A 144,179-nucleotide genomic window follows, 5' to 3' on the forward strand; every position below is an offset into this window, starting at 1 on the left:
AAATGATTCCAGAGTATGGGAAGTCATTCTCGTTACTATTTTATCACTATGCTCTTTTAGTATTTGTAGTTGTATTTTTTTTTTCTTCCACATCATCGCTTATTTTTGGTTTGGGCAAATCGCGTTTTTTCTTGTTAGCGTTGCGTGAAGTCAATTACGGGTTGAATTAGAGTTACGAAATAGTTCCGCGATTGTTTATTAATGTTTCGAGAAATTGATTACGGTTTAAATTAGAGTTGCGAAAAAATCATTATCGTGTTTGTTTTAGAATTGCAAATTATGATTTCGCGATTGTGAATTTTTAAAATTGTCTTAGAGTTATGCATAATAAAATTTATCTTGCTTCCTATTGGTTTGATTTAAATTATTTGCTTTCAATTAGCTTTAGAGTATTAGAGTATTTGAAGTAGCTTTTCGTTCGTACAGTTTTGTGTTGTTAATAATAATTTTCATTGATTTAGCTTTAGAGTTAGTGTTGTAACATTATTTCGTCGCAATTTCCAGTTTTACTCTTAGTGTTGCGATAATGAATGATCGCGTTTCTTGATGTAGCGTTGCGTTTACAAAATGCCCAAATTCTTCCACTGAATTCGTAGAAGGCTGTTCCTGCTCCTGGATCACCTGATGCAGTTACGAGAGTTGTACAGAAGTAGTCATTCATCAACAAGCTCTAGCATGGTTGCATTGGACGCGTCGCAATGGTAATTAAATATATCTTGTTAAATTTATTTCACAAATCTTTTTGACATCAACAAAAGAAGGTTGCACGTAGAATATACTAAATATAAAAAATTCTATGAAATATTCAAAACAGAATAATTGAAGTAATCATTAATTTTGAGTTGATTGGCTGCGATCTAGGTGTTTGTGTAAATCCATTGTGTGTACATATCCACATTAGATTAGTGAAAAATAAGTAATGTATAGTTTTGATAACTAATTTGTAAGCGTATGGAAAATATTTCATACGAATTTGTATATTTTTCGTACAAAAATTTTAGAAAGTTAGAATTATTCTACAATGATTATATCTGTAAATAAGAGGGTTGTTCTTTCTTCTTTTCTTTAATTTTTCGCATATTAAAAAATTTATTTAAGCTGATAAGTTCTTTAATATTTTATTAATAATTTTAGAATTTTAATTTAGAATATGAAAAGAAGCCATCGGTACCATAAATCACATAGAACTCTTTTTCATATATAATAGAATGATTTTGATTTTAGTTATTAGTTATACTTCACTTTTCGATATTGAAAATTTGACAGCTCCGTAATGGATTTCAAAAATCATATTTCTGGCGCATTCTACTATTTGACCAACTTCAATCTTTTTATTTGATGTAGTTCCCCAACTCATTGTTTTGTAGAGTGCGCTACTGGTTCTGTAATTTTTTCTATTATGTCAGTTATTTCTGGACAAATTCCATAAGATCATTGACTAAGAATAGAGTAATGATAAGATCAATGATCATTGACAGGATCAATGATAAAATGGTTGGGTTTGTCACAGACATGGTCTGTGGTCTATTCATATACCTCGTCTATGCCTCTTCAGTGATCTTGTCTATGATTTTACTGTAATCCAATAGATGGCAGAACGCGCTCTTTTTTCAATTTTAGTTTGATCCAATAGATGGCGGAACATAATCTATTTTATAGTGTATTTTATATGTTTGTTTCTGTTTCATACTATTGTAATATATATTCTGTCTACGGGTCGGATAGACCTCGGAGAGAAATAACGTGTTAGAAATTGTTGTAATAGAAATAATATTTCGATGTCCATGATTCGATAAAATTTGCACTTGCAGAAAAAGCTAATTAGGCTAATTAATTTGTGAATTTTAATAATTGCATGCCCTTGCTTCTTCAGTTTTAAGATATATGTATAAAGATTTGCAAATTTTATTGTATACATCGGAGTACTCTTGTCCGAATAATATTTAATTTTTCCTGCTTTCCAAGTTACTTACAATTTAAAAAAAAAATTATTATATTCTTATAAATTGAAATTTGTCTATGAAATAGAACTCTTTTAGATAGTTTCATTTCGGAATTATTATTACAATTGATTCTTATAGAAACTAAAAAAAATATTATGAGATTGTAATAGATCCGACATATCGTTCGTAAGTTTTATTAAAAATTACAAAAAGAATTAACATAGAGCATAATATAAATATATAAAAGTTGTATAATTAATGCGTGGTAAAATAATATCTCTTTTTAATCATAAGAATGTCTTTCTATTTAGAAAATTGATTTACAATTTTTTAGTAGTGAAAGGAAAGTTGTGAAAAATTGAAAGAAAATTTCAGCAAAAAAATTGATATTAATATCCTAATAATAATTATTTTATTATCCGGTGAATTATAATGGCGAGCAGACAAATTATTTCGTTTCATACAAATCACAACACATCATGAAGAATCGATCGCGTGATCGGGTCAGACTTAGAGAGCACCTACGTCAACTTAGCTACAAATGATCATAATACATACAAACAAGCGCAAACGAGCGTTTGAGCGGTATAGAATAGTCAGAATTGTCATTAAGCCCCGAGGATGGTTTCCCGTAGGGACCCGTGGGATCTCCCGGTTGCGTCTACACGCGCCTCCACGTTCGACCGGATCCAGTCACACAGATACCACACACCTTTAGAAACCTTCGATTCCCTTGATTCTTGCCTCGACCCCGACAGATCTGATATCATCCACCGCCATCCCCTGGGCTCTCACTCATCTGCCGACAAAAGAGCATCTGCGCGATCCGATCTGTAATGCTGCTGCAACCTGTTCACAAGTAGCTTGGCCCCGTGCACAGCATGAATTCATTATCAGTCTAGTATAAACATATTGCCACTGGAATCGGGAACGGGGAGCTGTTGTCAGTGGCGGAAGCTACGCGCGCTACCAATCCGACTGGTGCTTTCTGCCTATTATCCGTCCTCCCCCCGGGCCACCTATCCGTTCCACGGCTTACCATTCTTTCATACGTCAATCAGCTTATGGAAAATTGTGATTTAGTCAATTTTAGCTGGTCGGGGCGACGTTAGTACAATGGCATAGACAGTGGTTTGAAATTTAGGTGCAAGTTGAAGGTTTGAAGGAGCGTTGGATGGTTGTTTGATTTTTTGGTGATAGTCTCAGCAGTATTGGAATTAAATTTATCATATTTTAATAGAAAGTAAAAGTTATTTCGTTGGCAGATCTTGTATTCGAGATTCGCATCATTAAATACTTACGGTGAATAAATTTTACGTAAGTTTTTAGACATTCTGGCTAATCTTTTAAATATCATTTGCTCCGATTATATACAAATATAGTTGAAGAATCCAATTGATTGGCTTGTCAATTTTATCCTGATTCGTATTGATTACTTCATGTTACTTAGCAATTTCTACAAGTCAAGTTTAATATAGAGATTAATAATGATTGAAATGTAACAATTTCTTGTTGACATTTTTATTATTAGAAATTTTCTTCATCTATTTACTTGAGATCCTACACATATGTTGCCAATTCATAAAAAGACCTAAGCTTTTAAAATTTTTTTCTTGTTACAGTTTAGTCTCCCTTGAAAATACTTACCCTTCGTGCATACAAACACAGCGACAGCTGTCATTCAATCATTATGACGTACAAGTATTACATACCTGCATTTCTGAAATTTTTCTTTTTAAATATCATGAAAAATACAAAAGTTATTAATGTGATTTTGTTTCTTTTAAACAGAAATCATTTTTATAAAGAAAATTTTTTATTTAATATATGTTTGTACATACATACATCTAATATTCATCATTAAGAACTGTATTCTATCGTATTTTGGAATACTAATCAAATATTTCTTTCATATGGATTATGAAAATTTCATTCATTCCTATTTAACTTTCTACGTTTCTTTATATTTTTATTTTACATTTTCAATACACTTGCTATTATTCAATTGGAATTCATCAACTTGGAATTCTTTATTATTAATATATGTATATAACAAGAACAATTGAATTTGATTTTGATTTGTCACTTGTCACAAGATTTTGTATAATATGTGTAAGTTCCATGTTTTCAACACACGCAAGGATTAATCTTATCTTCATTTCTATAGTAAATATTCGTTCTAAAAATTCTAACATATCTTTCAACGCGTAAAGACTTTTCCCTAATTACTTTCTAAGAGACACAATATTAACTTCCATTCCATTTCTTAAGTTATTCAACAAATTCCAAACGATACTTCCGCATTCAGCAAATCTCAGTTTAATAATCATCTGACATGCAACCATCCAAAGTTACCTTTAAACTACTCAATTCACTTCACCCTATATAACCACATAACCAGAGAATCGAGTTTGAAGACAATGCAAACCGTCCCGCTAATGTTTGACCGAAATTCGCCGGGTAAAACGAATTTTCACGATGAATCGTTGGAATTGAAATCAAAATGGTAGTCGAAAAAAAAAAAAGGAAGAAAAAAAGAAAAATTCTTGCTAGACGTAGCTAATATAGTAGACACGTACATAGACGTAGGTTACACGTGTGTGGTCAATGGCAGGCTGACTGTATATGCAGGACTGCGGTGGCAGGTGACGGCGTGTTGTGAGCTGCATAATGAATAATGCCAAAGCCGAACCACAAGCCGTTCCTGTCCTTCCACTTGGCTGACTGAATGACAGCCAGTCTAGGAAAAACCGCTGATTGGCTGTACATGCTCCTGGCTCTCGTGCCTGTCACATTCTCTGTGTCTACCTATGCGGGGCTCGATCGAAATCAAGCTGCACGCCGAGACTGATTTTCGTGTTTCCAGCCGAAGGCGAATTTGTTCGATTTCTCGCGTCTTTTCGAATATTCTGTGTATATTCTGTATACCACATTCTGTGGCAAATAGGACGTTCGATCGATGGTTAAGGGTTGAAGTTTTAACAAGACGGTTAAAAGACCTGGTCTTAAGGCTTGAATTTCTAAAGAATTTGACGATTGTTACGTATCAATCATATGGTAGACTCCGTTCCTTTTGGCATAAATAAATCCGGCATCGTTATTTTTTCCGTTAATTGCCAATATCTTAAGATTCAGCTAAAAGGATTAATAAATAGCGTCGATTTTTTTCTCAACAGCACGTAGTTACTCTGTGACACACTCTTTACTTAGAAAAATTGTAGTCTTGTCTTTATTTGAGGCGATAGTGTCAAATGAAAATAGAATATTATATTTTTTAACTTCTTGAGGTTGTAGAAAAATTTCTTTTTTATTAATTATTAATAACAAAAAACGTATCTTTTTCTGATGTCTTCTTAAAGAGAATATAATATATTACAAATAGAACTAGCTGCTGTAAGAGTTTTGCTTATGTGCATTTCCCTGGTAGTTTATAATATTAAATGTTACATATATGTATATCACATCATATATATATATTATATACGTGTGATATATGATGAAATATTACTTTTCTGGTCTATTTAATACAATTATAATAATTGTTATATAAACGAAGAACATGTAATGAATTCAGTAATTCGTGTATATATTTAAGTATGTCCTCAAACATATATCCTACATACATAAAATTACTTCTCAGGGGAGTATTATAAGATCCATTATAATAAGTATTAAATATACGAAGAATATCTAATAAATTCAATGATATAGACACGTACACACATTTGCATCCCTGGTGTATACACATATGAAATAGTTTCTCACGGAACTAAATATATTATAGAAATATTAATGGGTATGTATCAAATAAATGGGTAGCAATTCTTTGCTTTAGATCAATGTGTGGAATATATTTATAAAATATAAGGATATATTTATGTAAACAAGGATGCAACTATCAAGCACGATGTTTCCAAAGTTTTCTTAGCACTTTCGCGTATATGGTGCCACATCTGAAGCTGTATGGTCGATGTGATGTTGTTACTGCCACGATATAAATTATAATTAGTGGAGCCCGTAATACCCTTTGAATAAATAATCAACGAGTAGCAGCAACTACCCGTACACTCGCCTCCATTTAAGTCAAGGTCTCGGAACTCATTTCTTGTCACACCTTTATGCTCCCGTTGAACATAAATTTACACAATAACTGTATCCCGAAACGAAAATAGCTATTTCCATAATTTGGGAAAGAATGATTTCTTTTTTATTTGCCGATTTATATCAATTATGTATATTATCAGTTCTCAAACTCTGAACTCAAAAAAAAAATGATAATACAGATTTTTATAATTTTTTAACTTAGAGACATGTTTTGTCTTTAAGAATGCACATCTTAACTTTTTACAGAAATTAATATTTTAGTTCTATACATACTTAATGACAAATACTTTAACTTTATTTCTACTTGATTATTATGACCTTAATTAATAGAAAGTTACACTAACTTCAAGTATTGAAAAAATTAATTCTTCAAGGATCAAGTAGTTTGAAGGTTTTGAAATGTAATTAAAACAGCACGTCAAAATTACGAGCAGCAATCGGTTAAAATAAACTGCCAATTGAAATTAACTTCATTACGTGAAATTTAGATTTTATTGAATGACAGTACAAGAAGAGATAAAATTCATAGTATATCTTTAATTAGAATTTAAAATTTAACGTAATGTGCTGTGATGCACAAGTAAGACTACGTTTAAGGGACTACTGAAATTTCTGGCTTGCAACCCTCGATAACCGTGACGGTGCTTGGAGAATCGAAAACTACTTTAAAGTAATTAGAGGATTGTCAACCCATCCCAACCCATTGCCTGTTCCCATTAGGGATGTTCTTCGAGTACAGATTCGAGTGGGATGAACGAGGAAAATCCCTGCTCTCGAACCCTCTCGCATCAGGAATCAGACTAAAATTGCAGCTGGGATATCATTTTTGGCGACGGAAAATGTTCAGTCAGCCGTTATATAGAGTACTATCTGTTACATAGAATTTGAAGAAGAATTCATAAAACGATGAAAAGAATTACTATTTCCCACTTCTTTTGCGTAGAATCTTTGATTAAAATAATATAATATAACAATTTATGTTTAATTACTTTTATGGATTATAATGCTAATAATATGAAAATTTTCGTCATAATATATTGAATTACTGCACATGAAATGTTGTTTCATCAAAATTTAAATTTATCTTTTTAAGATTAAATTTGCAATAAATTATGCATATTCAATGTTAAGAAAATCTATAATAATGATAATGTTGGAAACTTATTATTAATCACCACTAATGATTAAACTATTCCTGTGATGTTTTTATATAAGTTTATACATAGAAGAATTGTCGTGAAAATATATATCTAGATTTTGTGGAAAATTAAATCCATTCTCCATTCTGCCTAGACAATCTTTTAGTATATAAATTAATTAAAAAGAGATACAAGCATTATGACAGCTCAATTCCGAGGATAACTTTTAAACTAAAATAATTCTTCTAATATAAAATATCGGATTATGCGGAAATATTTACTTCAATTAAACGATATTTTTAATAAGCTACGCGCAATTACAATAGTACTGTAGTATTAGCCCAAGTCTAGTAATAAAACAACAATATGCTTTGAAAGAAAAGAAAAAAAAAAAACAAGGCAATAAATCCGTAAAGATATCAATTTTTCCGCATTGAACGTAAACCGGGAAATATTATAAACGCATCGATAAAAGACCTGGGAATGATTTAAAATGGCATTTTAAAAACTCCCTTTTAGTCTTTGTCCGAGATAAAATCGATATCCGATGTAGAATTTTCCAATAGCTTTTGTCTGTCTTCGGTAACAAACGGCAGATGGTTTCCAAAAAGGCTTTCGGAGCTGCTCTTCTTCGGAATTCGTCGAATTCGAAATGGTACCGTGGTCTCAGTTTCCTAGAACGCTCCTTGCACGCAAATTGGGTTCAACGTGAATACTTAATGCGAAACTGTGGTCGAGCAGGAGTCAAGGTGCAGTGATGGGAGACAGAGAGGAAAAGGTCGTTTGGCGTCCGTCCGAGGTGCCAACTTAGTTAGATCGCCTAACCAGGCGACTTCACACGGTACATCACGTACGATGTATCATTGACATCCACTGCCGTTTACTATATTTTCGCAAAATTATTTTATTAGCCACAGATGACGCTGTTTCCACTTAATAACTGAGTCAAATGTCTACTGAGATTCATTTACTGATTTTTTAATCGATCGTTTTATTATTTTTTGTCTTGTGATGTGTTAACGATTATTGAATAATTTTACGTTTAGATCACTTGATTAATTCTTTCCATTTTGGAAATACAGTCTGGATAAATTCATAGTTTTATCAATTTTTATATTGTAATATGTCATTGAGGCAAAGATTGAAAATTAAAGTATTAAAATTATTGAATATTAATGAAAATTAATTAAACTTCCCACATTGTTTTACGTTATTGAAGTAATGGTGTATTAAGAGTATATAATCAACTCTTTTTATTCAATAAAATGTGGTTTTGATGTATAATTTCAATCAGATATGTCATTTCAATTTATACCAGGTAATAATCGAGTTATTAAATATTAAAGAGATTTCTTTCAAGTAATATTACACCTACTTTTCACAAGTAATAATATGCCGTGGTACGTGTACGTTATCGAAATAATATTGTATTCAGATTATGTATTTAATTCTTTCTATTTTACAGAAAGCATTTGCGATGCATAATTTATCGCATGTTTGCGCCTGTCAATTTAATCAATTTATTTAAATCTAAATTTATAATATATTAATTGAAATTTCATTTCACCTAATGGAAATTTGAATCGCGTTATAAATTAATAATTTTTCCCAAAATGTCAACGACAATGTGATGCGTTTTAAATCGAATGATGATGTACGAAAACTCATAGCCAAAGAGAATGAAGGAAATCAGAATCAGCGCAATAATGTACAGACGGCAGCATAATATATAGAAGTAAAGAAAATTTTCTGTTTGATTTTATAGCAGCATCCTTTTATCGAACATTGTACTAAAGAAGCATGTTACATATTGAAGAAGATCCTACTTCTAAAGCCACGCGATCCGTATTCGGGCGATATCAGAAGAATATATGATGTAAATGGTTCTCGTTATTAAATAGAAACCGAGTTACTTCGTTCTGTAAGTGAATTACAAATTGCAAGCTATTCTCATGCCATGAAAGGGATGTATTTTCAAGTAAAATGTAACCTTTTGTATTAAGCAGATGTGGGCAGAAACACAGTTTATTGGAAGAATTAAAAAAATGCGGCTTATGATCTATTAAAAGAATCTTTTATTTATTTTATTGAAATTATAATATCTTCCATTCTCTAAATATTATAATGACTAATTTATTTTGCACATATTCTACATTTTTTTACATATTTTTTACATAGTTAAAGTTTCGCGTATTCAAATTTCAGCTAAATGCTAGGCTCATCCGCATTTTAGTTACGTAGAATAACAATGCAAGGTATCACGTTACAAAGTAAAATTACAAAGTAAATTATACTCATAATATAAAAAACGGCCAATCTGAAGATTAACATCGGTTCCAAATAATATCTCCTCTGGCATAAAACATTCAACCACGCCAGCACAGTTGCCCACGTACATACATATTTCGTCAACGCGAAATGCGTCGAGAAGCTCGACCACGGTTAATCGTCGTTTCTCACCCTCGAGCAACATCAGTCCGCGTTCTTTCACGTTGACATCTTCCGCTGGAAACAAAACGATTTACCCGGCGAAACGGGGCGTGAAACTTTTTCACGCGTCGACGGAAAAAAAAAAAAAAGAAAAAAGAGGAAAGAAAAGAACAACGGGTGAAAGAACGAAAGAAAGAAAGAAACAGGAGAAGGGGAGGGAAAAAAAAACAGGCGTGCGCCACGCTGCCGTGTGATTAAAAAGAAAGAGCAAAGTCCGCGGGAAAGACATGGTAATCGTGAGGGAAGGACGATGCTTATCCTCTAATACAACATTCCGGACGTCCTCGGTATCGTGGTCACTGCAGTCGCATTAGTTAGGACTAACAACGCTGGCGGACAATCAAAAGCTGATGGGCCATGATTCGCTATGATAATGAACCATGAATACGGCATGAGGCGAGTGAGCTGGGGACGGCAACTCCTCGCTTCGTTCGCTAGCTTCCATACCGTGGCCAATGGTCGGGGTTAAAGGGAGTTGAGGTGGGAATATGAAGGGATGAGAAGAGTCGAGCCACCGATGCGCGGTAATACCTCTGTTGACGCTCGGATTAAAGTCTTTTTCGACGCACGCATCGAACCCAGCTTCATCGGCATTGAACCCACCCTCCCGCTTCTCTACCCTTTCCGTCACGAGTCGCCAAACCCGGCACAGAGTTCATCCCTTACATTTCCGATGCAATCGGCGCGTTCCGCGCTGACAATTGATCACGATTCCAACGCTCCTTGTCCGTCGCCGATCACTTTCTAATAATACGAGATATTGCTGCATTGCTGGCAAATAAACGCGACAACGTTATTGGCAAGTTTGGCAGATCAGGTGTTTTGTGATTTTGTAATTTTGATTGTTTCGTGGTTAGTTAGAAAAATTGTAGGAGGAAGAGATGGCAAGTCTGTAAGCGGGAAGAGGGGATTTTTAGTATACCGTTGATATTATATTTTTGCTTGATTTATGAATTAAGAATCAGAAACGAATTAATAATCGTGATATTAATATACGACGTAGAAAATAAAAAAAGGACAAAACGGAGTATTGTCTAAGACTGTAAAAAAAACTGTAGATAAGTGCATGACGCAAGATCGTGAACATTCGTGGCAATAAAGAGCACAGGGGGTTGAAGAGCGGATAGTGAAAGTACAAGGGCAAGTTAAGGATAAAATAAGCGGGGGCGGTTGGATGAAATGGAAGGAAGAAAAGGGGCAGACAAAGGTGGAAGAAGGAATATTATTCAGAGAAAGTTTAGATTTTCCAACAAATAAATCTTCGTAAAACGTACGGTCCACAAACATCCACAAACATTTGGTCGCCCCAGAAAGGACGTACAGGACAATAAATACCGTTCGCGGCGTAGAGAGTAAAAAAAAAAAAAAAGGGCGAAACAGGGGTATTGTCTAAGATTGTAAACTGTAGAAAAGTGCATAAAAGCAAGACCGTGAACGCCCATGGCAATAAAGGGCACAGGGGGATGAAGAGGGGGTACTGAAAGTATAAGGGCAAGTTAAGGGTGAAATAAGCGGAGGTGGTTGGATGAAAAAGAAGGGAGAAAAGGGGCAGACAGAGGTAGAAGAAGGAATATGCGTGCACGCGAAGGTGCGTGCGCTGTATAACCGCGGAGCCACTGTTTCAGCGTTTCACAGAGCGGAGCGGAGCCGAATGACTGAGCGAGGGTGCGGACTCGCGTGGCCCGCATTGGCTGCTGAATTATATATGAATGGAGCGTAAGGGCTGTTGCCTAGCAACCGCATACACCACGTTAAGACAAAATGGAGAAGCACGCAGCATCCGTGCGCGGGCTGTGCCGCGTTCTCCCTTTCTCCGTCTCTTTTCTCTTCCAACGTTTCCCATCGTCGTCGTCGTCGGGGATTTCCAGTAAGACATTCTTCTCTCTCTTCTTCAACCTCGACCCTTCCTTCTCCTCGTCTCTCCCGCAGGTTCCTCCTGCTTCACCTCGACGAACCACTTTGCTTCAGTCGGCAATGAAGTTCCACGGGACATTTTTTTCTTTTTTTTTTTACCCCGATTGACTTTCGTTTCTAACGTATCTCGCCGTTTATCGTGTCCAATATCTCGGTTTGACGGTGATTAAGAAGGAATCGGGTGAAACATCTTCGAGTTTCGGAAACTCTCAGCTGCTCGTTTCTGCGTTCGCGGAGTTCGAGAAGTTCGATTTTTGGATTGGTTAGATAGGAATTAAGGTTGACTGATTCATTTCGAAGTTCATCCCTTTTCAATATTCAGCCGCTTGTTTTTATGTTTGTAGAGTTCGAGAAGCTCGATTAGCCCAAAATTACGTTCAATGAATTTTGTTCACAGAAATAAATTAAGTTTCATACAGATCTTTTTAATACTCATCTAAGAGTTTTATATCCGATCGTGCACGAGAAACTTTAATAGTAATATTAAACAATATGTTTATCAAATTATTTTAACGTGGAGTTAGGAATAAGCGCGTATAGTTAAAGTAAATAAATTTTTTAACATGTCGCAATTATGTTGTAATTATTATTTTTAAATTTTCAATATGCCCTTAAATTATGGCAGCGAATCCTAATTTCAACATAGGTTGTCCTATTTCATTTTTTTCTCTATCCGTTACTTCTACTGTTTTACATGCGTGCGCATTAAGCTGATAAGTAGACGTATCTTTGACGGGAGCAATGGACGTCCATTAGCAAGCTTTGTACCGATCTCTGTAGCCTCCTACCCCCGCGCCAACCCCACCAACCTCGCTACCCCAACCATTATGTCCCGACTATATCGTACGCGGCGAGCCACGTACTGTTCTTCTTCCCATGAGCGCCATTATTCGTTCCTTCTCCGTCTTTGAAATATGCTTAGGCTGTTCCACAGTTGCTTTCGTATGTATCTTGATCTCTTACAACGCTCGATATTAGCGTATATCACGGTGGATAAATTATTTCCACGAATTTCGACCTGCAAGTAGTAAAATATATATTTCTGTTTGACCTAATAAAATTTGATAGTAATATCGCGGGAAATACTGATCATTTGTGATATAGAACATGTGAGATATCTAATTTTTTTATAGTATTTATTGTTGTTTAATACAATATAAATTTAAAATACAATATAAAAATGTATATTCTTAGTGCACTGTTATTTATAATTTACACAATTGTATTATTATTACATCTGCAATAAGCTACACCCATATTTCAACATATTTAGTAGCAATTTTCCAAAATGTAATGATAATTCACACATAATATGAGATATATTTTACTGTAAAATATTAAGTATAAAAATTTTCGAGATGTAGGTATTATTGGTGCATTATTATTTATAATCTGTAGAAAGGTATTATTATTATAAATACAAATCATACGTCTTTGAGAATCTGATATATGTATTTATATTAAAGTGAATGTGTCTGAGAGGTTATAGACCTGTTCTACTTATTAGTACGGAGCGATGCGTACGAGATATTTCTACTTACACGTATACGGCGTTCGACTGAACACGTCTGATCTACTGATTTCACTTCGTATACTTTTGACACGAATTTCCATGTTATTTTTGTTCAAGATAATACATCTATAACTCACAAGTCTGTATATATTTATCCTTGTGTAAAGTTAATGTGGAGCCGTCTGACTAGTCGCAAGCTATTTCTACTTAAAGCCTGTTTACGGGATATTTATATATCCCGTAACTGAAATATAGAAATATGAAATACAGAAAAGATAGGTTTCAAATAAAGGATAATTTTATATTGAAAATTCATTTAAAAATATATTTATTTCATAATATTCGCTTTAAAATAAATAAAAAAGTTCTCTAAACTTTAACCTGTTTCAGAGGATACTAAAGAAATTTATTAAATTATTGGTTAATATTTTAACACAATGATTATACTATTTTACTTTATGTAAAAATATAATATAGTTAAAGGGTATAAATAATGTATTTTTTAACAAATATTTCTTCCATTATATACTATTTAGATTCAACATTTCGCAATATTTTTATATACATATAACGTTCTCTACTCTTTTAAATTGCATTGTATCCAATTAAGTTTACATGTTCCTGTTTTTCTGAAAATGGTATATCTTCTAATTACATAATACAAAAGTACCTCATTACGACTACAAGATTAGTACATTTGTTCTTAATAATATTACTGCATATATAGACATTACAATTTTGCAGTATAAACATACAGTAGAATTAAGGGCGACAATTTTTTACACACAAAGTAGATTAATAACTCGCAGTTTGAGTTATGACTTTTTCCATGTAATAGAATTTTTAATGCAAGGAATTTTAATAATAATTACCCGGGTTATATAGTGCGGTGCCAAGTTTGTAACGCACCCTGCATATTTTATAGTTATTAAGCAACGTTGCGCTGTACAAAATATTGTGCTAAAATTACCATCAAAAATATCAGTTCTTCTCAATGAACTGGCACATGCGTCAAAACGGATTAATAGCAATTTCTGTGACAATGTTCATTTTACGGTATTGACCATTATAAATCTAAATTGATTAATAGTTATTTCCCACGGGCAATCATTTTTTTTTTTTTTCTTTATCAAACTGTATGCTTTGCCATATATAGGTATAGCTTACGAAAGTTAAAAACAAGTGATAATGCTATAAAAATTGTTTTCTGAAATTTTAATTTTACCTTTTAGTTATCTATTTGTAATAAACAAACTAACAGAAATAAGTAATTTATATTCTTCTCTTTTTTAGAATTTATAATGATTTTGAATCATTTTATAAAACATTTTGTTGTTGATAAATAGGCTACGGATTTTTATACGTTTATGAAAAATTTAGTGGTAAAAAAAAAAGTGCACACAGTGCACAAAATGTGCGAATATATACATATTAAAATGTTTATACTGTAATACTTCTTGCAATATTTAACAGATAAAATAATCCTCTACCTAGGGTTCTGTTATTTTTATTCATCTTTATAATATTATAAAATTACATGACAAGAAAGTCGTAGTAGTCAATTTTTATCGGAATATTCGTCGATCGAAGAACCGATATAGCTTCTCCTCCCGTGAGCATCGTCTCTCATCTTTCTTCCTTCACAATCCATTTGAACCGGTCCTCTCGGAACCTTTTTTCACCCAACGGATCACGTGACAGATCACGACCGTTTCTTGGTGACACATGTAAGAGACCGGTTCGAGTCCCAATACGGGCGAAGCAAGCCGATCATCTCAAATTACAAAGGGTATCGGAAACGGATTTATTTCGCCGCCCTTTTCCTTCCTATTATACGCTTAATAGTTCATCTATAAGCTCCGAATGGACTATTCCCGTTTGGTTGTCAGTATTATTTAAGCAAATGCGTAATGAACGAATTCACGCGTTACAATTGCCACCATTTTGCTGTTAAAATGTGTATTGATTTAGCTTCGATAGCTTCAGATATATTATGCCAATGAGAATGATTAATTTAGATTAATTTATATAATGAGCAAAATCCTTTCACAACGACGTAGAAAAAATGCAAAATAATATATATATATATATATATATATATATAAAACAATAAATAATGTATAATAATTAACTAATAAATAATTTGAAGATAGTAAAAAGTATCTAAAAGGAAAAAGCTATCGGTTTTGAAATATTTACAAAACAAAATATAAATATAATGATAAATATGTATCTGTACGATTGCAAAATGCTGTTTGACAAAATTAAAGTTAAGAATATGAAGATATTCTATACTTAAGTTTATTTATCGTTTCGGTCTGATCAATTCATGTTTCTAATAAGCAAATGATACATAGTTTATGGATACATGTAATGCAATATGTTACATATATATAATGTACATACTAAGATTACATATCATATAACTAATAGAAATATACTTATTATTCCCCTGAAAGAATGATTACAATTTTATTTCACAAAACGTCTACATTTGACATTATTCTTTTGTTCGAACAGTTATTTATGTAACAGTTTCTATGAAAAATTATTTAACAGCAATGCAAAATTTAATAATTTAATTTAATATTTCCAATCCGAGGGTTAAATAGAGGCAAAGCGAGGTTATTTTGGAAAATACTACAAATATATTCAGAAATACACGAATTAAATAGCTACGTATAACTAACAGTGTACATAACAACAGACGTTGCAGGGTGTCGTTATATATCGGCTGTTCGGGTTAGATGTTTGGCCCGCAGTCAGATTAAAAGGGTAATAATCAAGTATGGTGCACTTAATTCCCTTGTATCCCAACATAATTCCATGGAAAATATATTTCTCCCCCAATCTGTAGACCCCACCCAGGCTGTTAAATATAATCTGGTACCGCGTTTGTTACTTCTTACTCTTCCATCTCCTCCTCGCAGTATTCAAGCTCCCAGTTTCCTCGTGTAGGCTTTGTAGAGGCAGAACAAGGGGTTAACCTCTTACATTATTCAACCGTTCATTATATATGAATAAATTTTCGAGTAATGCCGAGATAAAGCTGCCAAGTTTTAGGTACCTGCTCCGCTTGAATATTTAGAAGACACTGTCACGCAGTACCGTTATGCTCCGTCTTCTCCTTAACTTTCTGAGATTCATATAGAACTATAACGTTCGTCGATATGTACTACAATGGTTCATGCTGCGATCCGTAAGCTTATTTCATTCGTGATCGCGGGTCGAGAGAATTGAATTCGTATTTATGAAAGCGTGTTTCTCAGTGGTTTGCACGTATAAATTATACGCAAATCGGACGGGAGCATTTTGTTTGTATTGTAAATTTATTCATATGTGGAAAATGAAATATATTTTAATTAATTATTATTTCATTTTTTATCGTTACCATTGTAATGTGGTGAAAATTTAATAACAGGTAATATGACGTGAGTCGAATATATTACCTTTAAAAGCTTCTTTATGAAAATTATATTTTTGGAAACAGATACATATGTAATTAAGCTGATCATCTACAAGGTAGTCTGTAAATTAAATATCCTTGCTTGGTAAAAATTGCGAAAGAAAGACGCCGTAAATTGAACTTCTTTTTTTAAATCTGACTGAGATAGTTTTTTACTAATATTTTTAACTATAAGCAGAGAATGAGAATAACGTTTTTAACAGATACTTACAATTTTAATACTCAAAAATAAATATATTATTTTTAAATAATACTAGTGAAATTTTAGTTGGAATTTACTAATATATGTATTGTAATTCAATAATTTTTGCAACAATGTACGAATGTTTAACTCTACTGTTAATATATAATTTCATAGAAATTCATTTTATTTGAAAACTTCATTATGGAAATCCAACTCTGATTTTTCAAAATATTTTTAAGCTTTTAACTGATCGTTAATCAAGTAGGAAATGCTCTACTTTTTAATAGAGCGTGTCAAAAAACGATATTGAGTTATTAATTATAAATTTTAAAATTATGTCTCTTAATATCGGAGATAAAATTTGGATAAAAATTTCAATTTTTGATTAAAAATATAGTTAATTGCTTTTCCTATAAAACTTCGATGAAATATGAACGTATCGTGCAGAATATTAATAACAGCTTCCATTAAATATCTTTACCTTGTAAAAATGTACAATAAAAGTTACAAAAAATAATTTATGTATTCGAATCGCATATTTTCTAAAATTTTATGGAAATACTTTAACAATAAGCGGTCTAAGGATAACATAAACTGTTCGTAAATTAAAAAATTACTTATTTAATTAGTCCAAATAGTAGTCGAAAAATACTAAATAGACGTGAAAGAAATTTAAAAAAGATCCACACATTATACGAGAAGTTACAGAAAATACAACAAATTGACATTCTGAAATTTGCTAAGATTTAGTAATTAGTAATTTGATATTTTAGCACTTATAATTGACTTTCGAAAATAAGGTTAATAGATTTTGCAAACTATCAAATAATTTTTCGTTTTTACTTTCCTAGACTTTTTTTACTTTTTTCTTTGTATGAATAATTCTGTAGATATTATAATAGTATACAAATCTTAATTCTTAATTGGAAAGAAATCTATTATTTCAAATTATACTTATCGTCATTCTTGTGTAAATTTCCCATAAAAAGGAAGAACTAAATATATAATGTTGGCAAACGACTAAGAAAACAATAATATTTTATCGTCGATAATATTTAATTTTAATCTTTCAATATAATTTTAGTAAAATCTAATTTAATAATTTTCTAATTTTACATCTTCTGATCCCCTGTCGCAGGACTGAATTATTTTCGGTCATAATATAACATAAATGTTATTAAATTGTTCGTGTCGTATCACTCGTATGAAAGTGATATAAATTACTGAATCGTTATATATTTTTAAAGAATTTCGAATTCGTGCAAAATGCGAATGTTAAATATGCGATTTCTGAGATCTCATTAGCGATGATACTCAACTGATGTGAATTTTATCGCAATAGGTATATCGGTCAATAAGGCAGAATGTACATAGATCCACGACGTAGTCGATACTTGTTATTCCCGACTAATTTAACGTGATAACGTGATGGTAGACGGGTCAATAGGAATTTACAGTGTTTGCCGACGGAAATCAAAGCAGGGCACTTAACAGTGTAGACAGACGACAGGCGGTGGAGAGAAGCAACTTGACTGCCACAGGAGAGGGAATACAAGGGAGATGAGAAGAGAGCGAGAAACGAAATCGCGAAAGATAGACAAGGTCGGAAAATTCCGAAGGAAAGAAGGGGTTTCGTTCGCTGATCAACGACAGATGGACGCAAGACAAAAGCTTCGATAAGATGATAAAAACGGAGAAAAAGGAGTGAACGGTGAGAAGAGATGGACACAACTGAAAATAGAAGAATACAAAAACTCAAAATAGGAGGAAAGAAGTTGTGTTAACAAATAATGAAATAAAATCAAACGGACAGATAAAAATAGAATCTAGGAAGTGACAGAAAGAAGGAGAGAAAGGAACGAAGATTAACCCTTTGCTTGATTAAGATTTCGTTTCAGAGTCTTTTTATTTTGGTTTCACAATGTTTCCATATGGACAAAGAAACAACTAGTTTGGTGTAATTTAATGTTATTTAAGAAATAACACCTTTCGAGCTTATCTCGATTAAAATATATTAACTTTTACATGTATATATTTATATACAATATTGGTATATGCACATATATATTGCATTACATAATTACGCATTTTATTGTATACATATATTATATATTATATTACATGTATTGGTACATATGTTCGCAAAATGCATACAATATGAAAAAATATCCAAATTGGTCAGACAATTTTCTATCGACGCTCTACATTTGAATTATGCGTCCAAATATATTGAAATAAATATTAAAAATAAATAAAACAAATCTCCGATTAAGTTCTACGTCTTTAATTGTATCCATAAAAATAGTAATCTACAAGAATATTTACAAACACACGCAAAAGAAGAAGGGAGAAACAATAGAGAAAAATAAGTAGAAATGAAATTAACAATTAACGAAATAGAGAATAACGAACGAAGTTTGAGCAGCGTAACGGAGTAAATTAAAAAGAAACTTATACGAGAGAGGTCTGAAAGTGAGTAGAAAAAGTCGCGACTGCCAGTCAATCGAACATTCATACAGTTTTGTCGAGACTTGGCTAGTTGGACAAGTAAGCACAAATCAAAAGGCAACATCAGTTACTACTGGCTGGTCGAGTGGCCACCTACGTCAGCAGTCAACATAGTTCTTCTTTTAATGTCATGTTACTACCTAGAAAAGAAACGCGTTAATCTTTCAAGAGTATTGGCTGGCCAATCGTTGCCAATTCTCTGAGCAAGCCGCCAGCGCTTCAGTTGACCATTCCTTTGAGTTTTATATACAGTTTGGCGAGCAGTCTCCGCGCGATCCGTTTTGTGTAACAGAAACGTAAGGAGGCGTACTTTATACCTGAACCAGTAATAACGTCATTTGAATCACGCGACATCGAATTGGAATCGGAGGCACGCGATACCACATACGTAGTCCCTTACTGTTCGTGTTTCGAGTGAAAACGGAACAAGTTTAGAATTGGGGTTCGTAGAATGTGACACACTTCGATGGCGATTCTTTCTTCGCGATGTTTTAATCGATCAGGCACACAATTTCTTCTGATATTTTCCTGGATGAAGCGTGTTTTAATTTTTATGCATATTACATATGTGTTAGAATTTTATCTTTTACAATGTCTGTTGGGTTGTTCATAATTACAGGGGTAGTTATAGAAAATTACATTTAATTGTTACAATTTTGAATATACAAATGAGCATAATACTATACGTATAGAAATCGACTTTGAAAAATTAAAATTTTTCCAGCGGTAAGATATTTCACGCGTTTGGACATAGCACATTCGTTTATCGATTGCGTACTGAAACTCGGGCTATCTTTCACTTTTGACACAAGATACATATGTCGACATCATAGGAATTTTATATTAGTCACTTGTTATGTGTGGTCATAATAATTTTTATGCTCGCCGAGCAAATAAATAAATGTTCAAGTAATGAAACCAGCGGCCCCACACGCAGCCCCAGCGCTTCGCGTCATTCTAACAAAAGCGCTATCAAGAAGACGCAACTTTTGCCCTCGGCTCAGCCAAGAGAAAGAGCGCAAGAAGGAGCGTGTTAATAAGATGACAGGGACGGAGGCACGTCTGTATAACCGGCCGATTTGAAGTGGTTAGCAGAAGAATACAAGGGGGCGAGACTCCATCAACATAGAGGGTGACCGTACGAGTTTTTGTATTATACGGAGATTATCAACCTGTTCGGTTCCATTTCGAGGGGACATCGGGCGGAGAGGTGGAAGAAACACAGAATAAGTGAGAGAGAAAAAAAAAGTCCGTGTGATGACACAGAAAGAGAGAGAGAGAGAGAGAGAGAGAGAGAACGAAAGGGGGACGCTTGTAGCTGAGCGAGGAAAGTTGGAAGGGATCGAGGAGGAGGTAGAACGCGAGGGTCGTCGAGAAGGGGGTTTGTCCCAAGTTGGGGGTTCGCGAATAGAGCATGCAAGCACGCACACGCTGCATTCCCTTGGGACGAGGCCGCTCTTTATGCTCGATATAATACCGCTCTCAAAACATACACACTTCTCCCGTTCTCTTAACGTGTGTAGCCGGGCACACGTCGGGGAGCGAGCCGGGCCACACGACACGAGGGGTTCCTACAGCCGTGTATATCGTTTCTCTGTCTATGGTACGACAATACTGTTTCCTACGCGATCGCGTCGCGAGTCTACACCAGACCGAACGGCGACCTACACCCGAGACCGGATCAAGTCTGTAATTGATTTGAGAATCGTGAACAATTCCGACCGTCTGAGGTGCTCTCCGATTAACGAGGGATCGAATTGTGCTTCTGGTGGCTACGCGGGGATTACTGCTCCATCTTTGTTTGCATTAACGAGAGACATCTTTGGAACTTCTAATTTGTACTGACTGAATCTCATAAGATTTCTCGTGGGGCGAATTAGGCCGAAGAATTTGAAGAATTGTCAGAAACTTGAAGAAAGAACTTAACAAGTGACTTATTGAAGATGATATACGTCCAAGAACAGAAAAGATGTCACATGAGATATTAATTGTATATCTTTATTTTAATTTCTTCAGTTTTTTAATTCTTGGTTAGGTTATTGCATCGTTTATATTTAGAATATCGTATGCAGTATAGATAAAAAGTTTTTATACTGTAATATAAAGTAAGAGTAAGTAGATCCGGAGAATAAAATGAGAATCAAATTGTATAATTATGCATATATTGCAATATATCATAATAGAAAATATACCATTGTTATAATCTTTTTACATTTTCAATTGAAACATATACGACAGACATACGTGTGCTTTTCATTTCTAAAAATTTTAGAAATATGGATTGTTCTAATGAAATAGTATTTTCTATTGGTCATTAATTGATAAATATAGACAATAAAAAATACAAGTGTTTGGTTGTAATATGCAAAATAATTGCCGAAAACAATGTTTACGTAGGCGAATAAAGGTGCCACTTGTTAAAAGTGTTTCCTTTATATCAGATCGCAGATCAACGTGTATTGTATTGACACAATGACAAGCGGCAATGGTTGGCACGAGGAGGGTCCTTTTCTTCTTTGCGACAGTGCTTGAACACACGCCTTACATTTAACGTCACAGAAACTGGAGAGTATGAATTTTCTGATGAATTGTCTTATTTTTGTAAAGAAAGTAAAAAAAAAAAAAAAATAGTAGGAGAGATAGTAGATGTTTAGATATTACTGTACTGAACTGAATATTAAGTACGCATCATATTTTATTTATACCTAAATTTTAAATACAGTATGAGTATATCTTTCTCTTTATTTCGATCTTATTTTACTAAGGAATGTTTACCGTAAATGAATATTGTTATTTTACGTTACTTTATTATTTTATCGTATTATTGTTACATTGTTATTTTAGAATTTTTATTCACTCTATTGTACTATTATTATTGTTATTATTATTATAAATATCATTATTAAATGGTATATGCTTATTTACAATTTATTCCATTTAATAATATTCGTGGAATTCTGAGAAAAGTTGATAGATATTTCAAAGATATTGTGATATGGTGGACAATTGTCCTTTCTTATTAGATTGACCTGCAACCCCCTTTTTGCCTTTAACTCTCTTATTACATTATTGTTCTTCACTTCCTACCTCTCACCTTCTATCACTTGCACGCACGTCACGTTCTGTGTTGCAACTAATTACGAAACGATTCCTCAGTCTCGCGTGTCAAATACTCGTCATGGTGTACTTACGTCTCCCTATGCGTTCCTTTCCATCCAGTTGCGATCTATTCGCGCTCCCTTTGTAATAATCGTTCGCACAACAATTAATCGCCAATCCCTCTCACTTTCGTGAAATTAACTTTTGCATAACTTGCATAACGTATTTTTGCAAGTTATTACACACGAATTTATATTGTTTCACGCAGTTCTTACTGACGATTACACAAATAGAAACAAACTACTGAGCAAGTGATCTTTATTATTTATTTTAGAATGTTTTGTGAACGATAAAAATGTTCTCGAAGTTATCGCTATCGGATTAACGAGTTAAAGAACTATTTCTTTTATTATTCTATGTAATACATGAAGTAATGAAATACAAATGAAATCTTCTTCTCATTTTATATATCTTTTTTATAATTATTTTATTCTCTTATTACAAAATTTAATATTTTTCTCGTAAAAGATTTTATTTCTCATCATTATTATTCCTAGACATTTATATTCTGTAGCAAATAATTTCTTCATTCGAAGAAATATGATGGAGATCGTCATTATATTCCAAATATTTCTACACAAAATATTTTTATAAACAGATTTATCTTGCTCTCTAAATATTACATTGAATACTTTATTTCAGGCATATTCCGTTATTACATATACACATTTTATACAATTTACTTAACGTCGTAAAGTTTTTAAATAGCATAGAGATCGTGCATATCTCGATAGCAAAGACGATCTTGCCTTGTTGTATACCATACGCAGTATTTTCAACAAAATGAAGTCTTTTTAATACACACGTACGTGTACGTGCATGTATTGTCTAAGGTTGCGAAAATCTTTTTGAAAATAGTCATAAGGTTTCTTAAACGTGGAAAATTTAATAACATTTCGGAGGAGAGCCTCGTAAGAATCTTAAAAAATACTCGCGTGCGTCGCGATTGTCGCGGAAGATAATCGAAAATGCTTTCATCACTGATATGGTGCACACGTTGCACGTCTACCAACGAAGAAAACTCCTTGCCGGTCTTATCCTATTACAGTCAAGCTTGCCACTTTCTAGCTAAGTCGAAGACAAGACCCTCCGTTGCTCCCATTTAGTAATCCCCGACGTTGGACGGGAGTTTACAAGGAATATTTAAGTCTCCGCTAAGCTAGGATTAAACGAAGGCAAACACTTTGATTAGCGGAGACCGGCTTTTGTTTTTGTTACCGCATCGTGTTTTAAATGACACGGCAATTGGGATTTTAAGATTAACGCCGTAACGTTCCCGGAATAGTGGTTCACCATGAAATAATGAGAGAAAAATTAAATTGCTCCTTCATTCTCTACTGCTCAAATATTTTATTTGCAGAATTAAATTAAATTATTCATTCAACTATTTATTCTTATAAATATGATTTATATAAAAATATACACCAATAATGTATAAAATATTTCTAATTGTAATTGCCTAGGTGTCTTTTGAAAAACATAGCGAAAAGAAAATCAAACAAAAATTATGATACGATATTTTCGTATTTTTGTATTTATTTTATACACATTCTCTACAATTACGAATTGCTGATGATTTCGTTGAACGAAACGGAATGATTGAAAGTAAACCAAACCTGTTTCTAAGCAAAGATTGAAAATTCATATTTTAAACTGAGATTCAAATGAAAAACGACAAGGAGATTTAATCTTACATTTATAACCAATATAATTTAACATTCCATTAATTTTTTTTAATAAGAATAATAGATTATCATCGTCATTCTTTCCTTAATGAACCATTTCTCGGTACAGCAATCTAATTGAAATTACCTAATTGAAAGAATTCTAATTCATTAATGAGGGAAAACAAGAACTTTGAAATATAATAGAATGTGTTTGAATAATCCAATCGCATGTTAATCTGATTCAACCACATGTTAAGCTTAATAGAAGTTTCTATCGATTCAATTATCTATGCAATTATTAATAGCTATAAAATCATTAGATTACTGAAACAGCTATATTAATTAATAGAACAAAAATGAATTAATTATTCAACGATATTAGTATCCATTGTTAGAGTAAAAAAATTATACAATTATATTTGAAGAATCGAAAACGTTACACATTAAACAGGAATTTAATTATTAATAAATTGCGAATACTTTAGTTCTCTCTTTTGGGAAAGACTTAAATCAATTTCCCCTTACAGCGCGAAAAGAACCAGGCTTAATCTTTCGTACGCAAAACTACAATGTTTTATAATAACGCGGCAAGCAAGACAGCGGTGGTATTAAGAGGGAACAAAGTACTCTCCGGCGACGACAAAAAAGTTCATATTTTTTCAATTAAGACGGGAACAACCGAGGGTAGATTCTCGTCAAGTCGGGAGAGGGTCTTTCGACACCATTAGCGCTCTCGTAAAAATACGAAAGAGCGTCGTGCACGTCTCTGCGAACTCTTTTCCACTTAAATATGAGATCAAGGATTAACAGTCACTGCTGGCAGCAGTTGTGTTTAATTAACCCTCGAACGAGCCGAATTTTATTCTTTTCTTATCTAATGCGATTTTTCCTTTTATCAATAGGAATAACGTAACATCGATTTGATTGCGCTGTTTCTAAAATTATTCACAGTTATAATGCTGAATATTATTATTAATAAACATTTTTTGGTTCTCTTGTAGTATTGTAAGGTCAGAGTTTTATATCTTATTTTTTATTGAAATAAAGTTTAAATAAATCTGTATTCTTCGTCTTAAGGAATACAAATAAATTCAGGAAACTAAGAGTTAGTTAAGAAACGAAGAAATAAAATTTTTGAAGCAATTCTAAAGTTTAAAATTGCATTTTTATGTTATCATTGCCTGTTGGTTTTTTTTACAACGTATGCTGAGTTAAGAAAATTTTTTGTTATTTTAATGTTGTTAATACTTACTTCTGGAAAACTCTTGTATCGCAATTAAAAATCTAATTAAAAAATTTTATTCCTCACGTGGATATGAAATTAGAAATCTTTTTCGATTCTGCGTCATTAATTTTTATTCGAATCGCGTTTGCGCTTATTCAAAATTTTATGCGTTCACTGGATCATTTTCACTTGAAAAATAGATAGTTGGAGCCAGTTGGATCCATTTTAAATTTTTTTAGAGACTCACTATTGTCATAAAATATTCGTTGAAATTTGTCGAGAGCTTAACATGATTCCAAATGCTTTTCCACTTTTATTTACGTATTAGACACTATTATTTAATAGAAAATATTTGTAAATAAAATTGTTACGTTTTAAATAATTGTCATTAAATTAGATATTCCGTGGAAATTATTATCTTCTTATCTTTCTCCACTACATTGCACTAAGCTATAACTATATATATTAGATCTATAGTTAAATATACCATAAATATCATTATCTTCTTCAACGACGTATAATATATATTACATAGAAATAATTTAAATTAAATTAAACTTAAATTTTAACATTACTGAGAGTTTTAACAATTGATATTAAATAAGAAACATTTCAAGAGACCATTCCCTCTCAAACTACACGATCATCTCGATACAATTACTTCACGAAATTACTTGCTACACTACTTCACGAAAGAATCTCAATTCTCAAGTTCTCTCTCATTAAAAAACCAATCTCCAATGTAGTCCGTTCTACAAAACAAATTGCACGTAAGAGAACGATACGTTCACAATAATTCAAACGTCCCCCCTGCGAATCGTTCCCCTCCGAATTAGCGTACGTACTTTACGATACCTGACACGGTTCTCCAATTTCTTGGAAGAATCCGACAAGTAAGGAGAGATCGGGAACTCCCAAAAAAGCAGTTGGTCGACAGGTCGGGCTGTCGGAAGACGCGGAGGAGATAGTCGAGTATCGGCATCCATACGGCCAGTTGGAAGCTGAGGGGCGGTTTTCGGGCGAGTTAGGAAGGTCGAGAGGGGTGATTGTGTTCTGTATCATGTATAATTCACCGACATAGCTCGGGTCTCGCGTCGGCAACTCCTGCGTCGAGCCCGTTATATCTGCTGCACCGGCCTCGTACTATACCGTATACAACCTTTCACTGTCACGACATCTTGGATATTTGCCTCTTCTTTCTCCCGCTCTACTTTCCCCCTCGCTCCCTTCCTGCTTTATTTTCCTTCGTTCGTTCCTTTCTTTCGCCTCCATTCCATTTCTGCCGGTTTCCTTTCCTCTCGATTCCTTTTTCTCTTTTTCTTTCCTCTCTTCCGTCCGTTTCCTTCTTTTTTCTTCGTTCCCTTCTACGTGTTTTCTCCTTTTTTTTTTCATTTCCGCTTGACGTTGGCCGTTCTTTCGGTTCTGTCCCTTTGGTCAATTTTGCGTGTCACGAAGCTCTTTGTGTGGCAAGCCGCGCGTCTCGCGGCCGAACAACGTCACATAACTTTGATAATTCCACGGTCGGTGCATCATTCATGAGATGGTCATTGTATCGCAATAACTTTTATGATGAGATCGCGCTGTAATGTCCACGGATATTCTTGGAAACTTACAACTACCGAGTTTGTTCTTTCTACTTCTTTCGCTCGCTGTCTTTCGTTCTCCTCCGTTCTTTCGTGCGCGATGTCACGAGGTTGCTTCACGAGGCCGGGAAATGGTCGGAAAGCTTTGGGAAACTGGGAATTTTTCAAACGCGAAATTCTCTCTTCTGTTCCTTGAAGGTTGTGCTTTTGATTGAGCATTCATAAACGTTCTACAATTGTATTTTTCTATACATAATAAATATTCCAATTGTTCGTTATATTGGCATTATACACGTTTTATTTGTTACATTTTCTGTATAACATATTTTATACATTATATACATCCTATTCACTTGTAATATTTTCTACATATGTATTGTATACGTATAATCTATTCATTCATTTTTCGTTATATACATTCTAATTATTTTCTGAATCAACTTACATAAAATTGACAACCCGGTGCAGCAATTATTATTGAGACCTACAGTTTACTTTCGAACATTCATCGATCCTGAACGGATAAATTGAAAAAGTGATCAAATCTGTTCTTGCAAACACGCTTCGAATCTTCCCAATAGTTGCACATCCCGGCACATCTCTGTCAATAATAAAGTCCATTCCTTAATCAATTACGCGAAACACGTTTCCGACGCTCGAAGTAACTCTTTTTAACTCTTTTTTTTACTCTGTATTCTTGTGAATAGACTCGCATAAAAATTGGCACCGGGCCAGCAGGTTTGGAAATGACTGGTTGATCTGGAACGAACGGATCGAAAAATTAAACTAATCAAACTGTGCCGGAAGGTAAATTGGCTGTTTTCCCCAGGCTATTGGGTCATCGAGAACGAGTGCTCGCATAGTGCATCGGTTAGAACCGCACAAGTGTAGCGATAATATAAACATGATTTGTAACACAAAGGCTACATGGGTTAGGCACGCCTGCCACATGTCCATGCCTGAGTGCGCGAGTGTGTCGTGTCAGCGTAGGCTCGCTCGCGTATTGAACGACCCCCATATACTCCTCCATCCTTATGAGCGGTGTGTACACAAGCAAACAAGCCTTAGGTACCGAACGCGGTGTTTACATGCTGTACCAATTAATCAGCAGATACTATAAACTCGTTTCCCTCGCGGCTTTTTCCTTCACGAGTTCTCTCCTCTGACACTGTACTGTACACACGACAGGTTGTTGTGTTGTGTTGTGTTGTGTTGCAAGTGCGCCCAAGGATCGCCTGTTTGTTGCAGCCACGACGCTTGAACTTTGTTCACGGTACTTTGCTCTTTGAACTTCATTCCGGCCGAGACTCTTGAAAATTCTCTCAACGCGTTGCCACGTTCGTAATTTTGCCGAAATTTCTAAGTGGACCGAGAAATTTTATCGCGATCTTCTTCTTCCAGGCAGTGAGTGAGATGTAAGATTCTTCTGTTGAGAAAAGATTTACTTTCATATTGGATGTGGAAATTAGTTCGGTACACACGTCTTTGTATTGAATTCACGTTTATTGAACACGTTGTAGATTTATTCTTTTTTAGCGTTTCAATTAGAGATCTTTCAATAATGATTTTTAGAGATTACTAACTTTACCAAGAACATTTCGATGTAACAATTTGATAATTGGATTCTCCTCAAATTTATTTCCCTCGTTTTATAAGGGATGATAAAAAAAAATAATTTCCCGTCAAAATGTTCCAAAAAAAAAACAACCGATTAATAAATAGCAAATTCGTCTAAATAAGGCACCGAATTAATTTCTACTTCTACATATTTTATTATTTATTATTATTAATGAATTGCAACTATTGGACCAAAACATAACATTTTTATTAGAGAAATAAAAAGGCGAAGAATAAGCTGACACAGCACAGAATAGAATATATTTAAAATCATTGAATGTTCACAAAAATTGAAATAACAACATTAGTTTATAAAAGGAAATAGCTACAGGTAATTTCACAGGATGCACTTGCAAAAAAATTAAAGGGGGTCGCGTTAACCCAATTAATAAAAAGGCATTAATAATGTCAGCTTTTTTGGGGGTAAAGTCACGAATATCATCGATAAGCATCGTGCCTCGCTAGACAGTATTAGCCATTTTATGAGAAGCATGCTCCGAAGCGCGATTTCCTGATTTGGATAAATAATCTTTTTAACGGTCTATTCGTGCCCATGTCATACATTTATAATTCCACACAATACTTGATAGTGATGCGACACGCGACACTTCTATTCGTTCAATAAAAACATATCGCGAGATTCTATTATCATGCATTATAAATATTTGTGTAAACGAAGAAACGCAATAGTATGTTTAAAGTAGAAAAAACAACTCTGGACTAACATTATTCTGTAAGAAAGTGCAAGACTTCAATTTAACCAACTTATTAGAAAGGTTCCGTTGCAACTAGAATCGAAAGGAAAAATATTACGATATTAATTAAGATGTTTAACTTGGATCTTTATGATAAATTAATTTTAAATAATTTAAAACTGCTTTTTTATTGTTGAAATTTGAAGATGAATTTATCGTGTAAATCTTTGTTTTTTTTTCGTTCATAACAAATTACATTAGTACCTTCTTTTTAAACGCAGTAGCTATTCTAAAGATTTTTATACTCTGGTTATTTTATAAAAATAATCAATCAATATATTGTAATATATTAGAATGAAATGTTTGAAATTGATGGATCTTTTAATGTAAATAGAAATAATGATTATTTATAAATTAATTAGGAACTTCGTCCAAATTTACTGAATACGTATCTATATTTTGCATGTGCATACGAATCCTCATATTTGATTCATATTTAAAAAATATCGAAGGAATCCTAGATACTAGAAAAGCAATATTAACATTTAAGACACCATAATAAGAAATTCTATGATTTAGAATTTAAACAACAGACAGTTAAGGTCTAAAATTACAAAATTATTGTAATAAAAATCACTATTCAAAAAAAAATGGGATCATAACAGTTCAGATTACATGAGTTAGTTTATTTTAATAAGTTAGTCCACTTTAATAATTGGAAGGAATTAAGAGTATGTATCAAGGGAGAGATCAGAAGGGCAGAAACATACGAATTTATCAATAACATCAAGGTTTATTTTATTATACTATAATATTTATAATTAAATAGGTACTTGGAACAAAGTTGGACACAAAGTATAGTAAATGAGTTATGGCACATGATATGTACAGTATGGAGGAAAAATTGTTTTCCTTTCTTTTGTCTTACATTGCGCGCAATTTGGTGTATGTTTAAGAACGTTGCTCTCACAATTTCGTCGCTTTTTTACCAAAAAAAAGAAAGAATTTTTGCCTCGTGAAGCTTCGTCTGTAACGCGTGTAATCTACAATTGTTCGTTTCCGCTGATTCGTTCCATTTGTGTCAAGGTAGTGAATTGTTTTCATCGTTCGCCGGATCGTAAATGAAAAACTCGTAGAAACTATCATACGCTGCAGATTGACAGAGATTTAGAAAAATCCTCGGTGCCGCAAAACGACATGAACAATGTTTCTTATTAATTAAAACGACGTACAATTACAGATACTCGAGAAGCGAATAGAATTCAACTAGTGCGGTCAATTATTACATAACAATTTACAAAGAACATTTACGGTTCTCGATTATATATGTACAAATTTATGAATGTGTCTACGACAAAGAAGTAATGGAAAGCTTTACATGAATTAAACAAGGGACCATGAGTAATTAACCGATCATTTTCTCTGCTACGTGTCTCAAAAGATTCGTTAACTTTACATCGCCTCAGAATGTTGTTCCAAGTTGCACGCAACATATTTACATATAAATTCTACAATATCAGGCAATTAAACTAATATTTTTATGATATGTCTTTATTATATTATTATATCGTTTTCGTCAATTATGCTCTTACTCATAAATGGTGTTCGGATACTTTTACAATACAGCTTTTGCTAGACTTCGTCATATTTTACAGAATCGTGTCGTGTTCTGATCAAATTACGCTCGTTCTCTGTACAATAAAATTCGTAGAAATTATCCCGGAAATTTTCGTCGACAGAGCTTTCTCAACGAGAGCAAAGGAAAGTCTTTCGGTTGCGTTTGTAGAAATGAAATTGAAATCTTAACTGTGTGTGTTAATTCGCGATCTGTTTATGTTTTCTTCGATGCGCTACGTAAGATAGGATGTTTTATATGTAGTATGAAATCATGTATTTCTCGTTACCACTTTTAAATACAGTATATCATTTATTAAACAAAATAGTATCGTTGTAAAAAAAAAAAAAAAGAAAGAAGAAAATAGGAACACTTTATTTTAGAAAGAAAGTTTCAATAATTACGAAACGTGGAAAAGCCAGTTTGTAATAACAAAATTTTCAAAGTAACTATTTCATTATTTTAAATATATACTCGATTTTTTTTTAATTGAATAAAAAATCACATTTCCACGAATCTTTCGTTCATCGTAGGAACAAATCAGTTACGCGAAGTGAGAAAAATAGAATCAATAAATTTATCAAGCCGCTATAAGTAAGATCGAAAGTTTAACAATTCATTTTGGCTCCTTTAAATTTATTATGAACATTCAATCTAGTTGTCGATAGTAATTATTTATTCTAATTAGTAGTTCTTGTAATCCTTTATACAAATCTTTGGTTTTATAATTGTACGTGTCAACGTAATACTTTTTTCGGTTATATTTAGCTTTCGATTAAGCATTTGAAATCATAGCCGCCGTTGCACGCGACTATTGTATGTATAAATAAAGAAATAACGCGCGCATATGTATATTATATACACAAAAATCTTGGATCTTTTACGCATGTAGGTATACGCGACCACTTCGATTGTTTTCTTTTCATTGCCTTGCACCTTTGGAAAATTCAAATCGAACATAGGTGTCGGATGATTCATGTAAATTGTGCGAATTTTCTACTTATTAAATAGTTAAATGTCATGTTTATTTTTTGTTTAATAATTTATTTAACGTTGTAGCAAATATTTGCATTGCTTTATAAACTTTGAGTAACAAAATCGTTAATTTATAACATATTGATCCATTAAGGATCAACGTTGCGTTAATACAACATTTCATTTGCAATTCTTTTTTAATCATTATAATTTTATTTTTTAATACTGTGGTTGTTAAAGGAAATATTTCATTTTAAAAAATAAAATTAATAATATTTTATCAAGATTCTATAATTTTATGAAATTCAGAGGAATTCTTAGTATTATGATAAATAATCGCTTGGTCCTCAATATGGATTAATTGAATATTTTTTCTGCTAAGCTTTTAATAACTTTTATCTTAAATGATAAAAATTGGAAACGAGAGTAATTTGTGATTCCATAATAATAATAATAATAATATTTTTAATTTTATTTTAATAGAGCTTCTCCTTGTCTAATTTTCAAATTGTTACATCTATAAGAGAATCGAATGAAACAATTCCTTTAAAAAAAAATTAATTCGACAATCTTCGATAAATCACCCCACATACGTGAAAACGATTACGTATTTGTAATCGTTGTAAACGTAGAACATATGTATGTATGTATGTATGTACAGAAGGTTCGCACTTGATTTATCCACGAGTAAAAAGTTCAAGAATTATCTTCTTATACTGCTAAATTCATATCGGGTAAGAACATATCGGATTGTACATGCATCTCAATATAATGTAGCATTTTTTTTTTTTTTTTATAAACGTTGCTTCGAAGTACAACTTGGCACGCAGAGTTACATGAAAAAGAGATTTCGAGTTCCTTAAATTTATAAATCGAGAGGACGATATCGGCGAAGCAAACGGCCCCGTTTCACCGATCGTTTTCAGTGTCACGGAACACGACTAATGATATATCCATTTTATACCAACGTCATCTTTACGGCGTCTCACTTTGATCATTTCCTTCATGAATAATGCAAAACGTAAAAGGTATCCGCGATTACGTAACTGTCTTATCGATTCGTCAGAGATTGCTTTCGTTCTTTTGTTCGACGATTTTTTTTTTTTTTTTATAGACACGTATGCAAAATCCAATGGACTAATGTCTCTCCTTGTTTCATCTTAACCCTGACTGGCATCGTTGGACGTCGAGAGCTATAAAAGTCGTAAAAGTCTTTACGTTGTTTAATCGTGGAATTTTTCATTTGATTTAATTTTATTATCAGCGAGAACGTATCTCACCTTTATTGTTATCTCACTGAGCTTATTTTTATCGAAATGTCAGAGTGTACAATAAAATTAAATATTTCTGAATTTTATGTACTGTAACACAGTCATTGATCATTGAGTTAGGATCAATTTTCAACATCTTGCAAAATTTTATAAAATAAAATTCTATATAATAAAATCGGAGGATCTGAACGCAATTTAATAATGAATTTTCTTAATTGTTAAACTCTATACATGCACATAAACTGTACAAATAAAATGTACGCAGCAATTATACGGACATAGTTACATATTACTAGTGAATGTTTTTCCCCTTTGCTTTCAGTGCAACGTATAAGTACTCTTTCCAATACGTTCTCTATAATAATATCGATTCGAATTTTCTTTCCATAATATGTTTCAGGTTAATAACACGTTTCTAAAGATCCAAATGTATTTTTCTGACAGTCTAGTATAAACTGTTCGTAAAATAAATACCCAGTGATAGTATAACTAGTCAATTTCCTCCAAATACCACGATTTTCCCAAAAAACGTGCAGAAACGTAGAAAAAATTTCGAATGATGCTAATTCAGTGGCCATTTATTTATTATAAATTACTATAGTCATCTATTTCACGATAGTCTCCACGATATCTCCACTCAAGGGTCAAGTAAATACGCGATTCTTCTCGTTTTATTTTCTCTTCTTTTTTCTTCGAATATCGTCGAGAATCTCATTGGGGAAAATATGTTCACGGCACATATACCTACTCGCGCCAAACAGCAAGGCTCCTAGATGTATGTACGTTACAATAGTAATAACTGTTTAAAAGCATATTGCGATATGACTTGTTACCCTGTCTTTAATGTCTACAGAACGTGTCGTTCTTTAAAAGATTCTCGTTTCTCTACGAGCTGGTATGTTGGCTTAAAAAAGGAGTTGTCAAGCGAGCTCTTTCGGATCGTCTTGTTGAATCGTCAATCGAAGGGGGCGGAGAGGAGGGAAAGAGAGAGAAAGAGTTCGTTACACAAACAGGTCGGACTGTGCCTCGTTGGATCACTTGTTCGTCGGATCGGCTAAGAACCTCCTGAGAAAGTATAGAAGAAGAATTTAGCACTCGAAAGAATAGTATATACACGGTCGCTTGTTCTCTACGATAAGAATCGTCGCTGCTAGCATTAAGTGTATGTGGTTGTCATAGTCTTCCAAAACGACATTGGGAACTTTTGAAAACCTTGAAACGAAATTTGACAGTGACAAAATAGAACTTTAAAGAGGAGTTGAAGCGAATTGAAAATTTCGTTTGTAACAAAATTAAATGTTTAATCTGAATTGTTTGAGAGAAACATCGGAAGATAAGGGATGAAAGTTTATTCAGGGCTGAATACGAAGTATCTCAATTTTGGTTCTTTTATTATTAGTCCCGTTACATATATATATATATATATATATTTTTACAACTCTAATTCTAGACTGGGATACTGTGTATAGCCCTCGGTCTTGTGTTAACAAGCGCCTATAATTGGAACTTGTTACTTAATGTTTTATTTAATTTACCATTCACCTTGTTACCCCCTTTTGCAATTTCGAGATGAATGTTTGATGAAAGAAACGATAGAAAAATAAACGAGCGCATCATTCAATCTGACGAATTTACGAGCTTTGCAAGCTTTGCAAGACGAAACGAGTATGTACGTATATACACTATTGTGCATAAGTACATATTTGGACAGTTCGAAGTTATTGCAAATATGCAAGGTACAAATGAATGTTTTTTATCTAATTGTAACTGTATGTAACATATCGTAACATGTGTCGTAAAATGAATAGAAGCAAAGAAAACATATTACAGTTAAATTATGTAATTATTTATACATAAATTATTACACGTTGAATAACTAATATGAAAAAGGCAACAGGGCTCAACTTTGCAGAGGCATCTTAATTAAGTGATTTTAATCTGTAAATATCTGTTCGATGTTGAGATATAAGAAGAATTGAAACGCGTGTTTTTAGTTTCATATTTTTTAAACATTCAGAAAGTTTATACAAATCTCACGAAGTGAGTCAGCTATTTATTAGAAACGAATATGAAACTTTAATGATACAGACGTATTCCTTGATTCAGATTAAATTTTAGTAGATTATTTTCGACCTCAGTTATAGCAAGAAGTAGAAAATTAACAGCAGAGGAATGTTCATCGATCCTGACTATGAAGATGAACCAAGAATCATCAACCTTTTAATGAAATTGCGCTAGACGTCCAATTATTTATGTATGATAGTACATGCGTCTGCTTCAGCGTCTTCCGTTTAAAACGTAGAGAAATCTTTGGGATACTTTGCAGATTTATCGGTCGCGTCCTTGGAAAACGATAGAAAGATCAACGAAACATCGACGCGGCGCGTTTCGAAAGCTCGATTCGGTCATCTCGCCTTTAGCCTTTACACGTGCTTACCCGGTCTCGAACTAAATAAAACGATATCGACATTCTCCGAAGAGCATCATAGCAATTGTGCACTGGGAATCGTGCACGCCGGCGAACACTATAATTCTCGAAGGAAACAGACAAATCGATAGATGCGAACGAAACTGGCTGCGACAGGCTATGCAATTGTCCGCCTGATTCGAAACGATACTCGTGGAATTGGAATAGTCTTTGAACGATAAACCGGTGCCTTATTTCGAGAGCTGTTTGTTCGAACGTACAACGTTTTTCGACGTTAACGACACCTGACAACGGTGTGTCGTTAGACTGTCATTCGAAATGGACGAGAAAATAAAGTTCGAGGCTGCTGGAAAGTATTTCTCGAACGTATATATGTGTAGCAAATGGAACGATGAATCTGACCGTGTGTATGTGTGTGTGTGTGTGTGTGTGTGTATACGACAGGCGCGACAATGTTGGTCAAAGATAGATAGATAGATAGATAGATAGATAGATAGATAGATAGATAGATAGATAGATAGATAGATAGATAGATAGATAGATAGATAGCGAGAGAGAGAGAGAGAGAGAGAGAGAGAGAGAAAATAACGAACAATAACGAATATAATAATCGTAATAATAATAATAATAATTAAGTGTCGTTAAACTCTATATTGCACTAGAACCATTTTCTTTACTCCATTATCTAGTAGAATGGCAACAGACTATTATTCTTCTAGAAAATACCTATCTTCTTACGTATGTACAATTTAAAAATTACTACCACCCTTCCCCTTACATTTTAACTATTACAATGACATATCGCTCTCTTATCGCCGAACATCCTCACGGTATTGCTCGATACACGCGCGCAGAAACCTCAGGCCTAATCACGCGCTCGATATACACTGGTATTATAATATCTGCGGTTTCGTACTTTCCCCGATCGTTTCTCGGGCGCTCGGGTTTTGATCCGGTTCCCGATCGATCGACATGTGACCGGTTCTGGCATGCACAGTTGTACGAGGATTTCGTCTTTTTTTCTCTCGTTTTTCTTTTCTTTTTTCTTTTTTTTTTCTTTCTTTTTTCTTAAATTCACGATTCAGCGAGTTTCGTTGCCGCAGCGAGGGACAGCGAAATCGATCAGGAAACAAAAATATAATCGCAGCCGCGGTCGTGAAATACAACGAGCAGTTTTCAAGAGTTCGAGGGATATCAGCAATTTCTCAGTGTTCGTCGCGCGATCAACCGCGCTCCCAGCGTCGCACGAAACCGAAGTTGTTTATTACACGCTTCGAATCATGCTGCATCTATCGTCGAAAATATTGCGTTTTAATAGACTGATTTTCCCGGGGATGAAGTTAACCGAATAGGCGTTTTTCTCTCGTTGCTTTCGCGAAAGCAATTTTCTCTGGCAACGCAAGGAACGTGCAGTTGATCACGAAAAATACAAATTAAGTTCGTTAATTCGTCGACTAATGCTACAGTATTGCTTCAATATGATATGATACAGTCTTTTCATTGATTGTCCAATATCACTACGTAATGCATCCTCTTAATTCTTTTTTTTTTTCTTTCTTTCTTTCTTTTTTTTTTTCATCGTACTCTCGTCGTCTTGGTTTCTCACCATCGTTCGCTCTTTCATCCTCGTCTCGCGCGTTTTACTAATCGATACACTGCGCTGGAACGAATTATCGTCGCAGTAAAGTCTGCATATTACTCGCGATAGCGATAAGTTGAAATCCTGCAAACGCAATTAGCAGATATTTATATCGTGATAGGTGTAATTCGGTTTCTAACGAATGTCGTGAAAGATATAAAGTTTCAGGTACTAAACAAACACCGAGAAAATATTCAATAGACTTTGGAGATTCTTTCTTTCGTTTCATTGGAAAATTTTCTTTTTATAAAAGGAAAAAGATTTGTTATCCCGAATCACACATATGTACTGGATTTAATTTTTTATTTATGTATTTTTGAATTATCAAATCGAAATTTTCAGGAACACTTTTAAGCGTAGTATTAGACAGACACTGATTCGTAGAAACAAGAGAATTCGTTCCAGGTTCGAATGCATCGACGTTTCACTCTTACTTTTATCACACGCACACGCACATACGCACATACACACGCGCACACACACCTCTTCCTCTCTCTTTCTCTAACTTTTCACTTTTTACACTGCACTGAGCGTCATTAGGATTAATATCACTTATTCCTTCGGCGCAACGTACTCGCGCGTCGATTTTATAACAATACGTATTTTTAATATTCTTTTTATGTTTCGAATTGTACTTTCCAAGACACACCGACGATTATTCAACTATTTCGTTGTGATTGACTCTCCTTCTTTCGCGAAAGATCCTCTTCCTCTTTTTTTTTACGACAGAATTTAGAATTCGAATATATACTTTTTGGTATTTTTAACGTTGACAAATACAGACTTCGTAGATCTTTAAAATTGCAAATAATTACGCTCACGCAAATATAAAGTATAAATTATTTTGGAGTCCATTACGATATAATTATTTACGAGAATCTAGAATTCAAACGTTTCCTGGTATTTAATTACTTTTGCAAATTGTGTATACTTTATGGGTCTTATGGATTATGAACAGTTGTATGTGTAAACGTATAATACAAATTATTCCGTAGTCTGTTTCAATATGATTCGTTTCAATATTCAAATACTCTTAGAGTAATATTTATAATTTATAATCTTTGGAAACATTTAATCAGATTATATTTGGTATAATTTTGTCAGATAGTTTACAATCTCTGATATTGCGTTTATTAGACGCAAAATATGAAAAATTCAAGGCACAAAATATTATTCCATACATCTGGAGTATGGGGTTACGAACAATCAGAAAGTGTAAATTTCGAAATATGCCGAATTCAGTAACCTTTGAAACCGCGATCGTGAAATCGGCGTCAACGACGATTTCCAGTCTGCAGAAGCTGGTCTAAAAGTGGATACGCTCGTAAACTGTTTTATCGCGATCGTAGCTGATATGCTACACAAATTCTATCTCACTTTACAGATGATTTGATCTAGGGTTTCCGTAAGGGCATTTTTACGTCGTTTTATACGATATTCTCATCATGCAATATATATCGTGTCTTTCACTACATAACATCGACGATTCTTATTACTTTTATCTATAGTCGTTGAATTTCTGTTTTATCAATTACGTTGCCAGATTCCATGTTCAGTTCTCTGAATTAAAAATTTTTCCTTAAAAAGAAAGAAAAGTAGAATTGACAAACAATGTCGAATCGACTATATTTCCATTTTCACGTACAGAATGGAATATTATTTAGTTCTCAACGCCATACTCGAGAGATGTTTTCTTAACGCCAAACAGTCTAACAATTCATTTTTCACCTGATGTGTTAATAATAGATAACCGATGAACCGGTAAACACCATTTATACAAATTTATTATTCATCGTAATCGGAGTTGTAATTAGTTGTGAATTAAGTGAAAATCGTAAATCCGAAGAGGGAAGAGGCTCGCGAATCAATTCGTCGTGCATCGTCGGTTCCGGTGGAAAAACTCGCCGCCAGACGCGTCGAGAACATCACACGCACGCGCGCGCGCGCGCGATATGACCGCTAAATACGTATGTTCTTGGTATTATGCCTGTGACAGTTTGACTATCGCTTACTTGGCCGCAGCATCGAGCTTAGCACGTTTGCGATCCACTTGAAACCGAGAAGTCGTACGCGCATCACTTCCAACGATTCTCTCTCAGCAACTACGTAAAACCAGTAGTCCAGTAGTGTGCTCTGTTAATCCCACTTCTACCGCTTCTTGCACTTCTCTATCCTCACAGCGATGGCGTCCTTCGTCCTCTTATATTGTCCGTTTTTCTATTCAAGGCCATCCTTGAAACTCGGTCAAGGGTTCTGGTTTAGGCTCGAGACTGGGCAACTGATACGGTCAGTTTTGCTGTCACAAGCCACCCTCGGGTCAATGTTGAGCCGCGAATTTCATGCGCTTCTGCTTCTGCCGCTGATTGCAGAACCACACTCGGACCACGTTCTTCTTCAGATCGAGTTTCTCCGCGATCGCGGCGATCTTCTCGCCGGACGGCCGCGGCTGCACGGCGAAATACGCCTCCAACGATCGTTTCTCTGGCGCGGCTATGCTCGTCCTCTTTCTTTTCTTCTCGCCGGCCGGCAAAACCGACGGGGCATCCGGGTCTCGCCTTTTGTTTTTCGCTTGAGCCTCCGCTTCCTCCAGCCACGCTTGCAAGATCGGCTTCAGCGCGATCATGTTGTTATGCGACAACGTCAACGACTCGAATCGACATATCGTGGACTGCGAGAGCGCCCCGACGCCCGGCAACTTCAAATTCGCTAGCGCTTTACCGACGTCCGCCTGTGTCACGCCTAACTTGATGCGTCTCTGTTTGAACCTTTCCGCGAACGCCTCCAATTCTCGTGGGTCTGTGTCCGCATCGGGATGAAGACCGGCGGCAGCGGCTGCTGCAGCTGCCGCCGCCATTGCTGGATGATGATGAGCCGGATGCGGCACGCTGCCACCGCCGCCGCTTAGGTTTCCGTGGTGATGATGATGACCCATCATTCCGTTCATGCCCCCGTAAACCGAGGGGCCGTGGATCCCGGCGTGATGACCCGGCCCGCCGCCCGTGTTCTCCGACATCGGCGTTAACGTGGTCATCGAGTTTGCCGGGTCTAACATGTCCAGACTTTCCATTCCCGGATGGCTCATCTGTAAAACATAATTTACACGCCTTTGATTCGTAAAGTGTTGCGAGAGTTTAGTTGGTGCTTCGTATAAAATGAAGTCGTCGAAAGTGAAGCACTTATGTGAGTGCAAAAATATTGAAACGATCGTGATTGGTTTGAATAACGAATTGGTTTGAATTTCTTAGTATCATAGTAACTTTGTTATGCTACAACGTGTTAGATTGCTGCACATCAAATGTCTCTTTACACGGTCAAATTTTAATTGCATTTGTAATTTCCACGTGGATTAAGGACGATGCAATACGTCTTTTCGACGACTATTTTGTTTCATTACTCTAAATTTGCAAGTGTTATCAATCTTAGGATTCAAAGTAACTTTTAGAACAGAGTTGTTGTGATTTATGAATTTTTTTAAAATAATTTATCAAAAAAATTGCTCAGATTGCTCAAATAATAAATGTTTTTAATCTACCCTGAATGCTAAGTTCATATAAAAAAATCACAGGAATATCTTGGTTATAATGTCTCAATGAAGAAGTTATTAAGAATTTCTTCAACATTGAATATACTTCATTTATAGTAAATTTCTTTTCCCTTAATATATTCATAATTAATGATAGAACAAAATTCAACGGTTTAAACACATGTGCACCAATCTAATTATTATTTTACTATAGAAGAAATAAGAAATTAGTCGAAATAATTGAAACATAACTTTCAGAACATATTAGAGATATTACTAGACGCGCGGATTTTATCTATAGGAAATTTTAAAATTCAAAATTATATAAGATGCATAAAATATCCAAAGTACACTGCTTTCTATAACAATTGTTTTTTCACCGATGTTCCGTTATATATACTTACATTAAATTACATTCTCAAAGATGCGAAAAATATACAGTCTATCTATGATATTATATCACAGATATACTATAATGTGAATTAATAATTTCTTTAGCTTCAGTGTGAAGTCTCTACAATTAAACGAATATTTCATATTTACATCAACCTACAATATTTCTTGGCGTAAAGAGTAAAACATCTTTTGAAAATAAATCAAACGGGTGTGCAATGAAATATTCCAAAGTTCCCTTTATAGTCGCAGAAATTTCATAATCAAGTAAAATCAATAATCGTAACGGTAGCTTAAACCAGCAACGATGAAAAATGTATCGGAACATCGCTCGTAAAATATTTCGATCTCGTGAGTGCGGCGCATCCATCGGTGTTTAAAAATCAAGATATCAGAGCGAAAATACGGTAACGTGGTTACACGATTCTTCCAATTAACATTGTTAAAAGTAAGAAGAATGAATGAAACCAACCGAGTGCAGCGAGGCATAGGAAGGGGGGACGTGGAGGCAAAGATGAAGAGAAAACGTGTACAAACTAGCACGCACAATTATGCAGCACGTGCCGTGGTCGTCGTTCTGAGCTCAGTGTGCGCGACCCCTTACAAATTATTTATGAGCTCCCTTCATATTTTTCTTCCTAGAGAGAGGCGCAACGTTAAGTGCTGTTCGTATACTTTATTTGCTTAAAGGAATCGTCTTGCTTATTGCATGTAATTTCTACGTTAAGCCAATGGACAAGTGTGTTAATACATCTTGGTTTCTATTGAAATATCTCGCTGCTTTTCGTTATGTACCTCGACATGTAGCGAAGAGCATAATTGAATAACGATGAAAAATTGTCGATAATTTCATTAACAAAAAAAAAGAAAAAAGATTCAGAAATAATTTACTTGGTCTCATTTTAAAGCATGAAGCCTTCACTTTGACAATCTTAAGTTTGTTTTTCTTTAAAATAGAATCCTATAGAAAGTAAAAATACTGTTCTTCGAAAAATATAAAAATTCACATTTAAATTCTCTTCGAAAACACTGGAAAAATCTTTTTCCGCGACTAGATCCACCGTTTGATTAGTATCCTACAAAGATTTACAACAACACTTTTTTTATAAAAAAAAACCCCCCATTTAATATTTGAACATTATCGAAACAAGATTTATACTAGTAACAAATGATTTTACAAATGTGTATGTACTAACATATATTCTATAACATTCGGATTTTAAGCTATTCGAATAACGAAAATATTTGGATAAAGGAAGCTTTACTCCGTTGTGAAGAAAAATATTACAAACAAGATGCATGTAGCAATAATAATTTATTTATGGATATGAATCCCCTTCCTTTTCGTAATAACACAAGCGATTTGCCGAAGTAAATACGTGACTCCTTACAGTTTTATAGTTCTAAGGCCGCTAAGATCCAGGGGAAAAGGTCGTAAAAGTGGAAGGTCCGCGTATAAATCGGCGAAAAAATGCCGCGAGTGTGGTTCCGATTGGTGCTCGCGCGAACATGCGCCTACGGGACGTTTGCGTAACGCTGTACACAGGGCGTGACGCGTATGCGTAGGAACACGCGTTCGAGTGTACGCAACATTTATTCTCACGAGAATATGCAGCGTAGCGAGCTAACTGGATGGCACGGTTTCGGTCCAGGGGTGCTCTGGAATAGCATAGTTACATCAGAAATGCAGGGGGTTGCGGGTGGCGGCACGAAAGAGCGAGAAGCTACCAGGGGTTGAAAGAGGATGGTGGCAAATATAGAGTGAGCCAGGGACTAGCCCAGGGGCGTATACGGTAGGGCCCCAGAGACCCCCGCAATATTTCATCATTACGCTGACACGACGGTAGGGTTAGTCGACTCTCTCTCGTTCCTTCGTATCCTTTCTCTCTCTTTTTATCTATCCATCCGCCTCGCTCTTTCTCCTTCTTCGTGTGTACCTATCCAGAGAAGAGAAAGACACGCGAATATACGTGTTTCTGTCTTTCTCGTCTTTACCCTCGCTCCGTTGTACAACCGTATCACTCGCCACGACTCCCTCTCCCTTCCTCTTTCACCCTTTTGGCTCGGTTCGCTCCCCAAAGCTTGTGCCAATGACACAAAACTCGTTACATGCGTATTCGTGAAGGTAATACGTTGCGCGTTAGGCGAGCCGGTAGAAACGCACACCCGTTATTGAATTCGTCAGCGTCGCGTATAAAAACAGACTTTATGGGACACTTGCTGTTTGACCATCTGTATGGGAGGTCCGCGGCCGGGCGAAGAAGGAAGAGAAAGCGAGAGAGAAGGAGCGAGCGCTATAAGTGGGAGAAGTGGTGTTCATGCCACCGCACTGCGGGAAGCCAGAACTGCGATCTATACATCTACTTCATGGTCAACGAATACTCCGGCGACTAATAGTCAACCGATTTTCAGCGTGATCGATGCAACTGCTTTTGCACTCGATGTTTCGCTCTACCTTTGATTAGTTTGTGATCGACACAGATCGGTGATATGCGGAATTACTCCGAAAATTAGGGGCAAACAATGTCTCTTTTTGACAGTTGGATATCTATCAGATCTATCAGTTGGATATTGAGGATAACACCCTTCGTGTAACATCGTGTAATTTGAAAGTTATTTATTCATACGTCCACATTTTGGAAATTTTATTCCATTGACTAATGTATTTCATCGATATACTCTCATCAAATGACAATCATTATAGCTACGAACATTTTAATTTGATAATTAATAGTTGGGATTGACTAATAATTTTCCTCTTATAAGCACATAAACGAAATTTCAATTATAATTGAGTCTAGTTTTTAAAACATTGTGTTACTTTCTGTTTTATTGTGATAAAAAGTTGTGTTCAACCCTCTCTTTCTTCGTTTCTATATGAATATTAAACATTGTTATAATTGTGCAACTCTGAGAGATACTTTCAATGCACATATAGACAATTAACATTTTAATGGAAAAATGGATATATAAAAACGTAATATTTCAATCGAGAATACGTTGATCAGTGACGCTTTCATAGAAATATTTCATGAAGATAATAGGTGGATTGCAGATATAATAACGTCGCAATCGAATATTTTTCAGTTTTAAAATGCATTTGCATTTGGAAAACACATTTGGAAAACGATGCATAAATAAAAGCACGTGAAACGTACGTGCGCGTGTTTTAATCATACTACACTTCGTAAATTTTTAACCAAGCCATAACTATGTATCAACGCTATTATTGTTTTGCGATATCATTAAAGCATTCTTCGATTTCATTTTTTAAAATTCCAAATTCATAAAATACACAACATTTTTACGATTCATAAGAGGGATAATACACTCACTACCCACTCTTTACTTTTTACACTGCAATTAATGATTTTTATACTCATTGAATCCGTATTTTTTTAACCACCATAGACTCTATATTCATTTCAATGCTTTATGATTTTATGTAACACTGAAACTAAATCTTTTACCCGTCTTATTATTTTAAATACATAAATACGCGTTAAGAGGATGAAAAGCATTACTCTTACTGAATTGCATTTCATTTTTTTAATAATAATGTAATTCTGTTTAAAAACTGCTTTTCCATATCCATTTTGTGTTCAAAATGTTTTTTCACCTACACTGTAAAAATCATTTTAAGGTGGAATAATTTTCATTAATTCCATATTTTACAACTGTCTTTTGAAATATGTTGAAAATCTATGTCGTCGAAAGTATATTCTTCATACTGAAATTACATTGACGCAATCGTAATTGAACAAATATGTTTCTTACGCATTGCAATTTCGATAGAGAATCCAATGTGACATTGATAACATTGGTAAAGGAAAATTCTGTCAAAATTGATTGCGTTACGCCCAGTGTGTTACGAATCGTCCCGATGGCGAGATAATATACGAGCAACGCCCCTAAGCTCGAGAAGATCATTCCGGGTCGCTGAACATTGCTTGCCTCACCCTATTGTCATGCTATCATCCACTCATCGGCCTCAGATTGCTTGTATTAGCATAAAAACCCCGAAACGACAAGCAGCAAATTGTAATTGAATTAATGCGATATTCGTTGCTCTTTCGCATGTTTGTCCTTCTTATTGCTATCTTTGAAGCAATTAATACATGAAAATTTAGATTTATATTTCTACGAATCTTATGAATCGAATGATCTATTGTCGCTAGACAATTGAAATTATTTACTTTCTTTGTTGGTGAGAATAAGTTGTTAATGTTAATTTTCCATAGATTTTATATCGGAATAATTTTTACCAAATTGATAACTTTCAGTATAAAATATCCTCACATTTTACACGCAAACTATAAATTCATTTTTCTTGTTTCACTGTAATTTTATTTTATCCTTCGTTCGTTCGTGAAGAATTCTTTATTTTTGAAATATCATTTTATACGGGAACAAAATATACATTTTACAGATCGATAAACATTAAAATTATACGTTCGAATGTATATAATTACTTGCGCATATCGAAATATAAAAAAATATCAATGATTAACGTATCAAAATGAAAACTGTTGCTCGTATATCGCGAACGACGCGACGTTAATAAAGAATCGGTCGGGTTGAATTTTTTAATTGGCGGATTAATTATAAACCATAATTAATTGCTATGCGCGATTAATTATTGTTGATGGTTTTAAGCCGTCGTTGAAACTCGTTGCATTTTATAATCGTACTCGAACGTTAAATTTTATACATGGACCGTTATTGTTTCGGTACACTTCATTACGATAATTGTTTCGCCGATAAACTTCGTCATTGGTAACAGCATTAAGTTTTAACAAAATTATCGTGCCTCTGAGGCCACATACAATTAGTCTGTTCCGTAATTCATTCGAGTCTGAATGTTACTACAGACTTTACTTCGTTCCATCGTCGACTTCATTGAATTATGTATTGTAGAACCAAAAATATTATCGACGATCTACTATCGACCATAAATATCGACGAAGACAAGTAAAATGTTAATAGGACTATTGTTAGAAAGCAGAAACTTCTAAGAAAATGTTCTCAAATCAAAAAAATTATTGTTAAGAAGAGGAAACATTAAATATTAACGATATGCTTATATCTTATTGCAATATACAATCGTCCAAACGATTAGAACTTAATTATACGACAGAGAAAATAAACGAAGATCTATCCACTCGTCGACGAAATTAATTAACATTAGACGAGGAAATCAATCCATACAACTCACATCGAATGATTAAAACATTCAATTATACAGTTAACTTATTAGACTAACTATCAGAGCAATCGTTAGCAACTTATTAGAACTAACTATCAATTGCATGAATGATAATAAAACAAATGAAACCAATGAAATAAATTAATACGTAGAAATAGCCAGCGATTAGAAAAAATACAGAAAAGAATTTATGTAAAATGGACTTAGAACTTATTTACGTATGACGATAAAATAAATGAAAATCTATTTATTCAGCAATGAAATTAACGCGTAGGCAGAAGAAGCAATTCGTACGAGTATAGTATGCGAAAAATGCAGACTCACAAAGAGGTGTGAATGTACCTGATGATGTGGCCGGTTATTTGGATGGGGGGTTGGCATGTGGGCTCCATGATGATAGACGGAAACAGGGTCGTGCTTCAAAGGCATTGGGGTGCCCGCGTTGTGTTTTCCCAAATCCGCCGCCAAAGCTTCCGCCCTCGAAAGTAAGCCGTCTTGTAGACCGCTGTTCAGACCCCCGAATAAGTCACCCTGAAACGTTAAAAGCGACACGTGACACTGATTGAAGAATCAGGGATCATGCATCAGGCGTAACAGAATTTTCGAAGAAACGTTTCGTCTCTTTAAATGAATTTAGAGAACGCCTTAGAGTGTATCCTGTAACGTTGTTCACGTTGATGTGAAAGTGGCGCGATTTGCAGAGATCTAAGTTTCAGAAGGGATGTAAGATTGATGTTATATTATACAAGGGACACATAACGTGGCTTTCGTTTAAAAGTGACACTAGTAAAATGTATTTAATTTATCTTTTTTTCCTAGTTACGCACGGATTTTATATTTCGATGAATTAAATCGAAGAATTGGATTTTGAATAGGAGTTCGTTTTATTTATTTAATACTAAATAAATAATTTGCAGTTTTATCGGGTGATAATTTCTGAAAATATGAAAATAAATTTGAACGTAATATGCCATTTTGTTAGGTACTTTTAAACTTTTATTTTTTTTTTTTTTTTTTGGTCAACGGAATGAATTTTTATCTTAATTTTGTCGTATCTTTTTTTCTTTTTTATTTGAAAATTTCAGTTTATTATTCATAAAGAATGTTAAAGATTTTTTTATGATAACAGTTTAAAGGGCATAATGTTTAAGCTGCGTCTTTTGTAGCAAGGAGGTATACAAGTATTTTGTAGCAAGTTCCGAAGAAGATTTAGTTCGATAGGTAGAAGAAAATTAGTTTTACAAAGTGTCGGTTGAAAGTTGCAACTCAATGTCAGTTTCTGATGAAAAAAACTATACGGCTCTTTTGTGCAAAAGTATCCAGTCAGAGGTCACTCCATGTACTCAACATGGCCGTGCGATCGATATTCTAAAAATAGTTTTGACACTGGATACTTGAATTTAGCTTCTCCCGGATTTTTGAAGTATCCAAGTTAATTAATAATTTCTGCACTACTGTTACGTTAATTTTTAATAGTTATTTCCTAGTTGCTAATTCCTGTCGTTTTGTCGTAGTAAAAGTCTGTTAATTTAAAATATTTTTATTACATTTAATTTCACAACTATTTTTTTACATTTTTTACGTCTTTTGAAATAATATAAAATATTGTAATAAATGCTAAAAAGAAATTTTTTTCTGGTAATTTTAACAAATTATGTTATAGATTTCAAATTTTTGCAGAAATGTTTCATATTTTTTCTCTCTATTTAAATTGAAATATAATATGATTAAGTAAACATGCATGTGTGGAGACATGTAATGTATAAAGGCGTGTAAATTACGATTCATCCTGTTAAATTGATGTTATTTCAAAAGTGGCTACCCGTGACCTATGAGATTTGCTAATCGAATTCGTTTGCTTGTCAAATGTTGCTGGGGTTGCTCGGCAGAATATTTTAGGGTCGAAGTGTTACTAAAATTGAACGTGACCATAGGGTCCATTATACTATTCTTACGTTCTCAACGAAATTATAGTCGGTGATAACAAAAATAAACGGCGTATTTGCGAAAATAAAAATATTTTTTATGTCATTTAGAATTGAAACATTAATCATACTTTTAGAAAAGATACAACTTTTTACACATACATATATATAAAAATACATACCTATTTGGTATCACAAAAATACAATTTTTATTTAAAATATATAGAATATATTACAGAAAATATAGAACTATTTTGAATCTTCATTCGAATCAAACAATTTTTAAATTTTATCTTACTAAGAAACGTACAGTATTATTTTTTTATTTTATCATATTTATTGTATACATTTTCAATTTTACCTCAAAACGTAACATATTAAAATATTTAATAATAAATATAGATTTAAATGATTGATAATTATTATGATAACGATTGATAATTATTATGAACCGCACAATTCTATGCTCTAGATTTATCATATTTCCTGATCCTTATATCACGGATAAGAAAAGAAATAAAAATTTCACCGAAACTGACGATAATCAAGCAGCTAGGGGAGAAAGGGTTAATACAATTCCTTTTTCCGGCGTCGTATTAATAGCAGTTGCGACGCGAATTTATGGTTTCGTTTTGTCCAGATATGCCTCTATGCCGTGGCAATCGATATTATATGGGACATTTTGCGTCAGCCGCATCTGTCACTGGCGGCACATTGCAAGGTTCGGCTACCGCACAAGCGATATCGTCACATTATTCGAGAAAAATCGAAACGTCCGTAACACGATACAATTTCAAACTTTTGTAACGAGATCCGTGCTTTCACAGGTTTTTTTCCTGATCTTTAATTTATTCTTTCGAACGGTGCCACGTAATTTTTTTTTTGGTTGATATTTCATATATTGACACTCTAAACATTAATTTAGAATATTAGCCCAAAGTCAAAATATCAGTCTTCAAATTCTATTAGAATATTAATCAAAATATTAAAAGAATAAGTAAATACAACGCACAGTTTAGAGATCATGGGTGATACATGTACGTTTTTATGAAAATGACGAAGTCGGAGTTTGCAATGCGTATTGAATTCAACAAGAACGATTTAAGTACTACAAATGCTACATAAGCATTGTATATAAATAATTGAATAAAAATGTTTCCAATTAAAAATAAAAAGTTTATGACAAATGTCATTAATATAACATTTAACTTAATGCTCAAAGTTTAAATTCAAAATTGAAACCGAAAGTTCAACTGAAATAGCTTCTTAAAAAAAAAAAATATTCGAAATCATGTTCACACAGAATTTGCTATTTCAATTGTCTTACTTATCGAGATTCTCCTCTAACGAACTTCGAAAATAGAATATCTTCAAATAGCATTATTGATTTCCGTCCTCTACATCACTTGGAAAACGTGGTCATTGTTTTATTAAATATCAATAAAGGAGGATTCATTGTCAAAACAATTTAGCGGGAATTCTCCGTGGCGTGTGCTTTCATCAAGCTTGTATGAATCCGTTGCAGCCAATTGGCATCGACCAGTCGTTTCTCATTCGGTAATGGAAAACATTGTAAATCAGGTATTAAACGTTTTCAAAATATTCTGTAATTTATGCAACGTCAAACATTGTTCCACTCTTTCGTTTCGAATCGTTTGTTTGAGATTGAATTTCTCGAGGCATTCAACATTTATTTACATCTAATTTATATTTGCATAATTCCACGTTTAATTTATCGGGTCTTTCCTTCAGAGAAACCAACAGAAATTCTTTCAATGTGCCGACAGACCATAATTGAGATTTTCGTTTTATAGTTTCGTACGAGAAAGAGACTTGCTGCCAAAACGGGGGGTGCGTTGCGTTAATTAACAAATTTAGGAGAACAAATTATCGTAACGATTATTGAAACATCGATAGTTAGGTTCCGCGTAGCGAGGTTTAAAAACGATTTACTGTTTACTTATTTCATTATAAACTGTAATGTCCGCATCGGCCGATCAATGTTTCATGCGAAAACCACCATCGTGCTTCAGCGCTTCGATTATTTATGAACTCCTTGTGTCTTTGTCGAGTACGTGTACTCTACTGTCAGTCTGTAGGTTGCTGAACTACCACTACTTTTTCTAATTTCGAACTTCTTCCCTGTGTTTTTCTTCTTTCATATTGTGAAATCGCCATTTATCGAGTATCTTGCTTTAAACCTAGGAATGATGCATTTTTCTTCCTTCGTAGATAGTTCGCAGCCGTTAAAAATATCTATAGCATAAACGTAATGTAAGAAATAATTTTTTAAAGCGAAATTTTATGAGCTTTGTCGTATTCTTCATCGTTGCGTAAGTAGAGTAAAATAAAATAAAGTTCCTTTAAAATAACGATTTCCCATTATTCTATAATCTTCTGTTAAAATTTAGCATCTTTGTTGTGTGTCAAATTATGTAAGAACTAACTTTTGATAACTTACTATATTTCTGTATTAAATTAAAAATCATCTTTTGATTCCAAGTGCCTATATTTTAATATTAATTATAGTTGAAAATGTAATGTTAAAACAATTGAAATTATAGTATTAAAAAGTTTCATAAATTCATGCAATTCCATCTCAATGCATAATAGTATTTGTTTTTTATTTTTCACTCGTCATTAGTTAATACACGATACGTGCAAATTCTTCATTTCGAGTGAATCAATATTCTTTTCGTTTCAAATAAAGAATATTTGTGCTGAGATATAAAAATCCGAGAAATATCGTAAATTAATAAACATTTGATCTTTTATCTCATGATTATTAGTGAAAGGATAGAGTATTTAACTCATTCGTTGCGTGATACATGGTGCCGTTCATGGAGACGAATGCTTTATCTAAACGAAGTTTTAACAGGATAATAAATCCTAAACTGCGTTTTCTCTTCAAGTGCGAAGGAAGAGTTCCAGTTTGGGGCGAGTTTAACCTCGTAGTTCTTATACGTGTGCACGTAGGTGAATGTACGGGGTGGTCATTCAGTTTGGAATGTTTTGAAATCTATTATTTGTAATCAAGACACTCTTTAAAGGTATACTTCTATTACAAGCATTTCGTACATTTGTATATTTATAATGTATTTATATAATTATAATGTTTGAAATTGGAAATTATAGATTAATTAAAATTAATTGATTTTAGATAAATTAGAATAATTTAATCACCTGGCAATGAAAAACTTTTGTTCTTTGATAACTTAGTTTGTTGATTTATTATTAAAATATTGGATTAGATTACATATAGGATTGAATCTATTATACTGTAATGGATAAAAACTGCAGTTAAGAAATTTTGTATACTTAATTCCAATCTTTCGCTTATGTATATGATATATATGTACATACGTAGAAGGCACATGATATCTACACACATAAAGCACAAAATTGACACAAAGCACAGAATATACACAATGTATATACATGTTTTACGTTCAAAATCACTTTGTCCCACAGTTGTCAAAGGCACACCATGTATTAAACATCCATGCTGAAAATTGCCATATCTTTTGATCAACGATCTATTACAGAACATCGCTCTATTATAACGCGTATTAAACATAACTTGTCCGTAACAAGCGTTACTGTAACGCAATCTTTTCAAAAATTTCACGCTTTTAAACGTTCTTACTTAACACATTAATTGAAACACGTGAAATTTAATTTTTATAAAATATTATGTTACAACAAAAATGCAATGAAAGTGTATTGTTCATCTCACACGATTAGTTAATTATTTATGTTATATAAATTTTTGTTGTTGGTGATATTCATTTCATTCTAACCATTCTAAGATATTTCAGCAGAAACTCTACGTCTGCGTTTAATTTTTCTACTATTCTAGATTGCCAAAGTTATGAAAAAGATGTTGGATCTTCCACGAGATTGAAAGAGATCTTCATTGTAAAATCTGTTTCTGAAACAGATTTTTGAGCTCAGTTTAGAAGGGAAATAGAAATTTGCCTCGATGAAAAAATTTACGAATAAAATTTGCTCAGGACTTGAACGATCCAGATCGCTCACGAAGGGTTAATCGTTCAAGAAATTTATACGAATGACAAAGGCATAGAAACTGATGATCAGCGTAGCCTGTTAACCTGTTAGTGAACAGAAAATACTTTAAATGAGTGACTGTATCAAGAAGAACAGGCCGGCCTGTCCCTCTCGATTCATTCGTACACCCAATATATAAACGCGCAGTAGCTTCTCCGAGACTTGGTCAGACAGACTGGGGTCAGGAATGAGAAAAGCGACGGCTATGTCGAGCAACGGATACAGATTGCTCTTGTTAGCCGTCTAGTTAGCAGCTCGTGCAGTTGTTTAGCAAAGTTTCTACCGAGTCCCCCTTCGTGGCTCGATTCTGTAGGTCCCTGTGGTTAATAGAGTCATTTTTCCGAGCTGCCTGCGGCCAACCCACCCGTTAAATACGTCTTCCAGTGCCGGCGCGTTAAAGATTAGCCAATTACAATTGAATTATCGTGCCCCAACGGCCGTCCGCGTAATTTATCTGGCACGTCCGCTTGTTCGCGAGAAAACTGGGAAATGATTAAGCTCGTAACGTAGCACGCGATACGATGTATTATATCAGCCTTCTGTTTCCGTTTAACTTACCTCCGAGGCAATAATTCGCCCATTGTAAACGATTATAGCATAAGTTAGGGAGACTCGGGCGAAGTTACGTTCGAGGAATTGCTACAACGGTATATAGCTAGTTTCTTCTCTTGTTGAAACAAGTAGAGAAGAGTTCGTGGAATTGGTAACAAATATTAGGTCAATGATTGTGAAATGTTACTTTTTAAATGAAATCGCAGGTAGTTTTCTCTTTTGCCTGAGTGTCGTAACTTGGTCGAAGTAATTTCCACGCGATTCGTGTGGCATGTTCTCAATCGATTAACTTTATTATTTCGAATTTACAAAAATTGCTGTCAGACATTTGTTACAATATTTAGTAAATAAAATGAATTTGTACTTAGCTATTACCGTGTGAAGCTATTGTAATTGCTCTATTTATAGTTCTTTTTTAAATAATTGATGCGTTATAAAATTGCCTAGTTTCAACGGTAATATAAAATTTAGTATTTGTGCATCTAATACTAAACTTATGTAAACTTATGTATACAGAAAGTATTATTTAGATAAAAATTATTAATTAATAATTAAAATGCTAATAAATTATTATGTTTTTTATCTAGAAATTTCAAGTGAAAGAGAAAGATTTGTTTCTAGTTTCAAGATGCCAAGATATTATTTTACAAATTACTCTAATTCTGTTCTTGTTTAAAGACTTTATACTATCTTGATATAGGATTTAGTACATACTCTAGACTGTTCTGCATCAAGCTAATTTCCTTCATATTTCATTTATGCCTGTATGCTGTTTTAATCTATACTCCAGTGTCACTTATATCTTTATAAACATTATTCACAATTCAGATTTTTATAGATGAATTACTTAGATTTTTATACATTGAATTCTTCATACTTGTGATTTTTAAATCGCGATAACTTTTTAAGCGATAGTTAATTTAACTGCTATTCAGTTTTTTAGCAATCAATAAATAATTATTAAATTTTTTAATACAAGTACAAGTGGATATACAATTATAAAAGTATTAAAATAAATGTACGTGGAAAAAATGATGGAGAATTAGAAAGTCAAATTATTACAAATTAAAGAGTAAATTATTCATGAATTCACTTTTTAATTAATAATATGATCTCGATAAAATTATTTCCTCTTTTACGTTTATCCAGACGTGACATCTAAATTTATTCCAAATTTCACCGTGAAAATAGAGATCGTAATGATTTGAATTAAAAATTTTCAAATTTCTCCACCTTCAAATCAGATTTTAAATATTGCCTCGCTTAAAATGACGTTTGTGCTTCATCTTAGAAAAATTATGTAAATCATTTAGAAGAGATATACCATATTCAAAATGTTTCCATATATCCAAAATGTTTCTTCATTATAAACCAATTTAAAACCAATCGCAAATGAATATATAAAACTTTGATAACAAAGGAATTTTGGTAATCGGAAAATTTTGATTTTTCTAAACTTTGAAGAATTTGAAAGAAGAATCGACTAATTTTTGTCCTTATTTAGCTCTTTCTCGATCCTTCAAGGTGAAAATAGAAATATTCTTAAACAGAAATGGATGTACATTTTTAAAGTTATAGTAGATACGAAAAAGTAATTTAAGTACAATCTATCTATTGTATAATACGAAAAGGGTTAAACACACGTAGGGAAATATCCATATACCCTGGAAAAGCGAAAATAGGCCGAAAAATAAAATTATCTCGTACTTCTCTCGAATGTTAGACCCTCCACCCAATTTGCAAAGTTTAAAAAAAAAAAAAACTGAAATTTTCCGGTTACCGAAGTTCCCTTGTTAGTAATTCTTTATACATTTGATACACAGTCGATGGCTATATAACAGACGTTCTGGCCAAATATTCATTAAAGTTTTTCACCGCTCTATCCGTCATTCCATGATGCAATCCACTTTTATCTATTATGTAGAATGTTTCGTATTGAAAAAGAGTAAACCGCCATTTTCGGAATGAAATAAAGTGTATAAATAAAATAGGCAGGCCGGAATGCTAAGGTGAATGGAACACAACTCGATGCAGTTGAACATAACATACACATTCATGACTATATAATGCGTGTAGTTCTGTTTTCCATTGTGCTTCAGCAATCGAATACAGGCTCGAGCTTTAAAATAAAGACGATAAAGAATTCAGCAGGGGAGAATACGTAACACAAGGGAAATTGACTTTTTTGTCCAATTTCGTTGTATCAATCATCAAAATGTTAACGATAAAAGTAATTTTTCGATTTGTTCCTTTCAATCTTTGCGTTTCTGCAATATTCACCCGTTTTCAGTGAGTGGGAGAAAAGAGCGTAAAATAATAAATATTTTGATTAAACAATATGATATGTAGATTATTGTAAAAATAGATATTGGTTTATCGTTATGTATATAATTTTTCAAATTACTGTACTTCGAAATTCTCTAGTAGATGTAATCTTGCAATTGAGTTTATGCTCTCTGTGTAGAATTAATTATACATTACAAATTCTTTTAAGCAATTAAATTCCAATGAGAGAAATTCCATAAGATTTGGTAGTGATTAATTTATTAATTTATTTCTATTTAATCATAAATTATTTAATATTGTGGTGTTACTTTCGTTTTTCTTATCATAATAATATCATAATGTTTTAATTAATGTTCGATCTCGTGATTTTATGTGTAGCATGTAAAGTTTTAAAAAATAAAAGTAATTTGTCAACTTGTTGTTTCTCGTAACGTATGTTTTTAATATAAAGAAAATTCCTACAATTTTTACTTGCAATTCGTTCTTAGAAAGTACGTTCTTAGAAAGTTTCCTTGCGTGTAAAAGTTTGCTGCAACTTGTGAAAAGAGCATTACAGTGCATGTGCACTAGACTGATTGTTAGTTTTATCTTTCAGAATTGAATTCTAACATTGTGTGTGTAACATATGAAATATATTACATCTATACTTTTGTTTAGTTACACTTATAATATTGTTCATTTTTAGTATCAATATCGTGCAAATTCAAAGAATTTAATATGTCCAATAATAATCTTAAGCTATGTATGACAAACTAGAAAATATAGCTGACTGTTAATTCTGACTCTCTTATATACGAGACTGATATAAATTAAATATGTCCTTTTCTGGACGACGAGATTAATTAATATAAATTAATTAATACATTATAGTTTATTTTTACATGTTATTAATAATTTTGTAGATGATGTGACATTAATTAGCAATTATGAAAAATGGACATCACTCATATATAATATTTTAAGATACATAAGTAAGTGTAATTATTTCAAAACTGTACATTTTATGTGACAATTTGAGTTCGTTGTTCAAGTTTAAAATCGTTTACGGAAATTGTAAATAACCTTAAGTAGATATTACTGCATTTAATTTCAACTAATAGGAACCTCCAACACGAAGATGATCCGCACGATCCACTTAAAATTGGCAGTATTAACTTGAATCGATCTCATCAAAATATTACAATTTGTTACGAATTAAACCGAGAGTTATTTACCATTGATACTCCTAGAAGAAACATCGAATCTCATTGTTAGTAATAAAATTTCCCCCGGCGGCCGAAAATCATTACGTAAACAGACAATTCCTCGAAAAAGACCACAAAGTGGCCGTCGCTTGCGCTTGTTTACAATTTCGTAATTCATAGCGGGAGGGAAATGAGCGACAATAAAGTTGAAAGGAGACGATCGGCGATACGGTAACTCGGTTCTAAAAGCAGAAACGCTCTCCGGACTGTTGGCCAGCGGATATCGCGAAATGGGACAATTACGTTATTTCCGTTCGATAACCTACATCGCGGAGCAGTCTGACGCATGAATAAATAAATTCTTCCAGAAAATCTGACGTCTCACGAAAACGAGCAGACTGGACGAATTAACACTTGCATGTCGTAGTACCGTTTGTCTAGAGTGATCCGGAAAAGAGAAAGGCGACGGAGGAGAAGAGAAAGAAAGAGAGGGTATATTATCCCCGTTCTCGGCTGCCGCGGCGTCCCGATCAAATTCGGTTTCATTTGTCACAGTCGACATAGACGCGACTCGGCCCCGCGACGAGCTTCGTCCTTATCGATTTAGAAACGATCCAAATTTATAACGTCGCTCGATATTTACCTGCAGGAAACTCCGCCGCGGTGTCTGCCGCGATCCAGTCGCCGCCGCCGCCGCCGCTGCCGCCGCCGCAGCTTTATTCGGTACCCGCTCGCTAATAATTCATCCCGTTCATTGGATAACGCAATTAACCGTGTATTATTGATGGAAGCCAGGCGGAACGCCGCGTGCTGTATTGTAAATTACCATTCGATAAATGCTTGGAGATTGCGACATGAAATATTGCGACACGCGAGATTGCGGTGCGAAGTAGCCGGTGGACGCTGTGCTGCCCGTTGGTCGCAAGTTGCTCGCATATTCAGGCGTACCGTGCTTGACCAGATGCACACGCTGGTATTTAATATGCATGTATAAGCATAAATAGATAAGCGGATACGTCGATGTTGGAATCATTGTGGGAACCGATGAAGGATTGATGAGAGATGAAATTATCGATCAATCTATTGGAGCGGTGATTTTCAGAAGAACTATTGTACCGGGGTTGGAGAAGACAATGTAAATGTTGCTTAGAAGTAGGCTGTGGACTTTCGCGCGTTTGTAGGAAATTAACGGGTGCAAAAATGCACATAATTGTGCACGAATTTTACGCTTGGATATGTAAAATATCTAAGGTAGAATTGTATTTGTTATAACGCAGTGAAGGGCATAACTATACTAAGGATGAAACATTGTCGATATTTTTAGCTGTTACAACTTTCTGTTCAGTCGGTTCCATTTTAAAGTATAAAGCCTCTACTTTGACAATTCTGAGTTAGTTTCTTTCAAAGATGTTCCTGTATCATGTAATGAGTAAGAAAGTGGGGATACATTTATTCTCGAAAATTGTAAAAATTCAGGTATCTCTAAAAGCACAGTGATATCCCCCTATTATAATAAGCCCTTAAAATTTGCTGTACGATTTTATTGTACTAAATGGTATTTTTATTATAAATTTTCTTTATGTTAAATATACGTGATTTATAAGTAAGACATTTATAAGATACTTCAAAAGTGCAAAAATGCAATGTTCATAACGTGAAAAAAAATATATAAAATATCCAATGTACATGCTTTCTATATTATTTCTTATGTAAAATAGCATGTTAAAGTACTTGAAGATCGATAATAAATATTATAACAAGTGTGTTTTTTTTTTTTTTTTTTTTTTACTTAGAGTTCATGCAAGAATAGTTACGTGCAATTGATATTCATCAGATATCTTCAAGTCGATGAATTTTCTAGTAAATCGATGACATAGGAAACCAATTTTACACATTTAGAGGAAACAAAAATCGATACGTAGAAAATATACACGACTCTAATATAACTTTCAACGTAACGTATCGAAAATGATATTTTTCAGTGACTCGGTAAGAGCTGTTCAAATGAATTTTCAAATCGCGAACGTTAGTTGCACGCGTTTTGTCAGAGACACGATGTTTGTTGCATTTGCGGGAAGCATAAGCGACGCGTGGCTCTTTTTACGGCACTCAAACTATCTCGCACCACCTCGTCGTATATCTAAATAATCAATTTACTACTGGCCATAATCGTAACCACGAGTTAGCGAGTTTATGTCAGCCGAGCCACCGTGACTACGTGGGTTCGCGAAGTATAAATATTATGGAACATTTCGTATAAAGGAACAAAGTTCCGAGTTGTTCTCTTCCCGTTCGTCTTATTTCATTTATCAATTCCAATTTATCCATTAAGTTTTTTTCTTAATTATCTTTGATTAGTATCGTTTTTGATATTCTCTTCCAATTTCCATGATGTTTATTGTGTATTACACGTATTTCCGATTGTTAATATTTCGAATATTTATTAATGAATGAATTTTATTTTGGTGTCTTCGACGACGTTCAACGAGTTGTAAACTACATGATGTTTTGTCATGCTTTTATTTGATGGTAGTGTCACATTTACTTGATGTACAGTGTCACAGAAATGTAATATTAGGTCGAGAAAGAATTAATTACTATATTCTATGAAGAGCATAGAAATTGAAGTTATCTTCCATACAAATATCTTATTCTTGTCAAAATCTTCAGTCGATTGAACAGTTATGTAACTATATAACGTAATAATTACATTAGCGATAACAACTTATTACAATATAATCTATTAATATAGTCCATTATTATATTAATATAATATGTTATAATATATTAACCATATTAATATTATATTGTATAACTGTATTATTATAATTGTACTAACTAATAACTGTTCTATAGATTCACGAGAAATATTTGCTTAGTATATCTTTCAATAAGAAGTAACTTAGATTCAATTGACTTCTGAATTCTTCATTTACTTACTACTTTTTAGTTCTAATGATGCTGAATGTATTTAAATAAATAAATGATGTTAATGTTAATTTCTATATGTCAGACACTAATATTCATAAACGAAAACATGCTAAAATTTTTTTTGTCGCGACATAATATATATAATATTAATAAATGCATTTATTTATTCTAGTCTTTTGTTCTTCTTCTTTAATGAAGTGTACTGTAAAATTCAATTCCCTGATCAATTGATGGTTTTTAATATTATTCTTTTTTCATTGTGATCGTAAGATGGGCATAATTTTATGATCGAAGTAAAAGGTAGTAATGTTATAGTACTCACGTTATGCCTTGGTGACCAGGAATTGCACATAATGGAGGCATCTTCCAATATACGACTCTGCAAAACGAAAACTTTCGGTTTTTAAGTGTTTCACATCCCGCGACATGTTTATATTTCTCTCTTTCTCTCTCTCTCTCTCTCTCTCAACTTTTCATTACATTTCAACTTTATATTACGCTCTCGTATTTTTCTATGTTGCATCAGTTAAGAATTCATTTTTATTATAATCTTCAAGAATCGAATGATGTAGAAATTATACAACATAATAAAAATACCATACTTGATTATAAGTTTACTAAATTTATGTTTCATTATATTATTCCAAGAGTCTGTAATAATTACAGTAATAATATTATATACTTCGTTTCATTTTTTGTGATTTTTCAAAGAGTCTACAGAAATTCAAATGAGTTTATCGTAATAGCCACGTTAAAATAGACTTCTTGTACTAATTGTAAGTAATTCACGTTTAACTAAACGAGTAAACATCACTTCAGTATATTGTTCACAAGTTTCTTTCAGATAGCAATAGATTTTCATTAGTTTCTTTTTTATGAGAGATGTTTAACATTTCAAATTTTTTCCAGACGGATGATTAATGTAATAACCAGCCAAGAATTTATCAATTCATCAAGTTTATGTCTCGTAATATTAAATTATATCCTGAAAATAATTTGAATTTTAATGAAGTTTTCAAACTTTTTTGTTATCAAATAATTTAGTATTCAGCACATTTATCTAGAACTGAAATGAAAAACTAATACGAAGGAACATATATGAAAGACGTGGAAAGATATAGTATTTATTAGATCTAAATGTGTTCGTAGATCCTTTTGCACGTTCTAAATGTCATTGAACTCCTAGAAATAGGTGTCGATTGCTTAGAAACTCAGTCGAGAATGGAAAACGGGGAAGATTTTGCAACGTGACGCTTTGACCCCAATAGTCTGTCTAGACAGAACGTTTTAAATATTAAATACTTTTGGAACGGACTTTTATATTCACAGAGATCTTTCGCCGTCGTATACTAACAAAAATATATTTGTGTAGATTATCGAAGAATGACGTCTCGTGAAAATTTCTTTGCAAAAGTATGAAAAACATCGCCAAGTTAAGTTTAATGTTAAAAGTAATATTTTCAAGAGATTAGACTAACATATATTTTTTTCGTAATTGTTTTTTGAAAGATTGGAAAGCCTGTAAAATTATAATGTACATAATTTCATAATTTTTTTTCATTATTATAATTTATCGATTTCTCTTTCGTAATATTATGTTTTATAATATAATTTATGTCTTATAATATTTGCAAAAAAGAAGGATATTCACGGAGGAAGGATATAACTTTATTTAGTATATCAAGTAAAATATATAATGCCCTATTTGTATAAAGAAATTTAAACAATAAACGAAATTGTCGATACTAGATATAGAACGAATAAATTTGGAAGTAAAGTCTCGACTAAATTTACCAATATCGAATTGTTAAGATTCTATTTGAATTTAATGCAACAACTTTATTTATTGCCATGCCGTGTTACTTGTTATTAGAACGATGGTGCCCAATTTTCTACAAAGAACAATAATTATAATACCTTTCATAAAGACATTCCAAAATTTTTATCCTATTAGATTATTTCATCTTATTATTATTTTATATACAAAAGTATATAAAATACTACCAACGTTCATGCAATTTAATATTTTTATAAAGTTAATTAAAAACTAGAGAATTATTTTACAAGAAGTATTATACTTCAAATATTTCATGTAATTTCCTATGCTATTTGAACATCGTGTGTATTTATTACCATAAATTCATAGAAGTCCATAATCCAATTATCAGGATCCTCAAAAAATAAATCAAATCTGTTCATTATGTACATATAGAATCAATATCCAAATTCAGACCCGTTAAAAATGCAGCAGTCTCGCAGGTCATTTAAAGAAAAACCATCTACAAAAGAAGAAAGAAAAAAAGATCGTACGTGACCGCGCAAGTTTGGGTTCGCAACAGCGACAGACAAACTGTGGCCCCTGTTGATAATCTACTCGGCGAAATATTTCTCCGAGCTGTGACAGAAATTCATGCATATCGACGCGGTTTACCTGTCAGCAGGACTTAATATTCATCTGGTCTGCATATTTTATTCCTGGCAATCGCGTAATATGTATATTTAAAGCACAGCACTAAGATTGACAGAATCGGGCCATTCCGGCGTCGCGACGCCGCCGTCACAAATTAAATGAGTCGTTTTAGGAACCGCGCAGAATTAGGTAATTCAATATCGTTCTCATTAAAGTGTCGGCCAATTCTGAGCCGGATCGATACCGATGACAATGATCGCGTTATTATAGAAGTCGCGACTGGTATATATGAGTACTTTACCATCTCATACCGACAGTTTTCATTAAACTGAAAGATTTTTTAACTTGCCTCGGCTAACTTCTAGCGATACTAAATAGTATATCACGCCAATGTTCCATGTACATTTCAGATAATCTTGTTGCTAAGCTTGTTGCTGATCAAATATACATGCGCCTGTGTGCCTCGTGTGAATTAAATGTTACGATCTTTATAGATATGCAAATTTCTATATACACGTTTAAAAAGTCCGAAGACTGTTATCCTTACTATAGATTTTTATTTTTGAAATTCTACAAGCCTAACTGGAGAAACGGAACTTAGAAAGAAATTTCTTTCACTTGCTATACATTATCACACAACAAATACTCTATCTTTAAATAGAGTGATACGCTTGTTGATGATGAACTCTTAAATGAAACCCGAGGAATCATACTGATCAACTCTTTATAGCGAGAGGTAAAGAAAGATGATAATATATATTACAAAATACGAATTCAGAGAAATATCTATCCTGAATTCTCCGAAGTACATTTTAAAAGTAATGCCTGTAATATTTTTCAACGTACTACTCATTTTCTCCTATGCAATCTACTCATTTTCAAAACTCGTGAGGAGGAAACTTTAAGGAAAACAAGTTTGAATGTTCTTCTTGTTATAAATTAGCCACGGCATGGCATTAAATTCTTATAATAATATTTCTAACGTGTACACTTGCAGAATTCTACCAATAAAAAGTACAAGTAATAACTGTTTTCCTTTTCAAAATTACAAATTTTGAATTACTCATTATTGCAAACGAGGAAATTTCTTGTGAGAAAAAATTTCCTTTTACTTACATGTAAATAATATTTAAATTTATTCTTGCACTTCTAAATACAAATTTAAATAAATCGTACACCAAGCATCTATCCAAGTCAGCCAGACAATGAAAACAAGAGATTTAAAAAGTAAAGTCGGTTTATTTACCTCCCAAACGGTTATTTGTTCATTAACAGTAAAAAGGAAGCAGACGTAATCTTAGCGCTGTATTTTATTCAATAATAATGCTAATCTGCTTGGAACCACAATTTTCGCACCTTTTCGCAAGATAAGCGTTTGCTATTTAGCAGATTAACCAAGCTGCTTAGGTCAAAGAACGCTATTCGTACTGCTCCATGGAATAGTCACGTTGTTCATTATTCTGCGGCTTATATCCGAAACATTGTTTAATACACGCTTCGGTGAAGCCCAAAATTGTATCGTGCTAATTATTTAACGCGAACGTGTGCGCGTGTGTCGCCAACAATGGCGTCTGTACGCGTACGTTTATAATTGCGACGGCAAAAATACTGTTTCACAAATTTCCACTGAAATTCGATGTGCAAATGTCGTGACGTGTGAATACGTGTGCTTGTATCTCTGCTGTTCGCAGGTGTGTCATCAATTCGCGTGCACGTGTGTGTTGCACATCTGTGCGCGTAGATGCATCGGGTATGCTCTGCTGCAAGTTGTGCACAGTGCATCAAGTGCAAATACGAAGCTCGGACAACATCGATGACACACATGCATGCGTATACACGTGCGAGCAGAGACGCGTGTGTGCCCTGAAATTTGCCATTGTTGCCCGTTGATTAGAAATCTCCTCTTTGAGTATTTTAACTTATTTCAAATCCGACGAAAAATATTATATTTGTTCGCGCGAATAGAAACGAATAAAAATGATTTGTTCTCTACTACTTTGCAATCGTATGAATTCATTTTTTATTAAAATCGTTAATGAAACTATGAATTTCTTGAAAATTACGTTACGATAAATTTATGGGTTTCGATTCGGCGTATAAAAGGATCCGGTAATAAGCGATAATGTTTTATTAGTAATTGGAAATATATTTCCCCGTGGTTTTATGTTTGGTATAATTGCCGCGTTTTAATGTTCGTGAAATTGTATCAAATATAACCACGCTTCTAATATAATTTGGACGAAATTTCCTTAAAGTTTATGATATAAAACATGAACTAAATACATTAGTAATTAATAAAGAGACTAAAAATAAACCTACAGGAATTATAAGACTTTTACAAGACTTCGCATCCTTGTCAAAATTTTGTTTTTGTTTTTAGTATTAAATAATGTGATTATCTATAGGCAAAAATATACTCATTATCTTTTACGTTTAAATAAAAATCTTTATTCTCATTGCAAACTTAAACATCGTATATAATACTATATTTCTACCTCCAAACAATAAAATACAACTGTCGGACACTATAAAAATTTACAATAAGCAAAAGGACAAAAACTTTTCCGTTCGTCATTTATTCATTTTATTACAAGTGCTCCAATTTTCAGTTGAATTTCGTATTTTATTCATATATTGAACTCTAATATATTATGGGATACTAATTAAACTAAATTAAACTTGAATTTAATACACTAGTAGATACGAGAAAATTTCCTATCCAACAAAATCATGTCAAAAGAAATGCCCCAAGGAAATTTTATATATCTATCTCCAAATTATGGACTATCTATCTACAAATCTCTCCACACACTGTAAAAAAAAAAAAATATGTCGGGCAAAAGGAAGAAAACCGATTCCATCCGATATTGTTATAAATACCCAAATTTTCAGTTGAACTTAAGCAAGCTTGCTAGCCAAACCGAAACGTTATATATAAGTGTTTTAACCGGATACAAGAGCTAAGCGAAATCTCTATTCTTATGGCGAATCTAAAAATCTTACCGAAGGACATTCATCGCGCACGAATTTACATTTTCATCTCCAAACCATAAAAACGCAAAATTCGTCCCGTCCACCGTACGCTATAAAAACTTATACCAAGTGAAAAGAGAGAAAAACCTTTCCGTCCATCGTTTATCCACGTTATTACGAGTATTTCAATTTCCCGTCGAATTTCGAATTCTCGTCCCGTATGTACATATTCGCGGCTGTGTACGAGCGTTGCGAGGATGTGTCTGTGCGGACTGACGAGCTGCGTCAGTTGCAACACGAAAGGTAGCGTTTGCACGTGTACGTTTGTGCGTGCACGTATACACATGGCTGCGCGCGTGTGCATGTGTGCGAGCCCTCGCGATTGCGTTCGCGCGCGTGTGCCACGTGCACGAGAGCGCGTATCCGGTCCCGAGACGAAACACATTGACGACTCTCCCGCGCGGGCAAACAGCCGCAGTCGAAACAGTTTGCCCGGCTAATTGATTTTCCTTGGTATCCTCGATTCGGCGTAACCGGTCCGTGCAACGCACTGCACCGTCCAATGCATGGAGACAAGCGTTCGCTAGCGAGCGCGCGAGCGCACATCCGCGTCCACGTCGGCGCATCCAATCGAATACTGCCGTTTGATTATCAGACCAGGTTGCGCCCCGGCCGATTGTAAATCAACCGCAAAAGTCCGGGTCGCGGAATTATATGGTGCATCGTCGATCGGATTGATCGATCGGACATCGCGTCGTATCGGTAGCTTCTGTTCCAGACGGCGTCTGAATTCTTCAGATAAAAATTGAAAATGCACGCTGTCGTTCATTACGAGAAGGATTCGCGAAGAGGAGACGGAATGAGAAGTTTTTAACGGTCTTTGGGAAATTTTAGGACGAGAGTTAGAGAAAATTTAGAAATTTTTTTTTTTTTTTTGTGCATCGTGGGTTAACGTTAGGTGAATAAATTATGCATTACGATAGTTGAGGAATAAGAGGGATATGTGGGCATTTGGTGGTGACATACGGTAATGTGAAGAAGAATTAGCCTGTTTACTTCAATTTGAAGGATGTGGAATAATAATTGTTATAAATAAGTTATTTGATAGTTTTCTAATGGTAGATTTATAAAGTAGTGAAGCAATAAACAAATGAGATAAAATTTTCAAATATAATAACTCACACGATATCATTGAGGGTTAAGATTTCAAAAGAAATAATCACGAAAGGATTAAATGAATGTTTTATTCATAATACATGTTATATTTTCATAATGCTAAAACTTTCAGTAATTGTATTAAATATCAAAATAATAATATAATAATAATTATAATAATTTTTTTTCGCAAAAGAAATATTCTGAAATTCCAGATCTATAACCTTTTAATTTATGAAATACGTAATTGAAACTGTGTTTGTTAAATGGTTTTGTAATGAATTTACGTTATACTTTTGTATTTCAGTATTGTTGTACTGTATTCGTTACGAAAACATTTAACAAACACAATTTTGTGTATACGTACTTTGTTTCGTAAATTAAAAAATCATGCACGTAGAATTCTGAATATGTGCGTATGTTTTGTTCAAGTTTTCATATGGAACGATTGGTGAACTGTATTTGTAAATATGAAATATTATGTTTATGTAAAATATAGTCGAAATATTGGACTGTTGATAGTTCTGACTAGAGAATTATAATAATAATCTTGAACTTTTTAACATATATAAAAATATTTTATTAATTTTACCATTTTATATTCTTGTTCTTCTTTTGCTTTTATATTGCATAATATTTCTATTATAGTCAAAAACTTCATAGTTCATAATACCAAATACCAAGAGAGAAGAAAGATAAAACAATGACATACAAAAAATGAATATTATACATGCAAAGACGCATAAGATATGATAATCATAAATTAATTATATCAATTTCAACTACTATCCAAATTCGAATAACAATTTTCGTAATTAATTGCAACTAATTAATTTTGTTCTGTATATATTAAAATAAAATATTTCGAGTTGTTTAAAAACTGAAATATACAAGTCCCGCACATATGAAAGTATGAAAAGCAATGAAAATAAAGTTTTACATCTGGCAAAGGAAGAAAGACCAGACAAACTGAGACGCAGCAAGAAGCAAGCTCCTTCGCGGAAGTTTGACTGATAATTAACTAAATTTACCAAGGGTTGCGAGTCAAAGTGTGAAGTCGTGTTCCAAGTCTTTCTGCACTTCGACGCTCCACTACGCTGGTTAATAACAAATGAGCCGAGCTTCGCCCCTTCACTTTTGTTATAATCGGGGACACTTGCTCCCTCACAGTTACTGTCTACCATTCTCTATTATTCAGTAGATTCGTTTGAACCATTCTAAACATCGCTTGGATGTCCTCCTCCTTCTCAATCTTAATATCACAATTTTTATTATCGTTTTTTCCCTACCTTAACCCTTTTCTTTATTCATAACTATAAAAGTATGCATGTAATATTCAACATTTCCATGCGAAATGTTTCTCTCGTATAATTTATTTCCTATATGTATTTCACAATAATTGAAATTGCATTGAAATATTGTACAAAATGATAGAATTTAATTCAGTATAATTTTATAATTTACTGCAATTACGCTTGTAATAATTTAACTGCGTTATCGGTTATTACTGATTTTTATTAAATCCATGAAATTAAATGTATGGTTTTATTTTATTGTTATTTATAATGTTCGTATTAAAATTCAACAAGAGAAGTGCAGACATAAAATAATATTTCCGATAATATGATATTCATCATTTTGGACATACATTTGTATCTGCAGCTCATTATTGAATTAAAAATTGTTCTCAAATAGTTATTCTTTAATTAATAAAAACAAAGTAGAAAAATAATCATTTTCTTCATAATATAGAGAATAATTACAAGTCAATTTAAAAATGTATTAAATATTCTTTTTCTGCAAACTACAAATCATATGCAAACATTTTAAATTACACATTTCGCATCATACAAAACAACATAAAATGTTACTAAATAGTTCACGCGAGAATCTATGACAAATAAGTTTTCCAATCGTAGCAGACGGATAGATAGCCGTAAGAATTTATGTTCACGCGAGTCATTATTATTTCAAGTGAAAAACACGGATCTTGACGAAGCGCGAAGCGTCTAAGAGCCACCTAAAGAGAATTTATGAAATTTCGTAATGCAGTATTCTGATTCATAGACGCTCCTTCTGGTTCTCAGTCAACTCTTCACCCAGCGATTTTTTGCTTTTAATGCAGAATGCGATTAACTTACCAAAGAAACATCATTTCACTCGATCCATCTTGTAAAACGAATTACTCTAATTCCGAGAATTTTCCAGCGTAACGTTGTGTATTTTCTCTTTCTTATATTGACAGTTACACTCTTTCCACCTTGTTTTCTTTTCCTTCGTATGTTTTAAAGAATTCTTTGTATCGGAGTAGAATAAGTAGAATGATCCGTTCGTGTCAGACACATAGAAATGCTTGTGTTATTTTAATAATATTTAGAAGACAAAATGTTTCAAGTAAAAATTTATTATACTGGAGTCAGTTGTGTCTAGTTTTTAAATATTTTTTCTTTGACATCATCTACAGTTTTTAAATATACTTTTTGTATTAAATGATTATGAATGCAAATTGATTGGTATACCAGAATATATGATTTGTAATGTACAGGTAATATTATAATAATATTATATACCGTAATGTAGAATTTTAAATAATTATCACAATTTTATAAAAAAAATATTTCTCTACTATAATTTTTTTTTTAATATTTTTTTTCTAAAATATTGCTCTTTCTATATTGTGACATTCTACGTGACAGAAAATGTTTTCCAAAAATTTTGTAAGTTTGTAATCTAAATAACATCTTAATATTAAAAATTTGTCGTATTTTTTAAGAATTCAAAGAATTCAAAGAAAATAAAATTAATTTGGTATTTGATTTTGCGTCAGTTTCAACAGCGTCCATACTCTTAACGTGCCGTCGGAACAGACATCGAACTATTTCTGTTTATACCACTGTTGTTAATGCATATCGTACAATGAATGTATAACACTTTTCAATAATTAATGAAAAAATTACATGAATAATGTTATCGTAAAGCGTTCATTTTTCTATTAGTTATTCAATTTATTTCTTATTCACTTGCGTGTTACGCGATGCATGTACGATCCACTATAAAAAGGATTTCAATGAAGTTTATTACAACGGCATGAAGGTTCAATGCTTATTTAAAAATATGAATTCATAACTAAATTACTCATGAATCTTTGAAAATGTTTTAGCAAATTGGTGATGGATTTTTGTATTCATAAAATTTTATTACAAAAACGTATATCTCAGACACGATTAAACTAATTGGACGTTTAATTATAATTAAAATTTTAATCAAAGTTGGGTCTTAAGTTGCATTATATATATATATATTATTTTTTATAAAAATCTTGTTAGAATTCTCAATATATTCATTTCTTCTCTATTATAATAGTAATAGTACAATAAATTAGTAATATCATAAATACCATAAATAAATCCTATATTTTTATATATTGGAAAATGTGAAAAATGTGCTCTATATTTTTATATCGTGAAAAATGTAAATGTAGAATGCACAAAAATATTTAAAATATCCGAAACCCGCTACTTGTTGTAATATGTAACAAGTGAAACAAACGTCTGCCCACGTTTTTTATATTTTCAATTATTTTCACAAAAATATGAATTTGAATAAAATCCACAATCATAACTTCCATCCACTTCATCAATTATTTTTACAAAATTTATTGCACAAAAGTTCGCAATCACTACTCCTCGATTATTTCCACAGTAACATAAATTTGTACAAAAATTCGCTGTATAAAACTGACGAAGAAAATTGCTTTCGATTTATCGAAACCTATTTCTCCTCTACCCTCAATAAAAATAAATATTTGACGAATCGATTTTCCTTACAAAGTCGGCAAGTTCGCGAAAGTCGTGTAAAACGCGTTTAGCTTTCCCACGATCTGTCGTTGAAGTGCTTTATCTTCGGTTGTGCATGATTTAATAATACCATGCTAATTCGATGGTCAATAATATGAACTATACCGGAATTATCATTCGAATCAATATAAAGCTACGTATTGTTGCAGTATCATAATTGTTATCCATCACGTGACGCACGAAATCTAATACAGAAATCATGGTTTGCTACAACGTCGCTCGTTTATCGACCAACGTTGTTCGTATAATCGGCTCATTTTTTGAAAATGCTTCTTTTTAATGCTTCCTCTGGGAATCTTTTTTTTTTTTTTTTACTTTTCTTTTATTTATTTTTACTTTTATTCTTTTACAAACAACGGAAAAACCTTTCGTCCATTATTGAAAATCGTGCGGCCAATCGGTTGGAGCTACTATTGCACAAACATGCGCACGAGACCGCGAACCGTCGCGAAAATATCACTTTGTATTCTCGTCTAACTAAAGTAGATGCCTTTATTGATACAAAATTTCGCTTATCGCGTCCGCTTTACGACTACGTTGTTTTATGGTTATTTAAATTTATGCGGACAGAATAGCGAAAAGCAGACACAATTGAAATAAATTTTACGTATTCATCGCGATGTATCATTGATGCATTATCCAGCAATTCTGATGTTTCCATAGGGCTTCCAAACTACAGAAACGCATAGTACTGAAGTTATTTGAATTTTGCAATTAAATTAGCCTTGGTGCGTTCTTTTGTCCATTTTTATCTGATCTATATTTCTGATATTAAAGAGTATCTTAAGTTTGTGAAAGATATGAAAGAATTGTTATTAATGTTTATTGGTAATTTTTTAACAATAATAACTTGACATAATACATCCTTCTTTTTTCAAAAACGTCGTTATTCCAAAAACTTCTATTTCATCTACAACTCGTAATTTTCATTCTATCTAAATAAATGTAATAAATATTCCCGTCTCTATTGATCCTATCATCTCACCTGTAATAAAGCACTCGAAATCGATATCTCAGCACATACAGAGAAAAATCAGTTTTGATCTGCAATCCAATTGTTCCATTTCATTTCAAGTATTCGAAATTAGTCCAATTAATCTCCCATCTGATTACAATTACGTAAATCTCTATTTTTCTAAACTACTAATCAATTCTATCCTCTTATTCCGCATCAGCCGATCCTCCACTGATCTGATTATAATCGCGCACGTTATAGTATCGCTAATCACGAGTAGAATACCGAATGAATCGCAATGGCCTCGAATGGCTCGGAATCAGACGCAACAAGACGCTGCGTGCGAAGGATAGTTCGCAAGTAGATCGCGTAAAAGGATCATCAGCAGGTGGAGAGCCGCTCTTGATCTTCTCGGAAAAACTGGAATTCTTATCGTCGCGCCAAGGGGTCGTCGCGCGGCCGATCTATAAATCATGATGATTCGCTTTACGGTATTTACAGTTAAGCCAAAATTGACGCTTGCCAAGCGTAAAAATCAGTGATTTCGTTACCACTATGTATCGAGGGATAGACACGCTCATTGGCTACGTGCTGTTCCGCCCCCGCAGCCCCGCCAATCAGACCAGCCGCTCTCTCTCATCGATCCAGACCATCTACACTATACTCAGCCGCCATACTCAACTTGCCCATTCCCCTATCCTTCGTCGACCATATACCGATCTGGACTAAGACTCGGTGAAACAAAATTCTATGCACAGGCAGAAATTGTTGATCAACACCACTCAGGACCGAGGGGTTAGTCCTCCGTGTCTCTTGACAACGTGCCAAAAAAGGAGTTACACGCTAGGCCTGGCCATCGGGGAAGATTCTACTTCGATGGTGTGTTGATAGAGTAAGAGTTGTCGTTCGTTGCTTTGATTGATTATGTAGAAAGAGTTTTTAGAGGTTTGTTAAGTATATCGTACGTAGTTGTGTGTTTCATGACAGGTTTTATGTATCGGGTGCCTAAGTCGTTGACTAATACTACTTGGATAGTAGCTGCGTCTGTTTCCATTTGATCTTGGAAAGAAGTTTGATTCGTAATTTATTTTTATAATTATTCGTAATTTATTTTTATAATTATCTTTTAAAACAAAAGAAGTATGAAACAAATTGGAAATTATGATAGAATTAATATTAGGGATTGATATGAATCGTTGACTAGTACTACTTGAACAGCGATTGCGTCTGTTTTTATTTGACATGAAAAAGAAGTTTGTTTCTTGAATTATTCTACTTATTGAAACAAGTTAAATATGGAATATCGGAGATTATAATAGAATTAATGTTAGGCAGTGACGTAAATCGTTGACTAATACTACTTGATTGGCTCTTGCGTCTGTTTCTGCGTATTGTATCGAAAAGAAATTTGACTCAGGATTTATTTCTTGAAAGTAGTTGTACATTTATTGAATAGATTTAAATCTGATACACACTTAAGTCGGAGATCATAATATAATTAATATTGTTTAGAAAATTTATTAAATTGCATTCACTCTATTATTGGAACTATTCCATGTATGTTTCTACTCGTACGTCATTATTAATTATTTATTTATAAATTAGTAAAAAGCAGCAATAATCACTGGTTCTAATTTTAATAATAAGAGTTTCTATGATGCAATACTTGCTCAATTACAATTTGCATTCAATGTAACAGAATTCATTCGAATTGCATTGTCAACCATTTTTTAAGGAAAGATGCGTATTCAAAAACCAAAAATAACTTGGAATTTCACTCTCCGGTTATAATGTAATGTTAGAATATCATGAATGAGTAGCATAAATTAACTATCAGTATAAAATTTTCGAATCGACAAAACTTATTAAAGGACATCATAAATTATTACCTGAATGTGAAATAGCTGTAAAGATTTATATCATATTTTACGTAATAAAATTATGTGCAATGAAATCTATTATTCATGTCAATTAAACTTTCCAAATATCTTATGAATATTTAAATCTGAATGATACACTATTTAAAATTTCGAAAAGCGAATTTTACATTATACGTAAAATTTACTAATTATAAACGAATTATTCTTTTTTACGTTATAAAAATTAAAATGAAATTTACGTTAGGTTATTGAAGTTATGTTTTTATATTCTTTTTTGTAATATATAATTTTTCAAACAATCCCAATTAAAAGATTTTTGATTTCTTAAATTTGTAAGAAATAAAATATTCTATTAATTTAATATTGAAATATTTTCATAATTTTATTGCATTGTTATAAGTACTTTGTAATATTTGTAATCTATGTATTTTATATACTTTAAAAAAAAAACTTCAGAGAAGAAGAATATTTTCAGTTTACCTCCAAAAGAGGCTTATGCCATTAATTTTTCAGACCATTTCCTTTAAATTATTTATGAAATCGTGAACGACATGAACAAATGAATTTTAGTAATAATTGAAAATTAATACTATTACTGTTATTACTATTGCTAGGTATACTATACTAAGATTAATATTTTAATAATAATTAAAGATTAATATCTCCTGATTAACGCAAATTCAACAAATCAGGATAGTAAATTAATAAATTTAAATTTCTTAAATAAAAAGACTTGTCACTAAATTATTAATTTAATTTCATTTGATACTTATAATGCTTCAAATTAGTTACAAAAGTTTCAGTCAAATCTAAACTAAAGCAAACCTAAATCGATTCACTTTCAATTAGATAAAATTTCTTTTAAAACTTGTAATTTCTAAAACGAGAGAGGAACAGGTTAATTTAACAGGAAAATGAATACATATTATTTGAAATATTAATTAGTGAACAAATATTGTTCAGCCAATAAAAAATAGATTCAAGTCTCATCTTTTAAAATGTAATGCAAATGTTATATTATATTTAGAATTTCACAAAATTTCTATAATGGAAGCAATTCTTCTATAATGGAAGCAATTCTATAATAATCACTTACATTTTTTTTTATCAGGTTATTAGTTATTTGTCTTATCAGGTTATAATACTGTTACGTTATTTGTTACATGAATTATTACTAAATGACCAGTGCGACATTTCGCACGAGACTCTCGCAAGCGCGATGAATTGTTCTTAAGTATGACGGAGCGATATTCTTGCGTAATCATTTCTCATCTATCATGGTTACCCGACAAGAACGGGTGTAGATTTCCCAGACGAAAGGATAAATTTTGTTTGTACAGATCCAATACTTATCATGCATTGCGTAATTCAAAGAAAATGAGGATACAGTTTCACGAATTGCATTGGTACTGTTTAAATGAAAAAAATTTTCTTCCAACTTTATGTTTTGATCTAAATTTTATTCTAATAGGATATTTTAACATACAATAAATTTTTCACTTTTAATATTAGCAATCGTGTGTTATTTATCAATCAATAAGTAAAAATTCATACATTAGATATAAGTAATCCTCAAAATGTTCAAGCATATCTAATTTAGATGAACTTAATAAAGATATTTCTCAATATTTTAAGTATAATCAGATTAGTTGCAATCTATTAATCACGACATTTGATAGTTAATTAAACCAGACAAAAATTGAATAAAAGTATCGATCAATTACTTTAAACGTCTTCTAATATAAATATTTAATAACTTATTGTTTTGGAGATATTATATAGGCAATATATTAAGACTTAATTTTTCATTATTTGCAATAAATATCTTGCTAAATCAGTTTCAAATTTAGTCAATATAATCATGACTATTGTATCTCATTATACATTTTAATGAAATTTCAAAGTATTTTATAACATACATACACATAATATAATACAATACCAAATCACCCACCTATTTGTATAAATGTTAAATGAATTGTGACTAGACTGAATCTAGAAACAGAAACTAAATAATATATCTACTTTGAGCACTTTATATATTTTTGCCTACTATATAATAGATCCTACATATTTTTGCACTCTTAAATTTCCCCAAAACGCGTGAACATCCACAGTATAATTATTACATTTGCTCGACAAGAGGCTCTAAACAACAACCGAATAATTTACAAATTTCGTACGTGTGAGAAGGACGGGAGATCTGAATAAAAGATACGCGAGATTTAAAGGAATACGCGACAAGAATCCGTACTAATCATCAAAAGTGATTATCTACGTTAGTTCTATCTAGTTAACACGCAGCCTCGTCATTACTGCGGCCGCAGTAACGACCGTATATGGCGATGGCAGAGTTTCTCTAATGGAGGTCTGCTTCTACCTACTCAGCTCCGTGCACCTATCCGCGCAACCCTATCTATGCCACCACCCTCACGACTAAATTCGCCCTCTCTTCTATCTTCTATCCTACTCTGATTCACCCTTAACCCTCTTTGTCGCTCCTCTCTACACTCCTTCTATACCCTTTTCCATCCTCTCTCGTATCATCCCCTCTCCTCGCTATTACCCGTCTTTTTTCAACTCATTTCCCACTTTTTGTTTCTCCTTTCTCGATCCACGATTTCCACGTTCTCTTGTCTCCTCGCAAGCCTCGCTTTCTTATCCAGTTTTTGTCCCTCAGTTTTCTCTGTTTTTTATTCTTCATTTGCACGTTTCTGTTTCTTTCTATGCTTTCTTTTTTTTTTTTCCTTTTTTTTTGTATTTTGGTAATTTTTAAAAAAACGTTTTAATTTCCTAAACGCTCGTTGCATTTTAAGAAACTGTGAACCTCAGAGAAACAACTTTTCTTACTTTTATTATTCTGTGAAACGTTTATGAATTTATATGAAATGCTACTTAAAAAAAAAAAAAAAAAGGAATGTATAATTTACGATCCTAAGATCCTTTATTTCACACTTTACTTTAGAATTAAAAATACGTGTTACAAAAGATATTTTTCAAACTCCTTATTACTTCACTTCACGTCGCAACTATCCATTCCTAAATAAATAATATGCTCTTTTCGCTTCTACTCGGTCAAAAATATCAGTAGATGTACCCCGTTCGCATCAGACTATCCTATGCAGCGAGTACTGTTCGTCATTTGTCTCGCCTCGTCCTTATCCCTTTCAAGTTGGCCAAGTGGCGCTGTGGCACTTTCGTCTGATTCTCGTTCCGGGGCATTCAAGCCCCGATGTTACACGTCATTTCAGTTCGCCAGAATGTCGCGGTCCTCGTTTTCCATTTCCACTGCTCGGCAATCTTCAGCGACGCTTGACACAGCTGCCACGCCAGAAACTACTTTTCGGATCTCGGCCGCCGCCAATTATTAAAATAGAATCTTCCGGCCGCAGTCTTGACTTCGTTGCAGATAAATTGGAATGCCCTGATTGTCACGTCGTTATTAAATGTTTGCTATCATTCTTTCTTTCCTCTTTCATAAGGGCTGTGAAATACTAATTGAGACGTGTGTTTTAATTTCGTTCATTTGCGGGGAAAACTGTATCTCGATAATTACAATAGTAACTTAGTGTATATCGCTATATAGAATATATCGCTATAATTTATAAAAATTACTATGTAATTTGAATTATAATAATTTGATTTAACACATTATAAGTTAAACTACATTACAATGATTTAATTTAAATATTTGCAATTACTATTCTAATGTCGAGTCGCATAGAAGGAGGAAATTAATTTCATTAAAAATGTAGCTTCCTTGTAAATAAATATAATACTGTCATTGGGATTGCGAAATTTAAAGATGCAAAAAAATACACACGATTCATATAACAGCACAAGAATATATGAAACATTCAGAATAACGCATCTGTTCTAACATATAGAGAATAAAAGTATATAGATTGCATTATATTGGTATAATTATTGATTTTCATAAACAAGCAGTCTAATTATAATAGTCAAGATTTTTAAATATGAAAAATGTATTATTGTACTTAATATTTTCTTTTTTCTTTAAATTAATTTCTATTCTAGCTGCAAGATGCGAGGAAATGTATCTAAAATTCGATCAATTCTATAATCCAAACCTTTAAAGTTTTCTGTGAGATCTAATAGCCGGGTCGTAGTTGTTCAATTAGAATCTGAATCTTTAAAGCTGTAAAAGATCGTAATATGCGAATTTAAACGTGTATGTCTGCGAGAAAGACAAAAGATAATAAATATTAGAATGGTGAAAAAATAGCGTCAATCGAATATAAGGAAGATAGTCGCATGTAAGTACGTAATACCTAGCATACTTTCTTAAGAAATGGAATTAAAAATACACATAGAATTATAGACAGGTTCTATTCCGTTTGTAAATGATCTTTAGACGTTTCTAAATGTCAAAACGTTTTTATGTATGAACGGCTTATTTGCCTTATAATACGTAATATTACAAATAAGTGTTTGCGGTTGATGAATAATTTGGAAGTGGAATGATTAAGGCTACAGTTGAAAATAAAATGGTGATTTCAGTAATAGCACAAGTGATTCTACTGTAGAGTAGACTGATAATTATTTTCCTTGCTTTATTATAACATAACTTTCTACCAATATCTTTCCAATAAAATTAATAAGGTTTAATAAATAAAATTAAAAGCATGAACTAAACATTAAGTGTGCAGACATTTAATACATTAAGGATGCTTGATCACGTACAGGCTCATTCTACTTACACATCTGTTGTGTATACTGTATTTCAAGCAAATCATTAAAATTGTGGAAAACTCATTTCATAACTCTAAATATTTCATACACATTTTATTCTATAATATTTGCAAGAATAAAAAAAATATTGAAATATTTGTGACTGACAATTAGGTTTTTCTACATAAAAAATCGTAAAACCCTAAATTGAAAAAGATACAGAAGAATAGTAATGATTAATATTTTATTGGTCTATTTAAATAATTAATAATTTAAAGGCTTTTGCTCTATATTTAAAAACATTGCTTAATATTACTATGTTCTTCAACGAAGAATATAAATAAACTGCTGATTTTTACGTGTTTGTAGAAAATTTTTAAGTGCAAAATTGTAAAGGATACACATTTATACTGTATATAAATTATACAATATAACAAATATATAAAATATTCAACAGTGTTTTCTGTAAAATTTAGGAAAATAAAAATATATATAATACATAAAATATAAAACATCCAACAGTTCTAATATTTAGTGCCTATGTATATGAAACGATTTTCTATTAAGATTCTGTTTTTTTAATTATATTCTCCAAAATATGAATTCACATAAAAAAAAATTCGTAGAAATATTATTCTACTTTCCATTCATCTACTTCCAGCTTCGAACTTAAAATTGGGCTCATATCAAGCACACCTGACTTCTCGATGAAAAGGTCAAACTTTTATACACGTTTCTGTTAGTTCATTCGATAGTTATTTTATCGATTTTAGCTACCGCCTGGAACTTCCCAACGCATTCATTTCAACACAAAAATCACGTTGACCCGTATCGTTATTGAATAACTTATGCAGAATACAGGTATTATCGGATTTTATCGCATATTCCATTGTAAAGAAGGAAAAAAAAAAGGTTTCCCCGACATCGAAAAACAGATTGCAAACGTCGAGCACGGTTTTTAAAGTTTACATGTACCAAACATTCACATTGTTCTTTCCACGTTGAAAAGAATCTTTGTTGGCGAAATGAACGAAAAAAAAAAGCGATTTAAATTCGCGACCAGGGATTTTAAAGATTCCATTGTTGGTCCGCTATAATATGTCATTTTACAGGAAAACACGAAACCGTTTTCAACCAGCCAATGATCTGCTTTCCGATTTAATTCATAATTAACATTATTTGTCTGTATTTTTCTTTTCTTCTTTTCTTTTTTTTTTTTTTTTTTTTTTTTTTTTTTTTTTTTTTTTTTTGTTTTGTTTTGTTTTATTGAATTTAAAATAGTGATACAAGCGAGATTTTTTCGACACGACGCTGGCAGCGCAAAATTAAAAATTGTAACGCATGTATTAAAATATTACGAAGTATCTGTGTATTTCTGTGGATAATAAAAGTCTTTAATTTTGTTTCCAAATTATTATAGAATTACAATAATTTTGAATATTCACCGATAATAGCATCTGTATTGAAATATTATGAATACGCGTATTAATTTTGTTACAGTTTGAACGGAAAACGGTTTTAAGAAATGATTTGAAAATATTTTTACTACTTTAATCAAAGTTGTTAGAAATTTTCTATCCAGCGAAAAAAAAATTTAGTTAAAGGAATTAAAATAGAAAATATACAGTAACGACAATCCTCTTCTACAAAGATTTAATTCGTCGTTTTATTACCTACATTCCTCGCGTTGAATAAATATTTAAAAATAGCTTTTAACCCTGTACTTGGTCGATGGTGTGTCAACCATTGACTGATCTTAAAGCAAGCTAGTGACACCCGCGCGAGCGTACACGTCAAATATATGCTAACGATGGAAAGCTTGAATATTTCAGGGTTTATACGCGCTAGCCACGTACCGAATAATAAGCAAAATCAAATTGGCTGCCGGCCTGCTCATCAATAGTTCATCACTTTTACAGACGTTCCGCTCGTTACAGGCTACAAGCCTGTTAGCAGGCTGATGCTTTATCGAATAATATTGTTTTCAAAGACGCAGTCCAGCTTTCTTTCTCTCTCTCTATGTCACTTTTTCTCATATGTTTTCAATATTACGCATCCTCGAGAAATTTTGTGATTTAGATGCTTAATAATTAACCTGATTAAATTTTAATTGAATCGGAAATTCGTGAAAATTTAATTTTTAGGAAGTGGGAGAAAGTAGTAACACATATATTCCATACAACAATACTTAGAACAAGTACTATGTGCATTTCTTCTAAAGGTAGAAAAATTAAATAATATTTATACAAGAAAGAATCTATTAATAAATTGGCAATTATATTATATATATATATATATATTTTGAATATAATAATATACAATTTCAATATGTTGAATTTGAAGAAGATTAAATGAGTAATTTCTAGTAATTAGTAACCAATTTATTTGATCAGTTATATTTTGACATTATAGATAATTTATATAGTATTTCAAAAAATAGTACTTACATATTCTGTATTTTTATATTAATATGAATTCCTGACGACTTCTTTCGAAAAATAAAATTATGAATGTTAAAATTCGTGCGATAAAGCACTTAATAGAATTTAATAAAAATCTAATTTCTCAGAATCTTATATTTCTTTAATTGCTTAATTGAAATATTTATAGACAAGAATTATGAAGATTCGTTAATAATTTCGAGAATATCAGATTGCAAATTTAATTTAATTTTATCGTTTATTATGGATCACTGGCATGTTAATCTTTTCATATATTTAAGATGAAAGTCTAAAGTACAAATTCGTTACAATTAATTGAAGGTAGTATAATTAATATAAGCAAATGTAACGAAAATTTAACTTCAGCCACTAATTGGTTCTGCGAATTCTGAAAATTATAAAATCTGATATTAATACCACAAATTGCGCGAATTATACTTGCAATGAGTAACTTCAGTATTCAGCGTTATAAAATCGTACTACGAAGTGAGAATTTATAATATAACGTGTTATTATGATCGACGATAGTTTTGTACAGTATTTAGAAAATTAATGTGTATTTTCGAATTACTAATATGTACTTATCGCCTAACTCTAATACTATGTATATATTACATTGCGAGGCGCGTTACAATATGATTAAAATTATAGATTTATGATTGAATGACTAGAAAATAAGAATAGTATAACTTGTCACTAGATAATTTTTATGCGTTCTGTTTCAAGATTTAAGAATATTGTATGTAGAATGCACATAATATTTGTGACGTTTCATGCAAGAATCGAATAAATCAAACAGATATCAATAAAAGAATACTGAGTGAAAGTTAATAATCGAAGATACCTCTGTACAAAACGGAATGAAGGTTAATCTTAAAATGTGATGCCTAACGGATAAAAAATTGACTTAAACGCCACTTTTGCGTTAAACGATTCAGCTTGTCAGCCCGAGACAACTCACTGCCGACGTTCCACTTTCAACCACTTACACCCATAAAAATTCCGTTTCATATAAATATCCGTTTATCGCTTTTAAAGCGGTTTTCACGTAGCGCGCGATCGATAAGTTCATCCTAAAACGAGCGGTGTTATTGACCTACTTGTAAAAACACTGCAGACAAGTCGGCGTCTATCCCGGGAGCCCGGCGGAGTAAATTGAGAAAATAATTCGAGAGCGACGAACGACACGTAAATTCGGTGGGCGCGTAATTGCAATAGTAGTAATACACTTAGGGAAGGATGAGCAAGCAAACAAGAGTGGGCAGCAGGTCGGGCACGTGGCATGGCACGCGACGACACGTGGCGACGACAGCCAACTGTAGCTTGTGTGCCGCGTCCTCTCCTATCCGTGGATAGGAAACTTTTCGTAACAGGAGGATTTCACGGCATGAGTCGTGGCCTCGTAGCAAGCTTGTAGCTTGTAGCTCGGTGCCTATAGCTGTTGGTGGAGAACGGGACGCGTCTTTACGGGAGGCGACCGGCAACATCTTTCGGGATACAGGAAGGGCGGCCAATATCCCACCGGGGAGATGAGCGCATTAAGAAAATTGAAACGTCGATTTGTCCTCGAAACTCGGCCTGACGATAATTTCATTAAGACCGTAGAGGGACGAGGGGCCGGGGGAGAGTCTGGCACGCTGCTGGAACGAGAGAATACACCGCCGCGAAAGACATCGTACGGTCGATATTGCTTTAACCAGAGATGATGCTAATTTCAACGGACGTAGCCAGCTTCCAAGCAGGAAGGATCCACCCTCTCCGTCCGGTGAGAGGAGAGACTTCCATTTATAAAGCGTCATACCCAGGCTGCTTTCTCATTGCCTTTAAGACCAGGTTAGGCGGCTGTGATTTATGAGATCGATGTCTGATTGATATCGTGGCTTTTCGCTTTTCACTCGGAAACGAATCGTAAAGATTGGAATTGATATCAAGGGGAGAAATATCTGGAACGTCTGTTTGGTCTATCTCTGTTTTTTTTTCTTTTCTTTTTTTATTATTCGGAAATTGTTCGTGGCTAGAAGATTAGTTGGAAATTAGGCTGCCTAACTTTATGAGCGAAGAGTAATGTACGAGTATATTAATCCTTGAACATTTTTCTTGCAATTCACAATATTTATTTATGCAACAGTAAAATGTTAGAAGATGGAAATTTTAAATATTTTATTACGGATTTTTAGTATGGTATGTCTATTTTACGTAATTTTACAATTTTTTATTCCTTACAAGTGAAAAAAGTTTTTTTAATTTGGCTTCCAAGAAGTTTATTCGGCGTTTTGTGTAACGCAGGTATTATTGCGACTGATTTTTTGAAACTGCATTAAACTATTAACAGACTGAAATAAAGTTTCTGATTGAAATAATGGAGGCAATGATACTCTTAATGAAATGAAGGTTATTTACTGAAATAATAGAGGTGATACGGTATAATAGATGTAACATAATTGCTATAGTGACGTGAAACAATAACAATGGGCAATTTATTAAACTCATCAGATACCTAATCGTGAAGATGAATCAAACGGAAGTACGATAGAATAACTAGGAGAATAAGTAGGACTTTAGGGAATTGAGAAAAGTAACTGAAACACGGAAGAAATTTGAATAATAACGTGCTAATTAAGTTGAACAAGTGCGAAGCTATTAATATTTTTCCAGGAAACAAGTTGTCATTTCAATTAAGTATATTTTTGAGATATTTCGATATAAATGAAACGAAATTTAAAAAATACGATCATCGTACGTGAAAACATCTATCTCTCAAACTGAACAATTTCCAATATGTTTCGTTTCCTACTTTTCAAAATTAATCTTTACTATGAATTATGATTATTTATTTACTATCTATATAGTATTTTTATATGATTATACTGTCTTCAAAATGGCACAGTTTCCTAATTTTAAAACTGGTAAAACTCTTATACATGGTCCTCGTTAATATCTTGAAAATCATTTTAATCATTGTAAAATATATATAATTTTCTATCCAAATACTTGCGCGTAGCAATCTACACGTATATACCTGAATTAAATGAAAAATTTTGTGTGATATATATAGTTGAGTAAAATTAACAGTTAGCAAAGATATGTATTTTTCTAGAAAAATACCTAGAAAGGAATATATGTTAATAACATTATATAAGACATTATAATAACATTATATAAGAGATATATTTATCTTTGAAAACTAATGTCTTTCATCGTATGCAAGGCCAAGCATTGTTCTGGCTATAAGACCGGTATACGGAAGTATAAAGTAACGGCAAACCTATAATTTGAAGAAATAATTCTTCGATAAACCGTAGGATATATACGTCTTTTATTAAGTTTTTAAGTTTATACTCATTTCGTTCCCACGAATATTTTTTTTCCTTGATGTGGAATGTATTCTTAATAACATACAACGCATCCAAGGAGCTAATTCCCCTAGTATGTAAAAGTCAATTTAATCTTCATCTTACGTTAAATTACTTGAAACTTATAAATTTGATATGTCGATCGTAAGTGAGAAGTTTAATAATGGACAAGGAATTATTATTTTTACGGTATTCCAAGTACATGGAAAGTTTCAACGTGAATATTCCATTACTATGTTGGTTGAATCTATTAAACTATTAAAGCAACCTCCCACATGTACATTTATTAATGAAGAAATAATATCATATCTATATGATGCACATATAACCACTACATACACTGTGGAAACAGAGTAAATAAATATATAACAGTGATCTAAGAAAAAAAATTAAATTTGAGTATGTCACTTCTGTCAATACTTAGAAAAATAATAAATATGGAATAGTAAAAATTTCGATAATTACATTATATATAATAAATCATATATATTATGTTATATATAAAAGAAATTTTGAATATTACAAAAAATTCTGTAATTTTAATTTCTAGATTTTTGAAGATAAAACAATTCGCATTTGCTAAAATTGAGATACATACTTTCAATCACTAAAATATTGTCTCTTTTGCCAACAACTGAAGAATTCTTTCCCATCACCCAATATTTTTTAATAATTTTTCATAGACAATAAAATTGTCAATACACGAGTGTATAAAAGAATATAAAAAAAATTTAACTTTCGTTTCAGAAGAAATACACATTTGACTAAAAACTTTTGAGCTAAATATACATACGTAATAACGCGACAAACACTAGCAGCCTTCTATAGGATAGTGAGACCTTCTATAGAATAATTGAAAGGTTAAATGCAAGAGTTAGTAAAAAAAAATCAATCAAAGTCTTAAGAAACGAAAAATAAAAGAAAAAAGAACAATTCAGCAAATGGTTCCGTCGAATTCATTCTGACGAATAATAATTGTCAATGAGAGGTACAATATGTTACTCTGTTTGTAAAGTGACACATATCCGACGTGGATGTTTGCTCTGCCCACGCGTACTCCCTCTTAACCGTGCGTTGTAGCGTTCGAGCAGGTGTACGTCTACCCCTCTGCCCTAACCACGTTTTCTCCCTCTCCGTCAAGATACAATCGTGGCATAAACATATGGTCATAATAATAGACTCTTGATTTTGACAAGGGGCGCTCCCTTTGAGTGTCCCGTGATTGTTTCTGTAGTACCTAAACGTAAAAACGTGCGGATGGTATTAAGCGGGCTGCTTAATGGAGAAAAAATAGATTTCGATCAAGAATAGTCGCTAGCTTATTTCCTTTATCTTCTCTTTCTTTTGGTTATTTGTTTGATATTAAGCTTTTAACGGATTAAGTGATAGAATATGTTAGATAGCATTTTTCCATTTCAAAGTCAAGATGCAGATATCTTGTAATTATTTATTCGTTATTTATTTAATTAAAAATTTCAATAAATATTGAGCTGAATAGTTTCTCCTTTCCGAGAAAGTTGTTTCAGTTTCAGGAAGAAATATTCAAGAATTATTTGTTCATCGTTTATTTCATTTATTGTAGACATTATGAATAATATGTTACAATCAAATAATGAATTGAGAAAGAAAACTTCTTTTGTAGCTGTAAACGTAAGAACAAAAATAATTTTAAACACGCGTGGTCGTAAAAATAATTTTAAATGGTCGTGTTAGTTGTATATCCATTTCAAAAAGTGGAATAATACTTCTACTATCATCAAGAATCTATTAATGTTTTAACACAATGTTGTAACACAAAATTAATATAAATGCAATTTGACAATCTTATTATCGATGAGAAATGCTAAACATTTTTGTATGTTTTTGAATACTTTCGTGATATATCAATACAATTGGTTCTCGAATTAATCGTACAATTAATCAAGAAAGATAAAATAGAAAATAATCTTAAAGGAATAGCGAAGATCTCATTTGCATTGAATATCACATTAATGTCACAATGATATCCCCAAAACTTTCCAAGCGGTGACATATAAATTCCTTCTGACATCGTAGGAATTACAAACAATAGACGCTACGTATACAACAACGCTGGTATCTGTATCCAGAAACTGTCAAGCAATACTTTCACCTGTCTGCTCCGCTCAGCCGAGCAGTCTCATCTAGGATGGTGGTTATGCTTCGCACGACATAAAATATATCGAGATGCGGTGCCCTTATCCGAAAAGCGGCACACGTGTGACCCGTATGTATCTCGTTGTACATGGACCAAGGGGATGAGACACGTACGTGTACAGGATGCCATTCGGTTTACTGGTAGAGGGATCTAGCTAACGGAGTAGACTCGAGTACGGACCATTCCCCATCCGAACTCCATCGGAACTCGGCGATTCTCGTGTTTAACAGTTCGGTCACGTACATCCCTGCCCCGCGTCAGAACGCACACACCACCGAATTGCTTATGTTTTATAATAGTCGACGACCATCCTGACTTCTATGGCGTTCCCTCTGTGTGTGCGCGATCGCACGGACGATTACATTGATAGAGGAGAAATATTTTCACGCGAGAGTATCGTGAGTTTTAATCGGTCGAGCGCTTCGTTCCGTGATCGTTTCGTTTCCTCTGGAGTTTTACTGTTAGTATATATGTTTTACTGTTAGTATATATCTCGTACATTACGAGTACATACACTCCCGTTCATAAGTCAACGAACGCTTATTCATTTCACCCAGAACCGGATGATTATATAGTGATGATTGTATGATTATACAGCGGTACCATTGACAATGAACATTTCTCGATAGTTTAAACTGACATCGACTTTGTATCATATAGCGGGAAGAAAAGTTAGGATACCTCTCTCCCTGAAAATTATAATAGTAAAAAATCTTTTTCGTAACTAGATCCACCACCATTTTGAAGATTATATCTGTACAAATTATTTAATGAATTTAGAAAACGATAATAAAGTTGAGATTATGATATGGTCTTTGCAATTGCAAAAGATCACTTGTGACATAAATCGCAATCATGTCTTAATTTTATTAAATGTCCAGTGATCTATGAACGAAAGTATACTTGGTACATTATGATGTTTTGATGTAGAAGGTATTAGAAGTGACTAAATGTTTGCCGTTTTGTCGTGTCCGTGTGGAGCTTGTATCGTTGCCCATGTCAATTTGCACGTATGTGTAGCTCCCAGTTTATTTGATTTCGTGTTGAATGGTTTGTTTGTAGATTAAATGTGAATTTAGTATGTGTGGTTAAGATTATGGATTTTAGACGTACAAGCTACCGTTCATTGTTGTATTATAACAAGGCTGCTTGAAGTTTAGAATAATGAGTAAATTATAAACCTTATTATTATATAGCAATAATTATTATATTTTATTGTTGTATGTAGGTAACTTGAATTTGATTTTCTTAATGATTGTGAAAGCTTTGACATACTTTTTAGAAGAAAAAAAAGCTAGGTATTTCGTGATTACGAAAATAATATATCAATACAAAATTGATAAACATGTCTAGTTCAAAAAATTTTCTTCTACTTTAATGATGACTAACGTCAATTGTTTAACATTTATATACAATTTAATCTTTCATTAGTTTAATAAAAAAATTAAAAACTTATAATTTTGTTAAAAATTAATCTTTACAAATACGCTGAATATGATTCATGAGATTTTACTGTCTGTATGATATGAGAATTAATAATGGTGTTTGTCTGTATGATATGAGAATTAGTAATTTTCACTTCCTACGGGATATAATTCCAAAATTACAAAAGTTCTCATCATAACATATTGAAAACTATACAAAATGGAAATTCTTTTTTCTGACAAACGATTAATTCCTTTTTAATCTGACAAACGATTAATTCCTTTTTATAATTAATGACATAATATTTTATCCATTTTATTATCGATATAATCGTTAAATTACGTAATATATACATATGAAGTTTTGCAAATTTTTCGTTCTCATGATATAACAGCAAAAAGCGTACTACCTTCTACGTTAAAACATATATTTTATCAACTCTTTCCTTATGTTAGTATTGATCATCTATCGACAGCCCTGCTTTCTAGTGAATTATTCATGCACGATGTCTTTTATTCTTGAAATATATATTGCAGTGACTTAAAGAACCGTAATGCTCGTTGTAGCAAGTAACGTTTACTTGGAACTGAACGTTTCAGTTGTGAATAATTTTGTTTTCCTTGGAGCACACGTCGAAAATAGGATATTAATTTTATTAATAACACTCGATTCGATATTAAAGGTATTTTAATATCAAGTTTTAGAATCAACAGAAGAAAATTGATTGATTAACCGATCACAATGGGACCATGCAACAATGGTACAATACACAACATAATGCTCCAATGATGTAGTACCTGTTTAATGTCTAATAATAATAATAAATTAACATGTTATAAACAAAATTGTGTATAATGCCCATGAATACGGGCTTTGTCAAATTTTAGTCCAGAATTCGATAAGTTAGTAAGCACTAATTGAATAAAATTGTTTAAATTATTGGAAAGAAAACCGTATTGAATAAACCGCCAGGGAATTGCTCTTGAAATAATTACTTGTATAAAACGCATGGTGTATAATATGAAAAAAATTTGACAATATGCTTAAATATTTTTCTCCGTTTTAACTTTTTATTCCAATGAAAAGAACTCGTCACTCATAAATAAATTTTCTGTAATTAATATTCAACCAATACCAAGCGATATCAAACGAATTATTATATATTTTTATCAAGTACTTTGAACAAATTTACATATACATATACATAGATTTATGTCGAATGAAGTTATATTTTGTTAAATTTTTGACTACGTCAAAACGTCTTAACAGTCTTAATAGTGTTCTTTGAAGGCAACTTTGCAAATGCTTAATTTCACGATAATAATATAATAATATTAATTTGCAATTAAATAGAAGACATATATTTTACTTGATATAGCAAAAAGCTTTTATTTGCAATACTACACATGCTCGCCACTGAATATTCAACTGAAAGCGATCATACTTAAATCTAATTTTTACTTTCATACGATTTTTCCCCTCAAACGATAGCTACACAGTAAACGCTAGCACACACTGCCAGCACCTGTTACGTCTATCCCGAAATTAATCAAAGAAGAATTAGTAGCGGACATTTATCTCTGTGCGTAACCCTCGAAAGGGGAGGTCCGACAGCTCTTGTACGAGTCTTTCGTCGTTCGTCGACAACCTTCTGATCCATCGTACACGCTTGTTAAAAATTAATCTTTACAATCTTGATCGATCTACGTTCATTTGTTCTCCCAAGTATACGTAAGAAAGATACGACGTGTAAGAGTAAACCACAGACAAGGATTAGAAGGAAAGAGCAGAAGAAACATTGCTGGTAAACAGCAGTGGACTGGTTCTGGCGTGGAGAAACGAAAAAAGAAAAAGGAGGATGATAAACGCGACGAAAGCAGTAAAAAGGGAAAGAAAAAAGGAGAGGAAGAAGGTTGTATGATTAGTCATAGAGAGACAGAGATACAGGGAGGGTGGATGAGAGAGTAGAGAGGGTGAAACGAAGAAAAGGGGTCTAGGAAGGGGAGAGAACCCACGGAGGGATCTCAGTAAGTATTATTGTAATTATACACTTAGGTTTATTTCCTGCGTTCCCGCCCCTTCTGGGGCTGATGGCATTATATACCGCGGCTCCCTAATAAAAATAATAATAAGAGCGTTAAACCGCGGAGGACCGAGCGGAAGTAATGTTCGCCCTTTCTGTTGTTAGCCGGTATACCTGTTTCAGGCCGACGATGATATAGTTCACCTTAAATGCAGGAAACCCTCATAATACATGCGTGTATTAATGATTCCGGTTTGTCTGTGGATCTGCGTGTTGGGTCTAGTATACGTGTGTGTGTGTTTCAATGCATTATTAGATTTAGCACTTTCCACAAACGTGGCTCGATACCGTGTTAATTTTAGAAAATAGATGAGAGATTTATATAGAGTATACAGGTAGAATGTAACGAAAATATAATAGTCATTGAAAATATGGACATTTATATGAAAATCTTATATTAATGAACATTTACGATAAAATGGAAAGTTATGATAAATTTTATTTTCTGAAAAGGAAGTTAGTTATAGATTTAACAAATTGATTAAAACGAATTTCGTATTTTATAAAAGTTTATAACATTCGTTACTTAATTCTTCACATCCTTTTTTTCATAGTCATTTAAGTTTTTATTCTAGTAACAGAAAGCAAAGTATTAATGAATTTTATAATATTATTCGACATATGATTAGAGTAGTCAATAATAAGTAGACACGTTGCATGACTAAAATCAATCGTCTGTGCGTGTGTCATCCCATAGTGTGTCGGTATAAAGTTCCCATTAGCAAGTATCGTTCGAACATACGTGCGTGACTAAACCTCCCCCACTTTTGCACCTGCTATTAGCAAGTACCATTTCAAGCCCCTACTTCTACTCGCCACCATTTATTTCTTGTCCTAATCTGATCCATGCTCTTGCCCACCTGTACATTTTTCGAATCAACTGCTTTCTAACAAACATTTTGACACCGTAAAATTTTTTTTATAACACTTCGCGTATATTTAATTGGATAATCATAATGAACGACCTTTGTTGCTTTTAAAGGGACTAAAAAAGATAATTTTCTTCATAAATAAGATTGAATATGAAGTATATAAATATAATTTTACTCGGAGTAAAAATACATAGAGCAGTCTTTCATTTTATTACTTACTTTATAAGGATTTGTATTTTTTTACGAAGAGGTCATATTTATTAAAGCCCTTAAAAAAATCTCCTCTTAACTCCTCTTAACTATATCGAAGAAACCTCGCTCCATGGGGATCGATCGAACCTCAATGCCTTCGGTAACTCCTTAACTCTATTGCATCTTCGCCTTTTTCCCGAGGAGGCAGGTCAAACGAGTGACAGTAATAACGCGTATAAATTGCCACGAAAGAGCGGCCAATTAAGACCCAGAGGAGATTAAGTCTATCGGAACGTGAAAGAAATGGCAAAACGATCGAGAAGACGACTAATCTCCTTCCGGCGTCGAATAATTCTCTCGCGGAGTCGCTTCCTCTACGCCGCCGATGACTCTTGTCTTTGGTCGCGCTCCATAATTTTCAATTTGTGCAAATTAACGTTCCTGTTCTCCGCGCGTCTCCATGAAACACTATAAATAAGGGGGCAAGCGAGTAGTAAATATAAATCAGGAGTGATTGGATGTAAGTGGGGAGCGTTATGTGTCCCCAGTGTCCCGTGTGTGGGATCGTCCGCGGCCGTTCTATGGCTGTGGGGCGTTCGTACACACGCGGGACCGTAGGTGAGAGACGACGGTTCGTGAGACGATGCACTGTCCGCACGTATACTTTCACCATCGAAGGGACCGACGACTACGACTACCCCGTTTACCTCGCGTCGATATCTACTCCACCGCGTCCGGGGATCATACTATCGTACGACTGCCATTCGCGCGAGCAATATATTATATTATTCGTTCGAGTTCGAATTCTTCGCGGACCATAAATCTCCTTGTCTCTTAATACGCGCTTTGCTGCGACGTCCTCGTGTTTCGACTTCCTTCAATTTATCTGTGTACATATGTACAGGCTTTTGTACTTGTGAGGGAATTTCTGAGGGCAGTGTCTGAGCTATTGTGGCAAATAACAATGAGGCAATTGTAACGCAATATCTAGACCGTATATTTTTACGCATTTATGCGAGATTTACCAACGTGTTCAACGCATGGAAAAATATATATAATATGGAAAATAGGATATTTTTGTTCCAAATTTTGTTAATTTCGTCAGAAATTGATAATAGAGTTGCTAGATAATCAATATTTTGTTGCTAAAGATGTCATTTAAGAATTTAGAATTTCATCATGAATGTTGTACTTGCTACATTGATAGAAGATGATGCTTCATTACATGATAAGAGTAAATATTACATCTCCTAAAGATTACATATTTTGAATATAATCCTTAATTCAATATTTTATGTATTTATCTTGTTTCACACGAAAAATTACAATATATACCACTACATTGGTAATAATATAAATGGACACCATGAACATCAATAAATATGTTGTACATGCTCCTTTATCTACGTGCATTTATCAAGTGAACATTTTTGCAGTGACAGTCAATTATCTTTGACATTTATAAAGTTTTATTTATTGCACATTTATCGATTGACAATATAAGCGTATACGACGAATACGAATGTTCAATTTTGGAACGAAACACATGGGGGATTTCGAAGTTTGTTAAACGAGGTCACATTCAAAATTCCATTTACGGAACCTAATTTTCTATCGTCACGGAATAACGAAATGCATATGAATCAATCAACGCTTAGTCTCCCTATTCGTTAACATTGTCATGTATCTACGGATATTCTATATACTTAATGTACGTTAAAAAAAAAAAAGACACTTTTAATATTAGCAAAATATTATTTATATTTGTATTCAAAGCAATTCTCTCTCTCTCTCTCTCTCTCTCTCTCTCTCTCTCTCTCTCTCTCTTTCTTCTCAACTTCTGTAATATTTCGCATTAAAAATTAGCCAATTTTTTTGATTGAATGCGAAATACGCTATTATAAACGAGATCGGAATATAGAGTTTCCTTTGTCGATAACTGCTATGAATGATCAAAATAAATTTATATATTATAAACAATCGAGATAGAATTCCTCTGGTCGATAATAATTATCAATCTCATGCAGCTCTAAATAGAAAACTAGAAAACTTTTGATCACTTTCTGTTGCTGATTTTTTTCTGTTATTTCCCCTACTGTTACAATGTATCAGCCATGTAACGCGACAAAGATGAGCCTCCGCGTCAGGCAACAGCGCTTCGTCCTCTGTTTCTGGTTAGAAAAATTCACAGTCAGATAGCACGTCGATAGGGGAAAAAAATAAAATCGAAAAAAAGCGTATATAATAGAGGGTATATAATATAAAAAAGAAAGAAAGGAAAAGGGAGCACGCCCGTGTACAGACAGGAATCTGAAAAGTGGCATATGCGTCAAGTGGACGGAACGGTGGTTTGACGGAGCGGTAAGGCGATAATTAACGTCAGGTCTGTTTGACAGACCGGCCTCTACGCCGGTTTATACGTGTCGGGGTGACGCGCAGACCAGAAGGGATGAACGCGTATTCGTGCGTTACCGTTCGTATGGGGTTGCAGGCCGTTCGTGAGATTGCATAATCAATATCTTGCTTACACCTGTGCCACTCACAAGTGCGCACCTGTGCACTTGTCCGGGTGAGCAAGGTGAACTCGTTTGAAAAAGCTCATCCGCGGATGCTTATCACCGGTACATTTGCATATCCTCTACGGGCCCGCGTGAATTGATCATTCCACCTTCGGCGTGCGACCAACGCGCTCCTTTCGCTCCTTCCGTTTGCGCGTGCATACGCATCGCCGCGGCCACTATACCGCCGTCGGAAATGTAAATTCAACGGCACGATTTCCGGCCAACAATCACATCCGGAAATTGAACTTTTACTTTCGGAACTGGACTTCGTTACTCCCCCGAGAGTTCTCAGCGAAATGTTAACGATGAAATATTCGTTCGAGGATGTGTAGATTGGTACGTTCTGCAGTAGGGTTCATTTCACTCATTAATTTTACCCATATCTTTTTTCTTGTTTCTACCCGTGTAGTATGCTGTACCATCAATGCTACTTTTAGTGTTTTTTAAATAAAAGAACGCGGGAAATATCTTCTCAAATATGTATGTTGCGTGTAGACTACCAAGCGTGTGGAAGTTACGTGGATATGATTGATAAAAAATATTTCAACAGTAACTGAATAAGACGAAAAATTTTCATTGCACTTTTATATCGCGACATAATATTTTATGAAAATTGAATATTCTATTCTAACACAGACAAAGAAACGTGAATGAATCAAGAAAGTTCTGCTGTTTTTTTCTTTTTTTTTTAATATAATATAATAAATTTTAATTTAATATGAAAAAAAAAGAAATGACGAGAAAAATGTGAAAAGTATAAATCAAAAATTCATCGAAGCAAGAATAACTTTGATTGAAATCGTCGAAAGACGACGAAACATTTGATCCAATAAAACATCCCATTGATCTAACACACGTCTATGCTCATACAGCTCATTCGTATAGTTCGAAACGATGTGAAAGCTTGCTACTTCGTGGGCAAACAGAGAATCTCAAAAACGGTCGACAGCTGGCAGATTTTACAAATCTGACGTGTGTATGCAGTATGTATACAGCGTACTTATACAGCTCGTCGAGAACGTAACCGAAGGAACTGGGTACAACTTGACGTCACACGGTATACTCGGTTGCAAAGATTCTCTTGCTAGCCCAGGTAGAAATGTACGACTTATTCAAATATTGAATTCCGCGAAAATTCTGGAAATCAGGCCACAGGGTACATGGTGCCGGTAGAATAGTAGCTTCCGTAGAAAAGCTCGTTATTACACAAGAGGAGTGCTGTACAAATTTCAACTATTGACGAAGCTGGTTCTACGCGGTTTGACTTGCTCATCTTTGTCGCTTACAATGGCCTCGACATTCCTCTCGGCGAAAGATCCTAACGAAGATTTCAATGATGTAACGAAGCAGAAAATTTCAAACGTTATCGAGATCGTGACTGTCGAGTTGTTTGCTGAATTTTTAGTGAAAGCCCTCGGTCAGATCTGTAAATTTTAAATTATTATACTTGATGCGATCTTTTTAATGAAATGGAAGTTCAGTCTCGTGATATGAATTATTGGAATCGTTTGTTTCTCTTGCATACGCGAACTGTTTAATCTTTTAGATTAATTTTTCGAATACACAGAGTGTATTCATTAATTTGCTTTTGGAAACTCTGGTTCTATTTGTTCAAAATTAACTATTTTTCAATTGGTAATGCTATGATAATGCTTCTTGGTAATACAAATTTTTAATGATATATTCAAGTATTCAATTTTAATAAAATATTAAGTACTTATATAAATGATCATGTTTCAAACAAAACTATTATGAATGCCTAATCAGTAGGGGTCTGCGAAAACCTGAAAATATCAGGAACTCGATAGTCGGGACGAATCGGGAAGAGGTCCAGTCGGGTTCCTGAAAATTTCGAGATTCCCGAAGGAATCGGATTTCCCGAAAAAATCGAGATTCCCGAAAATTTCAAGAACCTGGCTACCGTTTCTCGAACTACTCTACAATGCTGTCTAGCAGCCTACAAAATATATAAATACACAGTCCAATTTCTTCTGCCAGTGAAGTTATTGGAAACACGGATTCTAAGAATCGTGTGACCTGATGTAAACGAACGTGTGACTGCGTGCTTAGTACTTGGACATTATGTACGCTGTTGAGCAGTATCGCTGAGAAATTCGGGAAGCTCAGACGTACATTTCAAAATCCGTGTGAATTTAATAAAGATTAAAAATCTTTTAAAAAAAAAGTCGAGTGATAGTGAGAGCAAGTTGTGGTAGCAGGAAGTAGTGCAGAAGATATCGTGTAAAGGAAGAAGGTAAATAGAAGCTCTGTTTGGGCACATTTTCATGAAAAAGATGATACAAAGGCGGAATGCACACATTGTCACCATGAATTTAAAACTAAGTATGCAAATACTACTGGTTTATTACACCATTTGAAGCATATGCATCCAAACATAAGTACATGTACCAGAAAAGAAACTGAATCGATATAAAATTTGTCGCGTGTACAAAATGATACGCGAAAGATTGTTAAACCAAAAGATATAACAGAAGGAATTGCTCGAATGATGGTTCTAGATTTTCGACATAGTTGAAGACCTTTAACAAATTATGTAAGCTTGTTCTCAATCCTTTTTCAAATCTCAGCTCTTTCGAGAATCCCGATAAATTCGAGAATTTCGAAATTTTCTCGTACCCGTCCGAAAAAATTTCGTGTTCCCGACCCGACCCGATATTTCGGATTCTCGCACACCTCTACTAATCAGTAGATGCAACTAGTAATAACTTTGTAAGAAATTTCTTATGGAAATTCTTTTTACGTTCTTAATAATTTAACTATTGAATTAAAAGATACTTGTATCTATGTATTTATCCTATACATCGACTTTTCCTTCAAAATGCTTAATCATCATTGTTTTAAGTTTTAATTAGCATTACCTGTTTTAGTAACTATTTGCGCTTTGCTCTTTATCTCTATATTTGTTAAATATAATCTTCACATCAAATGAAATTTTATAATTGCAATGAACTAAAATTAGAATTTATGTTTCTCGTCATTATAGTTTATGAATATTTTAATAAAGAAATTCATACATAAAACGATTTATAGATATTAATTACTCAAATAAAGTTTTTAAATTATTTACTGGCATTGAATGTTTTTGTAACAAAATCATGTAATAAAATATTTAAGTATAACATTAATTAAAATCTCCGATAATTTGATAGAGTTGTGGCTTTATTAGTATATAATGAATGAATATAATATAATGAATGAAATGCGTAGAAATATTGGAAGAACGTACACAAGAATATATAATATGATAAAATATAAACATAATTAATAGTTATTATTTGAAACAATATATAGAATTAATAAAACCTTCCATATTTTATTGAATGTTGACACGTATGTATAATATTGGTATATTAAGTTATCGAGAACATGCATTTTCGAATGTACGTACTTATGTACATAATTTTATATAAATTCTATATATAATATGTAACGAGTGTACTGCGGATACTTATGCAAATTCTAAATTTTTCTAACTATTGCAATATAACAGATTCTGATATTCCAATTTTATTAACAAGTTAACCTGTTTCCTAGAGCTGTTACTAAAATATTGTATTATAGTTCCAATATTATCAAAGAATTAGAATTTTATGTTTAAGTAGAACTTAAGTAACTAAGATGAAAAAAAGAACATCAATTCTGCTCTTTCTTTTTTGGGCCTCTAGAATCCAAAGTTAATATTATGTTTCGATACATATTATTATATTAAAGTACAGATAGTTTCTAAATGTTTCCAATATGATTTTCACGTATTGTGGAAATTATATTATATTAAATATTATTCATTTTTGAGTTTGAAGATGCACATGTCTACAGAAATGCATAAAATTGAATATTCATACATTCAAACTGGAATATTTATTACATTATTTAGTATGCGAAACAAATTTTACTTCTTTAATTATATGCAGGTCTAAAATCGCGGTAAGCATCCGCGGTTTAGCAACTATTGTTTCTAATCAAACGGAAGCTCGATGGCTCATGTTAAACTTTCAGTAGAACAGGAATGTGAATGCGTCGCCCGTACGTATTTCATCTAACATACCTCTTAAAATCTACTTTTCGTACTCTCTCTTTCAACCAATATAAGGATGCATTAACTTCTAATATAGCATTTCTCGTCCCATGCGTATAATAATAGACAAATTTCATCGTACGTTCTTTCCCACGTTAATTAACATTTTATCATTTGAGAATACATTACATTAGCGCATCACCGCGTAATTGTCATTCAATTCTTAATGCAACAGCCACGTTGTCGCTGGCGCGTTCGAGCATGAAATTCTCCCGATTTCCGTTGACGTTGTTTTGCGGTCTTGGTTGGCTCATCGGAAAGAGAGCGTTTACTTTCAATGGTTAATGGCTGATGACGCGGTGAATGTAGCCGTCCAATCGATAATCGCCGCCGTCGAGTCCCTCAAGAGTCGTTATACTTATCGGCTATTTTTCCGACGCGGCATTCCATTTCAGATGCGACAATTATTCCCAATTTTTCCGCCAGACGTAAGTATGCCGTTGTTCTTTGATTGGTGGACTTTTGCCAGATTTTTATACGTTTACGGGAAAGTGTAAAAATAATATGCAGCAATATATATATGTATATTGAAAATAGTGTGGTTATTATTTAGTACGTAGTAAGTAATATAATTTCTCTTGTTGAATGTTCATAAGAATACGAAAATGTATAAACATCCGCAATTTACTGATTATTGGCTCGATCGAAAGTATGATATATTCATTACAATATATATTAATTTTCTTTTTCAAGTTCTGTTTCTTTAGTTATGTTTATAAAAATATAGAAATACACAAATGTTCGCAGTTTGATTATGAATTTAATATAATACGTTTCAAAGTGATTTTATTTTGATTGTCTTGAAGTTGATTTTTACTGGAGCTGCCTCTTCATTTAATAACGACAAAGATAAAAACAGGAGAAGTAAACGCCATAAACATTTACAATATTTATATCGTGATAAAATTATATTCCAATTTCAAGAAGATAAAGTTTTGAGTCGCAGTAGTCTAAAAAATATTGATATTTTAATTAACAAGTCTCGTGAACTTCTTGTAATTTATACATTCACAAATAGAAATCAGAAAATGAATTGTGAACCTAGTGAAATTAATATAACATTAATAATATACTGTATTCTATAAACACTGAATCAGGCCTTGCGAAAGATACATTTACTGAATCATGAATTATTTCATTTTTTATATTGTCTCATTGAAATTAATTACTGTTATTCATTTCATTTGAAAATATAGAATTGTAATAGCGAATAAAACAATAGTAATTCTTCAAAAATTCGTTCAATTCGTTCAATTCATTCGTTCAAAAATTTCGATAAAAGAAATGGCACCATTTAAGATGATATTAGATAAATTTTTACATCGGAATATCCTTCTTACATTTATAAAAAAAAATAATATTCATCGCGTGAGCATGTCAAACGCGGAAATTCAAGAAACTTATGATCTATAAGTGGCAACGCTAATTATTAAGCATCTTCATCAATATTCTGGCCAAGCAGAAGATAGGTAGCGGAAAACGCGGGAAACGATGATCATCGAAACGTGAATAATTACCGGTTGTACAATGAATGCGTAATGAAAGCTGTATTAATTATCATAGATAATTAACACTATAGACAGAGTACACGCTCCACGTTTACGAACAATTAACTGTATTAGCTAGTTAATGATTGTCACGACTGACCTTCCTAGAACTTCGTAAAATACTTAAAGACTGTTGGAAATTATTTAAACGTGTTTTACCCTACTTTCGACTAATAATCGTGCAATTAACAAATCGCTCATGATTACGAACATAAATTAAAATTGTAGTTGAATATATACAAATTTTGACAATAACGTTTACTTGACTTGAAATACTTTTTTAAACAAGATGCTAAATTCTATTCGTATAATATAATTGGATAATTAGACTATGGATATTTATGTAAATTTATATTTTCATTAATATAATTAAACTAGATAGGAAATTCATTTTACTTATTAAATATTGTAATAACTGGAGTATTTTAAATACATTACATATTTTTGGCCATTATGTTCTTTGTGTGAGCTTTTCTGCTTTCCATTTTCTCATAAATACAAGAGAAATTCGTATTAACAACAGTCTACAATTCACCAACAGATTTAAAAGAAACATCGATTATCGCACCGTTCCCCAAAAATCACAGTTGCAACGAAAGCAACCGATCCTCGAACGGATCCAAGACTCATTCTCTAAAACCCTCAAACACCCTCGTTCAACATTAAACCCCAAACTTTCCGAATGAGCAAGGTATTCAGGCGTTAGCGACACGCGTCGAAGAAACTTCCCGCCGGTAACTACTCGTTAAATATTTCCGCGATCGTCGTGACGAATTTCAGCCCGATGTGAAACTGGTTGGTTCGAGGCCAGGATCCAAGCGTCGGGGAATTGGATCAGGAACGGCGATGGGAGCGGCGACGAAAAAATACACGACGCGTTTCGACGAAGAACGCGGCCGGAAAAAAAAAAATCGGCAGGAAGGAACGATTACATCGGATCCACGATGGCTGGCGTAACAGTGCCGGCCTGTAATCTCATCCAGCCACTCGGCTCGCAGCGACGGTTTTTATCCTATTACGTCACATGAATAAACTAAAGACCATGGAGTCCACGACACGCCGGAGGAAAGAGATCGCGAGATCCAGTGGGGGAGGCGATGGAACGATTCCCGGTTTGATGTGTGCTCTTTCCGGTACGAAGAACCATCCTGCAGTCAGAAAGAGGGATTCGTGCTGTCGCGAGCGGAGATGGGATCAAGTCCAATATTGTACTTACGAATCTGATTGTGAGTTATGGTTCGATATCTGAGGTTCATTGTCATGGGTTTCGAGCACTACTTGGAAATAAAGTCGTTGTTTCAACGACAGCCTCACTTGTAATGTATTCATTTTAATGTTAATTTCAATGTATACGTTGTAACATTTATACAAATTGATATACAGTATACACAAACTCGGTGTACACATTTCATTAAGTTCAATGTATAAATTTTACACAAGTCCGGTATATTCCATTGTAGTTTAATGTACAAATTATTATATATAATAGGTAATATATAGATTTCATTGTAGTTGCATGCATCTACAAGTACAATATATACAATTTCATCAAGTTCAATAATCAATACAATTTTATACAAATCAAGTTTGATATTCAAATTCTGTGTCATACTGTATACTTGAAAGTAAAAATGTTTCAATGAGTACACTTGCAGTGTATTCGTTGTATACGAATTCTAAAATGAGTATACGAATTCTATACGTTTCGAAAACGTACTCGTAAATAGTTCAGTGTTAGTAAGATTCGGAACATGTAATGCTCGAATTCTACAGAATAGTATCCTCCTCTATCAATTGCTAGAGGAGCCAAAGAAGAAGTTCAAAAGTCGGACATGAAAGTGATGTTGTTTGTATTGTACCAGTTCTCACGTATGTACTCATACAGCGATCATTTTTGATTTGAGGGTGAAACTTCCCATAAGCGCCATCAGACCCATGCACGGTGCATTGATACATATTAACGAATTACATATTTCAGTTTCTCTACATTGCGAATACAATTTGAAATTTGAAAGTCGTGTGTAGAAAGATAGGAACATGCTTCGTCAAATCAAAATCTGCGTCAATTGTGTCTCGGTATCGTCTTTTCTGTTAACTATCTACTGTCAGGTTACGGTGCACGTATTTTTTTTTTTTTTTTTTTTTTTAATAAAAATAAAAATATTCCTAAAGTATTCGGATCTACTTGCAAGGTACTCGATCCCATCTCTAGCTGCGGATGGATACGTTCGAAACGACGAAAGAAAAAGAGGGGATACGCCAACGGCAAACCGGGAGAGCTTGCCTCCGATTGATTCTGTTTAGATAGCTTGGCTACTTGGCTGTACGGTGTCGGTTACACCGTGAAACGAGTATCGCCAAAGACACGGATGACCGAACGCTCGAAGGGGACGATTTTCCCGTGGACCTCGTCGCTTTTGCTTTTGCTGGGTGACAAGTCGACGACGTATAGGACGACGAGTAGGACGCTGGTTGCTCTTGTATCGAATGTTTCGACGCTAGTGAATCTTCGAGTAAATAGGATTGGATAGTACCGATGGACCCACCGACTTTGAAAAATCTATTTTGAGTAAACATTTTGGTGAAGTGAAACGTCTGACGATCGATGTTTGTAATAGGATTTTGTGATTTTCTTTCATTCTGTGAATTCGAATAATTTTACAGTGGATCAATTGGACGACGGATGTATTTAGATCCATCAAATTCGTGTTATTGAAAGTGAAGTTTTTTTATTAAATGCTCTGTAGATTCTTTCTATTAATGTAATCGTTAAAGAACCGAAGGTGCCGATAATTTATACGGTCTAAATAGAGTACTACTCAGTACTCAGTATTCGCTAGACAAATTATGCAAAGTATCTATATATACCGATCACATTTTAAAATTAGAATATGAAGTGATTAAAATATTTATTCATCACTTGTATCGTGTGTCATAGTCAATGAGGACAGTAAATTTATATTTTTAAAACTTCAAATTTTTTAATTAAAGTAATAATAAAGTAAATTGTATGGTTAAAAGTAATTTTGTATTCAAAATTCCAAAATCTCGCGGCAAATATATTTAATTGACACATAAATGTAGAATAATTATCTCAATACCTACATTCGTTCTGATGACATTATTTTCAAGTTGTATAGACATGACTACGTTATTCTATATTTTCATAATTAAACAATTGAGTTGAATTAATTATGTACATTGGAATAAATATAAGGACATTTATTAAGAATATTACTTTAGTTTATGTTTCATTCATCAGCTCAATTTGGAAGATTATAGTTACGTGAAATCAATTTTGTGAAGCAATCGAACGTACTACAGATGAATAATTCATATCTTATTAAATATAATGATAATTGTTTGCTCTAATTCAATATTACACAATGATTATTAATAAATAAATTAAAGCTTATGCAAGAATTTAATGTACGTTTCCTTTAATGGAGATTGAAGAAAATAATACACGATACATGAATAATGACAAATTCTTAATAAAATATAAATTAAAGACAAATACATTTTTATACTCTGATATAGAAAGATATTAAAGGAAGATATTATTGGAAGATATTAAATCATAATGATTGAAATCTTTACAAGTCGAAAACTAGTTTTTGTAATGAACTATAAAGAAACTACGTGTATTCGAATATCGAAAGACCTGTAATATTTCTCGCGACATTGGAAAAAATATTTTTACATCAGTCATAAATTTTATGAATAAATCGATAAGTCAATAAATATATATATATATATTTACTTTAAAAAGAAAATTATGTACAGTAAATATCGAACGAACTTTATGCAAAAAGAATAATTTATATCAGTTAACTGCGTCTGTTAATGTTATCGAACAATTTTATGCTTGTTATAAATATAAACATCGAAAAATATAAACAAATTATTATGAAAATTTATTGCAGTTTAAATTACTAGTTGTTATAAATTTGAAAAAGTATAGATGTAAAAAACAAAATGAGAGAATTTAAATCTGTTTGTGAAATTTATAGTTGAGTTGCAACTTACATAAACGAGAAATTAGTAATTTACTTAACGCAAGTCGAAGTACAGGCATTAAGAAATTCCAAACAACATATGAACTCCTTTGTACAAAAAAAATCCTCTTCCTAATTGGAATTTATTAAATTATAATTTATTGAATGTCGGAAGATAGAAACGATTTAGACGATTTTGTTCCATCAAAAGGGTTGAAATCGTAAGCGTACGTGGGAGGGTACGTTAAGCGTCGGTAAGATAAACGACGGATGCACGAAATGTGTGATACATGTGACAGGAAAAACTTGTGGCCAATGAAAATGGATGACGCGAACTACCAATGTCTCTTTTTATCGTGTTTCTTACATTCCGAATGTATCAGGCCGTTTCTTTCAGCCAGCAGCCACCGATCTTCATGTATAATGTATTGTTCTTTGCGAACTTTAATCGTAGTATTTTGATTTATGTTGCCACCGTCGTTCCACGGATTTCTTATGCGGCTCGCGATAAAATAATAATGCAACGAGAACGATCAATTTACGCGGTGAAACTTTAATCGCGTTTTAAATGTAACAATAACAGACGATTACCGTTTGAACGAAGTTTAAATTAGGCTAACGGAGATGCATATATTGCAAAAATAGAAAAGTGTCACGTCTAGACGTACTATTATAGAATAATTATGAACATAGATTAAAATGTTTACCTCTGAATAAAACACTATCCACATTTGGAAAGGTCCTTAATATAATTATATTTTTCTCACAATTATGTTTTATGCTTATATTTACTTTAATTCTGATCTGAGGTCGGTTAGTTTTATTATTTTATTGAACGAGTTTTCCTTAAAATATAAAGGAGGCGAAACATTTTTTAAATTTTTGTTTGAAAGAGGGGACTTTAACTCGGTGTATTTAAGTTGAAAATTTTTATTTTTGCACACATACATCGCACGAGCAAAGCATTGAAAACCAACGTTGAGTGATTATTTTTATTTTATTTTAAAATATCGTGAAAATAACGTACTAAAATTAGTTTTCAAACGAAAACATTAAAAATGAGGAAATTAATAAAATGTTACTTTTATGTTTAAGCTAAACTTCAATTCTTATATTATAAATGCAGTTCTAATCCTAATTCAAACTATCGTGGTTATCTATTATATTATACTATTATTATATTATACTATATCTTTACTATTAGCTATTATTGCTCGAAGATTAGTCGAAGATTGTGCTACGAATCTAACAAAAGCAAAATCCGACTGTTCCAACCCTTTAATCAATTAAGAAGTCTGGCTCTGATAAAATCATCTTGATCCACTTTCTACGATCAATCTAAATCCTCGATATTCACCTCGATATCATCTTACAGTCGAACCATCGTGGGAAGACCTTCCACGAAATGGGTCTTTTATTGGGATATCGAATCCTCGTCGATCCCCTGTTCACGGAGAAAGTACATCGCGATGCCGAAGATTGAAAGTGCGAATAAAAGACGAGATAAAATGGTGATTACTCACTGTGGGATTGGGCATACAGCGTCGCGGCGGTGGCGGCATGGGATCCGGTGCGGCACGATAAGGTGGTGGCGAATACCTTCCCGAAGGGAAACAGCCCGGGGCAGTGATCGGTGCCCCGTGGAGCCCCTTACTCCCCATCATTTTGTCCGGTGAGTACATCATCGTGAAACCAGTCAAGTCTAAGCTGTCGGGCTTAGACCTAAACCAATCGAAAACCGGTACCCTCAAACAGAACGATACCAACAGCGCGGACCGCGCTTCTTCTTCACATCAGTGTTCGCGATTCGCATCTGTGTGACAAGAATTTTTTATCGATGTTCTTTCTGCTGCACTCAATTTACCTTCAGAGTATCTTCACACTCACTTCCACTGAATGTACTCAGTTGTAAAACTGAGACTCACCGGCGCGTCCATACGAATCACCGTATTATTATTATTATTATTGTTGTTGTTGTTATTATTATTATTATTATTACTACTACTACTATGATTGTTACCAGTATTTGATCTTAACACTCCTCCTCTACGAGCCACCATTCATCCTTGTTCTCGTTGTTCCCGATCGACACCACCGATCAGTCCACCGATTTGGCTACGCTCGCTCGAAGAGATCGTGGACCCCTTCGCATGATGCATACGATCACGGACACGGTTCGATTTTACTCACACTCGGTTTAATTCTCTGTCTGAGGCATGGCAACGGTCGGACGTCACGATTCGCTCGCGCTCGACGAATCTTGCAGTTCACAATAGAAACGCGGGACAGAGAGTAGGGAGGGGGAGGGGGGGGTGCGTGTTTCTCCGGACGTATGAATAAATAATTCCCCCTATCGAGTGAGCAGCTGATCCTGAAGAAGTCCGACGACCGAGAAACGTCAAACGGGGATGGGAACAACGACTCGAGCAATCGAGTCGATTATACTTAGCGCCACGCAGTGCTTGGTCACTGGACGAACATTCGCAACTAGTCGAACGGAAACAAAAAAAAAAACTGTCCACCGACTGTCAGGTCGTTACGATTCAGCCAGCAAACCGTTCGAACCGTACGGCGTACGCGGGATGTTGTCCTGAAGCTGTGCACTTTTTGGCGCTGACTGGCCGGCGAAGAGTGCTCCGTGGATGAACTCTTCCGCGCCGGGAGATGGAGGGATCGAAGGACGAAGAGGGAAACGACGAAGCGGGATAGGGGATGGTCGGGTGATCCAGGAGATTCGCAGAGTGGCGCGTGCCCGCAAGTAGAGGGGTTGTTCGCCACGGGGTGAGCCGAGAACAACCGGAACGAAGGGGTATATCGTGCATAGGCGGAGTTTAGCACGATCACGCGTGCGCCCCTCGCACGACTCGCGTCGGCCATCTTTGGCCTTGCTTTCGTGCTTGGCATGGGTGTCGCTAACCGCGGCTACCCGTTTGTCCATCCTTCCTGCCTTCCACCTTCCCTCTTTCCTCCTCGTTCACCCTCGTACACCCTCGTTCACCCTGTTTCCTCTTCTATCCCCTGAAATTTCGCTCTGCCTCTCGTTCTCACGTCCCCACCGACGTTACACGCCCTTCCTAAACCAACGTCGAGCCACCCCCGCAGGTTCCTACCGAACCTTGCCCCGCGCAACCTTGTCTCGTCGAAGACGCCTCGTGTCGTCTACCTACTTTTCTTCCCTCGCGTCGTGCTTTTGTTCGACCACCGCGAAATCTCTCGCTCGGCTGTCGCCGCTACTGCTGTTGGATTAGTAGCTACGTCGTAAACTGGTCGGTCTCAGTCACCCTTAACGCCAAGGTCGCTGCCGACTGCTGTTACTCGTTGCCGCTGCTGCACGTCGCGCTCGTCATTTATCTCCTGAAAATTGCGATCGAACCGTGGACAGTTTCGTATCGATGTTTCTGATTGGATGATATACGCGCCATTCTCAATGTTTTTTTTTTCTTTCTTTTTTTCCTCAATACGTTGGACGAAATTCCGTTTCGTCGACGCGATTCTACACTCCGATTCCGTTTTTCATTGCTCGGGGTCATTATTCGTGTTGGACAGTTTCTTTGACGTTATATTCTCATATTAATGATGATATTATAAATCCAATAGGTACTTCTGATACCTTTTACATGATGATACTACTTGAATAAAAATTACTTATGAGAAGCATGCAATTTTTCTTAAAATTCTTATTCTAATGTTTAACAATTAATAATTGGACATGTATTAGCATTTAGTAATTAATAATACGTTATAAATTGAAAATAACTACATTAGTATCTTATTCATAAAAAATTAGATGCTATCCACCATGATTAATGTTTAAAAGCCTGAACCAAAACTATACTCTTTCAAACAAAAAGAAAAAGAAAAAGAGAAACCATTTGCTCCAGAAATATACTTTTTAAAGATACATTAAAAGAAAAGATCATCTATAGTTGGATAATTCTATAGGATCCGTAAATACCAAGATTTACGTAATTCGTCAAGGCAATTTTCTTACAGTCGCTCAACCCTGAAATTTGGAGCACGTACAACGTGATTAATAATGAACGAAATTGTATGTATATTTGAAAATCGGAAACAATTGATAGTATTTTAACGATCAGCTGTGCTGCTATTTGATCGGTCGTGTCTTCGTAGTAAGTGCAGATTTGTGTGAGCTATTTCATAATGAATTTTTAAGGTGTCATGGACCCTTCGTAACCCAGATCCCCTCTGTTACTCCCACAAGGCTACGGGACTTTCGTCGATCCAATAAACGAATAAAGCCGTTTCACGCTATTCTTGACTCTCGGATTTCAATCCAACTGACCAACAGAGAAGTTGATTTTGCCATTCCTTTACATCCGTCACTCCACCGTGGAAATTCCCAAATGCGCGTAATGACGTTTGAATTTACAAATAGCAAAAAGTATAAACATATACTTTTCACACACTTTTCCGTTTATTTACCTATTTTTATAGGCTTTAAATTATCTAGTGTTTTCATATTACTAAATTATAGAGACAACAGAATTGTCTTTGCTTGTTAGAGGAAACGATTGTTAGTTAATTGTAGCTATTTAGTCCAAAGTAAAGTCCAGCAACCAATTGTTGTTGTAAATAATTTATTTAGTATTTTTACAACTGTGTAGCGATGGAATAGAGTGATGAGATAATAGATAGACAAAATAAGATTTTCAAAATGTGGCTATACATGGATATGTAACTTTCAAAGTACATCATACGAGGTTAATTGCATTATCTTATATTAATTGCGTTGTTTTATATAGACGTAACTATGTATTTTTAAATATGTACAAGTATTAAATTTCAACGAGTAATTTTTCTTACAATAATTCTTAGGAATAGAACATATGAAAACATCTTTCTTCCAGTTTATTTTAGTCGGCACTAAACTTGACAGAAGTTAATGATTCTTAAATACACTCTAGATACAATACAAATAATTTCCAATTATTAATACAAATTAATATGCTACTTTCGATATTTTATGAATTTATATACATTTCAAATATTTTTGTTTATTTTTACATCTTTATATTTTGCACGAATGAATAAAAATCCGCGAGTCCATTCAGCCTCGAAACACGACAATATATTTATAAAATACTCTCCTATAAAGATGATCCCAAAAATAATCAAAAAAGTATTAAAAATACAGTGAAAGATGCGACACTACATTCGCATACAATATATACGTTTCAAGTCAAGTCTCAAAAGAAAAAGTGTGAATCAATCGTATTCAAAAATTCGCAATCACTCCGACGTTGCGGATTCTGCCGCAAGGATGAGGAGAAGCAACGAAGAAACGAGTGTATTATCAGAGCGAACGAGGACAATCGTTCATCTCTGGCGGGAAAGGAAGGAAAGCGGTAATAGGAAGAGTGACGGCGCGATGTGGTTGCACGACTAGACGGGTCAACGAAGGAAAGACAGAACGGACAGGGCAACGGGTACACGAGATGGTACCTACCGCGTATGTACGATGGAAGAGGAAGCGTTGAAGTGGGGTATGGGTAGAGCCAAGGGGGATGAGAACGAGAAGGAGGCGGCGGGTGGGCAAGAGGGTGGTTGCGAGTTTGGCGGCAGTCGTTTTCCGAGGGATGTTGGGCGGAAGGTTCCCGCGGGGCCAGTGTTATCGCCTCGGCAGGATGACCAGCCCGCGGTATCAAATATTAAACCTACTTGCACCGGCAGCCTATCCTCGACAAGGTATCCAAACCTTCCCTCCGACCAGATCCCTCCGCGAACCCCGCGTCTATGGGTCACCACCAGCTCGCCACCGCTGTCTGCCATCAAAACCTACGCCTAGTAGGTTTACTGCCGCGTCTCGATCTCTCCTCTCTCTCTCTCTCTCTCTCTCTCTTTTTCTCTTTGCGATGCTTAGGCCGTTTCTGTTACGTTGGTAAAAAGAAACGAGCGAGCACCGGTGATCCGCGACGACAACTGGCTAGTCCCTCCTCGCCGGATCGCAAATTGATTCGTTGGAAGAGACTTAAGGAAGAATGCTAACACGTCTTGGGATTCTTGAGATTTTACAGTCCTGTAGAAAGGGAGAGGAGTCGCTGGAAACGATCCACTTCTCTTGTACGATTCTGCTTGGTTTCTCAGCTTGGTCGAAACGATCGCTGCTGGTCACGAGTTTGACACTTTACAGCGCATCGTTCTCGTCGTGATCTATGGACGGTGTGGTTGGATGTTTGGTTAGGTTCTTTCTTGTTTTCACTTGAACGCGAGTTGAAGCTTGGAAAATCGGTACTACAACGGAAGATAATTTTGTAGATCACACATAGAGTGTTTGAACTCTAGCTCAGGGCGGTATGAATACAAAAATACTGTTCTTGTCCTTCCTCATCTTTCATACGATAAATCTTACAAAATTAAAATCAAAATGTGACTAATAATCTTTCGACATACATGGATCGGCATGTCGAAAGATTTTTTTTATACAGAATGTTGATTTTTATCGATTAATACATAGAAAATATATGATTCTATTCAAACAAATAGAGATCTTCAGATCTTCATTAATTATTTCAGATAAATCTGGTGAACCTCGTAAGATCTCTCCCTCGAAACGTAGTAAGTTTCACTTCAAATACTTTTTGCAATAGTGAATACTTTTGGAGATAATTATTATTATTATTACGTGCAATAACGGGACAGCCTGTATGATCTGAGACAGTTTTATAAATTTATATATAATCTAATTTCTATCTAATTTTATTTTTGAAAAGAATCGCATTTGCATCATTTTTTTCACCGAGTGCTTTAAATATTTCGAAATATACTATCTGTGTAAAAAGGAAACGGCAAGAACGGCACAGATGATCGCAAAAATATGCCAACGTTTCCTAGCAAAAGGGAATCGAATGTATGTAATCATACCGGTTGTCGATTGCAAGCTGCAGCGACAGCCCCGTTTCGTCAAAGGTAATAATTACATTACCGAGTGCAGTTGTTCAAAAATGGGGTAAATGAAAGTTAACCTAAAATTACATGATCGAGACATATTATTTTTCTAATTAATGTAATAGGTATATTTGACAACTCGATACAATGGCATAGTATATCCGCATAGCGCACAAGGGTTGAAACTTCGAGTGGTACACGCAACTATTCTGTTTCGTGGCAATCTATCACTGTCAAATGACATTTCACGTTTTTACGGAAACGTTTAATTAAATAAAAGAAGAAAAAACAATTGATTTCAGGAATACCGTGTGCAGAATATTTCTTTAGAAACAGATTTCAAGCATTTCTTTTTAAAACGACAACAATAAATAAAATAAAATAATAATGATTACAGATTATAATTCACAAATTTAAAAAATTTTAAAAATAATGTATTGAATGTCATTTTTAATATGAAAACTAAATGATAGAAATATTTGCTTATAATATATTTTTATCAATATAGTTAAAAAAAATGGAACCTATGTGAAATTTGTTACATCTCTTTGCGTTACTTTGAATATTTTATATATTTTCCCATATTATGTGCACTCTGTACATTTTTGCATTTTTAAATTTTCTATAAATGCATAAACATCCGCAGTCTACTTATAATTGTGGCGTCGATGTATAATAACTATGTACATATATTTCCTGTTTTAAAATCCACGGGGATTTACATTATTAAATTAATAAATAAATAATTACATGCAGAATTCCCGTAAAACAACTTTATTTAAGTTGTATTGTCATTTTTATCCATAATGAAAAGATTAGTTTTCTTTCAATTTTAATATATAAAATATATTTTTTCCTTAAATGATATAAATGACTTTAGTAAAAATATACTAAAATTATATGAATGTATAATAATATAAAAATTTATGATTGCATATACATGTAATAATTGCAAAATATTATAAATATGTCTATTCTTCTAATTGTACAATAATGTATTTCTATTGTAGTTTCATTTTACAGTTTAATTTTAGTAACAGAAATGACATTACCAAATTCGTATAATCTGGCATAAAATTGCTGTACTAGTCCTTATGAATTCATGCATGTAATTCCAAAGAAAGAAAAGTATAATAAAAAGGGTGGGGGTTATTTCAAAATTCTCTGCATGATGCTCGCCGATGCTTAAATATTTGAAAGAATAAGTGTATGACGGAAATATGAGCATACAAGTACCGGTTCTGTACAATATACGAAATGCCTGTACGTTCGCATACTTGATTTTTACTAAAATATATTACCATCCTAATCGAAATGTTACCTACTTAAATAAAATCTTCATCATTCCTTTCTTTGTGTTGCAACTACATAATATTTTCTTTCACTTGTTTAATCAATTGACTAGTCTTCTAATTTTTACATAGATTTTCAGATTTGTTCCAAATAATACCATTACAATCATGACGATCATGTTTCACGACTAATGAAATTTCAATACAATACATACATATGTATATAAAAGTTTTCTGTACTAGATGTTCAAATATATTCGTCAACTGTATACGTGAGCCATATACATCAAAAATAATATTTATCGAAAATGACAGAAGTTTGGAAGTTTTTATGGTCGAGTTGAAAAAAAATTTGACAAAGTTGCAAGGATGAAAAATAAAAAACAAGCGTAACTGTTAAATGGAAAAGAGAGGACAGATTTGTCGTGCAGCAAAAAAAAAAAAAAAAAAGAAAAAAAAGATAAAATAAAATAAAATTCGAATGTGTAGCAACGGAAAAATTTGAAATAAAATTCAACAATGTTCTGTTAACACGGCAACGTAGATCCATTTTCGATTTAAACCTCACGATGGCTCGCACAACTGTCATTTTCCATCCACGGCTCTTTCACGCACGGCATTCTCTCTCGTTCTCGCTCACTCGATTTCTCATTTATTCAAGCGTCGTTCATTCACCTGCTCGTGAATAAAAAACTCGAGTAAAGAGTTCCGCGCCATTTTCGTCAACGACAGATTACATTCACTGCGCAAATCCCAACTCTTCACCGGGCAATAAGAAGAGAAGTTGATATAAAATATCTATAAAATGATTAGCGTCGAATGGTAAATTGAACAGGTAAATACGATCTAATTAATACGTTTATTACCTTGCAAAAAAAAAAAAATAGGAATAATAAATTAAGAATACTTTTATTGTTCTTTCGCCATTTCTTTTCTCTTTCTTTCTACGCATTCACCTTTCTCTTCTTTCAATATCATAAGTGTGTTAATAACTATATCTGAAATTAATTAAATTAATAATTTTGTCCGAAATTATTTTTCTTTTCGCATCATTTGTGCTTGCTTTAAACTGTATTCCGGTGTATTGTTATGTAGAAATTTCGACAATTAACAAGATGATCGTATCAAAATAAGCGAGTATCTTTATAGTTCTACTTTTCATTAATGGTAAAAGTTTAAGAAAGACTATTTTAACCTTCTTATTTTCGATATATTTCTTTAGAAACTAAATAATCACTCGTGAAAATGCACCATTATGTAGCACTTTAATGGACTGATATTCTTGCGAAAGCTTCGTCGCAGCTGTTCATGAGTTCAAAACTTATTAAAGTCCTAAGATTTATCCGTCAGAAGACTTTGTCTCTGTTAGAATCGGATTTTAAAAGTTAGTTTTTAAAGACGAAACTTTCGAAACACGCTACCATTTTAACGTATTTTCCCTTAAAATTCATTCGAAACCGGTTCTTGTATATCTTATCAAGAACAACTTTTTTGTCTAAAATATAAAATTTTAAATGGAATAAAATATATATACATGCGCAAATTGGAATCAATATAATTCTATCTTGTATATGTATGTACATATATAATGCATTAAAATTATACATATAACAAATTAAATATTTTAAATTCGTTCTTTACTAAAAATTTTTATGAAACGCAAACCTAATAAAAAGAAATGTCTTATATTGTTGTTTAAGATTCCAGGAACAGATCAAATACTCTCTAAAAAGTTTCTTCGTTAACCCGTATTTCAAATAATCGTATTTATCATTCCATATTTCGTGCGTAAATATTGTATAGGAAAAAGCTATTTAATTTTCAGAATTGTACGAATCACGCTTTTAATAGGTAAATAAATGAAAAAGTGCTTTCAGTCTTAAAACATTTGTATTTTTATTCCACTAATTTTGTAACATTCTCTCCTCCTTTGCACAATATGTGTTTATTATTGTAAATAATAAACACATAATATCCTATTAATTATAACAAATATGTATCTATCTTATATAATAATACATAAATATATCATTAAATATTAATTAAAATTGGAATATCTCAAAATAAGATTGTGCATTTGTGATTATAATAATTTTTTATAATAAATAAAATATTCGACAAATTAGAAAATATGCAATACATAAAACATTATTAAAACCATTGTATCATATGGTATTGTAATTATATGTATTCAACATTCAATATTCAATTCATATGAAATTATAAATTGTTTCAAAAATCTGTTCGTTTTTATATTTTTAATACGGCAACTAGCAGGATGATCAAAATAATCGATTGGAAATTTTTCATGGAATCTTCTTTACAGATTTATGACAGTGCATTTTTAAAAATTTTTCTAAAATGATACAAATATAGACTTATGTTCTTCATTGTATCATAAACTTTTTCTTTCATTGCAATTTTAATTTTAACACTTTAATAAATTTTATATTTTAATCATCAATAGTTTTAATATTAATAAATTCTTACGTATCACACTAAAGTGTGGATTATTTTTAACTATTAATTAAAACTTAAAAAATTTCTGTTTAATTATTATAAAAACATTTATCTTATTCTATTATTTTAAACAAGCAGGAATTATTTTTATCGTAGAAGACAATCGTTTTGCAAATTTCTTTTTCGTTTGTAAAATATAAAATGGAAAAAGACATTTTTTTATTTATATTGATACATTCTTGTAGTATTCGCGCTGTTATCACTATCATAGCTTCACTATCACACATGTCATGATTGTATTAATATTAAGCGTGATTTCTAATCAATGAAATCGCAGCACAAGGCACGTGCGAAATAACCAGTGAACCTAAACCCAAGAGAATATAATCTATAGAACATTGATAAATAGTTACTTGATGGATTGATACATTCTATCAGTTATTGTTTTTCCACCACTTACTAGGAATTATAATTGCGATCTTTATCTAATATCTATGAGATAAAATATAGCAATGTAATTTTCGTGAAATCTAATAAAAAAAAAACTATCTTTTACTGTAAGAAAATAAAAAAGATATTTATTTCTCTGAAGTTTAATCTGATTCCATTAAGAATGCAATCATTAACGTAGCAATGCAATTTTTATAAAATCTAATTAAATTAAATATAGTTGTTACGAAAATATTATACGCTTCTTCAAAATTTAATTTAGTTTTGGATTCTATTAAGAATCCAATTATTAATTTAATTGTTCATTTAATTAACTTTCTAGAACCAGAATTTTGTTTACTTACAGGACAAAAGATTACTAATTAATTGTAGCTGTTTACTCCAGTTTGAAACCTGGGAACTAATTCAATTGAATTAAAATTTAACTCGTTACTAAAAATTCGTTACTACACCAAATTAACACTCAATCTTTTTTATTGTTGTAGTCTTTCAAAAAATCTATAAATATTTTAAACTACTTGTTGATACCTCTACTACATTACAAAGTTGTTTGCTCTGTTAAATATTTCAAACAAAAGAAAAATTCACGGATAAAATTTCGCTTACGTCGCTAACTTTATATTGTTATTAATTATCATAGTTGTTTATAATAATAGTGGTTATAATAATTCGTATTTAATTGTATTTAATTATTTTATGATTTATTTAAAATTCTGAGAAAACAATGATCGAATTGAACAATTTTTGTTCCTTTAACATGTTACTTTAAAGAAATTTTTTTTTTTTAATTTCTTGCGTGAATAAGTAGTAGACCAACTTTTTATTCGTGTCGATGATATAACGTAGGAGCCGATATATTTAGATATCGGAATAAAGTTATTTTAACAAAAGTCAAGTATTTTTTAATCACTGTTGGAGCTCCAACCAAAATTCCATTTAAATCTCGTCTCAAAAAGGCGATTGGAATACAACGATTCAATTGTGTAACTTTCTAAATCCTCCGACCTGAATCTTTTGGAACTTTCATAAAAGCGCTTAAAGAGTTCGATGTGCTCATTCCCGATGAATGATTTGACAAATCTGCAATTGAGAACAGATATATAAAATTTCGCTTATGTAATAAAATAAAATAAAAAGAATAATAATTCATCCAAAACATCAATCCTTTAAATGCTGAATAAATTAGTAAAAGTCTAAGGGTCTAATATCGATCGAGAAGTCTATAACAAATTAAGAATGTATTCCCCTTTTGATATATTTTTTGTAATAATCTCAGATTATCTGTACGATGCTAAATACTCAAAGGATTAATCGATCCTTAAAATATTACTAATTGCATTCTAAAAATAAATTATCACCTGCAATAATAGTTACATGAAACAACGCTGAACAAAAAAATTGTACAAAACAACTGCGATGCTTTTCACGCATTCAAACTCAAATTTGGCAAGGTTGTAAAGAACGAAAAAGCATAAAATTCGCGGACATCAATAAATAACTTTCCGATAATAAAACTGCGTGCAGATCGTTATCTAGAATAATAATCACACGAAACAAAACGCTGAACCAAAAAAATTATACAAAACCCAATTGCCAACCGCAATACTTTCCAAGCGCGAATTCGATACATACCGTACATCTATCAAGCCTCATAAATATTCCGCGGCCGTCACCGATGCCCGAACGATAGAAGAACATTCCGCAGAAATGAGTCCGCAATTGCACGGTCAGAAAATTGGTTTACACCGTGTGCATCGCGGTCACACACTCGATATCCCGTTCGGTTCACGTGCGCATAATCATCCCGGTCGTCGTTGAAAATCTATGAAAACCCATGGCCAAGTTCCATCCCCGACGACCGATGCAATATTAATAAACCGTACAAATCACCGTGGCTCAATTCCACGGTTAAATCCACCGGCATAGGCCATAGATTACAGCAATTCAGGCCGGAAGGTAGCAACGGAACGGAAGGGGGTCGGCGATAGAGAAACGCAGAGAGAAAAAGAGACAGACGATCGAGAGATAGATCGAGAGAACGAGAGAGAAAGAGAGAGAGAAAGATAGATACAAGGTAAGGGCAAGCACAACGGCAGGATAGAGCACAAGGGGGTAGAGCTCTGAAGTTGGGGAATAAGAAGGCAAGGAAAGAGCGTTGGAGCTGCTTCGGAAGACGAGAAGAATCCACGGGGAGAAAACGGCGCGGCCGGATCGTGGGGAGAGCGGCTGTAGCACAGCACGAGGTGGTGCGAGGAAACGTAGGACCACGTTTCACCATACAATACACACACGTACACGTGTCCACGGGAAAGCTCGGCGTAAAGGGTGCGCGAGCGCGATCGCGTGCACGCGCGGCCCACTCATACATCGTTTCTCCAACCGTAGGCACACGTAGACACAACAGCTTTCACATGCACGGTCACGCAGACAACGAAACGTGGGCCACACCGACGCATAGATTGCATACTTATGCCGGCACTGTGCACATAAAGTTAGGGCGGCGCGCGCTCTCTCCTTCGCTGCCGCACAAGAATAAGAAACACGGTAGCATACATAAACAAGGAGGTTGGGGATGCAGCAATTTAAAACGTACCCCGGAATTCCTCCCAACGGGGTCGTAGAGCGGCCCTCTATATTACGAATTCCTCCCTTCCACCCTACGGACCGCCCGCCCTCTCCGCTGCCGCCACCTTTGCTTCTTCCCTCTCGCTGCCCTCTGTGTCCTCTTGCGTCTTACTTGGAATTTCGGTCGTATAAAGTGCGAGCAACTATGAGCAACTTATGGTTGACCAGCCACTCTTGAAATCCGGCCAAATTCCAGCTTGGAAAGTCGATTTCCATCATATGCAATCTGTAGGTGCTTTTTCGAAGAGCACCTACCTGATGGGAGCTTTGATGTTTGACGAGCTGTGCGGACAATTTAGGAGTTATAATAGAACTTTGCTTGTACAAGTCCATTTATTCGGACGAAATTCTAAATAGCCCTCTATTAAGCGAACATCCGCCAGTTGAATCCACTTATTTTCGAAACCAAAGATGCAAGGAAAGAGGTCCAACTGTAACAATAAAAGTAACATAGAAAGCTGTCCATAAAATATAAAGACAAATATTTTGTCTCCAACTTTAGTAGAAAGAACATAGAATTGCAACCAGTCAATGATTCTCAAACATTGGCAACAAAGTGCTTAAAAATACTTACATCAAATGAATACAAATAATAAAAATACTTGCGAAAATTCTTAATGAAGATGGAAAACAAAATGTAGAAAGAAACGAGAAAGAAAAATTCACAGAAAAGGTGCAAGAATAGAAAATCAAGTTCTACACGTAAAAGAATAAAAATATTTTCCACGCAATGAAATAGGAAGTAAAGTTTTATCATCCTGTGATACAGTCCCCGACATCGAGTGACCGTCAGAAATCGATTTTCCTCGCTGAAGCGAATACAACAATCAATCCGGTTACTGTCACAAGTTCAGCCGAAGAGGACCGCGTGTTCTGTCAAAGAAAGTTTCAAAGTTTCCCCTTCTTCCCTCCGCCTCTCATCCACCCCTCTCCCTCCCTCATTCGAATATCTAATCAGTTTCTTTCCTAGTAGAGCTAAGTAACAACGAGCGTCGCGAAGTTTCGCGCGAGGAGACTTAATCAGGTCTGGTTGGCTTCGGCATGAAAACTTATCCGGTTCGGCGTGGAAGTTCGAATCCTTCCGGGTTTAATGCCTATTATGCAGATCAGCGCGCGGCCAACGCGCGGCTAACTCAAATAACGTTAACAATGGAGAATCAGCAAGTTGCTTCATCGTTTCAGAATCGAGCGATTGGCTGTTTGAACGGCGGTGTCGCCTCGGGCGGCTCTGTTTGCAGACATAAGGGAGCGGTGGCCCGGGCTGAACGGCGAGTCGGGGGAGTTCAATTGGTGGCGGCAATCCTAGTAATGTACCCGTGGGGCTCTGTCAAAGTGCTTTCCAGAAGAGAACGATGCTGCATTCAGCATTCGGAAAGTTCATTCTTGCCGGAAGTGGTGGCGCGCGCGACCAAATAGCTGCATCCCCCGGCGGAGTCTCTGCCTTCGTCTTCCTCGATTTCGAAAAAAAAAAGGCAAACATCAGAGAGTGTTTTAAGAAACAAAGAATCACGGTGGAAGAATGATCGAAATTATGAAATTTTGGTAAAAAAAACTTTTATTGTCAGGTGATTGAATAAATACATGATCAAGTATTAACCCTCAAATACAAGAATATCGTTGGATTATCGTATAATAATTTATATTGGGTTATTAAAATTTATAATACTCAATTTCATTTTGTATTTTACATTCTTATTTTGTAATCTGATACGGACTAATAGTGATGTTAAATTAAGTTAAAATTTCTAAAATTTTATAACGTGACATTGAGTCATTATGGTCTTTAATGACTCTATGGTATCAGTTAAATGTCGATAAAATTATAATTTACCAGAGTCGATATATTTTGACCATGGTGAAACGAAATTATATTACAATATTTGCAATAATAAAATTGACATTTGTAACCTTTGGATAAAATTTACATAAAGTCGCAGTAAATAAAACAAATCTCTATTCAGATTGTTTAAAATTTAAATTTAGAAATGCACAGAAATTTGCAATCTGTTAATAATACCTAACACAACATACATTGCTTCTAACAACACGCTAACACAATAAATTTCATCGCAGAAACTACAGTTAACTTACCTTCATTGACTATCAATTCTGCGATTATAAAATTCTTCGTTGACAAGAAATCACCCAGTTAACCTGTTGAGAGAATTCAACAGAAAGCTGCAGCACACGGCAGTAGCAAAGAGATAAAAAGAAGAAGAAAAAACGAAACTCGGGAACTTGACCCCGGGAAAGAGCAACGAGAAGTGAAATAAGAATAGCGAAATCTAATTGCCGGTTTATTGAAAGAAAGCCGTGCCACGTTTACGACGTGTCAAGCTAACGAGGGGGAATAACGAAGCCCTGAACCGTGTACTTTTATCAAAGAGACAGAGAGACGCATCCCCGATAGTTGTTCGAGTGTTTTCACACCTCCATGCCCAGGGACTTAAGTTTAAAAACCAACGGCTAAATAATGTATATCACAGCGGGCAACAGCGGGCGGTAAAACAGTTATAAAAACACCGGCAACTACGTTAGGATCAATTATTTAAGACGTACAGCTCCGTAAAGAGAGAGTAGACCAGTCGTAAAGGGGGCGGAAGAAAGTAACGCTTCTAGGACGAACCGGAAGGAGGAAGAACGCAGAGAGGCGGGTGAGCGAAGGAGGTGGCCATCGCGGGAGTTATAAAGGTTGCAGTTAAAAGTTGCTTGAATTATCAAGGGACTGACTGCTTCGAGACGACGGCGACCGTTATTTTTGAGCTGTTGCGTATTGGAATTTGTACGTGAAAGTTCGCGTCATTTTGCCGGCGTGATGAAATTGTCAGGTAACGGATGAGCAAAAATCCGGTGTCCATCACTTACGTTGCTTACGTTGATGGCAACGCTATTGGAAACGATTGTAGATGATAGAAGGGAAATCTGATAAGTGTATACTCATTTGCTAATGTTTTGATTTTTGATACCTACTTGAAATTAAAATATTTTAATATAAAAGTAGAGGTAAAAATGAAGAGGACCTGTTGAGTTCAGTTGAAGATGCAACTGTTAAAACGAATTATAACAATATTTTAATATCTTTAATATTTATCAACTAACGTTTTTAATTTTCATTTTAAGTTTGACTTTCTTTAATTTTTAGGAGAAAGAAATATTTTGATATAAAATAGATGAGACTGAATCAAGGATATAATTACTAAGACGAACATCTTAGTTTTCATTTTATGACAAGCAATATTTTGTAAATATTCTGTTATTTTTATCTCGTTACTTTTGCTTATATCCTATAATGAAAATAGGTTTTCAGCAAGTAGATTAACTTCGTATTTCACGTCGAAATTATTGTAATAAAATTTGTTAGTCTCTGTTTCGTTAGTCTCAACTGGAAGTTAATTTTTATATATTTTTCAATGTAGCTAAATCTCTGCGTATTGATGGTAATCTAATAATTGCCTTAATTGAATATTAGTATCGTAATTAACTGAACTCCATCGATCTTGTAATAGAATTCTGAGTCTGAGATCAAAAATATCAGAATAGAGAATCAGGCGTGTATATAATAACCAACTTCGAGTTATAAATGAAACCAGCAATTGCATTAAATTCACGAAACGCTTCTTCTTTATTGATGCATTTATTTAAGCAGCTAACTTCGAATAGGATGGCGAAGATTATCGACAGATTTTTAACGTGACTCGAATGAGACAACCATAAGTATCGAAATAATAATACAGGATATATGGCTGCTGATTTTGCCGATGAGGAGTTTGTTAAAGAGGACGAGAACGATTATGATATTATAATTATAGGAGCAGGTTTATCTGGCCTTACATGCGCGTATCATATTCTGAGAAAGCAAACTGGGTTAGATGTATTAGTCATCGAGGCAAATAGTAAATAATTTTCTCAATCAACAAATATGTAAAGCAATACTTGAAATATTAAAAATTACATGCTATATTCAAATAATCGATACTATTTCAATTCTAAACTAACTCGATTTTGTATTTGAAATGTGAAATTTTTATCAAGCTGTTTCATCATTAACTCTTAAAGAAACGACTGAATGTGTCCATAATAATATTTTCCAAATTTAAAAAATTAATAAAGTTAGTAAAGTTAGAGACTAGAAACGCTATTATTATTTACAATGGCTACAACTACTGAAATTTCGATAATAACATCATAATAAAACAAAATTCAGTGGTGAATTTTTATCTCACCTTCGAGAGTTCAAATATGCAAATTATTCTTTCTAGAAAAGCTTTTATTTTAAAGCCATATCTTTTTATAGCAATATTATAAATATAATCATTATTATAAATATACTTATGATGCGTATTTAAAATCAGGTGAAGTAGGAGGTCGTATATTACAGAAAAGCTTTAACAATACCTATCACGCTAATTCTTTGCAAAAGCATGTAACTGATCTAGTGACAAAGTTAAATATAAAAATTGATCAAATATCTAATGCCGAGACGAGACAAAGAATATTGTACACGAATAATGCAGCTTTACAAATCTTGCCTAAATTCTATGGAGCTGAAGTTTACGACTTTCTTCAGACGGTAATATATGTTGTTATATTCATTACTTAAATGAATACATATCATGCTTAAAATTCAAAAATATTAGGCAATTAAATTATTTGTTGTTATTATTAAAAATATGGCATTATAATATAAAATATCTATTATTAGAAATAAGCAATTTATAAATATTTAAAATATTGAACGATTTAAATATTCAGTATTCAGTATCGTGTATTCTATCTCCTGACAAAAATAAGTATTTTATCCTATGGTTTTGGTAACGTGAAAATTTACTGCTATGTATTTTATCACATAGATGGAAGAGAATGCATTAAACCTTAAATTCTGTAATTATGCGGGGCATGAAGAAGCGAAGTATCTTGCTGAAACAAGCGTTGAACAATTACTACGTAAAATCGTTTATTTCTCGTATGCACGGTCACTATGTCGAGCATATATTTGCAGTACATGCGGTAAATTTATTTAAAACTCTTCACAAGAATTATTAAACATTTTTATTTTTTTATTTTATAGACACATATATATGTACATATTTTTTATATTAAAAAAAGATTTATTTATATCAAAATATTGATTTTATAGATGTACATCAGAAATATCTTTTATGTCAAATATTTTAAGAAGTATTCTTGCAGTCTTTAAATAATTTTTATATTTTTCGAAATAGTAAAACAAATAAGAGGAGGACAAAATTAATATTAGTGAAATGTGTATAGTATTAAATAATGATAAAACAAGTAATAGTTTTAAAAGAAAAATTAATAAAAACAATTCAACGAGGGTAAATTGATAAATCCTTGAAATTTTTCATAGCTATGCGAAACCTCAACGATATTTCAGCACTTTGGTTTCTTGTCATGTTGAATGGAGCATCGGGTCTTGTAAATCGATTAAAAATCATGATTGGTGACAGTAATCGCTATTTCGTACAAGTATACATGATAACCATAATTTCATAATTTCGTGAATATGAAATATTATACATATCTACTACATTTTAATAAAATTAAAATCTTGTCTCAGTTAATTGCATTTAATATCATATTATGTTTTTGTAGGACGGTATGTCTAAGATTACGCAAACATTGTTAAAATATATTTTACAACAGGATGGGGAAATAAGATACGTAGAGCCAGTTAATAAGGTTACACTTAGTGATGATCGAGCTTATGTATCGACGGGAAGAAATTACTTCAGGTAGTATACGTTTTAGTAATTCTATGTAACTTTTAATATCACACTGTGTACAAATTACAGCATTCATCGTAATTTTTCATTTCTCAACCTTTGTTTCAATTCTATTTCTTCAATCGTGTCTATAAAAATAGAAATTCGCATAAAAATTAATTACTAATCTGTGTTTCATAGATGCGAGTTCGTAGTTGTGGCAGTGCCTCCATCGGTGCAGAACACTATCATTATCGAACCGGCCCTCTCTCCGACAAATATTGAAACACTGTACGCACCAGCCGAAAATGTGTTTTTCAACTTGGTTTACAACAAACCGTCCTCAAGTTCTAATTCCGTAAAAGACATCGTAACCACTTGGGACACCAGTAATAATTTAAACATCATTTACGATGCAACTCATGGTAACGCGAAAGAACTTGTGCTCGCCGGTTTTCTTGCCGAACCTAATCTCACGCAGACACACAAGAAAGAGCTGTTTACCACGTTGTATGATTGTTACGAAACTTTCGAACCATCGACAATCTTACGATACAAAGAGTACGACCAATCACTGATAAACGATGAAATAAATCCCGGTTGCCCTATGAGTGTTTTGAAGCCCGTTTCCATTACGAATTTTACCAATCATACAGAAGCTTCTTATGAAAGGTGCGAGAATATTTTTAGCTGTCTGAATGATGAAAGATAAAGCATAATTTCGATTAGAAAATAACCGAGATCCAAAAATGAAATGTTGACATTAAAATTTTAAGTTCATTGATTTGGTGGTAAAAACTGGATTATCGTTTGAAAGTTTAATGCTTTATATATAGATGTCTGCATCTATTTTCTATGTACACGTATGTTTTTGATGAAACTCCAAAATCGAATTTATATTTCATTTACTATTCCTGTGAAATATTGCAAAATATTGTCAGGAGTAATTTAATTGCTATATAATTGTGCGTAAAGTTGATATTAATTTTGATAATCGAAAAATGTATTTTTGATAACAATCGTCTGTTTTGCAAGAATTTTCTTCGCTTCGAGCGAATACGCTGCCAATTGGCCAGGAACGATTGACGGTGCGATTCAAGTTGGTGAAAACACCGCTTACGAAATTTTATGGCGAATCAGACCTCAAGCACTTTCTTTCCCTGAATTGTCTAATATTGAGTACTTATTTTTAAGTTATACAAGTATACTTTCTATTATCACAGTAGACGTCATGACCGATTTACATAATATTGTACTATAATAATTAGCAGGATTTTTTATGTTTCTGTCATAAAAATGTCGCACCTTATTTTTATTTGTTTCAGTATTTTCTAAAATGTTTTATATTTAAAATATTAATTTAATTCTGCATGAACAATCTGAGACATTTATACGATCTGAGGCAAGTTTTAGTGATGAATTTTTCTTCGAAATAAATTTTTTAATCTTTTCAAAAATATCTTATGACTATTTAACTTAAAAATTGATTATGTAACATAGTCAAGACATTTTTAAAGTAACTCAATACTTTTTCATATTTTTCTAAAGCGTAAAACAAAATAAATAAAAAAGATTACATGAACAACTCTAGTTTATACTTGCCTAGAAAAATTAAAATATTAAAATAATAAACAATAAAATACTATATTTAAAATTATTAATTAATTATAAATAATTTTATTTATTATAAAAATGTGAATATTCGTCCACAGAATATCACGTTATATAAAAATTTTCTTTTATATTTTTCAGTAGTATGAATCAACAAAGCTTTGTTTGCTTTTTATGCATTTCGAGACAAATATAATTTAAAATCAAATAATTTTTTACCGTCTACTATCGTTTGATATATATTCCAATTTTTCCTTTTTTTCCAATTTCGCAGCAGTGCCAGAATTAGGATAAAGTCAAGGACACGTCAGCCACTTTCTCTAAAGGTGTGCATTTTACAGTATCTCGGAATATTTCTTCACGTCGCTGTACTTGTCTCATTCTTAAAAATCGCCTATGATTGAAGCAATTGTTATAAATATATAAATTATAGTTATATAATACTCGCAACAGAACTGTAAGTTTTAATAAAAATAAACTTTCAACGCAATTTTGTGATTTGTTAATTCGATTGAAGCACTAAACAAGTTATCCACATCTTTACGTTGGAAAATTTAATTACGAACAATCTAGAAACAGGTTTAATAAGCTCGTATTAAACATTATTATAATACATTACGTTCGTGTAGATACCTGCGTACATTACACATGCAAACACGTAAACATTGAATATGACCCTCAACAAGAACAAGAGATTTTGAATCGTACATATCAGAATAGTTTCATTACTCTTCCTGTTCATACATAGATAGTGCGGATTTCATCTGAAATGTACCATATTTTGTAAAAATTGCGTTGCAACTGTGTTATTTTAATCCTTTGTGAGTGACATTTTCCACTAATTCTTAAAGAATCGTTTCGTTCAAGGTAAACGTTTTCTTCGAACGTATCATAAAGTTCAATGTTATGTTACATTGATTTCTATCATTTCCTTCGTTTGATTAAAACAAAGTGAACGATTAATATAAACATTCAAATTTAATAATTTCAAACCATGTTCCAACTTGTTTCATTTAGACAAAAGATTTTATTTCTCTTTAATTATAATCATTTCATAATTTCAAGTGTTCTTTATATTTTACGTAAATAACATTTCCTCTAAACTCTAAAATAGTTAAGTTAATTATTATTACGTTCTAATGGTCGTATCAACGTACGCAATAGTTTACAAAAGTCTACGAGAACAAAGTAATATTTTATACTGTATCAAATGTTCCAATATTAAATATTGACATTGATAATTTTATTAAATACTGATAATGTCGTCTAAATGATCTACAGATCTATCAGTTTAATATGGTAATGTATTGTTTTGATCAGCAATTGGACATATTATTACCATTACAATGTCTCAAGAAGAAACAAGCGAAGATGAGACAGGATTACAGACACCATCGTTCCTTCGGAAAGGCTCTCGATGTAGCCGTACACCTGGTTTGTAAAATACAATATCTACATTTATCTATACTCTAAAAATCAACACGAATAATTCTTTTGTCAATTTAATTTGGAATCTCCGCTTCGTTATATCCACACATTTATATGTTGAAAATATCATAATCAATTTTTTTTGTCAATTTGATTTAATGTCTTCGCTTCATTATAATAATATCCACATATTTGTACGTTAAATAATTTTTTTGTTAATTTAATTTAAAACTTCCTTTTTTCCATAATAATCTCCGCATATTTACAGACCGTAAGTCTAAGTACAGTTCGTTCCTATCATTTTTTTTTCCTTTTTATCTTCAAAGTATTTGTGAGGTAATTCTCGAGTTTGCGAACGAAATTCTAATTTGACCCAAAATTAATTTTCATTTTTCACGGCTACGTAGTAATAATCAATAACACGCATTACGATCTCTGAAAATTGATTCGTTACAGGAACTCCATCATCAATTTCGAGTTCGATAATTCTCGGTCAAATCCCAGAAGAGGTACTCCGTGTTTGGTGTCAATTGCCAGAAGCAATACGTTTAGACCCTAGTCTGGCTGTTTTTCAGCGGGAATATGATCGAGTTATTCAAACTGCGGAAGGAAGGTTGAGATAATTCTTAAATGTATCCTATATAGGAAGAATAACACGAATAATGGCTACTTCGGCCATTAAAAAACATGTTCTATTAATAACGCATTAAAACGCAGACATAAACAACACGTTCCATTAAAACGCACCCATAAGACATACGTTCCATTAACAGTTGGCTGTGTTTTGATTACTGAATGATAATACGCGTCACTTCTCTCCATTTTTAGTATAAACATATATTTTGGCAAATTGAAAATGTTGCAGTAAAAACCAGTTCTAGTTTCCTAGTTGTATACAATAGTTCCCGTATTTCTAGTTACGCATACAACAATTGACGAAGATTTAAATATTTATAGAAACTTCTTAAAAATATATTGTATAAATAATAGGAAACATTTTGAAATTTCACCGTAATTAGACACGGCTGTCATGATTAAACGATTGGTAACATTTGAATCAAAACTGAAAGCACAGTAAAGAGAATAACTTAACACCGATAACGAGGAAAAATTGTCGATGCTTTAACTTTGTAAAGAAAAGTCATATATCATTCCACTTGGTCCCATAGACGCTCTACTTTGACAAAAATGTTTTTACATTATCAAATAGGGAAATAAAAGTACTTTTTGAAAATTGTAAAACTTCAAAATACGTTGGAACAATTGTTTCACGGCTAGATCCACCATGATTTCAGAGATTAAAGTATCCTTTTTAACTATCTTCGTAATTTTCAAAAATATCTAATTAGTTTATTTTGAAAACTTGTTTTGAACATTTCCAACGATGTTTATTCCAGATCTTCGGATGGAGTAAAGAAAGACTGTTTGGTAGTAAATATGTCTCTTGGGACACAGTCTGCATTGCTACAGAGGCAAGTGACACGAGATCTTTTCTTCAACGTTTAAATTATAGTTATAAAATATAATGCTTTAGTACGGTCTGGTTAAAATTTTTTTAAATAAAATGTGCATATATTTAAATTTAAAGATGCCCAATGTAATATATTCTTTGAATTATTTATTAGATGAAATAAATTTTTATTTATACTTTAATTTCTACAATAAAAAAAATGGATTTGCATAAACATCTACAATCTTTATAAAATAATATAATGTTTTCTCTGTTTTTCTATTGTACGTATACATCTTAGAATTTTGTCTTTTGAAATTGATAGAAATACATCAATATTTTTATTACGTTCTCTATGTATATCAGAATTGAAATGCACGCATTATAAATTAGTATATTGTTACATTATTAGAATACTATATATATATATATATATATATTATTTTTATTTAATGTTACACGTAGAAAGCAAAATAAAAAGAATGATGAAGATAAACAAGATACAAGTATTATACAAGAGATCCAGGAAATAAAACAAAGGCCTGTTTATCGTTACATTAAATTAATTTTATTATGTTGCTTCTGGCTAATATTTACTGTAAGTAATCATACAGATTACATTAAACAATAGTTGTATTAAGTTTTGTCTTGAAGAAGAAGTAATCAGTTCCAAAAATTAATTTTAATTTTAACAGTGAATGCGTAATTTAGAATACAAAAATGCTAAAAAAAAAGAAACAATATTATTAATTACATATTAATATTTTATATACTAAAAAAATATATAATATTTATCGTGTTTTTACTTTTTAGCTAATACTGATGATCAAGAGCGAGAAAATTGAAGAATTACATCAAATTTCAATACCTAGCGGACAAATAAAAAGTATCTTGTCTTTCACAATTTTAATTAATTATTTGAATGGTTAAAACGAGAGTTTTCAGAATATTGAATAGATCACACTTTCATATTATCGAACATTGAACAATGATTACCACTATTGAATTAATCTTTTATTATTTGTAGATTACAAAATGTTTGGTGACGTTTCTAACAAACACGTCAATCTAGTGGTAGAAGGATCATTACTTCCACCAATAAAACCAATAAAATACGAAAATGTATCTGATAAATATTTAATGATATGGTTAGAATTATTAGCTAACGAGACTGATAACAGTAATCAATTTTTATTTGGATCTGAACAAATTAAGGTAAATACATCTAAACTAATCATATTCTGTGCAAAAAATCCTTTTTTATTTTATTCAGGAATAGAGTTGTTCTTAAAATAAAAATTTCATATTTATCTTAATAAGTTCGTAAGAAAAAGAAAGTTTTTAAATTATACATATGTAGGAATCCCGGACAAGTCCCCAATTTGTAGGACTTTGGTAAAAGATGCTTGTTTATTTAAAGTTAAATAAGGAAAATTCGTTTAATAATGATTATAAAGTGACGTTTTACTCTATTTTTTCTTAATCGCTTTCATTCACACTCAATCTTCGCTCACTCAAGACTCACAGCTCTCTCTGTCTTCTCACTTTCACGACTCGCAACTCACTCTGTTTTGTCTGACTTTTCGAAACTCACTGCCTTCTTCATTTGCACAAAATTCGTCGTTCATACACACATACACACATCTGTACCCTTAATATCTTAATCGCTAGGCCTGAAGGGCTAGCCATAAACAATCCTAAGTCCCAGGCTTAACTTTCTCTACATGGCACACCTGGAGAAAGTTCTGGGCCCTTTCCCAAAATTTGCCCATCCTACACATATTAATACTTAAGGAAAGAAACTAATTCATTCTAATTCACGATTTTTCATATATGTAGAATATAACTAATATATGGGTTTTACCAATACTTCCGGAAAATCTGATAGATATTTTTCCTGGACAGAGGCATCAAAACAGTTTTAATTTAAATAATGTCACTAAAGAGTACGTATGATTTATTTTCATTTTTTAACTTTAAAATTACTTGTAGCCTTTGTTACCGAAATTTCTTTCTCATGTAGCTCATCAAATTTAATAATATCCAATGTTACTAAATGGTTCTGAATATTATATAAACATTTTATTTTACAGTACTTTAGAAAACGCCAACATAGTAATTAAGTTAAAAACAAATCTCGAATCCAGTTTTGCTATATCTATTAGTTATGATATATCATCAATAAACAAAGATGATGGCATAATGTATGCTGCGATAATTTTATTGGGATTATATATACTTATAATATTCGAGGTAATTAAGCTTGTGAATATTCAATCTTAATTCATGATAATTTATTTTAATTTATTATTTATGTAGTTTCAATGTATTTTAATTTAATTTAATTTTTAATGTAATTTGAATTATAGGTTGTACATAGGACTTTAGCAGCTATGTTAGCCTCAACTATGTCTATCGCAATATTAGCATTTTTAAATGAGGTAATCTGGAATAAAATAAAATTATTAGAAAACTTTTGCAAAAATGCATGAAAAATTCTCACTTGTTGTTTGCAGTTAAATCATAAATAGAATAATTTTTCAGAGACCAACTATGGATGAATTAATGTCTTGGATAGATGTTGATACGTTGCTATTATTATTCTCAATGATGATACTTGTCGGTATAATCGCTGAAACTGGTATATTTGACTGGCTAGCAGTCTATGCTTATAAGGTTTGTAATTTGTACATCTTTATTATTATTTCTTAATATATATTTATATTTCAAAACTAAAAATTAATCCTCCATAGTCTAATTCTTTCACATTCTGAACAAAATTCCATTCGTCAATTTTTCCAAATAAAAACCCCGAAAAGCCTTTTAATTGTTTTTAATTTTTATAATGCTTAATAATTTATTTTTTATAATTTCTGTAGATAACTGCAGGAAAGTTATGGCCACTCATAGGTACACTATGTTTCTTTACAACATTTATTTCATCATTCCTAGATAATGTTACAACAGTACTGTTAATGACACCAGTAACTATCAGATTATGCGAAGTAATGGAAATAAATCCGGTACCAATATTGACTGCGATGGTGATTTATTCTAATATCGGGGGAGCTCTGACGCCAGTAGGCGATCCACCCAATGTAATTATTGCATCGAATCACGATGTTATTAATAATGTGAGTATTGCTTCGGATACTGATTCATACAAATATTTCATTAAGAATTGAGTTAAATCAGTCTCATACCTGAATTAGAATTTATAAAATTAGAATTTTTATAAGCAATTTTAAACGTATAGTAGTATAAATTATATTAATTAATATCAATATTAGTAATTTTTTTATTTATATTAATGCTTTATGGTAGCAAAGATATTGTATTTATAAAAGAAATATGAAACTCATAATGTTATAAATATATTATATTTGGTTATAATGTTTAATTATTTGTTTTATTTATTTATTATTTTTAGTTTTAATTTAATCAATACTGCGAAGAATAAAATGTATCGAATTTGAATTAACAGTATTAAGGGCTTAATATTTTTCAATTATTATTCATATACATAATCATATATGTAATATTGTTAATTGTAGGGTATCGATTTTGGTACATTCACAATACATATGAGCATTGGTGTTGTACTGGTAATATTTATAGTCTTCGCTCAGTTGAAATTTATCTTTCGAGACATAAAAGTTCTTAAGTTCGCCGAACCACCAGATGTACAGGTACAGAGATTTTGTTCAAAATGATTGAATTATAATATTTAGTTAAAAAATAAAAATAAAGATTATTATATTTAATCAAAATTAGCTGAATATATGTAGGAATCTGTAGAGAAAAGTAGAAGTATATTTGCAGTTTAAATAACTCAATTTAATTCATACTAATTGTTGAATCAAACTTTTGGAAATTTTTCTATAAAGGAAGCATATTAGCAAAAGTGCTCACGTCGATTAAACATGTCAGAAATATCTAGTAAGGTTTCTCATCCCATCGTTTTAGGAATTAAGGCATGAAATTGCCATTTGGCAAAGAGCTGCGGCAAGTTTGTCGAGTTATAGCAAAGATGAAAATGTAGTCAGAGAAACTTTGCTAAAAAAAGTTCAACGATTACTCTCTCTATTAAAAAAGAAGCTAATAACAGGCAGTGGCACGTTGGAAAGTTATAAAACTACGCTCGATGAACTTCAAGAAAAAGTAAATATTAAATTATATCTTTCCATATTATTTTTGTCATCTAGTAATATTATAATTTGAACAATTCAATTCAATATGAGCTTTATTTTCATTTTATGTTGCAGTATCCTATTCGAGACAAATGGTTATTAGTGAAGTCCGGATTCACGTTAATCTTTGTGATCGCGCTATTCTTTTTGCATAGTTTCCCAAATCTGCATTTATCATTAGGTTGGACAGCTTTGTTAGGTGTTCTTTTATTATTAATTTTAGCTGATAGTGAGGATTTAGATGGTCTCATGGCGCGTGTAGAGTGGAGCACTTTATTATTTTTCGCTTCGTTGTTTATTCTTATGGAGGTACAAAATATAACTATTATTATTACCTTCAAAGCATTTATTATCATATTAGTAAAAAATTGTAAAAATAAAAAAGAATGCTTATATAATAAATTTTTTTAATATTAATATTTTGCTTTTTTATTTTTATAGAAACTGTATTTGTAATATTTCAAATGTTTATGTTAACTATTTAAAAAGATGATAAAAATTTTTATACAGGCTTTATCACGTTTGGGTTTAATCGCTTGGATAGGAAAACAGACGGAAAAAATAATCCTGTCTGTGAACGAGGAGTCGCGATTAGCAGTAGCGATATTACTGCTTTTATGGGTGTCGGCATTCGCAAGTGCATTTGTGGATAATGTGCCTTTGTCAACCATGATGATAAGAATCGTTACTGCTTTAGCACAAAATAATGAACTGAAATTACCATTGCAGCCTTTGGTATGGGCTTTAGCTTTCGGCGCTTGTATGGGAGGTAAAGATAATCTATTTAACACTATTAATTATTTTTGAAACTAATAGAAATATATATTATTACTATTATATTCTATTATAATTGTATAATTGGTAGAGAATGCAAGAAGTGCCTCAGTGATAAAAATCAATTACATTTAGAATAATCAAATATTTTTTATACGTACTAAAGTTATTGCAGTTATTGTTTACATTAAATATTAAAAAATTTAATATCTTTTCTTAATAGCTTCATTAATATAATTTAATTTCAGTTATGTTTTTTTAATATAGAGTACTAATATCTTTGAACGTCTTGAAGCCCTTCTTGCATCCGACTGTATAATTTATATCAGACTGCAGATTTATGAGTAACTTAAAAGTGTAAAAATACACAGCATATGGTATGGAAAAATATATAAAATATTCGAAATATAATAATAACAATATTCAAAGTATAGTAAATTGAAACAAATTTCTACTTGAATGTTTCCATAAAAATAAAAGTTTCTATCCGCGGTCTGCAGTTTAATTAATTATCTAATACATTCTATTGAAATAATTTTATCACTGTTGAAAAATCAGTATTTATATTTTAAGATAATTAAAATTGTCTTTGAATGAAACTATATTATTTATCTTTCCATTAGTACAAAATGTAAAAGAAATTGACTCATCGATCAAAATATCGATCTAACGATAGAATGTTCCGACAGTTATATTTTTCGCCACATTAATAGAAACCATTTTTAGTGATTTATGTAGTTGAATGGATGGAACTATTTGCAGGAAATGGAACTTTGATTGGAGCTACTGCTAACGTAGTTTGCGTAGGAGTTGCGGAGCAACATGGATATAAAATTTCTTTTATACAATTTTTCAAGTAAGTGCACTTCTATACAGTTTCTATTTAATTGAATGAAGTAAGAATTTAATTACGTACATTTTTAATAGAGTCTATTTAAGTGAAATTATTAATGTACATTCTCGGTTTTAAATAAAATACAATTCAACAAGATAAATTAAATCTTTCACTTTTAAAGAACATTTAGTTTTCTAGAAATTTTGTATCTTTTTTATTACATTTTTTTTTCAATAAATACGTACGACAATAATAATATGAATAATATATGTAATTTTGAAACAATTTCATAATACTTAAATATTATTGTCTTATGTCCGACAGCTTACATTATTTTGCAAATGTGCCATATACATACGTATTATAATTTAATATGATATCCATACTATTTCTTATTATTATATTATCAAATTATTTTCAGATGAAAATTTTACTTTACGATAGATGATAATAAATCGCACAATTGTACAAAATAACTATTAACTAATCCAATATTATATCAAGTATGGTATAATCAGTGAGAAATTTTGAATTCAGATCGAATAATAAATCGCGAATAAATTAAGCTCATTTTCACAAGAGCTTCTCGCTAATTCATTCTTCGTGTTATAATAATTTAATTAATTCGACAAATAATTTTCAATGTGTTCGTTTCAGGGTGGGGTTTCCAATTATGCTGACAAGTGCTGTGACAATAACCATGTACTTAATGATCGCTCACGTTATTTTCGATTGGAACGGATAATGTAATTATTACGATCTGTGCTTAATATTCTTATTCGTGAAAAATATCTAAATCATTCAAATTAAATTTGTCTAGTTTCGCAAATTTGATAAGCGCTGCTACAAGTGCAATAATGTAACACTGTATACATTTTCTTCGATTAATAAATAATTGTTTTATTATATTTTTCACTCAATTTCAGTATCTTCAATTGTAAAAATATATATTAGTGCATATGTAGTATATTAATATATTTAATGAATAAAATAGTTCTAATTATAACAACATTTTAATTATATAAAGTATGTAAAATATAATTACAGCTATAATACATGCAGCAAATAAATATTCTATACTATATGATCAATTATTAATTATATTATTAAATGTAGCCAAAAATATTTAAAAACTTCTATTAGAAAATTTAATTACACTATATTTATTTGAGTACACTAAATTGTAAAATAGCCTTTGTAATATTTATAGATACAGCATCTATTATTTCAAGTAGTAATAAATCATTAAATTTTTATTGAGTTCCTAAATAAAAATAGAATATTTTTAATCGTGTTTTAATATTTCGTAATCATACGTTTCATCATATTATTTTAATACAAAATTTATGCTTCCTCTAATTCAACCAGATCATGGATTATGAAGGAAAAGTTTGATACATATTCCAGTATTTAAATTCTAACGTTATATCAATTAATGAACAAAGTATATTAATTAATGAAAAATGCATTTTTATGTTTTTGCTTCAATTGTTTATTTTATTAATTTTTATATATACAAATGTAACTCTACGGTTCGAAAGATAAAAATATAATAAATTACAGAAATTATATAAGCTATTTCTTATATTTAAATCAAATTAGTCGTAAATAAACATAATTAAGTATATTATAATAAATTATGTCTTATAAACACGCATATTTTATTTTATATTATTACTTCTTTAAGTTTAATTGTTTAATTTTCCTATTTTAACTAGTTAGATATGAACAAGAAATTCATAAAAAATTAAACATTTTAAAACATGTGTATCTTTACTATATTTTGAAAATACCAACTTTGATTCTTATATTTTTTGACTTGTTGCTGAAGTAATAATATATGGAAAATAATCATGCTTACAATCAAAATATATAAGAAATATAAGGAACTTAATACATTAATATTTTTCTACAACTAGATATATTACTTAAATATAACTATTCAAATTTATAATTTTAACTATATGTTAAAATTAGAATTAACATTAATTACACAATACCTGTTAAGCAACATAAACGTAATACGTAAAACGCTTAATTTATAAATATTCTACATTACATCTAGAAAAATAGAATTATGACTATAAAAACGAAGCAAGTATACATAGGAATTAATGAAATATGTAATATTGATATAAAAGCGAAATCAAATATTTTATTTATATGAATTTTTAAATTTTATGCAAATGATATGGAGCTTACAGGTTTTTGTGTTTTCTTAAAGCTATCTATTGATCCTTAAAATTACATTTACTATCAAAATTAAAATATTTTACATATGACCGCTAATATTTTATATCATAAATAAAACAAATATATACGAAATTGTATACATACATGATTATTATTTATCTTTATGTCAATCACAATACTTTAATTATACATATTTCTTTAAAAAATAGCTAAATTAAAAAATTAACTAGATTTAATTAAAAATAACTAAAATATAGTAACGACAATGTCGTTTTTTTTTTCTTCTTAATTATAATAAACATAATATTTTTTTGTGATGTTTCAAAATCTTTTTTTCTAATTCTAATTTAAAGTTCAAAATTTTTTAGTGTAATTTGATTTTATGATTTCATAAAAATAGTGTCTTTGAAAGAAAATTAATTTTTACTTTAAATAAAGTTAATTTAAATTTCAAAAAAATTTTTAAATCAAAATTTAAATTAACAATTTTATTTTATCATGCGCAATTGCTAGAATTGCTAGAATTGCTTAAATACAATATAGAACACAAATTCTTTCAAAAACATCATTTTAATTACATTAATTTAAAGAAATGAAAAATTTGTTTAGAGTTATTACAATTTGTTCGAGCAATTATACAATTAAAATAATTTAAATCAATAAAAATATTAATCTAATTATAAGAATTATACCAAAAAATTAATGTTTCGTGGTATCTATAAAAAATTACAACTGTGCGTAAATAAATATGTATTATGCATTAAACAAAATAATATTACGTTTATAAAATGTTCAATTATGCTTTGTTATTCAAATAAAGATTTAGAAAAATCATATTAATATGCTGCGTACATATTTATTTACTTACTGATTTGATTATGTTTTTAAATTTTTTTTGTAGTTTTTTAAATATAAATATAAACTAATTGCATTTCATTCCAATTATTAAAATAATTTCATTAAATAATGAAATTATGTTATAATGCATTAGATATTTTATTAACTATTTATATATATATATATATATATATATATGTATGTATATATATATGTATATATATATATCATTCTAGATCTCGCAAAAAGTATTTACAATTGTAATCTAAAAAAATTAATTAATCACAGCAACAAATGGGACATATTTATTAGTTTTGCCGTCTGAATAAGTATTTCTTATATAGGTAAATATTTCTAAAAAACATAATTAGATTGTATGAAAAAAAATATCAAAGGAAATTTAATGTAGCATGTAAAACTTTTCGACTGAGTTCATAATAATTTATACACATTAAATATCTTTATATAAAGATATTACAATTTATAAGTTTTATGTAACAAAATATTTCAAATTTTTGTATTATTGAGAGATCTATGCCTTTCTGTTGTACAATTGACAAAATTGATTACAGTTTTCACAGTAGATACATAAGCATTATGTAAGCGATTATTTTGGCATAGTCGATTTGGTGAATCTTGGAATGCCGGAAGCAGCATACAAACTTCACATGAATATGTTCTGTTTGAAATATCTCTTATAAGAACTACCGCTTATAACGCCCCTTTATTAATTGCAGAGCTTTCGCCATCAACGGTGCTTTTGTTTTCTTTACTATACAACAATTAAGAGAAAATACGTTAAAATATTTTCAGACATTATTATTATTAAAAAAAGGAGCTAATTTTATAATGTATATATTAAATAATAATATTCTATATGTTTATTACTATGAAAAATAATAAATCCTTAAAAATTAAAAACTAATTTCAATATATAACATATTCATAATATTTTAAAAGATATGTTTAGAAGATATATTTAAAAGAGTAATGATTATATATAAAAATACTTACATGGTTTTACACGTTGTATAGGTGGTGGCGGAACAGAAATATTTGTAGCAGATTTTGATCCTCCACCATTAATTAATTTCTGTTTTATAGTAGACGTATTTTTAGGGGCAGAACTTGCAGTACCATATTTAGCTTGTTTTTTAAGAACATTTCTTGGAGGTTTAACAACATTATCTACATATGCAAGTTTAGTAGATCTTGCTGGTAGAGAGTTATCTATTGATTGTTTTATATTAGCTGTAAGCGTTTTCAATTTTGCTTCTCTTTCATCCAAACATCGCTATTGAATAAAACAGATATACATAAGATATAATAACAAATATAAAATGAAGTATTATTTATGAAATATTATAAGTAACACAAATTATTCATTTAAAATCTACCTACCATATACATTTCACGCCATGTTTCCATTTCTTCCCTTTCTTTATTTCTAAATTCGCGGTTGCAATGAAATTGCCATAATTTATCTGTATCTTCAATTAAATAAGGATTATGATGTTCCAACATAAATAATTGATCTGCTGTTGCACGTTCCAGAACAGGTTTTATTATATCAAAAGGAACACCACCAGTAAATTCAAGTGCTGTATATAATAAAATAAATATAAAGATATTTATTCTATAAAATGATTACTTTCATACGTTATTTAATAAATGATGCATATATAACTTACCATTATTCACAGGTAACTTACCATCAATATTCTCTATCAGTACCCTTGTACATACATCAAATAAAGTTGGTACTCTTGTAATACCAGACTTATTTCCTGAATATACTTTTGTCCTGTATAATTAAAATTAAAAAAATTAAAATTACAATAAAAAATCAATGTATATATATATATATATCTGCATAATAATATAAAACTTACCTTTGATTTTTAACATACATTGCATCAGTTAAAATTTTATCTTCTTCCTTCCGATGAACAGGATTGACATATGGCAGTGGTTTATAATTAGGACTAATTTCAGGCAATGTAGATGCCAAATCTACACTTAATGGTTCTAATTTTACATTTGTTGTTAAAAGAGATGGTGTCTGTAATAAAGAATGTACATTATGTTTATATTTATACTTAGAAAAATTGTTATTGTTTTTGGCTAAATATTCTAATTTAAACAATGCAAAATGTTATTAATTCTATAATATAAAGTACCTGTAAAGTATCACTTGTTGGTTCAGTTTTCACTACTGTCTTTTTGTTACTTGTGGTTGATTGTTCTCCTTTAAACATTTTTGCTGTGTTCGTACTTGGGGTATTGCTATTACGTTTTTTAGATGTTTGAGCCATTGTACACATACCCAATGCTTCTGCAAAAGTAGCTCCTAAACAGCAAAAAAACTTTTTTAAAAAATAATAATTTAAATTATAATATAAAAAAATTAATTTCTTAAAAAATGAATATCCATTGAAAGTTTTAAAAATTATAAAATAAATATAACAGTCAAAACTACATTACATAAAATGTAATTTATAAATTAATACAAAATATAAAGACATAATAGATTATAAGATAAATTACTAAAATTAAAAAAGTGTATTTAAAATTAAAATAATATAATTATAAAAATAATTATATATAATTATATATAATTATAAAAAAACAAACTAACTAAAATGCAAAATGAAATAACATACTGAATGTATCCCAGCCATCGCAGAGCAAGAAATGGCACTTTATATAAAAGTAAATAAAAAATAAAGAATGAAATAAAACTGAGGCTTCATTTTTATAAGAAAAACAATTTTAATATATTTATGCGAGTTGTTTGATCATATTTGTATTTATAAACATAAAATTGTCATAAACTCCTGACCTTCAAAATAGTCGTTAAATTAATAAAATTAATTTTAAAAATAATATTTACAATACAATTTCAATTTCTTACAATTTAAAGTATTCCTACAATTTCAAACAAATACAAAATGAACAAAATGATAATTGTACATTGAACAATAAATAATATAGCAATAACACTATTGTTTATATATATTCATAAATATTAACACGAACAAAGACAAAAAGCGATTAATTTAAAGTTAATATGCATATATCTAACAGATTTTCAAAATTTTTTTTGAAGCTTCACATAAAAAAATTTTATGCTATAGTTTCAATTTATTTTATTATATTTCAATTTATTATACTTCAATTTCGCATAAGAAATTAAAAATTCTGCTCGATTATATCACGATGGCTGAAATAGTCTGAATAGTAATTATGTATTATAATTGCAATGATTGCTACAATAAAATATAATTATGTATCCATTAATATTGATCTTAATACCGAAAATACTAAGTTATTTAATTAAAAATACACTATTCATATATAAGAATGTAAAAATAAGAATGTAATAAAAAATTTAATTTATTCAATACTTTTAAATTTAAGGAGTATACAAATAATATAATCATCTTTTTTAGTAATATTAAATAAAAACATTATTTTACATTTATAAATAATATGTTCATAAACTAACCAGAGTGGCAATCTATTCCTTCATCACCATTTATTTCTTGCTTTATTATTTTTACCAAATCCTTTGATTCTTTTGATCCATGTTTGGAATACTTTGAATCTCTATTACTCTTACTTTCATGTTTGCTTTTTCCTTCCTTATGATCTTTTTTTCTGCTTTTCTCTTTGCTTTTATCATGGTGCTTATCACCAGAGGAACTGCTGTGATGTTTAGATTCCAAAGATTCCTTACTAGAATGCTGATCACTTCGTTTGGTTTCATCTTTACTATGATTTGTTTGTATCTCAGTTTTATATTTATGTTTGTCTCCACTATCTTTTAGTTTACTATTGGAAGAATCAGTTCGACATTTACTAGAGCTATTCTTTAATCTCTCATGAGAATCTTTCTTTTCGACGTGTTTAATTTCATTTTTATTTAATGCATCTTTTTCTTTGCACTCTTCTTTTATTTTAACTGAATTTAATACGGAAATACTATTATGTTTTTCAAAAGTAGAAGACATATGAGATTTAGTTTCATCATTCTCACTATCTGAATGTTTTCTTCGTTTACAATCCTTCTTCATATGTGAATCATCATGTTTTCGTTTTTTGTAAGTCTCCTCATTACTTTTGGATAATTGACTATTATCCACAGATTTATTAGAATGTTTTTCTCTGTTACTATTATGTTTAGAACTAGAAGTTTCATCTTTTTTAGAGAGACTTTTAGTATCCTTTGAAGATCTTCTATCACTTCTTGATTCATGTCTATGACTATCTTTAGTTTTATCGTGTTTTTTATGTTTTTCTAAATCACTATTTGAATTTTTAGCAATATCATTATTACTTCTTGGCTGAGATTCAATAGATTTCAATTTAGATTCATGTTTCGAAGTACATTTATTGTTATGTGATGTGTATAATACTTCATTCTTTTCTGACTTATACTTATGTGCATGTTTTCCACTTCCTTCACTTCTAAAAGATATGTGCATATATATTAAATGCATATATATTTAAAAAAAAAAATATATATATATATGAATATTTATTTGTTAGAAAGAAAAAAAATATTATTAGAAATTTGAAATTATAAGAAATATCTTTTTCTTGTATCTTGTAAAATAAATTATTGTATTTTATTTTAATATTTAACTACTGCATGTTACAATATTTGTATATATTAAAATTATATAGATTGTATATTAAAATTATATAGATTGTATATTAAAATTATATAGATTGTATATTAAAATTATATAGATTGTATATTAAAATTATATAGATTGTATATTAAAATTATATAGATTGTATATTAAAATTATATAGATTGTATATTAAAATTATATAAAAATTATATATTATAAAAAATCCATTTCGTATATTAAAATTATATGAAGATCATATTAAAATAATATCAAAAAAAATTCTGTAAAATATCATACCCAGCAGGATTTTCTTCTAGTTTTGAAGATTCAAGGTCATTATAGCTCTCAGGTGCATCAGGAACACAAGCTTCATCCTCATCTTCACCGCTAGTTCCTTCACTAGTGACCATTGCTTTCCATTTTGCAACAAGAGCTCTAGCAGCATCACCTATACCACCATCATACTTTCTTAAAGCATTCACAGTACGTCCTACGCCAGTTTCCTGGAGATGCTGTACCGTTACTGGCAAATTGCATAATTTTGAAATACAATGAAGTACCTGTAATACAAAATGATGACAATATATGAATACAATTTTTATTATTACAATACTATAAATATATATAAATATCAAAATTGATGTATGTAAAAATCATATATGTTTTTCAAACAATTGATTTTAGAATAAACCAAAATGAAAGATGAAATAAATATTACAAAAATTTATTTTTATTTATAGACGGGCATATGTATTTTTTTTATATTTTATAATACGTAAAATTTTTATAACGTGAAATTTTTCACAACACTGTAAAACTTGGATATTATCACAATTGTGTTTGGAGTTTATTTTGAGGTTATACCTAACGACATTAATAAAACTGTATTAATGCTATGATGCTGTAACTTTTAAAAATATAAAAACTAATAGAATAATACATACTCTATCCTCATCATCATCGCACTTTTCAATATTTCGTTGATAGTGTTTAATTCTATCTATTACCGACATCATTACGGCTACCAGATGCTCACTACTGAATAGCTTCGTGGTCGTGAACAGACTAACGTGAGAACTAGATGGCGAAAGTTTAAGCACCGTTATGGCTGCTTGTAAAGTAGCAAACTTCATACTATAAATTATATTTATGTTTTTTCGGACTATAAATTATATTTATGATTTATTAGTACTATAAATTATATTTATGAATTATAATTATAAATTATATTTCCTTAATATTATATTATAATTATATTATTATAATATAATATAATTAAATTATAATATTATAATATAATTAAATTATAATATTATAATAATATTAAATTATAATTATATTATAATTATAAATTATATTTCCTAATAAATTATTATATCCTTAAATTATTATAATTATATATCTTGATTATCTTAAAATAATTGAAAGTCCTATTGTATATGATGTAAGTTAAATATTATTGGTCACTTTTACAATGTTGAATAGGACAAATAAATATTAAATAAAAATTAATATCACGAAACTAAAAATGAAATTAAACTTAATAGAAATACACGTATATAATAGATTTGATGCATAATTATATCATTTAGTTTTTTATAATTACGCACTCAAAGAAATTTCCGTACGCATATAAATTAAAGTGATTTTAAAAATTAAAAAAATTGAAGAAAGAGATACAGATAATTTGGTACTGATTAAATTCAATTATTCTTCAGAAATACGATTTTATAATTACGTAGTAACTGAAGTTAGTTACGAAAAATTTATGATGTATAGAAACCACGCTCAAAGAGATTTTACGTTTTATTGTTATTCATTGTATATCATTGTGATATGAAAATTAATAGTTAAATTTAATAATATAAAATATAATATATGATAGAATGAATTGTAATATATTAAAATTCTTTTCCTTTTCTTAATTTAAATCAAATTGCAAACAATATTTAAAATATAAAATATTTTATCACAAATATAAAATATTTTTATCTGTTGAACCACAGTACTATACATACATATATAAGTAGACCTCGCATATAATGTATTTTTTTGGCCTACGACTGAAGAGTCTCAAGACACCTTTACCATTTTCGTATCACATACTGTTGTGTCAATTCAGGCAAGTTTTGTATTGCAAAAATCAAAAATATGGATAGTTTGCCAGATTTATTTCGAGAATTATTCATTGAATTGAAGTACTACTTCATCAGTGATGTAATACAACGATTTAAAACAGAGATTGATAAAAACTGAGACGAAAAATTTCGTATATATTTAACTATTAACATCTATTTAAAAGTATTAGAAAAAATTTATTGAAATATGATATTTTTATATACAATATAATTAGATATGATGTTTTTTTATTTACAAATTTGTAAATTCACAATTTAAATGAATTATCTTTATCCCGTAAATTCGATTTTATCAAAGTTTGAACTTATCAATAAAATATTTTCACAAATATTGTTTGCAATAAAGAAACACATTATATATTGTAAATTATTTCTTGCAAAATTCATCCGTTTCGAAATTTCGAAGTCAAATTTATTTTTTTGATACCATACATATTTTCTTTTTTATACAAATACAATTATTTATTACAATTATTTATTAGGACGAACTCACTGAGTTGCATTTTCGTTGCATTTCTGTGGACTAACGTTACATCTACATCGAAAATTATTGAATTTAGATTATCTCAACAGAATTATAAGTTAAAAACCGTGCAAACGTAGTTTCACTTTGTAAAAAATGTGGAAATTACAGTATTTATTGTTGCCTTAAATTAATAGAGGCTATGAAACAATAAAACTGTAAAATTACTGAATAGAAAAAATGTTTTTGAAAGTATTGACAAAGAATATTATCTGCTGTGCATCACTGAAAGTTGAGCAGCAAAATGATCATTATAAGTTAAACCTTCATCGTGGGCACATCGATTAAACTTTTGATGTGAATTTTTAAACAATATTTCTGAGTATGTTCTGGAACAAAACATGCTATTCGGACAAGTAAACGACAGTTACGACAGCCATAGCTCACTCCAACATTTAGCAAGGAATTTTATTGACGGTCAAGGTAATAACCATGCCGACTTTCCTAATTTCCCTGTCGTCCCTTTTAATTGCACTCTTAATTGCACCCTTAATTGCACCCTTAATTGCACCCTTAATTGCATTCTTTTGTATTGAAGAAAGGACTAGAAAAGATCGGCATTAGCGAAACATAGGAAAGAGCCTCTAGGACACCTTTGTCCGATGTATGCAGGGAGTCTGGTATTACCACCTAAATAAGCACAGGTACGCAGGTCAAGCAAAACAAATTCCTCAGGATCATACTTAACAAAGGAGCACCTCATTACAGACTACATCATCTTACAAACGTCCCATCAATCAACCAATACATACAAAAGTTACTCGTTAGAGCCTACAACAGTGACCACATCAATCCACTCATTAGTAAAACGGGCAACTACAACATTAAAGACATCCCTCTTCGTATCAAGGTCAAACTTCCGGAACATTCGAGCAACAACCTAAACATCTTACAACAAATAACACATACAACCAACCTTAAGGACATAATATTTCAAGGAACCAGCAGGTTGTCTGAAACTTTTCCTGCAAACGATACCCAAAACACTACAACCTACTCATAAAAATATGTCCTAACTAACAATAATCAATCTTAATGCACAGTTGAACCCAAGGCAAATACAAATCTCGCCGACATCAAGATTACAAAAAAAAAAAAAAAATAAAAAACGATATTAGCCCATCTCATACAGCAGACAGTACACAGCATCAGTTACACAGTCGTCATTCAACCTTATATATAGTTGTTAAATATAAGTGTTTAACCTATATTCGCATTCCATCATCTAAACCCTCTCTCCAACGGAAATAAAAAACCAAACGAGAGAACTATCGGCACTTCACGGACGACATACATACCGTTGTGCCCAGACAGAATATTCCAATTGTTTAAACGTTATCTAATATTTCTAATAATTTATTTGTAACAATTAAACAATAAATTCTTCTCTATAACATTTCTAAGTACTATTTAAAATTTTTAATCAATCACTTGTAGTAATCAAGCCACTAATACATTTCTAAGAAATTTTAATTAACTGTTTCATTAACGAATTATTTTAATTACTTTTTATGATTATTTAATTATTTTCATTATCATCATGATTATCTAAACTTGAATACGAGCTCAATTGCCATGACTTGTATCGTAGTCGTACAAGATATACTATGATAGTTACCATTCTTTAATAATTACCATAATATACGTTATATTTCTGCATATAGAAATATAATATTCTGTACATAGATAATATTAGTCTAACAATACTATTGCTATTTAAATATTATTAGATACTTTCAATATTTCTCTTTGAATCTATAATTAGAAAAATAATTTAGTCTATTACTATTAATTTGTTAAACAAGAATATTTATTCAATATCTAAAATTAGTCACTAGATTGATCAAACAATTATGTCTTATTTTACAAACATCTTTCCTCTTTCCAACAAATTACTTAAATTCAATACAAATCGTGACTCATGTGATAAATATATAAAACAATACTGATTTACATTATTGAGACCCGAGCGTAGTCACCTCCACGTGGTGGGTCTTGGTAATTGATATCGCTTTACAAATATTAAAGTTTGTAAAACGACATCAAGCTAAGAACTACGCAACCTACAGTTCAGTTTAGATCATGAAAACTTTTTTATTTTCTTCAAATCACGATCTAAACTGGTCTGTAGGAACAATTAGTTGATATGTAGGGGACGTGTGTGATTGTCAAAAGGCCCTTATGGCCTTGATCGTGCAGTCTCCAGTTAAACAATAAACTTCCAGATCATTCGAT

General features: G+C 32.2%; 3 protein-coding genes across 7 annotated transcripts; 1 reads left to right on the forward strand and 2 right to left on the reverse strand.

The window, feature by feature from the left end:
* Positions 1-38,276: 38,276 nt before the first annotated feature.
* On the reverse strand, positions 38,277-104,470 carry LOC122533452 (inhibitory POU protein). 2 transcript variants are annotated; one of them, XM_043663167.1, is made up of 4 exons: positions 103,393-104,470; positions 59,526-59,582; positions 46,600-46,788; positions 38,277-40,217 (listed from the first exon to the last, which is right to left on the reverse strand). In XM_043663167.1, the coding sequence occupies exons 1-4, from the start codon at positions 103,552-103,554 to the stop codon at positions 39,453-39,455; spliced, it is 1,173 nt and encodes a 390-aa protein (XP_043519102.1). In that variant the 5' UTR covers positions 103,555-104,470; the 3' UTR covers positions 38,277-39,452. The 2 variants fall into 2 exon arrangements, with proteins under 2 accessions (XP_043519102.1, XP_043519101.1); XM_043663166.1 differs by having other exon boundaries at positions 46,582-46,788.
* A 19,240-nt stretch (positions 104,471-123,710) lies between these two features.
* Positions 123,711-132,492, forward strand: LOC122533453 (P protein). The gene is made up of 18 exons (XM_043663169.1): positions 123,711-123,803; positions 124,257-124,370; positions 124,821-124,977; positions 125,762-125,836; positions 126,280-126,412; positions 126,628-126,700; positions 126,842-127,029; positions 127,654-127,760; positions 127,908-128,067; positions 128,184-128,255; positions 128,359-128,490; positions 128,694-128,948; positions 129,369-129,503; positions 129,781-129,975; positions 130,080-130,313; positions 130,515-130,773; positions 131,541-131,634; positions 132,271-132,492. The coding sequence occupies exons 2-18, from the start codon at positions 124,283-124,285 to the stop codon at positions 132,356-132,358; spliced, it is 2,445 nt and encodes an 814-aa protein (XP_043519104.1). The 5' UTR covers positions 123,711-123,803; positions 124,257-124,282; the 3' UTR covers positions 132,359-132,492.
* Positions 132,493-134,898: 2,406 nt separating this feature from the next.
* On the reverse strand, positions 134,899-140,343 carry LOC122533451 (transcription elongation factor B polypeptide 3). Of its 4 annotated transcripts, none has more exons than XM_043663163.1 (9): positions 140,228-140,343; positions 139,581-139,843; positions 138,152-139,110; positions 136,824-136,993; positions 136,536-136,705; positions 136,335-136,447; positions 136,045-136,244; positions 135,658-135,937; positions 134,899-135,415 (listed from the first exon to the last, which is right to left on the reverse strand). In XM_043663163.1, exons 1-9 carry the CDS (start codon positions 140,297-140,299, stop codon positions 135,348-135,350), a joined length of 2,295 nt encoding a protein of 764 aa, XP_043519098.1. In that variant the 5' UTR covers positions 140,300-140,343; the 3' UTR covers positions 134,899-135,347. The 4 variants fall into 4 exon arrangements, with proteins under 4 accessions (XP_043519098.1, XP_043519097.1, XP_043519100.1 ...); XM_043663162.1 differs by having other exon boundaries at positions 138,152-139,113; XM_043663165.1 differs by having other exon boundaries at positions 134,900-135,415; positions 136,356-136,447; positions 138,152-139,113.
* Positions 140,344-144,179: the final 3,836 nt, after the last annotated feature.

This window comes from Frieseomelitta varia, unplaced genomic scaffold, assembly GCF_011392965.1.
Source record: "Frieseomelitta varia isolate USP_RPSP 00005682 unplaced genomic scaffold, Fvar_1.2 scaffold_530, whole genome shotgun sequence".
Lineage (NCBI taxonomy): Eukaryota > Metazoa > Arthropoda > Insecta > Hymenoptera > Apidae > Frieseomelitta > Frieseomelitta varia.

Bases quoted from the DNA above. Each gene is read 5' to 3' on its own strand.
- LOC122533452 (XM_043663166.1), bottom strand. From the start codon at position 103,554: ATGATGTACTCACCGGACAAAATGATGGGGAGTAAGGGGCTCCACGGG. The intron at 59,583-103,392 runs GTGAGTAATCAC...TTCGTTTTGCAG, and splicing joins GCTGTATGCCCAATCCCACA to AGTCGTATATTGGAAGATGC. The intron at 40,218-46,581 runs GTGAGTCTGCAT...TATGTTTTACAG, and splicing joins AGGTACATTCACACCTCTTT to ATGAGCCATCCGGGAATGGA.
- LOC122533453 (XM_043663169.1), top strand. From the start codon at position 124,283: ATGTCTCAAGAAGAAACAAGCGAAGATGAGACAGGATTACAGACACCA. The intron at 125,837-126,279 runs GCAAGTGACACG...TGTTACACGTAG, and splicing joins CAGTCTGCATTGCTACAGAG to AAAGCAAAATAAAAAGAATG. The intron at 130,314-130,514 runs GTACAAAATATA...ATTTTTATACAG, and splicing joins CGTTGTTTATTCTTATGGAG to GCTTTATCACGTTTGGGTTT.
- LOC122533451 (XM_043663162.1), bottom strand. From the start codon at position 140,299: ATGATGTCGGTAATAGATAGAATTAAACACTATCAACGAAATATTGAA. The intron at 139,114-139,580 runs GTATGATATTTT...CATATCTTTTAG, and splicing joins CTAGAAGAAAATCCTGCTGG to AAGTGAAGGAAGTGGAAAAC. The intron at 136,706-136,823 runs GTACTTTATATT...TCTTTATTACAG, and splicing joins CAACAAGTGATACTTTACAG to ACACCATCTCTTTTAACAAC.